The sequence below is a fragment of the Tenrec ecaudatus genome, chromosome 1 (genome assembly GCF_050624435.1).
Source record: "Tenrec ecaudatus isolate mTenEca1 chromosome 1, mTenEca1.hap1, whole genome shotgun sequence".
NCBI classification, from domain to species: Eukaryota; Metazoa; Chordata; class Mammalia; order Afrosoricida; family Tenrecidae; genus Tenrec; species Tenrec ecaudatus.
In genome coordinates this window covers 157,524,689-157,663,198 of record NC_134530.1, presented here as the reverse complement: position 1 = coordinate 157,663,198, position 138,510 = coordinate 157,524,689, and the positions used below count along the sequence as shown (strand labels likewise).

The 138,510-nt window shown below is 48.3% G+C and overlaps 3 protein-coding genes across 5 annotated transcripts; 1 reads left to right on the top strand and 2 right to left on the bottom strand.

Moving 5' to 3' along the window:
* Positions 1-30,515: 30,515 nt before the first annotated feature.
* Positions 30,516-46,456, top strand: PDZK1 (PDZ domain containing 1). 2 transcript variants are annotated; one of them, XM_075560499.1, is made up of 8 exons: positions 30,516-30,725; positions 31,369-31,615; positions 33,661-33,797; positions 34,588-34,783; positions 38,542-38,738; positions 43,420-43,644; positions 44,243-44,533; positions 46,403-46,456. In XM_075560499.1, the coding sequence occupies exons 1-8, from the start codon at positions 30,516-30,518 to the stop codon at positions 46,454-46,456; spliced, it is 1,557 nt and encodes a 518-aa protein (XP_075416614.1). The 2 variants fall into 2 exon arrangements, with proteins under 2 accessions (XP_075416614.1, XP_075416623.1); XM_075560508.1 differs by lacking the exons at positions 33,661-33,797; positions 34,588-34,783.
* Positions 46,457-47,616: 1,160 nt separating this feature from the next.
* GPR89A (G protein-coupled receptor 89A) lies at positions 47,617-87,819 on the bottom strand. 2 transcript variants are annotated; one of them, XM_075560522.1, is made up of 14 exons: positions 87,622-87,819; positions 74,787-74,846; positions 73,656-73,759; positions 72,936-73,042; positions 72,190-72,291; positions 68,795-68,915; positions 65,281-65,361; positions 58,205-58,314; positions 56,396-56,484; positions 55,085-55,177; positions 53,272-53,367; positions 49,244-49,333; positions 48,345-48,410; positions 47,617-48,214 (listed from the first exon to the last, which is right to left on the bottom strand). In XM_075560522.1, exons 1-14 carry the CDS (start codon positions 87,661-87,663, stop codon positions 48,008-48,010), a joined length of 1,368 nt encoding a protein of 455 aa, XP_075416637.1. In that variant the 5' UTR covers positions 87,664-87,819; the 3' UTR covers positions 47,617-48,007. The 2 variants fall into 2 exon arrangements, with proteins under 2 accessions (XP_075416637.1, XP_075416644.1); XM_075560529.1 differs by lacking the exons at positions 73,656-73,759; positions 74,787-74,846; positions 87,622-87,819 and having other exon boundaries at positions 72,190-72,311; positions 72,936-73,031.
* Positions 87,820-97,720: 9,901 nt separating this feature from the next.
* Positions 97,721-98,992, bottom strand: GJA8 (gap junction protein alpha 8). The gene has a single exon (XM_075540335.1). The coding sequence runs from the start codon at positions 98,990-98,992 to the stop codon at positions 97,721-97,723; it is 1,272 nt and encodes a 423-aa protein (XP_075396450.1).
* Between the last annotated feature and the right edge of the window lie 39,518 nt (positions 98,993-138,510).

Below are 138,510 nucleotides of genomic sequence, written 5' to 3'. Positions count from 1 at the left end.
TTACACCCTCCTCCCCACTGATTTTGGATCACTTGTTGTTCCCTTGCCCCTGGGTTGGTCCCCCCCCATTTCATTTCTCTCCCCCCCTTCTCCTGTACCCCCTGGAACCGTTGGTCCCATTCTTTTCATCGCTGAAGGATTTATTGCACCTATGTTATCTAGATAGACATGCAGATTCATTAATAAATCCAAAAACCAGGCAAAGTCAAATAAAACAACAAAGGAAGTCAAAACCAACAAAACAATAACAACAGCAAAAAACAAACACAAAGTAACACTATCAAAAAGAAAGCCCCTGACAAAAATGGAGAAGCCTGTAAATAGTTCCAGGTCTGTTTGTTGGCCTTTACGAGTGTTTTCCAGTCGAGTCTGATGGGGTGCCACACTCTCTCTGTCTCCCCAGTTTATTTTTGGCATTCCCCAGGGGTTTCATTATTCTGCCCCGCCTGCTGCTCTGCTGCCTGCCCGCAGTGCCTCGCCCCAGCGTGATGGGGCCAGACTGTGCACTGTTCCCACACTGTGCATCCAGTGCTGTCCCCCAGCGGCATGGTTCAGCGAGGGACACCGTGTCCCGTGGTGGGCAGTGCCTTTCCCCTAAGGCGAGCTGCAGGCAGTCAGTGATTATGGCCCAGACTCACTGATGTTGTGGTTACTAGATCAGGGCGTAACCCACCAGGGCCCGTGTCTGAATGGCAGGCAGAGAAAATCTGTCGGTCCAAGAGCTGTGAGACCCTGAAGGGTCTGCTTTGTCGCTTCCCTGACCTAGAGGACCCTCGGCTTCCTTTGCAGCCTGGCCTCCCACGGATGGCCACAGGCTGGACCTGCTCTGCAAGCCGAGTGCTGTTGGGGCACTGAATTCCTCTAGAACACAGAAGCCCGGGGCCGAAAAGCCCTCCTCCCAAAACCACACTCTGCAGTGTGCGCCAGTTCAGACAGGACTCCTCTCCCCAGCTCAGCACTGCTTCCCGGACACCCAAGTTACGCAGACCACCGCCAGCCTCCACCCTCCTCTCTACCTCCACTGAGTGTCAGCCTCGGGAATCACAGGGGGGTCGCTAAGACTCCTGTCAAGCTCTGTTATGGCCAAAGATGTTGAGGAAATGGGTCTTCCCTACTTTGTGACACACCTACCTCCCCACTTCAGCCTGCCCACAGGCACAAAGAGTTCTCTTTTCCCCTTGGGCACAGTGTTAAACCCCTGATTCAGTTAACAAGGCACCCCAAAGACAGGAGAAGCAGTAAAGTGCTTCCTGAGAGGCAGCCTCTGATCGGATGGCATTGGAAGAAGAAGGGAGAAGTGCAAGCCTCCCTGCGGGCACAGAAACAGGGCTCCAGGAATGACAGGATGCCAACTGGGATGGTTCAGCAAGCTGATGCAGCACTGCATAGGCCGGGAAATCAGGAAGACAGCTTCCTGGCCAACTGACCAGAACAGATTCATAGCGGTGCCCCTTCCAAAGAAACTTAACCCAACAGAATACAGAAACGCTTGAATAATTTCATTAATATCACATACAAGTAACATTTTGCTGAAGCTCATTAAAGAAATGAGTGTTGTCTCTGTTATTTTTGTTTTGCCTACCTGTATAAGATAGACATGGGAAGCAAGCCCAAGGAGAAAGCAACGGACCGATGGTTCCAGAGGGATTGCGGGAATGGGGAGGTGGAGGAAAGGAGCGGTGAGCAAACAATGCCACAGACAGGGGAACAACTAGAGAACTAAAAGCAACAATGAGGAGGACATCGAGATCCTGGTGGTGTTGGAGCAATAGCAATCTAGCTGAGAGGAATTACTAAGAGGCAGAAGAAGGGTGAGCATGATGGTGGGGTAGGAGGAAGGTAAACGGAAACAGATAAATGATCTAGGAAGCAAAACTATAGCTAGAGGTATAGACATAGGTGTGCACTTATGTAAATATATTCATTTAATAAAATATTTTAGATACATATATTTATATGGCAATAGATTGAGGAAGTGGACAGACTTTGGGCCTCTGCTCAAGCCCATCCTCAACACAAGAACATTCTGTGACGCAACCTCCCAACACGATTGCTGAAGACATAATGGGTGCATAAGTAAATACGGTGCAGAAAGCTGATGGTGTCCAGCTATCAAAAGGTATAGTGTTTTAAAGGCTTGAAGTTAAACAAGCGGCCATCTAGCAGAGAAGCAACAAGCCTACATGGAAGAAGCACACCAGTCTGTTCGACGGAAGCAGGTAACAGGTTCCAGAGGACCCAAAGCAACAACAAACAATCACATTGTTGAGAATGAGGGGGGTCAGAGCAGAAACCCAAACCCCATGTGTAGACAATGGGACATCCCCTCACAGAAGGGTCACAAGGAAGGGACGAGTCAACCAGGGCGCAGTACAGCATTGATGAAACACAATACTCCTCTAGTTCCTTGAGGCTTCCTCACCCCCCACTGCCATGACCCACCACTTGCCTGTCCCTCAGGAACAGTAATGGGAGTAGTGATACCTGGAGGGTAGGGGGAAGGTGGGGAGGAAGGGGGAACCCATTGCAACGATCGATGCATACCAACAGAAATGTGGGTGAGGGGAGGCGCATTGGTCAGTGTAAGATATGAAAATAATAATAATTTATCATTTATCAAGGGGCCACAGGGTGGGATGGGGGGAGAGAGGGAAAAACAGGATCTGATACCAAGGGCTCAAATAAAAAGTGTTTATAAAATGATGGCAACATATGTACAAATATGCCTGATACAATTGATGTATAGATTGCTATAAGAGCCCCCAATAAAATGACTTAATAAAAAACAAACAAAAACGACTACATCAGCACATCTGAGAGATGCCAGAAATTCAAGCCCGATTCCGAAGGGGACGAGGGATGAGGGCTATCACTGCTGATGTCCGATGGACCCTGACTGAGAGCAGAGACCACGAGACATGGTCCCTGGGTACCACTGAGGGTGCACAGGCGCTTGGGGGATCCTAATAAACTATGGAAGTCAAAGGCAATGTCCTGGAAGTGTGGCTGCCCACTGAGGGCGGAGCTGCAGGCATGTCGTAACTGGTGGGGTCCAGGGGCCCATCGGATGGAGTCATCGCCTTTCTGACGGGCTTCTCCGGTGGACCAGGCCGGCGGGCACTGCTCCGTTTGGCACCTTCGAGTTCAGAGGCAATGGGCGAGCCCATGTGGATGTGCATTAATATGGGTTTCGAGTCAGAATGTCAGGGCACAGGCACCATCCTGATAGAAGAAATGATGAGGCAGGGTGTCTTGGCACCCCTTCATGGTGCCACGGACTTGGGCCCCTGGTCCCCGACTTGTTCTCACTGGTCCTGCTCATCGTCAGGGCCTGGCCCCAGGCTCTCCCGGCCTTGGAGAGTGAAGTCGGGCTGAGTCTGTGGCTCTGAGAGCCTGCTCCATGCTGGAGAGGATGACTTCTTAAAATCCAACGTCTCCCGTGTCTGTGTTCCTCCACGCTATTTGAGTGCCTAGACTCGTGTACACACAGGGGCCCAGAACATGGCATGCACTTGCTCTGAGCCTCAATGTTTCTTTTGGTGGAAAGAGATTGTGTCTTCTGACCTCTCAGCTGGGAAAGAGTGCCTTCGGCCATCCTTGCAGCCAGCTGCAAGTGTTACTGATTCACAGCTCCCAGGGGTGCTCAGGCCTCCCCTGAGGAGGCAGCAGGTTGCTGACAACACCAGCAGGTGCAGCTCAGCAGTCAGGATGCTGCCAAGCAGCATGGCGGCCCTTCCTCCAGTGCATCCCTGGTGCCCTGCTGTAAAACATTTATGGCAGCCCTGCATCTGGACTCTGGCCGAATAAATTCCTCCAAAGGTCTGCAGACTCCACGGGCTGCTGCTTCCGATGGTGGATGAGGCCCCGATGGCCTGGCACGGGGGCGGGACAGGTAAAAGAGAGGAGCTTGTCATAAACATTGACTCTGGACAGGGACAGAAAACCACTGGAGCGAAGAATGCCAGGCTCCAAGTAAGTTAATGAACTACTGAAACAGAGCGGGCACAAGTAGATCTGACGCCTGGGCATTATATAGATGGGATCGTAGAATGAAAACGAACGGGCGTCAGCCACCACCTACAGCATGCACGGACGTGAAGAGGAGCCAGACAGAGATCCTGCACTGTTAATTGAGGAGGCCATTCTTCCCCTTGTTCTTGGTCATGGCTCAACATAAAGCTTACGTGAATAGGCTCTATTTCTGGGTTTTCTAAGGTATCCCATTAGTTTATTTATCTTTCTTGTGCCAATAGAATATGTTAGTTACTCATTTCTACCATCTTGGTGCCTACTCAACTTACTGCCAGTCTTGGTCAACTCAGAGGGGCCCCTGAAGGACAGAGTAGAACTGCCCCTGTGGGCGTCCCAGTCGGTAAATCTGTACAGGAGTAGAAAGCCTCATCCGTCTCTCTCAGGGCACTTGTTGGTTTCAAACTGCTGACCTGTGCTTAGCAGCCCAACTCATAGCCCACAAGGCCATCAGGGTGCCTTTGGTATCTACTAGAGCAGCGGTTCTCAACCTGTGGGTCGAGACCCCTCTGGGGGTCGAATGCCCCTTTCACAGGGGTTGTCCGATTCATAACAGTAGCAAAATTATAGTTATGAGGTAGCAACGAAACTAATTTTATGGTTGGGGGGTCCCCACCACATGAGGAACTGTCTGAAAGGGTCACGGCATCAGGAAGGTGGAGAACCGCTGTCTTAGAGCAACTGACTCCTTAGTTTTCAGAACCAGCTTATCAAGTTCACCAACAAACTTGCAAACTGAAAAACTTGTGGGACGTTTCATAGGAAGTTCATTAATCTGCGCATCAACTTGGAGCAAATGGACATCTTTATGGGATTCAATCTTCCAAGTCCATAAATATGCTATATTCTTCATTTACTTGCATCTGCTCTAGGTGCTTTCAGTGGTGGCTTTAATATAGTTTTCTGTAACGAGGCCCAAATATCGATCCCCTCACCCTAGGGGGAGTCTTGGAAGAACTCAGAACAGCTGGTCTTGGGTAGGTCTTCCTAGTCTTGAAGAACCTCATCTATTTTCTCTGGTGTGCATACAAATACTACTTTTTTCCTGATGGGGAAAAGATTGGGGAACCTTGGGAAGTAGTTCTCATTTTGTTTCTGAACGGCTGCTCAAGGCCCTGGTGTCGCAGTCACACACTGGGCCGCGATCCGAAAGATCAACAGTTGGGAACCACCGGTCGCTCTGCGGGAGAAAGAGGGGACTTTCTACCCCTGTAAAGAGTTTCCATCTTGGAAATTCACAGGGGCAGTTCTTCCCTGTGCTAAACGGCCACTGAGGGGGCATCGACTGGATGGCAGCCCCTGTGTCCATCCATCTTGTCAAGGGCCTGACTCTTTGTCGCTGCCCCTCCACTTTACCAAGTGTGATGTCCTCCTCCAGGGACTACTGTCTGCTGGGAACATGGTCAACGTTTGTGAGACCGAGTCTCCCGGGTCCTGTGTCTGTGGAGCACTCTGACTGCACTTTCCGAGACAGATGGGTTTGTCTTGTTGGCAGGCCAAGCACTTTCCATATTCCTTGGCAGTGCTGCAATTCAAACACATCGATTCTCTTCGGGTCTCCCTTACTCAATGTCCCACTGCCCACTGCAGGAGGCGATTGAAGATCCCAGGGCTTGCCCGGGCGCACCTGAGCCCTCAAAGTAACCTCTGGGCTTTGCAGCAATCTAAAGAGGGCTCTACAGCAGATTTGCCAAACGCAACGCGCTGTTTGATCTCGTGACTGCTGCTTCCACGAGCACTGATTGTGGATCCAAGCAAGACAAAACCCTTGACAACTCCAATCTTTCTTTTATTTATCATGATGGTACCTGTCGGTGCACTTGTGAGGATTTTGGTCTTTATACTGAGTCATAATCCAGACTGAAGACTTCAATCCTTGATCTTCAGCAAGTGCTTCATGCCCTCTTCACTTTTAGCAAGCAAGGTTGTGTCATGTGCACATCATAGGTTGTTAATAAGCCTTCCTCTGCTCCCGATGCCACCTTCGCCTTCATCTATCCCACATCCCATCTCCTGGATCATTTGATTAGGATACAGAGGGTCCTGTTAGCCACCATGCTCTGCTCGCCCACTGCAAACTGCACGCATAGCATCGAAGCACTGCCAGATACGGAAGGCGTAGAGCAGTTCAGGGCGCTGTGAAAACACAAGCTCTCTGCCATCAAGTCCATTCTGACTCATCGAGAACCTGGCGGTGCAGTGGTTGTGTGCTGGGCTGCTCACCACAAGGTCAGCAGTTCGAAACCACCAGCCGCTCCTCGGGAGACAGCTAAGGATTTCTACGTCCATAAAGAGTTACAGCTGTCCTGTGTGGTCACTGTGTGATGATGGAGGACATCGCTGACGTCAAGTACTTGAAGCGCGGTCGTGCAGTTAAGAAAATTCATGTGTCATGCTCCTGAGGGAACCCCGAGGCCTTGCGGGTAGAGCTCGGAGAGACTTTTGACTACAAGTAAAGAAGAAATGCTAGCAACAGTAAAAGAAAGAGGGTCCCAGTGAGCTAAAGTAGAAGTGCCCTAGCTTCAACACCTGGCAAGTGGCAGGCCCACTATGTGAGCCCAGGTGTTCTGGGGCGAACTCCTGGTTTCCCCATTCTGCGGCTTTAGAAGATGGGCCGGAAGCCCAAAGCCCCCCCGCCCCCGCCCCCCATTCAGGTGGAAAAAGTGACTGGCATGAGGAAGCCATTTTTAACAAGTTATCAGCTGACTCGGGCCATGGCTTTTGGGGGGCGAGGCCCAGGGAAGGTAAGAGGCTGCCCCAGTGTGGGTAGAGGAAGGCCAAGGCCACCCAGCCCCTGGCCCTGGTTTGCTTTGCCTCAGTGTCCGGAGCACTCTCTTGCCCTGGTTTCCAGTGTGGGCTGAGGATCCAGGTCAGCGAGAAGGCTGGTGGGAGGTCTGCCTGTGTGCGTGCTGCCTGCTGACGGGGCTCAAGGCACCATCCCGCTGCCTGGACAGGGAGCTTTGGGAGATGCCTTTTCTCCTCCCCAGCTGGGCTTGCCTGGAGGCCCTCAGGATGTGGAAGAGAAACACCACTGCGATTTGCTTGGAGATGGAAAGCAGAGCACCTGGAGGTGAGAAATGTTGAAATCAATGCAGGGAGGGAGGCCCGCGGAGGAGGGGGCTTGCTACAGAACAGCGTTTTTGCTGGCCAAGAGCCCACAAATGAGCCCCCTCGGGCGGGGTGGGGCACACACGAAAGGGTCTTGCCCCAGCCTTGGGCTTAGTGGCCTTGGGCCCTCCACTGGGGGATGCGGGCAGGGCCTACGCAGGACAGCCCCCAGGTGTGAGGAGGCTCAGATGAGGGTGGATCAGCCCTGACCTTGGCAGGGTAACAATAGAAGTGCCGAATGCGATTGGGTGTTGGTTGGGTGTTGGCATTTTCCTTAAGGAGGGAACAGGGAAGGTGGTGGCACCTCCTCCCTGGCTGCCTTCCCCTCCTCTCCCTGCTGGTCTCCGAGGGTGTCGGCGGCCTGAGCAGTGTGCATCTGCTGAGCTGAGCGCTTCGCAGGCTTGCCCAGCTGGAGGCCTAGCCAGCTGGCAGGAAGCAGGACAGAGGTCACTTGAACTCAGACCGCAAGTCCCTGTTAAATACATCAGCTTTTAAATCAATCTTTGTTCAAAGTCCAGCTGTTTTCTGAGACTAGTGCTTACAGCAGAGAGATCCTGCGTGAACCAAGCAGCTCCTTGCTTCTAGACCCAGGTAAGAACCTGGGACTCTGGATACCACTGGGCCCTGGCCCTCCCCCGCCTCTAACTTTGTTCATTCCCAAGCAGGACCGAAGAGAGGCCCATGCGCCCAGGTCCCTGGATCGGGGACGGGGACAGGGGAGTGCCCCCTCTGAGAGTCTGTGCTTGAAGTGCCCCAGGACCCTTGGGGGTTCAGGCTGCCTCACAAAGCGGTGGGTGGGACTGATTCTCCGAGAAAGATTTTCCAGGGTGGGGGTGGGGGGCGGGGGGCTGGATGAGCAGCCAGAGGGAGAGCTCTCAGGTTAGCAGAGAGTTGACTGCAGGGCCTTCTGCACCATGAAAAGGGCTTTGCATACGTGGAGTTTTCTTCTGGAAGGTCTTTTTAAAGAACACCATGCAACGTTCGCATGAGAGAACAGAAGCGAGCCTCTCTGAAGAACAAACAACAAACAAACCAACAAGACAACAGACCTAGCCCTAAACAGTGAAGAAGAAGAAGGAGTGGGTGGTTGGGCTGGAAACACGTTGTTTCTACCTTTGGCTGTTTCTCATTCAAGTCTTGTAGGAGGCTGCATTTTTATTTTAATTTTGAAACACCCCCCAGGTGATTCTCATGAGCAGGCAGGTTGGGGAGCGAATAGCTTATTTTCGAGGCAGGAGAATCAAGGAGCTTACAATGACTTTCACGTCTGGCTTGGCCTCCCAAGAAGAATGCACTCCTCCCAATTTATAGCCCTTGCACGCTCGGTCCCATACCCCACAGCGCCAGGCTGGGGCTGAGCGTCTGTCCTCGGCCGTCTGGTCACCTGGAGTCACATGTTCTCCCTGCAGCAGCTAATTCAAGGACTTTGAGTTTGTGTGACTCAGTAAATTGTTCATCTTTTTTTCTTTAATCTTTTTATTGGGGCTCATACTCTTTATCACAATCCATCCATCCATCAACATTCTCAAAACATTCTCTTTCCACCTGAGTCCCGGAATCAGCTCCTTATTTTTTGCCCTCCCTCCCTTGTGAACCCTTGATAATTTATAAATTATTAATTTTTTCATTTCTTACACTGACCGATGTCTCCCTTCACCCACTTTTCTGTTGTCTATCCTCCAGGGAGGGGGTTATATGTAGATCATTGTGATCGGTTCCCCTTTTCTCCCCCCACCTTCCCCTTCCCCAATCCTGAGGGGTTTACCTGTCCTGGATTCCCTGTGTTTCTAGCTCTTATCTGTACAGTGTACATGCTCTGGTCTAGCCGGATTTGTAAGGTAGAATTCGGGTCATGAGAGTGGGGGGGAAGCATTTAGGAACTAGAGGAAAGGTGTATGTTTCATCGGTGCTAAACTGCACCCTGACGGACTCCTCTCCTCCTTGTAATCCTTCTGTGAGGGGATGTCCAGTTGTCTACAGATGGGCGTTAGGTCTCCACTCTGCACTCCCCCTCATTCACATTGATAGGCTTTTTGTTCTGGGTCTTTGATGCCTGATACCTGATTCCATCAACATCTCATGATCACACAGGCTGCGGTGCTTCAAACATGTGCACTTTATTGCTTAGTAAATTGTTCTTATCGTTGACTTTTTTGGGCATGTTCTTTGTATCATAAGATACACAGTAGTAAGGTCGTGCTGACATTTCTAGACCACTTGCTATGCAGCTCTGATTACAGAGGGGGAGAGAACCCAGGATGGACCAGCACCGGGATTTGATCCAACTGTTGGTGATACAGTCTGGGAACCCCCGAGGGGCAGTTCTACCCTGTCTTCTAGAGGCACTGTGGGTCCGTATTGACTTGGTGGCCATGCATTTGGTTTGTATTTATTTTAGCCATTAGACTAAGCCACTTAGCCAGCTGAGCGCTAACGATATAATTTGTCAAAGGAGAACCTCTCCTCTTGGCCCCAGGATGATTGAGGGTGCTTGGGGACTCAACAAAGGGTGGTAGGGTGCTTACCTGACAAATGTGTGCGTCTCAAACCTCTGTGGAGCAGTGGGAAGAAAGAGCCTGGCAGTGGGGAAACTGATCTCTGTCTTGTGATTACCAGCCTGAAAAGGAGGAGTTGAAACTACTCTGCTTTCCGTCCCACCCAGGACAAGCTAGATGCTGGGGCCTTGAAACTACAGTCGTCATTGGCCTGAAGCTGGCCCATTTCTGAAAAACATCTGTATTGCAGAGCCAGGGGCGGCAGGCTCGATGGGGCTCAGTGTTACAGACCTGCAGTAGGTGTGCGCAGTGCCTAGGAATGTCCCCAGAGGCTCCACCTACGCTAGTTTTTAGGGTTCTCGGGCCCCTTCCTGGGGCCACAGAGGGAAACAGTGCTCCTCCCCCTTCCTCAGAGCTTTTCCGGACTACTTCCTTCTTGTCACTTGAGGATGTGTTCAAATACTGCTCTCCTAGGAAGGGCTTCCCAAACCTCCTTGATCCCGCCACCAGCTCTGCACGTCTGGCCCTTGTCGGCGCAACTCTTCCTTGCCTCCTGCTTGCCACCCGAGCCAGATGTTAAGCTTGAAGAATGCAAAGATCCTGTCCTTTTGTCACCTTACATCCGCAAAGGAGGACCTAGCACAGTCGAAACCCACAACTCACTGCCACTTGAGCGGATTCTGACGCCCAGTGACCCTTTCGGACAGAGTAGAATGGCTTCTTCATCAGGTTCCTGAGACTGTAAATCTGCATGGGAGCAGGCAGCTTCATCTCTCTTCCACGGAGCAACTGGGGGGCAGGAACCGTGACCTTGCAACTCATAGGTCAGTGTTTAACCCACAGTGCCACCAGGGCCGCAGGCACAGGCTCGCTGGTTAGCTCTGGAGGAGGGGAAGCTGGTGTGGCATGGACGGAGTGTGAGGACAGGAGTGTGGGATGTTTTGCTGTGGCCCCTCAGGACTAGAGGCTGGAGAATTCAGATACGCTCTCAAATCTTCTTCAAACCCAGAAGCTGATCTTGCCGGAGTGGGCTCTTTCAGGCCACGGCTTGGCTGTGGTTTTCACACTGAGGCACCGCTCCGGTCTCCCTGATCTCTGCCTGGTGACGGTCATGGCTTTGGAGTTGGAAACCTGTCTCTAGATCGCACCCCACCGCCAATGCTCTTTAAGTGTCGCCTCTTCAGTCACATGGGAATACGGTGACAGGAGCCAGCTCCTAAAGTTGCGAGGATTCGCTGGGAGAATGCAGAGTGCCTCGTATGTCTTCCGTGGTGCCATGATGCTGCTCTTCAGACAGGTTTGCCGTGTGGTGACCCCAGAAGAGGAAGGAGCCCTGGCAGTGGCAGTGGGTTTCTTTGGTAAATGGGGAGAGTGGCCCCTCACCTGCTCTGTGCCTGTGATGGAGCAATCTGCCTCTGGGCACAGATGATCTGGATTCAGGATGCTGGGGGCGGGGAGGGGGCGGCTGGGGTCCTACTAGGAGCACTAAACCAATGGATCCAGAGAAACCCCCCCAGTGGTGTTGAGTGCATCCCTGGTGGAACAGACGAAGGCCTTGGACGGTTCCTGGGGAGTTCATCTTGATGGAGACACATGGCATCAACACCAGTGCTCTTTAGTGGGTGACTTCGGATGGGATTCTAGATCCTCTGTCTGACCACATCTCCTTGCAAGAGATACTTCTGGCCTTTCTAAACCATCCACCTTTCTCTGAACATACCTTTCTCCCTGCTGCCCCTTCTGTTAAATGCCAGTACTTAGTACAGCTTCCCCGGCTTCCTCTCAGCATAGGGCGGTTCTCCAGAAGGCTCATGGGAAATGCATAGTATAAAATTATGCATGGATTTCAGGGTTTTTTGGGGGGTGGGGTGGGACCAAAATAATGTATACGATATAGCATTTCTGAATGGGATCTAATTTGTGGCACTAAGAATAAGACATCAGCTTTTAAAAAGCCCTGATCTTAGCAACATGAATTTTGCTAAAACGGAAGCAAGAGCACACATTGAATTTATGGGGATGCTTGGGTGAAGAATGGTGACATCACCCATGCTTTATGAAAAGTCCCTGGGAACAAGGAAATGGGTTTACAAGTGGTAACTCAGTTGAGGAAGGGAGGAGCCGATGACAGATCATCCACATCCAACTGTGAGAAAGACACGAATCTTCTGTGTGCCCTCCTGGGAGAGGGCCAACAACGAACAGCAGGAGCAACCAATACCACACACACGTTGGGTTAGATGACACAAGTTTTAAAACCGTTTTGTTGACATAATGTACATACCATACAATTCAATATAATATTTTAATATTTTAAATGAGTTATGCAGTCCTTTCCATGATCAGGTTTAGAACATCTTCTTCATTCTTGCACTCATTATTTTTTGCTCTCCGTTTCCCGACAACCTCCCCTGCCACAGCCCTCCAAATTCACTGCCGTGGACTCAGTGCTGGCTCCTGGCAACCCCCTGTGGGTTTCTGAGACTGTAACTATTACAGGAGGAGAAAACGTGGTCTTTCTCCCGTGGAGCAGCTGGTGGTTTCGAACTGCCGACGATGTGGATCACAGCCCGCTCATCACCACTACACCACCAGGCAGGAAGCCTAAGAAGCTATCAATCCACTTACTGCCTCCTTTCTAGATGTACTTATCCTGGACTCAATATAAATAAAAATGCATGACACCCCCCTTGGGGCCCCACCAACAGTGACACGATAAAACACAAAAACCTCAATTCAAAAGAGAGCAGGAAGTAGTACAAACTAGAACAATTTTAAAACGGATCAGAATGGAACAAATTTAAAATGGTAAGGTGTTACATTTTAAGCTGACTACATCTGCATGAATCCAATTCACATTCCTGGTCAGTGGTCAGAGGGGATTCTCTGGAGACTTAGTCCATCTGGGGACCCTGCAAGTGGGTCTCGGAGCAGACACAATTTGAATTGAGAAACACGAGCAAACCTCCTGGATGATGGCTGCCACCAGCGTGCCCCGGTGAGCTGCAGACCAGCACAGGGCTTCCCATGGGCAGTTGAAAGGAGTGGGGTCAAGATCCTGAAGCATTTCTTCAGAGAATTGTCACGGGAGACGCTTCCTGACTTTTCCAACTCAAGGCTGAAGACGGAACTTCATCTACACAAAGGCTAATAAGGGGTGGAAGCGATCCCGGCAAAGCAAAATGGACCGGTCATGCCAACAGTTCTTTTTGGGGTGCTCAGGGCATTTTGTTTGTTGACTTTCTAGAGAGCCAAAGAAGATCTGTCTTTAAGCGAGTTTTGAGAAAAGTTCCACTAGGGAGTCTTTGGCTCCTCCTGCTTGTTCCCTCATCCAACAAGGTCCCTTTTGGAGAGCCTCTGTGGGAATCACTGGACATCCTCTTTAATCCTGATGTGCTTCCTTCTGATTTCTTTTTATCTCCTTACAAAAATGCTTTAAAAGCCTCCCATTTCCCTCAGTTAATAGCCAAAAATAAACAAAGAGATAAATAAAAGATGGTGTTGGTTAAATTTCTAGGGCCCTCTGTTCTTTATGGGTAGACAGTGCATTCTTGTTTACAAGACTGTCTTAAACGTGATGGTGCTTATGTTGGGAATTCAAGTTTATATTTCCATTCTCCCACAAATTCTTTTGAAGTCTTCTCCTACCCTCACAGTTGGGAGGCTGTGTCCTTGGTGGAAGGAGTCCAGACGGACCTGGTTTGAATCCCGGTGCCGCTGGTTTGAATCCCAGGGAACAGCCACGAGGAATCAGTTTGTCAGAGTCTGGTCTTTTAAAAAATAAACTGAGCCATTGGGACTAAACGAGAACTCGGAACCAAGTACTCGGGCCTGGAGCCCAGAACATGAAACAGTTTCATGTTAAAATGCCAGCACCCGTGCCATTGTCCTGTCCTGCATTTATGGTCGGTGATCTCACTGCACACTGGGCTCTTCGAGGGCAGCAGAGCATGTGAGCTGGACTGTGTCTTGAATCTGCTCCACCCTCCCTGCCACCGAGTCGATGCCAACTCGCCGCGACTCTATAGGACAGGGTAGAACTGCCCCTGTGGGTTTCTGAGACTGGAACTCTTTACAGTAGTAGAAAGCCTCATCTGTCTCCCTTGGAGTCGCTGGGGGTTTCAAACTGCTGACCTTATGGATCACAGCCCAACCTGTAACCACTCCTCCGTTGAATATGTAAGGGATACTTAAGATTCAGAACTGATTCTTGGAAAGTGGGTAGGTCTTGAATTGATTTGCTTGGGAGGACAAAATGTCTACGTTGCCCTCATGTGAATCAGTAGTCAGAGTGAAGGTGTTCATGCAGCACGTGTGTCTGAGCACAGGGCGGGTGCGTGAAGGTGACCACGCACAGGCCAGCTTGGTGCCCGCTGAGTGGCAGAGGGGCTGTGTGGAATGCAATGTCCAAGCAAGGAGTCTGGGATGTGGTGTGTTGACCTTTCAGGAATGGACCAGATGGGTTGGCTGGGAAGTGCCACTTTGAGGCAGGGGTTGGATGAGACGAGAAGACCCACCCCTGGTGCTGCATGGCTTAGCCCCTCCCCAGTGCCCTGAAAGGTCATTCCGACCCAGCTGCTCTGAAGGAAGATGTGCTCACCTGCTTTCCTAAAGACTTGCAGACTCGGAACCCCGGGGACACTTGTACTCTGCCCTAAGGGGTTGCTGTGGGTTGGAATTGGGACTTAGCTTGATGGCAAAGGGCTTCCAGGTAGAAGGGCCTCTCCCAGTTGCTCAGAAAACATGAAGAAAGGGAGGGGGTGGAGAAGCAAGTTCAAAATATCTTGTCGAGCAAGTTGACAATTTGGGGGAAGCCCTTGCTCTGTCAGGTGCTCTTCTCCGCAGGTGCCCCTCTTTCCACACAACAGTGACCCCAATTCTCTCCCATCTCAAAGAGCACTGAGATAAGCGAGGGAAATGCAAAGGATACTGACCCTTAACCCCGAGTGTGGCATTCAGGACAAAGTACTGCTCCAGGTGGCTGGAGGGTAGGAGGGTGTGCTCAATACCAGGGGTCAAATGGTCTTTGAGATAAGGGGTTCAGTTCCTTATCAGATAGGAGGAATGCAAACCTCCCGGCCTCACCTCAATCTGCTCCAGATAATTCGCCACAGAATGTTGCATGCATTTTCCACCTCGGGCTGACTTCTCTCGCTGGCTGAGGCGAACAGCACCATCAGCAACTGCATATGAACTCAGGGCCCTGCGCTTTTCCTGATCGTGACAGTAAACGTACTGTTTGCGTGTGCACGGTTCTTGCTTTGCAGAGTAGGGGTGCAGGTGGCCGTCACGTGTGTCACTTCACGTGACGTCAACCTACAGGATCTGCATTAAGCAGGCCGTGTTTGAAGGACGGGGCGAACTGACTGCTTTGTCTTGTCCTCGCTGGAGCGATCTGTCCGTGCTTGCGGAGATGCTCTGACTAGGAGTCAGTCGCGGGCTTTTCAAGCATACGGCATAACTTCTTTTCTCTATTTCCACCAGGACCCTTGTGTCTTACAATGATTTCCTGTCCTGTGCGTAATCTGACGCAGTAGAAAAAGGAGCGCTCCCAAATCCAAACCAAATTCCCTGTCGTTGAGTTGACGGTGACTCATAGCGACCGTACAGGGCAGGGTACACCTGCCCCTGTGGGGTTCTCAGACTACAACTGGATAGGAGTAGACAGCCTCGTCTCTCTCCCAAGGAGCTGGTGGAGGTTTTGAGCTGCAGATCTCGTGGCTCGCAGCGCCACGTGTAACTGCTGAGTCGCCGGGGCTTCTGTAAAGGAAGCCCGACATCTCCCACATTTCCTCTTGGGGAGAAGGTGGTTCTCGGTGCTCCAGTGCACGTCCCCCAGTCAAGGGGGCAGACAAGCCCTCACACCTCTAAGGCTCAAATGTGACTTATCTATCACGGTCCGATGGCTGGGTGGACGCCCACTAACCAAGCCCTTGAAGTTCATGCACAGAAATGATATGCTGTTGTCAACTGCCAACAAGAGCTGCCATGGTCACATAGACCAAACTGCCAGGCCCAGGAGCCCTTGGTGAGTTGAGCTATTTGGAAGTCAACCATAATTTGAGCACTAAATCCACAACGAATACCCCCCCCCGCAATTCCCAACTAGTCTTAGAAGCCTGCTGGGTCCCTGTGGCCGGGCTCTACTCGCCATGTTAAGCGGGGGTAGTAGAAGCCCGACACGGGAGCAAGGCATGTTTAAGTACCAATCCCGCACCCTGGAGCAGGGGATAATGCTTTGTAGCCACCGTTTAAAACAACTCCTTGCTGTCACATCCACAGCCCAGCTGGTGGGTTTGAAACAGCCAACGTTTCCATGAGCAGCCGAGTGCTAAACCGCTGCACTGCCAGGATGACGTCCACTTTGTGACAGAGAAGACCTATCCAACGGGAGTGAGGTCCCACACGCTTCTCCCCCCCCCCACCCCACAAGTCTATACTTAAAAACTCCCTGGTGTAGATGACTTTTTTTTTTTGAGAGTTAATTGTTCTGTGACCTCATGAGCACTCGACTCAACCTCAAGCCAATATGTGCTGGTTAGATGTAGGGACTGGCCTCTGGCGCTTAGTCTGGGGGCAGGGGATTCTGAGCAAATTACCTCAATCAATTACAGATGGGACAAGTACCTGACTGCCCCCTTCTCCTCCTCCCCGCTGGGGGGAATGGTGGGCTTTCCAGGTTAAGTAGGTGTTAGCTAGGTCAAGAGGAATGTGGGTGAGGGCTTCCCTGTCAGAAATATCATGTCAAACCTCGTGGGCAGGCTCTGGCCTGGGGCCAGCAACTGTGTCAGGGCCAATGACTGTCAGGAATTCTCAGCTCGTCTGCCGTTGCTCCAACAACTGTTTTTCTAACCAGAACTGAGTGGTTTCTTCTGTTTTCATTAGACACATGCACCCAAATACCAGAGAAGCGGCGTCCCTCAAAAGTGCTCACTGCTCAAGTTTCCTGGGAATGCTGCTTCCTCCTAGCTGATGTTCAACGTGTGTTCCGAACCAGCTTGGAGTCCCGTGGCAGGAGAATAATGACCAGTGGATCTCATTACTGGATGTGACCTGGGAGCCCCGACCTTCTCTTCCCGGTGTGCCTCAACTAACCACATCACTCCCTCTGGTCGCACCCTAGCTTAGACGACCACACATCCCTCCCCAGTAGCAGTGACCAGGGTTCAGTGCTCTCCACTAGCGGCCTGGGAGTGCTTGCGGTTGAGTTTCTCGTGGCGTGGGCATTAGTTATGTGAGTGGCTTGTGGGAAGAAGCTGTTTTCAGTGTCCATGGATCCTGATTGCTTAATTGTCTTCAAGTTACTCCTCGATGGGTGCAGAGTCCTGTGACTAATAGCCGCCGTTTACCACACCTGTGGAATGATTCTATGGTCTGGACTCTGGAGGCAGGCAAAGAAGACAGTAACTAAGTTATTTCTCTCCTTGTAATAGTTCTTTTCCAAGTGGAATGCTATTTCTCTCAGGCCCTTCCTCTAATATTTTGGAATTTCAGCTACTATCTGCAAGGTCCACAGTTTGAAACGACCAACAGCTATGAGAGAGAGATACAGGGCTTTCTGTTCTCCAAGAGAGTTACAGGCTGGGAAACCCACAGGGGCAGTTCTACCCTCCCCCGCAGGCTTGCTATGAGTCAGCATGGACTCACTGGCAGCGAGTTTGATGAGGGAACTCAATAAGTTGCTTCCTAATTACCATTTTTTGTATCCAGGTATCTGTTTACAGGCTAGTGCTTCACTCGGTCCATTTCCTCTTCCCGCATGCGTCCCTTGGGCCCCTTAGCCCAGCGCTCGGCGGTAACCCTGGACTTAACGTTGGTTAGAGCTCATCTCTCCAGAGGATGGGACCCTGGGCGGTTTAGTCGTGTTGTTATTCTCATTGCGGTACATACACACGTAACATCCCATTTGGCATTTCGACATCCTTCACGTGTGAAATTCAGTGACAGGAATTGTGCGCACCACACATTGTGTATCCATCACCATTAACCCTTACTCCAAAATGTCCATCACGCTGAACAGAAGCTCCGTGTCTCAGCAATGAGCCGTCTTTCCCCAGCCATCTGCTGCTGGTTACCGCTGGTCAGCTTTGGTCTGAACATACATGCCCATTCTAGACAGTGGAGACCCTGGGTGGTGTCCACTGTTAACATGCTGGCCGCTAACCAAAAGGACAGTGGTTCTAGTCCCCTTAAAGGCACCTCAGAAGTCAGTCATCAGAAACCCTCGGGAACCCAGTTCCATTTTGACACATGGAATCGGTGAGTCAGAACTCACTAGATGCCAACAGTGTTTGAAAAAAAAAAATTCCTACATGCTAATGGAATCATACAATAGCTGCTCTTTTGTGATGCACTTGTTTTACTCGGCATGGTGTCTCCAGATTCGCCCCCACCGTAGCCTGTGTCGTACTGAATTCCCTCCGCTGGCTGAGGACTGCTCTGTTCCGTGGTCCCGGACCACCGTTTGCATCCATTCATGTGCATTTAGGTGCCTCCCTCTTGAGCGACTGACTCTGGACACAGGGCAGTGGTCTGTTTCTGGAATTAGTATTTAGATGGGGGGGCCTTCAAGAAGTTGATGGACAATTTCATCTTTGAACTCCACGTTTCCACGCATTTTTTGAAGCCCCCTCTCCTACTTCTGGGTTCAGAGAAACCGCCATTCATTACTTGAGCATGATTGTATGGGGCGCAGTCTCCGGCCCCGACCTTTTGGGGGCTACAGTGAACTGTGGAGGTGGTCTGCAGTGAAAGTAGGCAGGCTCCCTACCTGGCAGTCGAGGTGCCTGCCCACCCTTAATCCACAATCCCCCCTTGTCTACGTCAAAAAGGAAATCCGGAGCGCTGCTCAGGTGTTTTGGCCGACAGCGGGGTTCTCCTTGCGGTGAGACTTAGCAGAGGCTGGGAAGACCAGCCACGGCATTGGTCTCTGTTCCAGATTGCGCTTAGGATCGTGGCGTGGTGGTTATGCACGGGGCTGTTGACCTTATGGTCAGAAGTTGGGATCCACCAGCTGCTCCGTGGAGAAGGAGGAGGCTTTCTACTCCTGGACTGAGTTAGTCTCAGAAGTCCACAGGGGCAGGCCTCGCCTGTCCTACATGGTTGCTATGCGTCGGCATCCACTCGGTGGCAGTGAGTTTGGTGGAGGTCCACCTGAGCGTCCTCACTTAGATCTACTTCGATTTTCAGCTCAAAATGAAAGAACTTGCCTTGTTCTCACAGCCAGGATCAAAAATGGAGTTTCTTGCTCAAACCCTGGTTTTTCCTCTTAACGTGTGCCACTCTGAGTAGAATGCCCAAGGAAGATGGATGTGAAAGGGCAAACCCCCTTCACATCAGACGCCAACCTGTGGGGCCAGGTGAGGCTTTTTATTTCTGGGAACAGCTCTGTACTAAAGAGCTTTCAAGACAACTGATCTTGTAGCAACAGCATTTTTCTTCAACTGTCTAGTATTGATTCTTCCATATTGCAATATCCGAAAAAGCCAAACACACGCACACCATCGCAGGAGGGAGCTTTAAAAGGCTGAGGGCAAAATGGAATCGAAAGATAATGGGATTTTCCCAGGACATCTTTACTGCCCCCTTAAACTTCTGCCTTCAGCCGGGTGCCCCTGTGCAACCTGCAGTGTGGGCACTGTCTTCTGGAATGGTGCAGATCTGGGGACGTGTCCAAGTCCGAGGAAGAAGGGTGAGTGTTCATGTAGAAGGTAAACCAGCAAGGGGACCGCAGCAGTGCCACACAGGCTGTCTTTGTGGCTCCTGTTTGAAGTCAGAATACTTCGAAGACGATAATACCGTTGGCTTTGGAGTGAGCACGTTGGGGAGTAGTATACAGATGGCTTACATTGATGCAGGCTTCGGGGTAACCACAGGAAACAGCTGTTCACCACAAGCAAGCCAACAGAACAAACAGGAAGGGTCTTTGAGCTTAGCCCGGTCCCAGGATTTCTTTTTTTGACCGACTAGATAGCGGGGCCTAGCGTTTAATCACTCACAGGTAAGTAAGAAGACTCAGCCGTGTCTGGTCCTTGGAGGTGACATCGCACCGCACCTGTCTGCTTCTGAGCAGTGGAGCACGTTATAAAGACCCCATTGGGGCTTCCTTGAGTAAAGCACTGTAGGCCAACTGCATTTTGTCAGTAGAAGTCCGTAGAATACCTGGACTCACACCTTCACCAACGCTCAGCCCTGCCCCAGCGCTGAGGCCTCGCTCGCTTTCTTCCTGGTGGGATCAAATAGCATCATTTCTCTCACATCTACGTTCCCCCGCCACACAGGCAATTTCAGGATCCGGAGTTGCTGCTTTTTCAAGGAGGCGATGATCCTTAACTTTGAAGCCTCTCTCTGGTCGTCTTCGTCCTCCTAAGCAGTAGCTGCAAAGTTGGATTTAAAAGCAAGTCTTGCCCTCCTGGCTTCGCTTACCTGTCAATCCACGTTGACCCCGCACCATCACGTGCCAGCTGTGTGCTCACGGGAAATCGACATTTTCACCTAGTCTCCTTTCAAGGGGCCCTGGTGGCACAGTGGTTACACCTCGGGCTGCTAAGCACAAGGTCTGTCGTTCGAAACCACCACCCGCTCCTCTGGAGAAGATGGGGCTTTCGACCCTGATGAAGAGTTCGTCTCAGAACCCCCACTGGGGCAGTTTCACTCTGTCCTATAGGGTTTCTGTGAGTCAGAATCGCTTCTCGCCAGTGAGTTTGAGCCTTCTTGCTGTATTTTAACCTTACCAAACCCCAGCTTGTGATCATTTTTTCTTCTCTGGTGTGAAGAAGCCACGAAACCGTTCTGTTCTGTTATAAAGTTCTGATTTTTGAAACGCTCAATTTCTTGGAATTTCTTTTCAACTTGTTGGCTCTTTGTAGTGAAGAAACACCGTGACCCTTGGCAACCCTTTTTGCCCGTGTTTGCACGCGGCCAGCCGGGGTTCAGTTCTGTTTGATCTGGTGTTCTGTCTCCAGCAGCATTCTCTATTTTGGGATGGAGATTCCAGAATTTGTTGGCGTGGCCACACAGCATTCAGACAGTGGGTTCATTACAGAGGCTGCGTAGTAGCCGCAATGCGGTGAGAGACGCTGCGGATGCAGATGCTGCGTGTCAGTGTTCTCGGGGCTGCTGGTAAAGGCCAGAGGGCGTGCCGCTGCATGTGAGCCTCAGTGCCAGGGCAGCCATTGAGCCCATCTTTCCGCATGAGGCCCCGCTCCACAAGCCAGTCTCCTGTCCGCAGCACTCAGCTCCACTGGCGCTGGGCTGGGAAGCCCGTTGCTCCAGCTCCTGGTGCTGCTGTCGCCCCTGGGGTGTCACGGCGATCTTCTGGGTGCAGAGGTCGCCTCCAGTCGTGAGAACTCCCCTCTTGATTCTCAGAGGGCTCCTTTCAGCCCCAGCAGGCTGGCAACCCAGTGACCCAAAGCGGGGGACCCTGCCAGGGCAGTCTGCCCTTCCTAACCCAGACCCCTCCGGGAACGGTGGTTTGGTGGGAGTGACGGGACTTTGTCTAGAAGAGCCCCAGTAACTAAGTCGCTGCCCCTGCAGATCCACACGGGGTGCCTGGCTCTTGAAATAACCGTCTTCCGTGTTTGAAAGTGGGGACAGTTTAACATCGATGTAGATTTCTAGAAACCACAGGATTGACACGCTGCTGCTGTATTGCTCCTGGCAGTGGTCTTCTGGCTCCAAGAAGCAGTGGGTCCACTGTCCCTCAGTGGCTCTGCATCAGTCCTTGACCCTGTCTGACCCCGGGCAGTCTTTGGGGGTGACATTTGTGTTTCATGTGCTCTCGAGTCCTCCTCGCCCTGGCGGCACTGTGGGCGAGGCAGTGGGCTGCTAATGGCAGGGCCTGGGGTTCAAACCCACCAGCTGCTCCGTGGGCGACAGATGAGCCTGTGTACTCCTGTAAAGATTTACAGTCCCCTAAACTTAAGGGGCAGGTCTGCTCTGTCGTATAGCGTCATTATGAACTGGAATTGATAGTGGGTATCAACTTTGTAGGAAAGGTCGAAACTGAGGGACCATCTTCTCTCTTTAATTTCTCTACTTTTCTGCTGCCCTGGTAGAAGAGAGATTCCACTGCAGTGGGGCTAACCCTATACTTTCCATACCATCTGCAGACACGCTGAGTCTTCTCAAGGTTAGAAATAAAACAACCCGTTCATCTTGGCGCTCAAGCTGCTTCCTGGCTCTCTCAGCTGTCTCTGCTAAGACGCACCGCTACTCTTCGCCTCTGTTATTTACTCTTCATTTGATGCCCAGGCCCTTCTCTGTCTTGGACCTCCAGTTTCTAAATTTGGTGGCATTTTCTAATTTTATTCTCTCGACCTCTCGGCATCATTTGGCATTGTTACCTTCTCTTTATCCCCAAACTCTTTTAGTTTTGCCTACATTCTACAATTTTAGCCTTCTGGCTCGATGATTCCATCAGCTTGTCTTCCTGTGCCCAATGTCTCATTTTGACTTTCTTCTTTTCTCATCTTCTTACTCATGGGCTTCAGTCGGCCTTGCTGCGCCAACGGACCCCGCCTGACGCCCGGTCAACATCTCTGGAACCGCAGGCCCAGGCTTCTACATGCCTGCAGGGTGCTATGCCAAGTTCTCCGACTTAGATCGCTTCCAAACTGACCTTGTCATGTCACTGCTCCCGTTGACACCAGCTTTCTGCAGGACCGCTTTCTTTCCGTTATCAAGGCTCGAATTTGGGTTTCTCTGACTCCTTCCCTTTGCAACTCCCAGGCCGACGGGGCAGCATTTTTCCAAAGAGGGGTTGAGGGCTTGAGGCAAGAGAGGTATCAAATTGGTTAGTAAAAAACCTGAGTGAGTAGGGAAATCCAGTGACAGTAATTGGGTGAACGGTCCTTTGGGGGGGATGGCGATTTACTAAGGATGAACACAAGACGAGAAGAGTCTTTACCACTGACTGGTGATGGGGTCGCTGTGCAGCTCTTGATGCGAAGAAAAATCTGAGCTAAAGTGATAATTCAGTGAAAGTATACGGCCAGCCCTTATGGGAAAGCGGGCTGATTAAGAAGGTGACTGAAGCCTGGCTAGTGTTCTTGTAGCTCAGGACTGAGAGGAACTCACAGTACAGTTTTGTGGCCTCGGGGGACAAAATAGGCAGGAGCCACTCTGGGCTCCTTCCTCATGCCGGAACCCATTCTCCAAATATCCACAAACCCACTGCCACCCAGTGGGTCCCAACTCACAGTGAAACCCAAACCAGTGGGATTTCCGAGACTTTAAGTCTCTGTGGGAGCAGGCAGCCTCATCTTCTGCCCCGAGTGCCATGCCTAACCCACGGTGCCACCAGGCTCCTTACATGCGAGGGGGTCAAACCGCAGTGAGGGAGAGGAACGTGGACCCTGGGCTCTGACACCTTAGGGACGCCATTGTAAAGAAGTGTTCTGGCTGCCTGCGCTGGCCAACGTGTCAGGGAACAGTTTGAAGAGTCAGTCTAGTCTGTCCCGGCCTCCCCTGCAGTTCCTTCACTGGCTGTTCCCGTTCGCTCCCACCCCGGGGCAGGGCCTGGTGTGGAGTGCCTGCAGGATTAACACAGCGGCTCCTACCTGGCTGCCCACCAGTGTGCTTTGTTCCGGTCCATCCCAGGCACCCTTCCTGCGCCCAGCCCTGTCCCTGTCGTGCTGCCAGGGTGCTTGCTGACCACTAATTAAGGCCCTGTGCCTTGGACTGATCTTCAAGGCCTCTGTGCCCCCGCCAGAAGCTGCTGCTATAGCCTGATCTGTCACCCCGATCGGCCACCCCCCGCTGGGACGGGTTTCGGGCTATCCGGGGACTATGGTGAGGAACCTTACTACTCTTGATGTTGACGCGATTCTGTGTCTGAAATGTCACTTTCCCACCTTTGTACCTGTTGACATCCTGCAAGTCTTTGAGGTTCAAATCCAATTTGGCCTAATTCAGAGCCTTCTTTAATTTGTCGCAGACTGTAGCGCTTAGGTTAGAAGCCCTGGTGGTGATGTGGTTACACTTTGGACTGTGATCCTCATGGTCGGCAGTTCGAAACCACCAGCAGCTCCGTGGCAGAAAGACTGGGTTTTCTCCTCCCTCAGAGTTAGTCTCCGAAGCCCAGCGGGGTGTCACTATGTGTTGGCAGTGAGGAACTCTTAGCTTATCCTCTAGGGTCACTTGAGGCAGGACCAGCTTGATGGCACCTGGCGACCCATCAGCCGGGCATTATTGAACTCGGCTCCCGGCGGGAGGCGTTTTCGTTGGACAAGTTTGCCTTCACTACTATTCAAGTATAAAGTCTCTTGAGATTGAGGTAGCTGATTTACTCTGCCCCAGAAACCACTTAACAATGTTTACATATGTGGGGTGAACATTTGGGACTTGCATCGTTGAAGTCATGCCTAGGGTAACGATGTATGTTGAAGTTTCGTGGGAAGCTGGAGGCCCTAATGCTCAGGATCCTAGCAGGCTTTCTAGCTCCAGCTTGCTACGGGAAGAAATTAATGAAGGGATAGTAGGAAGAAGTTTGTAGGGAACAGGAAATGGCTAAGCAGAGCTGGCAAGCTTGGCTCTCTGATTTCCTGGGTGACTGGCAGGCTTGTAAGCAGAGCACTAAGATCAAAGGATGGAGGGGCGGCCAGGCTTTAAGCATGAGTGGATTTAAGGACGTCACCCATAGGTGGAAGCGGAGAAGGAAGGGCCTCTGCTTCTAAGGAGAGTCGTTGGGGAGTGGAGCTTCTCTTAGACCTCTTTTTGAAGGTAAGCTGGGGAAAGGGGTGGTTTGGCTCAGGGCTGGACCGCAGCGGAGGGTGTGTGCCTACTTGAGGTTGCCACAGTCTTGCACGGGCGCCCAGGTGATGGGCAGAGCGACCCTCAGGATGGCATAGTGTGGCCAAGGGCCTCTCCTTAGCGGACTGACACGTTGGTGCATCAAGTGCAGTAAAGATGAGCTCGGCATGGCCGTGCTGTCGGTCGGTCACCCAAAGTTGGCTCTCCTCCGTGACCCATGCCTGGAGTTCTCCCAGACTGCAGGAGAGTTCGTCTCTGCACATTAGCGAGGCTCTACAAACGTTCGTGTTCAGGTCTCAGAGTCGGAGATCCCATTCCAAGTCAGCACATGTGGAGTGTGGCCCGAGCACCTGTTTTTGGCGAAGCAGGTGATTCTGAGGAGCAGCCAGGTTTGAGCACCAAACGTCTACGGAGATTGTGGGAATTCATAGTAATGTGCGACGCACAGTGAGATTTCAAGTGAGCTTCAAACATTGTTGCTAGCATCACCTGGTGGTCTATAGACTCAACATTAGTTCAGCGCAGTCTGTTCATTCAGGTGAAACTAGCTGGGGTGGGGGTGCGGTGTGTGTGTGTTGGGGGAGGCCTAGGGGGCTGCAGCAGGGACATTGGATAATGCCAGGATTGAGGAGATGTGGATTCTCTAATTCTTGCTAATTTCACTTGGGAGGAGTTTCCATTTCTTCTAATCTATAGCAGTTCCAGAATTCCTTCATGAATTAATACCTAGAGGCTCACCGGAGCTAGACCGTCTCTGCTCTCCAGCAGGGGACACTCCAGGACCCCCGTGGCCACGCTTGTATTTGAGAAGTGCTTTGTGGTCTTGTCAGTGCTTCACTGACCTGGAGACTGAGGAGCCGAACCCTTCTCAGCAGATCATGGGTTTTGAAGGACTAACTGATGCAAGGTCCTTCCTGTGATGTAGGGAGCCTTTGGGTGGGCTATAGGGTTACCTTGCTCAACTGCTAACCCCAAAGTTGGAAGTTTGAATCCACTCAGAAGCCCCTTGAAGGAAAGGCCTGCTGACCTACTTCTACAGAACCAGCCATTGAAAACCCTGTGGTGCTCAATTCAGCTCTGACACACACGGGTCCCCATGACTGGTTGCCTACTTTAGTGGATTTCCATCTTTAAAAAAAAATCATTTTAGTGGGGGTTCATACATCTCATCACAATCCATCCATCCATCTATTGTGTCAAGCACCTTTGTTGCCCTCATCATTCTCAAAACAATTTCCTTTCTACTTGAGCCCTTGGTTTCAGCTCATTTCCCCCCCTCCTTCATGAACCTTTTCTAATTTGCATGTACACCTCTCCCTAAGCTCACAGGTAAATGCATACACTCCCACATCCAGCTACCCTGGTCACCTGTGGCATTCCCTAGTCTCTCTTGGGAAAGTTTGAGCATTCATACCTGTGGCAGTCTTGAATTGGACACTTTCACAGGTAACACTTGGAATCCGGGCCTGGTTGATGTTCTTCATCCGCCACAAGGCCCACCTATGTTGGGACAAGGGACATGGAGTCCCACTCCTTTCCGACTAGCCCTCGATTGGCTGGGGCCACGGGCAGAGGAAGGCCTGCAGCTGCTAGCACCAAGCATGCAAATGGAGAGAAAGGAGATGAGGAGGTGGGTTTGGAAACCCAGGCTGAGTGCTCCCTCTAGTCTGGGTCTCACTGTGCAGAGGAGCTGGTCGGGGACAGCGGGGTTGATAGGGCCATAGATGGGTTGGAAAGCTTTGCCCTACACGGGACTAGGAGAAATCCCCTTTCTTGGGGGACAATAGCCAGCTCAGTGGCTTCAGTCCTTTCTCTGGTCACATCCAGAGGTCCCACCAAACCTCGTTGATGGTCATCAGCTAGCCTCTGGAACCCTGTGGCACCGTGAGTTACATGTTGGGTGGTTAGCCGCAAGATCAGCAGTTTGAAACCACCAGCCACTCCACAGGAGGAAGATGAGGCTTTCTACTCTGGACCGCCTCAGAAACCCAGAGCAGTTCTTACAGGGCAGCGAGTCCTTTGGACCCAGCCCTCCTTGCTTCTAAGTGTGTCCAATTTTTTTTCTTGACCACAGGCAGTTCATTCTTTCTTGGTAGCGATAATCTAATCCAGCGGTTCTCAACCTGTGGGTCACGACCCCTTAGGGGGTGAACGAACCTTTCACATGGGTTGGCCAATTCATAACAGTAGTAAAATTATAGTTAGGAAGTAGCAACGAAAATAAGTAAAAGGTTGGGGGGTCACCATAACATGAGGAACTGTATTAAAGGTCGGGGCATTAGGGAGGTGGAGGACCACTGCTCTAATCCTTTTCGAAGAAAGGAGGATAGGGTGGAAAGATATGATTCATGCAAACAAACAAAAACCTCACTGGTTCTCCCCCCTGAGACTTCCGGTCCACCGGCCAGCTCTTTCTTCTGCTCCCACGGAGAAGCAATGTTGTTGTCTGTATTGACTTTTTCCCCTCCAGAACTCAGCAATGGTTACAGCTTTCTTTCATTTCCAGTATTTTATTTGGCTGTTTGAAGGGGGAATAAAGCATGCTGGAGACTTACTGCACACTAGCTCAGATGGGTGAGCTGATACTCTGGAAATCCATAGATACATATCTCTTTCCTGCAGGAGTCTGGCCTGGGGGCTTTTCTGGGGAGGTAGAAGATGAAGCAATCAACAGTATCCTTCAATACATGGACTCCCCAGTGGCACTGATGGTCAAGTGCTTGGTGGCTCGAGCGCCCAAAGGTTGGCAGTTGAAATCCATCTAGAGGTGACTTAAAGGGAAGGCCTGGTGATCTGCTTCCAAAAGGCCACAGTGCTGAGAGCCAGCCCCCACCCCCACCCCGCCCGGGGCACAGTTTGACTCTGACATACTTGGGGTTGCAACGAGGTGGAACTGACTCACGATGACCACAGGGTTGGATTTGGGGTCTGGCTCTTTAAATACACAGATTCTTCCAAATTAAGCCTGCTGGTCCAGAGCCCGGCTTCTTCACACGGAGGGACTGATGGTCTTGTGAACTGACTGGTCCCCAGCGTGGCCTCTGCAGCAATAGAATTTGGGCCAGAGCTTGAGCTAGACAAGAGCCTAACTCTCCTGACGCCTAGTTGATCCATCTTTCTGCACAGTCACACAGAAAACCAGAAGTTTGGGTCCTCCCGGATCTATTGTAACACCAGATTTTATCACTGATCTGGTTGAAGGTAGTAAAATGGGTTTGGCCCAGGCGCTGGCTAATTGACCCGCATTAACCCTTTGTGCTGTTGAGTGGTGGGAAGTTATGGGGGGGGTGGTGCGGCAGTGGCTGTTTACCAACCTCTGCAGTAGTTAGAAATATTCAGCATTCTTGTCTGTGTCCACGGACTCTAGTTCTCTTGGCTTCAGCTACAGACATGAAAAGAAAGTGACCTGGACTGCCCCAGGCTTCAAAGGCCCCACAGCAGCTCCCAGCAATCAGCAGTGACCGCATGTGGCTGTGTAAAACTCAAACAAACAAACCCCAGCAGGAAGACAGCGCTGAGGTTTCGCCATGAACTAGAGGGCTGTGTTTCTTGTGTGTTGCCAGGTCTCTAGTGGAATGGAGAGAGAATGGGTGGCCGGGTGGGTGGGTGGGGGGTGCCTGACTTCTCCCCTCCTCCTTTTAATGAGGAGCTGGCCTCCTTTTAATGAGGAGCTGGCACGTGATCCTCAACCTACAGGGAAATGGAGTCTGAGCAAGTGGCTGGGTAGGAGGGAGCTGACCGTTGGGCGGAGCGCCCTCGAAGAGTGTCCGTGTGTTGATGACAATAGCGGCACCTTAATGGTGATGCTTGACAGCTGTCATCAAGTTGGCTCTGCCTAACACATTGCCCGCCCCGGGCCACGTCCTCATGGCCATTGCGTATTCAGTGTGCCCTGTGACCCCGCGCCTGGCATATTGCTGGGATGATACCTTTACCCCCGAGAGCTGAAGCCCCAGGAGGGTCACTCATGGTGCACAGGCGTCAGCAGAGCATCCAAAGGCAGACTAACCAGGATTACAGCAAGGACATGCTTTAAATCTGGTAGGATTTGGACGTGCTCTCCTTAGTTACCCCCGCATTTAAGCATTGCTTTTGATGGCGCCCTGGTTCTGTGTTGGCCTGCTAACTGCAAGGTCAGCACTTTGAAACTACTACCTGCTCCACAGGAGGCAGAGGAGAGGAGGCTTTCCACGCCTGTAAAGAGGTGCAGTCACGGAAAGCCACAGGGGCAGCTTTGCTCTGCCCTACAGGCTCAGTATGGCAGAGTGGGTACGAGTCGGGCTGCCATCTGCGTGGTCCCAGTTGGAAACCACCAGTCAGGTCTCGGGAGAAAGATGGGGCTTTCTACTCCCGGAAACAGTGTCTCAGAAACTCGCAAGCCTCAAGTGAAAGGATTATAATTGGGGTTGTCGTGATTTTATTGTATTGTTTTGGGGCTAGGGGGGGGGAGCTTAGAGGTAAGTTTGGGCATAGATATGGGTTGGAGCCGAAAGACGGGCAGAAGGCTTCCTGACCACCAGGAAAGGGGTCAGGGAGGCAGAGTAGAGCCTAGCCAGGCGCTGCCTCTGGGGACACCTGGCTCTGATGATGCCCTCTGCTAGCAGCTGTGGAGTCAGCGCGGACTCCGGGCAGGCCCACGGGCACCCTCTTCCCCATCGTAGTCTGCTCAAGTCCTTTAGTGTGGCCACCATATTGTGCCTTCCAACCCGGGGGAGCGCCTTCTAGCGCTATAGTAGACAATATTCTGTTGTGATCTATAGGGGCTCTCCCCCAACTGGCTCCGGTCCCCTTTTCTCTCCAAAACAGCATTTTCCTGCTGACTGTTTCTGATAGTTAAGCTTTATTGTGCCAACCTGGCCGATAAACACATGTGGGATTAGTTGAAGGGCAGAGGGATAAATGGCTTGGTGAGCCTCACCTTCTTTGGTTTTCTGGTCTCTTGTTCTCTGATGGTCAGACCAGGGTGCGGCTGCCTTAGCTAGTTCTTTGCTTCAGCTGGCAAGGCTCCCTCCCTGGGAGACACCCTGAGGAGAAGCCACATGGACCTACCTTGATGCAGCCCTGGGTGCTGGAGCAGCTGTGTGGAGACCCCTGCCAGCACCGAGATGCTTACACGCTGATTCGACTTTCCTCCTGCATTTGGCGTTGTGTGTGTTTGGGGAGTTTGACGACATTGTGGATCAGTGTCGGACATATGGGCTAATGTCGGACTTATGGGCTTGGGCAGCACTGGGTTGGGATGCTTTCTGAATGTACACTTACCTTTTATATAAAACTCTCTCATAGCGATATGCGTTTCTGTGGATTCATGTCTCTGCTGTGCGCAGACTCACACACTGCTCATCCCTCTTGCCCCCGCAGAGCAGCCAAGCTCACCTGTGGGCATGGGTGATCACCACTGGCAGGGGCTTCACGTTCCTTCGCCCTTGCTGATCAGCCCTGAACCCTTGAAAAGCGGTATCAGCTTGGCTGCTTAGCCATTCGTGCCAGTGTCAGGTGGTGAGGCTGGCCGACTTTGCTGAGCCCGCAGGATGGGCCATCCACGGGCAGTGGGAGGCGCTTGGTGGGTGAGCACTGTGCGTCTCTGTGGGCCCCAAGGTCAGAGGTGGCGTCTGAAATCACCGCGGAGTGGTTTCTGGGAAGTCTGGCACTGGTTGCTCCGTGGCTGCCCAGCGCTCACACCCTGCCTGCTCTCCAGGTAGGGACCGAGGGCTCGCGCCGACTCGGTGATGGGGAACCGCGGCCAGCGGAACGCAGGTACGTGCCCTGCAGACAGCTTAGTGAGCAGAGGCCTGCCCTCCTGCAGCGCAGGCCCTTGCCCCTGCAGTGGGGCACATGGGGGGCCAGGCTGGATGCGCATGGAAGCAGCTCAGAAGGGAGAACATGATTCGGTCACAGGAACCCTTTCTCTACTGTACTCTGCTGAAGACCTACAAGGTCTGAGACTCAAAGGACAATCAGTGGGGTTAGAGATGTAGACGTCAGGTTTAGAAAGAGGCATTCTGTACCCCTACATCGCTACCCAAGTATTCCAGACTTAGTATGGTTAGAAGAAGAAAATGGAATGAAAAAGTTATCATTCTACTCTGCTTTGTTTCCCCTGGATTTACCCAGCTCTTTTTCATCCCAGCAATGGCCGCCCTCTTCAACCCCCGAGAATGTAAGCTGTCCAAACAGGAAGGGCAGAGCTACGGCTTCTTCCTGAGGATTGAGAAGGACACCGATGGGCACCTGGTCCGAGTGGTGGAGAAGGGTAGTCCAGCAGAGGCTGCTGGCCTCCAGGATGGAGACCGAGTTCTTCGGATCAATGGTGTCTTTGTGGACAAGGAGGAGCACATGCAGGTGAATGAGACATTGGATTCTCTTCCCAGGATTTCTTCAACCCTCTCTCTCCTCTGTTGGGTAGGATCCCTGGAGCCACTGGATCTTGATGCTTTCCCGGATTCTGCTGCCAAAGGAGGACGACTTTATCTTTGTACCGTCCACTGGTCAGCCAGCTCTACTACCATGTAGCTAAGAACTGTTAGAGTACACATAGTTTCGAATAGTGTTAAACTGCCACTTCATGGCGGCTCAACTTGGCTCACACGCTCGTGGAGTGACGGAGTGGGAAAGTCTAGCCTTGATCCCCATTGTCTATCCCACAGGCGCGTCCTTGTCTGATTCCGTGTGGGTGTCACGCTGGACTCTGGAAGACTTTTTCTCCAGGACAGGATTCCTCTTCACAATGGATCTGTCTTTGTAAGGTTCTCTTACAAGGACTGGATTTGGGGGCGCAATCTAGAGTCCAACAGTGCCAGAGCCCTGGCCCAGGCTGCACCTGATCTGAGGCAGGTCAGGGAGGTGGCTGGGACACTCACTGCGTACTCTCTGGGTCCCAGGTCGGCCATCAGACTCTCTCGGGCCACATGGCGCGCATGCATTTCCTTTTGGCAGTTGGTTAAACCTTATTGGCTAATGCAAGGTTTTTCTGCTTCCCTCCTAGGTTGTGGACCGGGTCAGAAAGAGTGGAAATTCAGTGAATTTGTTAGTGCTGGATGGGAAGGCCTATGAGAGAGCAGTTAAAAAACAGGTAGACTTGACGCAGTTGGGTCCAAGTCCGAAGCCGGATTTGAATGAGAAGCAGTTCCCCACAGCGAGCCCAGGTGGTGCTGAGCCTTGGGCCCGGCCTCGGCTGTGCTACCTGGTGAAGGAGGGAAGCAGCTATGGCTTCTCGCTCAAAACGGTGCCAAGTAAGTTTGGAGAGTGGAGCTGGACAACCAGCTCCGCAGAAGAAAGATTTCACTGACTAATGACTTTTCCTTTTTCGATCAAATTCTCAGTGGCTCTGTCCTCCGGCAGTTGGCCACTGCCCTCCCCGCTTTCTCCCTGTGAGGGCCGCTGAGGGCGGGGACAGTGGGCAGCAGGCGAGCAATGTTAGGTGTTCCTGTCTTCCAGTTTATCAGGCTCAGTCTTGGAAGCTAGAGGGTTGGTGCTGCTGTATTGCTTTCTGCGAGGAGGGGAGGGAAGAGAGGGGCATAAGAGCGGAGAATAAGGAGGCTCTTTGGGATGCCTAAGGGCCCCTGCTGGCTCAGTGCTCAGGCACTGGGCTGCCGGCAAAGTCAGCAGTTTGGAGCCTTAGCTGCTCTGTGGGAGCGAGGAAGACGAGGGTCCCACCTTCTATAAAGAGCAGTTCTGCCCTGTTCAACAGCGTCACTGTGAGGCGGCACGAACCCAATGCCCATGGGTTTTGAGTTGTCATAGCTACAAGATAACTCAAAGGAAACTCGGGATGGCTGCTGAGCCCTCAGAGTTTCCAGGTGGCTGTTGATTTTGTAAATTCCTGAGCCCCTGTTGTGTCAAGACACCCTAAGAGCTGGCGATACCGCAAAACTCCCTTCCTTGCTGTGCCCCTCCCCTGGTATCCTCCGCTGCGGCCCAGACTCACCTGTTTGAGGTGCTTCCTGGCCTCTAGTTGAGAGGTGCGTAGCGACTGGAGAAAGTCAGACCATCAGAAAGTACTGGATTCCGAGTCTAGAGTTTCTGAGGCAGCCCACCCTGTCGCTCAGCTGATGCAGCTCTGCGCCGGTTACTCTGGCGTCGGGCTGGCCTGTGGGTTCCAATGCGCACGTGGCCCGTCCCCATGCTTTCTGGTAGTAGAGCGCATTGGGGTGGTCATAACTTAGTGAGAGAGGAGCAGACCAGCGGGAAACACAGTCATTTCCAAGGGTCACTTGACTTGTAGCAAGAGAAGCAAACCCTCCGAGGCATTCCGCGCGCTTTTCAAGGCCGTAGCCCCGTGGGAAGGGGCCAAGGAGAGCCCAGGAGCTCGCTGTCGGCCGATGGCTTTACGATGTCGCCATGCTGATCCTGCACATGTGGCTCCTGTGATCATCCACGTAATGATTGGGAGGTTAGTTTTATGCAGAAAATGCTTCCTCCGTGAAAAATGTTGAGCAAGGTAACAGGAGAAACGTGAAGTGCTAAAAGGAAGCAGAATTTACGTTCTCCTGTTCCTTATAAACGATCTAGTGCTTATGAACCTACCCTTTGCTTGGACGGAAGGGGTACAATCTTGAAAGAATTCACGATGAATCCTTTAGCCTCGACATCATCCCAGCTAGGACTCTGACGGACGCTCCCTGCCCCCCACCCCCGTCCTGGGCCTCCCACCCTGTGAGCGTCTATTAGGGGAATGTATCGACTGTTGGCATGGGAGGGTTGGTGAGGACTCACAACAAAACCAACACAGAACCTGCCACCATAGCGTCCGTTCTGATGCCCAGCAACCCTAACAGGACACGGTGGAACCGCCTCTGGGTCCCCGAGGCTGGAACTCTTTAGAGGAGTGGAAAGCCTTTCCCTTGCCCTGCAGAACGGCTGGTGGTTTCAAACTGCTGACCTTGTGGCCCAACAAACGGCTATGAATCCACTGCTAATTAAAGAGGGAAGTATGCAGAAGATTCTTGCTAATTCTACAAATACCAAAAAGAAAAGAGAGCATGACTCAACTGCAAACATGGGCATGAGTTGGGGCTTTCTGGTCCAAGAGGCCTGTGGCACTTTCGATAATTCCTCACATTTACGTAGGATGAGGGATTCTACTGAAATCAGTAAGTCCAGTTGAGTAATGGCTGTGCCTGTTTGTGTTAGGAACTCTAGTGGCAGAGTAGACCAGAGAGTCTAGCCCAAACTGGAGGTTCACTGTCAAATTATAGGAGAAAACCCTTTGCCCCTGGGGTTCTGGTTTGTCTGTGTGAGGGAGTAGTAATTCTTGTCTACTTCCTGCCCTCCTCAGGTGTGAAGGGGGTCTATATGACTGACGTAACACCTCAGGGTGTGGCTATGAAAGCTGGGGTCCTACCTGAAGATCATTTGATTGAAGTGAATGGAGAGAATGTAGAAAATGCCAGCCACGAGGAAGTGGTTGAAAAGGTATGCCCTAGAAGAGTGCTTGCTTCTCTGGTTTCCTTTCTACCGCCTCATGTGCCCGCCTCCTCACTGGAGTGTCCGGAAGTCTGGAACGGTAGGAGCCAGAATGAGCCTGTGATAGGAGGCTCATCCAGGTGAGTCGCCCTTTGTTTTAAGGATGAACATATTCACCAGTGACACAGTGTGAAGACAGGATTGGAATACGGCCTTTGGTAGTCTCCTGTAATCTTGAAGAAGAGTGGTCTACAGAGTCATTAGCAGTTTGTTAGGCTTTACTTGTACCTAATTGGAGTTTATACTAAATGCAATATTTGGTATTTTTACTTAAACTGGAAGACAACCAATATGATGGTAAATATGAAAGGATATACAAGCATCGGAAGGCCTATTCCCCAAACTATGTCCCTGCGTGGCTTCTAGGCCACATGGACACCACTCCATTTTCTTTCGCAATCATATTGAACCTTGAAAACAGACCAGTCTTTTTAGTAGTGTCTTTAAAAAGCAGGCCTTTATTTTCCAAACTCTCCTATTCTAGCCTTTTCCCAAGCACCTCTTGGAGTCTTCTGAACGAAATCTCCCTTGGGTTCAGTGACACCTGCCTGGTGAGGTCATCCTTAACAAATGTAGATGATGCGGAGGTGGATGAATCACACTTGGTCGTTGGGACAGTCCCCATGACTTATACTTGGGCCTTGAATTTAGACCCCGTTGCCTTTGATCAAGAAATTTCCCTACTTGAGAGCAGTGTTCTTGGAGATTGGTGGTGGTCCTCATGCGTGTGTGTTTTCAGGTGAAGAAATCAGGAAGTCGTGTTATGTTCCTGCTGCTAGACAAGGAAACCGACAAGCGCTATAAAGAGCAGAAGATCCAGTTTAAGAGAGAAACGACCAGTATGAAACTGCTACCCCATCAGCCTCGGCTTGTGGAGATCGAGAAGGGAAGCAATGGCTATGGATTCTATCTGAGGGATTGCCCAACACAGAAAGGTAATAGCTTGAAGGGCAGAAAACTCAGCAGTATGACCATCCGATTCTTCACCCGGTCTGACTTCAGAAAGCCTCATCTCCCTGACTCCCGCCAGATGCATGAGGAGAACAGTAAGACAGCAGAAAGCAGAACGGGGCCAGTTTCTGTGTCACATGGGGGACCTGATGTAGGACAACCCCAAGTTTCTAGCAAACTGATAAGGAGAAGGCCTATAAAGAAACAGGAGCACCAGGGAGAATCCACTCCTCTGCCCAGTCAACCTGTGGAGACAAAGGCAGCTTTGTCCTAGCACAAAGCTCTGCAGGAAAGACGGACACATGGAAGCGGGGAGAGTGGGGAGAAAGTGGAATGAGTGCCGTTACATGGAGGGCATTGCATCCGATGTCATGAAACAAGGGGTGTATATTGATGAATCCCCCAAACCAAACTCACTGCCATCGAGTCAATTTTGACTCATGATGACCTGAGAGGGCAAGGTAGAACTGCCCCTATGGGTTTCTGAGACTGTACCTCTTTACAGGAGTAGAATGCTCTGTCTTTGTCGTGGGGAGTGGCTGGTGGTTTTGAACTGCCGACCTCCTGGTTAGCAACCCAACATATAACCACTATGCCACAGGGCTCCTAGAGAAAACAAATTTGCTCTGTAGATTTCCACCCAAAGTACCAAAAACAAAAAAGGGGGAAAAAAAGGGAAGATCTTCAGAAATTAGCGAGGGATATAAACGACAGATCAATACAAATATCCTTTAAAAAATTAAGCAGATATCCCAGTGATGGTACTCTGGGAAAGCGGCCCTCTGGCAAACTTCTGCACTGTAAACCCACCATGACTGGCTGACTGCAAGGCCCCAGCGTGGTGTCCCTGAAGGCAGTGCTGGCGAGTGAGCGGCACGTGAGCGTGCACCACCAGCTCCAGCACAGCCTGGATCTGTTGTCGAGGTATCGGTTAGGATATGGGGATCAGAGTCTTCTGCTTCCTTGTCACTTAGAAGCAAAAATAAGGAGGCCTTTCAGGGAGAATAAAAATTCATAAAGATATAGGTTCAGACCATGAAAACGGTTACTATGTTCTTGTCCATATATATCTCTATCTACATTGTTCATCAAGAATTAGGTTCATATTATACACAAAACATTCCAAGGGCCTTTGAGAATATCAAATGAATCAGACAGGAATTCTTCAGTCAAGGAATCAACCCTTCAGTTAAGGAGATGAGGCAGATATAGCCACGATTCTGGGGAGCGATGAACATCTTTTTTTTTTTCCTTTTCTTTGCATATATATATATATATATATATATATATATATATATATATATATTTTTTTTTTAACAATTTATTGGGGCTGATACAATTCTTTTCACAGTTCATACATATACATACATCAATTGTATAAAGCACATCTGTACAGTCTTTGCCCTAATCATTTTTTTCTCTTTTCTTCTTTTACATTTTATTAGGGACTCCAACAACTCTTACCACAATCCATACATATACATACATCAATTGTATAAAGCACATCCATACATTCCCTGCCCCAATCATTCTCAAGGCATTTGCTCTCCACTTAAGCCCCTTGCATCAGGTCCTCTTTTTTTCCCCCCCTCCCTCCCCTTTCCCCCCTCCCTCATATGTCCTTGGTAATTTATACCTCGTTATTTTGTCATATCTTGCCCTATTCGGGGTCTCCCTTCCCCCTTCTCTGCTGTCCCTCTCCCAGGGAAGAGGTCACATGTGGCTCCTTGTAATCAGTTCCCTGAACATCTTAACAAAAGCCTGTGGGCGGGGGGAGATCCAAGATCAGAACAAGCCTTTCCCACCATTGGGAGGCCCAGCAGTGGAAATGGTGCTTGAGCGGGGGCTTTGTAATAGGGATAGGATTTGGGCAAGTAGATGAGCAAGGGGTGGAGGAGGGTCATTCTAGAAGCCAGGAGCAGCGAACGAAATAGATCCACACAGCTTGGCATGCCATGTGTGGAGTAGGAAATGAGCGAGAGGACACTAGGTTAATGAGAGATGGGCAGGGACTTTTAAGGCCAGGTTAAGGGGTTTGGCTTTAGTTCTATAATCGATGGGGAGTTACGTTTCTGCTTTTGAGAGGGAGTTGAAAGCAATTTCGCCTACAGGGCTGTCTAACCCCACGTAGCCCTAACAATATTCTGTAAAGAAGAGTGGCTGGAAGTGAGAGTTGGGGAAGATAAGCCATCGAGCTGTACGGCGGGGCTCACACCCGGGGTTTGGTCCCAAGTCCGTGCTCCTCTCTCTTGCGCTGAGGAAAGACTGGATCAAACGGCCTCTAGATGCTGAATGGAAGGAGCTTCTGTCTGTGGCAGAGAATGAAGCATCGAGCATCCAAAAAGCGGCTGTGAAGCAGCCCTAAGGCGTACGGGAAGACTGAGTTAGTGGGGATCCTGCCATTCACTAAAGCTAATACATTAGGAATGCGCTACAATAGGGTGGGTACTGGAGCAAGGGCCTTTCTACTCCTGTGAAGTTAGTCCTGGAAAGCCATCGGACCCTGCCGCCTTGGGCTGCCGGGAGTCAGAATTGACTGGGTGGCAGTGAGTTTGAGCTTATTTTTGAGTAGTATGGGTAGAAGTCGAGGCAGGAGTTACACAAATTACACTTAGGGGAGAGGAAGTGGGCCTAGAGAAGGTGGAGGGGTCGGGTGGGATGTGTAAAATAGGAAGGCAGCATTAAAGAGCTGAGTTGAAGAATCAGTGTCTCAGGGTTGGTGGTTAAGGATGGAGCTACCATGGGTGGATGAGCAAGAGGAGGGGCGTTAGAATGGGGAGATGGGCAGAGATGTCTTATAGTTTGAATCCACCGCATTAGCGGGAACCACAGGACAGCGGGAGGAGCCCCCGGCGGTAGTGTCGCAGAAGCACTGGAATGCTAACTACCATGTTGGTGGTTCAAACCCACGAGCTACTCTGCGGGAGAAAGACGTTCTCTGCTTCCACACAATACACCTTAGAAACCCTACAGAGGGTCAGCATGAGCTGGAATTGACTCAGGGCAGAGGGCTGTGGTTATGGGCTATCCGCTTGGGGACGTCCGACAGCTAGCTGGGAAAATGAAATGTGGAGCTTGTTAAAACACGAGTTGGGGATAAGAAAGTGTGAGTGATTTGCAGACACCTAGTAAAGACAGTTGAAATCACGAGGTTAAAGACTCATCCTTGAGGCGGTCACAGACAGGTTCACAAGTAAACGAACTCAATCACTACTAATGTCTGCATCCATGTCTTAGTGTGTGAAGTGTTGGTTTTGTTTATCATTCTTCCCCATCCCTCATTTTATGGCTTAGCTTCTACACAGTCTGTATTTACGGACGGAGTGCAGTGTGCTCACTGACCTCCTGGGGAACATGCTGACACTCAATGCATCTCATGCTATTTGTATCAAGGTTGAATGTTGGACACGTTTAGTAACAACATGCTTTACCTTAAGATCCCTTCATTGTGAATGGCTGGGTTTGTCCCTGGAGTCAGTTTTGAGCAGAGCCTGAGGTGTAGGATCAGGTGCTTATAGGCTTTTATTTTATTATTTATTTATTTTTTGCTTATAGGATTTTTGGGGTGCTAGTAGACAGGACAATTGTTGCACCCAACATGCCTCTTGTATCTCTTTCGGTAGGGTGTTGGGTTCCAGTAGAATCCTGTTTATTTGAAGCAGCATTTAGAGGTCTGTCTTACATGTTTTGTCCCCCCCTTCCCCTGCCCTGCCCTTCTCCCGTGGAGAAGGTCAAATCCCAGGTCAGATCATCAAGGACATAGACTCTGGAAGCCCAGCAGAGAAGGCTGGCCTGAAGAACAATGACCTGGTCATTGCTGTCAATGGCACGTCTGTGGAAAACCTTGATCATGATGGTGTGGTGGAAATGATTAGGAAGGGTGGAGACAAGACTTCATTGTTGGTAGTGGACAAGGAGACAGACAACATGTATAGGCTGGTAAGTGACACAAGGTCTCCTAATCATGTGTTAGGATGGACTCATTTCCACGTGCTTTCAAACTCTGGTTGAGTTATTACTTTGTGCCTAATGCTAAGGCAGTTCACTTTCAGTTTAGTGGGTGGGTAAAGACCCCAAATTTGAAAGATAAATACCATGATATCTGTGTGAGGTATCAAGAACCCACAGATGTGATGAAATGATACATTAGACAAACCCAAAGCAAGGACACTCCTCAGAAAAGTTGACCAGTACTCCTCAGGTGAGTCCAGGTCATGGGAGCAACGTAAGACCGAGAAACAGAAAGACAAAGATGTACGTATGTGTACACACACACACACACACACACACACACACACACACACACACACCCCTCCCCACCCCAACTCAGACTAGAAGGCGTCTGAACAAGGCTAATAGGTGAGCTCATCTGGAGTTAGGTGTACGGGACAGGAGTGGGGAGGTGGAGGTGGGGGTGAGAACTGCTGCAGATAGAGCAGCGTGTGAACTCTGGTGGAATGTAGTTTGTTTGGAGATGAGCAGGAACTTTAGTGTGACTGGAGAAGAAAACATGCAATGAAACTAGAAGGTAAAAAGGTATTAGTTGCTAAGTCTTCTAGGCCATGCGACTGGAGTTCCAACTTCAGCCTAAAGGCTACAGACATGCTGTTTTGAGGTGTCTGTGGGAATTTGAAAGGAAGCTATCCGGTTGTTAGAGAAAAATACAAGGGGGGTACCTAAAAAAACAACCCCCAAACAAAAACAACCAAAAACCAAAACAGGATATTTTCCCCCCAAGGCTATGTATTTAAAAAAAAATTTTTTTTTTTTACAAAAGTCTTATCTTCAAAATACTTTCCATACACTTAATGTATTAGTCTAATCTGTGATTCCATTCTTGGAAACCTTTTTGAAACTCATCTGTTAGGATGGCTGACAGCACCTCCCTAGTTTTTATCTTCGCCTCTTCTATGTCGTCAGATTGCTGTCCTTTCATGTCCCTCTGCATTCGTGGAAACAAACAAGTTGCACAAAGCAAGGTCAGGTGAGTGAGGTGCGTGGGGCAAGAGAGGCATGCCGTTTGTTTTGCCAAAAACTGGCACACTGCGATGGCTGCATGAGCAAGTGCATTGTCACGGTGCCAGAACCAGTCCCCTGTCTGCCACAGATCAGGCCTTTCTTGTCACACACTGCTTTGCTATCTTTTCAGAACCTCTAAACAGAAAGCTTGATGAACAGTCTGAGTTGGTGGCACGAATTCCAAATGAGTAGACATTTTTGTCGGTTTGGGAAGTTGACAGACGTTTAGAATGAGATTTGTCATCAATCATTTCACATTTTTTAAAACGAAAAACCCCCAAAAAACAAAACCACTTGTACACTGGAGTGTTTCCCATAGCGCTGTCCTGTAAGCCGTGTTCAACATCACAACAGTTTCTGCGGCATGTTTTCCCGAGTAGGAAACAAAATTTCACAGCCACAAGCTGTTCTCTTACATGTGCCATCACAAAAAAAGAGGTTGTTTGAGCGAAACTGCTTTTACAAAAAAATTCACTGACAGAGAGAACCTTCCCAGGCGACGTCACTGGGTGCACTGGTGCCCTGGCTCAGAGGGAGTTGCCAGATGCTCACCTACTGGGAAAAATGTGCACTATGAAAGCTCAGTGCAATTCCATTTTTGGGGGGTGTACCCCCTTGTAATACTGTCAGTGATGGAATAATATCTATATGCCCACAAAGAAGACCAGTTAATATAACTATTATGCAAATTTATGCATCAACCACTAAAGCCAGAGATGAAGAAATTGAAGAACTCTGCCAACTTCTTTAGTCTGAAATTGATCACACGCAATCAGGAAGTACTGATAATTACTGGTGCTTAGAGTGCTAAATTTGGAAACAGGGAATGGAAGTATGGATTGTGATAAGAGCTGCACGAGCCCCCAATAAAATGATTTTTTTTAAAAGTTGGAAACAGGAAAAGCTCAATAGTTGGAAAATTTGACCTTAGTGATAGAAGCATGATAGAATTTCACAAAACCAACTTTTGCACTGTAAGTGTATTTTTTCCAATAACACAACACGGTGACTATACCTGTAGACCTCACCAGGTGGGCCGGGCCACCCAGGAATAGAGTGACTGCATCTAGGACAGTGGAGAAACAATACTGTTGGCTGAAACAAGGCCAGGGACGGAGTGTAGAACCAGACCATCAATTGCTCATATGCAAGTTCAGGATCAAGTTGGAGAAAATTAAAGCAAGCCATAGATTCAAAGTATGACTTTGAGTGTATGCAGAAGAGGATCCAGCTGACATCGGATAGATCTTGGCTGAAAGAGTGGACCAGGAAGTTGTTTCCTTATGTTTTATTGATTATGCCAAAGCATTTGACTGGATAGATCATAGCAAACTAGCGGTAACGTTGGCGAAGAATGGGAATTCCAGAACACTTCACTGACCTCAGGCGGAACATGTATGTATGCCAAAGTCAGTTGTTCAAACAGAGCAAGGGGACACTACATGGTCTAAAATAGGGATAGGTGTGCAACAGGGGTGTGTCCTTTCACCCCAGATGGATTTACTGTGTATCCTGGGAAAATACTCCAAGAAGGTGAACTCTATGAAGAATTCAGCTTCAGGATTGGCGCAAGGCATCCTTGACAATCTGCAATATGCAAGTGACACAACCTTGCTTGCTGGAAGGGAAGAGGACTTGAAGCGCTTACTGGTGATCAAAGACTGCAGCCTTCAGTGTTAGGGAGACAAAAATCCTCACAACCGGACCAGTAACAGCACTGTAACACAGGAAGAAAAGATCAACATTTGCCAAGGGTTTCAGTTTACTTGGATCTACCACCAGTTCTCATGGAAGCGCACCAGGCAAGAAATCCAATGCTGTTTTACTTGGACAGATGTGCTCCAGGCCTCTTTAAGGAGTGATAGAACAGTGACGTCACGTTGCTGCTCCCTGGGACCCCATCGCTTGCTGTGCACAGTATGAAAGCTGAGCAGTGAAGGAGGGCGACTAGAAGAAGTGATGGCAGGTGAAAAGGCGCAGACCGTGGACACGTCACTTTCTCATACTCGCATAACGGGGGGATCATAGAGTGATGGTTTTTTCCAGTTTAGATTAACACAAGTGAGAACTTTGATCTAAAATGATGTGTATTTCCTTCTCCTCTCCTTTTCCCTTGAAAGTAAGCTCCCTAATGAGGGAGGTGGCCTGGATCTTTGAGATTTATCAGTGAATACGACAAAGCTCCAGCCCAGTCCTTAGCCTACCAGGCACTCAAAAGGTGAATGAATGAAAACTCACTGTATTAAACTTAATGTCTCTTAAGTGTTTAACTTTTACTTAAAAGTGTTTAGACTTCCTTGTCACTGACTTCATGTCACGATTAAGAGCTGCATTGCTTTTTTGGTAGATTATCAGCTGGTTTTGCATGTGATGAATTACTCGGTTTTCTTTTAAAAATGTGTGAAGGTACCAACGTGTAACTTTGCAAGTAGATCATGGATGGGAAAGGTCTGAAATTAGTTGAGGTGGGTAGCTAGGTCATGAGCGGGTGCTATTCTCATTTAGAAAGGGTGAGTAAGATCACCAGAGTCCCAAGTCTAACTTTAGCCAGGCTTCTGAACAGCGTGATTGGGGCAGAGCACACACTGGGCTCACTCTCATTTGCTTGATTTCTATTCATTGCCTGAGTGCTTCTAGATACTTATGGGCAGCAATTTAACTGCTAATTTGGGATCTTTCCATACCCCAATCTATCCTTGTAGCATTCACAACTAAAACTTCCAGCCAAATTCTTAAGCCTATTAAAGTTATGTTTCCAGTTTTACACTTTGGTATTTAGGCCATGATTACCACATCTCTCTCACATGCAGTGTCTTGGAATTGAGATGAATTAAAAAATATTTAAAGGTGATGGGGGCAGCTGGCCTAACAGAAGACCCAGCTTGTTTCTCTAGTAATAGAGGATGATGTACAGCTGTCAGGGACTGAGGGAGATGGAGCGAGTCAAGTGGCCAAAGACTGTTGACATCAGTCTCACAGTCGTGAGGTTGCCATTGATGAGTATGTGAGTTGTTGCTCCTTGATCTCTATTGATGATTTTGTCTGGTAGTAAAAAAAAGAAAATAGTGCTTTGTGTTTCACTTTCTCTAATGTGTTTGGATTCTAAGAGGGGAAAGCCAAAGAACCTACTCTTCATGATAGCGGGCTGGGTACTCCATATGTGCAGTCTCCCAACAGGGAGATTGCCTGTGAAATGCCCAGTGACTTGTTGACTGTCGCAGAAGAGCTCCTGTAGTTTGTCGCCTTGCTTTCTTGGGTAGGTTATCAGAGCTGTTCTTGCAGGTCATGAATCACGTGGCTTTCTTGGCTACCAGAGTCAGAAGACATGAGCAAAATCTGGCAAGCGTCCTTTCTTGACCTTGGAACAGCATCCCCTTGTGCTTTTAGCATATGTGTGCGTCTGTGAAGATTACCAAACTCAATCTTCTTTTACACCGTTTCTGGTTAGGAGAGTAGAGGAATGGTACAGCCCACAACTGGCTTTTCCCAGAAGAGGGGAACAAGTATGTCCCCTTATATTTAAATGAGCATACTTGACTAAGTGGGACGACTCAGACTTATATACAAAGAAGCCAAATGTCTTTTTTCTTCTTTTCACCAGGCTCATTTTTCTCCATTTCTCTACTATCAAAGTCAAGAATTGCCCAATGGTTCTGTCCAGGAGCCTCCAGCACCTACTCCTGCTCCTCTGGAGGACGCACACTGCAGTTCAGCCGAAGACGTGGACGAGCACAAGCCCAAGCTCTGCAGGCTGATGAAAGGGGAAAATGGCTATGGCTTTCACTTAAATGCCATTCGGGATCTGCCAGGCTCGTTCGTCAAAGAGGTATGATCTGGGCCCACCCAACTCACACAGCCAGCCCCAGTGCAGTCTCTTCCCCCACCCACTGATGGCTTCCTGTAAAAGTTACCTTGAAAGCCAAGTTGTATTTGGTCTCACTTGGATTCAGATGAATACTGTCATGGTTCTTTACCTTCAGTTTGCCCTGGTACATGCCAGTTTTGCATCGCTGTTTCCTAAACATTTGTTCTACTTAATTGTCTGTCTTGATATTTTCTAATCAAATAGCCAACATGACTCTAGTGGACAGGCACTCTCCACCCTGACTGGAGTGGTGTTTGTTTACCCTGCACTTCGCAAGGCACCTCAACCACACAGGGATTGACGGGAGCGAGCTGTCCAAGTCAGGAGTGAAGGGGGGGAGCGTGTAACGCCTAATGCCTGTAGCCCATATGATATTCAGCCACTGTTTGTTATCACTTCTCACTTGGGTAGTAATTAAATTAGCACTAGAGCACCTTTCTTAATTTCCGCGCAAGGGAAAATGCATTCTCAAACTCTCCTTTATTCCCTAAAGGGACGCTAGTCAGTCTATAACGTGCCCTTATCGGTGTTTGGAATTAACTCGGACCCCTGCTCTCAGGTACAGAAGGGCAGCCCTGCTGACCTGGCCGGGCTGGAAGATGAGGACATCATCATTGAAGTGAATGGGGTGAATGTGCAGGATGAACCCTATGAGAAGGTGGTGGACAGCATCCAGAGCAGTGGGAAGACTGTCCTGCTCTTGGTTTGTGGAAAGAAGGCCTATGATTATTTCCAGGCCAAGAACATCCCTGTTGTTTCTTCTATGGCTGACCCACTAGAGCCTCCTCCTGACTCCAAAGAAGAACCACTGGCAGAGTCCGAGAATGACTCTTACGTTGCCAAAGAACGAGTAAGTAGCACTACAGTTCTGTTGACCTAACGAGGGGCTGGATGGGGTCTCTGTTTGCCACGGATGTCGTCAAATACTAGAGAATGACAATGTGAAGATAACCATCAAGGGATGTGGGGGAGAGGGCGGACTATAAGGGTAACACATAGTATGGAGTTGATAGTTACAGCCTAGAGTCGATTAGTCAACAAGGAAATTTCTCAAAATAATCATGAGTATCATCAGAACCCAAATTGGACAATCTAGATACACATTCTGGTTCTCCCAATTCCAAGTTTTGGGCAAATGACTTTGCTCCTTGTGCCTCAGTTTCCCCTCTGTAAAGCAGGAATCATTTGTAGGGTTATTGTCAGGAGCAGTCAAGTGGTCTTTGTATAACAGTGAAACACTGCCTGGTCCTACGCCATCCTCACAATTGTGATGTCTGAGCCCATTGCTGTGGCCAGTGTCAATCATCTCAGAGAGGGCTTTCTCCTACTTCACCAAGGTCAGCAGTTGGAAACCACCTGCCACTCCGTGGGAGAAAGAGGAGGCTGTCAGTTCAAGTAAAGACAGTGTCAGAAACCCAATGGAGTTGTGCTCTGTTCTGTTGGGTCCCCATGAGTCTGAATGGATGAGTGAGGATGGCCGTGAGTTTTTCTACTTTAACAAGCATGGTGTCCCTTTTCAGGGACTCCTGATAACATGTCCAAAGTCCATGACAGACTCATAATCTTCCCTCTTAAGGAGCATTCTGGCAGCACTTCTGCCAGGACAGATTAGTTTCTTCCGGCAGTTCCCGGCACTACGACTCAATGCATCAATTCTCCTGTGCCGCCTCTACTCATGACCCAACTTTCCTGTGCATTTGAAGTGATGAACACACCGTGGTGTGGGTCAGGCGCACGCTAGTCCTCAAAGTGCCATCTTGCCCTCCAACACTTTACAGAGGTCTTGGGCACAGACTTGCCCAACGAGGTATGCCATGTGATCTCTGGATTGCTGCTCTCATGAGCACTGATGCTGGGTCCAAGATGAAATCCTTCGTAACTTTAGTTTCGTTTTTCTTAACATTTAAGAGGATTGCATTAACTAATATTTGGAATGGCGCCTGGTTCATAGTGAATGTAGAAGTGGGTGGTTACAGACAGTATTGTTTAATTGGCAGGTATTAAAGTTTTAATACTTGGAAAATTTAAACATGTTTGAATGGGATAAATTCTTTGTTCAGGCTTATTTTATATTTTTACCCAACTTCCTCTCATAGAGGAAGTTGTAGTTCAAAATTGAGCTGACATGTTCCAACTCATAAAGGAAGGAATTCAAGGCAAAACCCAAAACCAAACTCACTGCCACCGAGACAATGCTGACCTATAGCGGCCTCTCTAGTGGGTTTCCAAGACTGTAACGGTTTACAGGAGTAGAAAGCCCAGTCTTTCTCCTTTGGAGCTGCTGGTGGTTTTGAACTTCGGACCATGTGGATCGCAGGCCAACATCTAACCACTACATCACCAGGGCTCCTACATGGCAAAACCAGGTCTCTCAATTCAACAGTTTTTCTCAGTATCTTAACTGTACTGATTGGTGACATAGATTACAAACACTGATTTCCATGAATACACACAATAGTCATTGACTTTGTATGTTAAATTGTTTACCAAACAATATATTCTAGTTGTCTTTAAAAAAAATCCCATGAAACATCAAGCTAATTTTAGGATCATATGGAGGCAGCACGGCATCTGTTAATGTGTCAAGCAGCAGAAACCAAGCTAACCCATCTGGCTTCCCCTGAGCATCTCTGCTCCCACTTCAGGCCTGCAGCTCTCCACTGTGAGACGTCTCCTGTCTCTGCGCTCTACCAATCGTCACCCGTTTTCTTTCGCACAGGCCTCCAGCACGGCCTCCCATTCTTCTTCCAATTCTGAAGATACCGTGATGTGAGGACGGGGGATGCCACCGGCGGTCTCTGGGTATTTAATAAGAATCCATTCTCCAGGATCGAGCTGCCACCTGCTTCCTGTCAGAGAACGCTTCTGGAAACCCGTTCTTGAGTGATTGTCTTCTGATGTTATTTGTTTTTGGGGTGATGGTATAGATGGTTTGCCCTGAGTCAGAATCAACTCAGTGGCAATGGGTTGGGTTTGGTTGCAGATGGTTTATTTATGTTGAACTTGGAAAAAGCTAAGAGAGGAGCCATTCTGTTTGGGGTCTTACCTTTCAAGTTTCGCTGTAATCCCATTTTCTGGGAAGATGCCTCTCATTGCCATAGGCTCCTTGAGCACCAAAGATGATTCATAAATTTGAGAGAGAGCTGCTAATTGCAGATGAGGCTATTAAAATTATGCTTTTGCAAGAATGTTATAGTTGCTAGAAATAAATATCATTAAAAATGCCCTCTGCCTAAATATGAACTTTCTCTGTTTAGTGCTATGGCCTTATTGGTGCTTTAGTTGTTAGATTTTTAATGCTTTAGCCTGCATTTGTTCCAAGGCTGTCAGAAACCCGAAACAATAAACTACTGAATGAAACCTTAGGAATGAAAGGCGACTTCCAAGTAATAAAGTCTGGCATCTTCTTAAATTGCATTTGAATGCTCTGATTTCCTAGTGCCTTTTTACAGATGAAGGAAATGGGTCCCAGGAGAGCGACCCGACTTAATCTGAACTGGTCACTCAGAGCAGAAATTCAGGGGTGATGCCGTAGTACAGTACCCCCTTTTCAGAAAGAGCACGCGGCACCCCCCGGGAATGGAAGACTTGGAGGACAGCCCGTAACCCAGGATGAGGTGCAGGTGGCATCTGCTTTTGCAGCTGTCCCGGACTGCTCCGGCGCATCACCCACTTTGGGCAACACTGCCCGTTGCGTGAGAGTGAGATGGAAAGAAAAAACAAGGCATCACTGAGTTTTCAGTGTAGGCTGCTCACTTCAACACCAAGTTACAAGGAAATCAGGAAGAATATGTTTAGAAGTTGTTTTGGGGGGAGACTCAAACGGATTCTCCCTGTCCGGAAAAGAACAGTGAACTTCTTGGTTGCTCTGTGGTGCAGGGAGTGGGGAGACCGAGATCGTGTGCCGCGCTTGATAAAATGAACCGGAGGATCTTGAAAGGCCAAAGGGTTACAATCTCTGGTTTAATGATAGCCAATCTTAAGGGACAGTCATGGCCAGCTCCACTTGAACCACGACTTAAATACTTTGTGCTTGACACAGCTACCGTAGACTTCACCCCTCCCAGAGTTCCAGTGTATGTTTTCTCTTAGTTCTTGGCTCTTACACAGCACGTCTTTCTCATTGCACCAGCCTCACATGCACGCAATCTGCTTTGTGCCAAACACTAACCAGTACTTCTGTTTTAGCATCACGAGGAGGAAGGCCTAGGCTAGAGGCACAATATGCCACCCACTGCCTTTAAACAACAAGGCAGTTCCTGGTCCCCTCCACTTCCCTCCTCTCATAGCGACGAGCTTGTGGTCTGTGACTGGTGGCATGAGTTCAAGGTGTCATGTGTTTCTCTGGTGCCTGTTTGTGAGCCAGATAGAGGAAGAGGATGCTGGAGAGAGCGCTGACCAGGAAGATCACGTCGAACCAGCGGTGGTAGAAGTTGAACTGCAGCTCTCCAAGAACCTCTGTGATGATGGTGCGGTACTCCAGAGGCATACTCATGCGGATCAGCAGAACAGAGGAGACCAAGTACATGCCCTGCGAGTCACACAGATGGAGCCAGAGTCACTTTGTTGTGAGGAGCAGCGGAAGAAAGCATTAAGATATTTAAAAGTATAAAAGGTCCCTGGTATTTTAGTTGTACACAAACCTGGTCCATCCGACTTACCATTATCTGTGCTAACAGTAGGACAATGACGTTGGATGACTTACTGCTGGAGATGGCATAGAAGAACTGCCAAGAAAGGAAAGAGCAATCTTTGCAGCACGACTGCTAGATTCCTGTTATGTTCAGCAAGTACCGAACCGGATATAGCAATCTACGTAGAACTCACAAGATGAAAGCAATGAAGAGACCTGCAGAGACTGCCTAAAAGGAATCCGTTCGTTTCCCCCTAGAGGTACCTGGTGGTTGTGAGCATTATGCTGTAACATGTGACAGGGTTCCTACGAAACTTTCAGGGAACTATGTGATTGATGCATACAGCTTTAACATCACTATAAACATTCAGAGAGACGGCTCCAGGCCACTCCACACTTGTGGCTGTTAACCAGCTTCTGGGCACTTTCCAAGGCTGTGGGAAATGCTTGTAGAACCCTTCCCCTCCCCACCCCCCTTCTTTCATTCACTCAGCTCCTGGACCTGTTCTACCAGCAAAGACTTCACCTTTGACCTCCGTGAAGCAATCTTAGGTTAATATCCAGCAGCTGACTATTCCAATTCCCCTCCATCCATATCCTCTCTGCAAATGACTCTCCCAGTTATTCTGTCCCCACTAGCTTCTCTCTCATTCATTCCAAAGACCTGCCAAGCACTTACAGAGCCGGTCCTGTGCTAAATATTGGTGACAGATCAGTGAAGGAAACAGGTCCTGGTCTTAGGGTATTACCATTGGTAAACATAGTTAGCTATAATTTATATGTGATTCAGATACATTAGTTTAACATGTAGAAGTCATTCGGTTGTAGTCTCCGACCTCAGAAGGCAGAAATCCGTAGGGACAACCCTCTCCTGGCACCACAGCTAATGACCCAAGCGCTCCATTCTCACGTGGTGATACAGTTTACCTTGGTAAGAGTAATCAGCAGCCCTCTGATGGATGTGACGATGATTATGCCAACCAGAATGAAGGAAATGTGTTGGGACCAAAACTTCACCTGCCATCACAACGGGAAGAAGAAGAAGAAAAAATCTGGTGAGACTTTGTTCAGAGAACTGTGCTGCTGAGCTAGTTTGGTCCCGTGGGCGACCGGGAGCAGGGGTGCCAGCGTGGGGGCTGGCTGCCGTTGAGTCGGCCCTCACTGAGGCCCTAGCTTTTTATAATCTAATTTTTAGAAAGGGAGGAGAGCAAGTATGTGCCGGTGAAAACCCCGCAGGAGACCTGCAGCGGCAATCTCAATGAGCAGACTTAGCGGCGGCTTGAGGAGCGAGTGATAAAGATAACCCCGATAAACCCGAAATGCAGAGCTAATGAAAGAGCCTCCGTGGGATTAGGGAAAAGCGTGAATTAAAAGGAAACGATCTCAGTAGACTGATGGATTGTATTTAAGATCTGTGACTCATAACCCTGATTACCTAAGACTTGAAGGTGCTTGCTTTGATAATGAGGGCGTAAGCGTGCTGGGCTCTGGGAAAGCGCCGAGGCCACCTAAACCCCAGGCAGGACCTTTGCCACCTGTGGCATTGCCCCGAGGGACAGGTAGCTGTGGGACGCCGGTCAGGCAAGAGAAGTGCCTGAGGGGGAGCTGCCACACCGACATCCACGTTTGTCATGCAGAATCATGAATTAGGGAATATATATTTGAATTATGAATGAAATATTTGTGCACACAGCAACTCGTCTTGGCACATATGTAACTACAGTGAGAAATAGTACAATTTATACACTGCACCTCTACACATAAAAGGATGTCACGATTTGCCACTGAAAAACATACTGTGTATACTCATGTATAAGCTGAGTTTTCAGCACATCTTTAATGCAGTTTTTGGGGTAAAATTAGGTGCCTCTGCTGATATGTGGGTCAGTTTATACTCGAGTATATATGGTACTCTGAGCCGTTTCACCAGGATTGGAGCTAAATTTGCTGTAGTTCATTTTGTTCCAACCAGGCACCGTTAGGCAGCATGTCCTACTGAGAGATGGTAAGGGGAGCATACAGTCTGGGATCATTAAAAACAGAAACCTGCCACCATCAAGTCGATGCGGACGCAATAATCCCATAGGACAGGGCAGAATTGCTTCTGTGGGTTTTTGAAACTAACTCTTCAGAAACCTCATCTTATCCCATGGTTTCAAACTGTGAACCTGGTGGTTAGCAGCCCAACGCATCACCGCTGCGCCACCAGGGCTCACAGCACAGCTGAATGGCCCATAGCACTGAGAACAGGATGTTGGTCTTACTCCAAAAACTAATGGCAAACTCACTGCCACTGAATTGATTCGGACTCCTAGTGCCCTTATCGGACAAGTAGAACTGCTCCTGTGGGTTTCCAAACCCCTCCCCCCCCCACAGCGCTGAGGAGCAGCTGGTGAGTTTGAACTGCTGACCTTGTGATTAGTAGCCAACACACAATCTACATCATGAGAGCTCCTGGTTGGGTTCATTAGTCAAGTGTTTCTCAATCAGAATCACGGGTCATGCAAACCAGGGTGAGCCAAAGGAACTGCCACTAGGGATCCCGTTCATACATGCCCGAGCTTCAGACAATCATGTTTAAACACGTCTCTGTGACCACTGCATGGCTCGAGACAGATCCTCTTAGTGATACACTTGCCTCAGTCTCATTAGGGTATCTTAGGGAAAGAAAAGCCTAATCAAAACAGTGGCTTCCCCGTGGATCTCCTGGGCCACGTAAGTTCAAGGCAGAGAACTCAACTCAGAAGGATGTGCTGACTGGTTTTTCCCTCTCAAATTATGCCAAAGGTTTTTTTAAAAAAATAATTTTTTAAAAATTGTGAATTAGGGGAAGGTTTCTGGAGATCATCAGCTTTACATTCAACAGTGCATACACCTCTGTCAACTCTGATTGCAACCCCTCACTTGACCGTCACTCGTCCCCTTCTCCATGAGTTTCATTTCTTTCCCCTCCTTTCCTGACCCTCTGAAATTTGCCCTTCAACGATGATTCTCCCAGAGGTGATTTCAGTTCCAGATGTGAAGTAAGGGCTACCCCAGGCTCACTCTGACCACTTTCTTTTATGCATGTAAGTTTTTGTTCTGCATTTTTCTCCTACTCTATCCAGAACCTTCTAATGTGGTTCTTTTTAAAACAGTCGGTGGTTATCAAGTAGTGCCTCTGGTCTCAGGCTCACTGACTGATGCTTGTGGCTCACTGGGCTAATATTTCCATATGTCTTTTGATGTTCACCACTCCCTTCTGCCAGAGACCGTGACTGCCCCTTAGATGGTCACTGCTCCCCCAGGGAGGACGCAAAACACCGTCTCTGTGAGCTCCATTATGCCAGCAGACCCTGCGGTCCAAATCTTGATAGGTTTTCTTAAAGGACACAGGCAATACAGGGCTTACTGAAGGGAGCTTTTTGCAGAAAACAAAGTGTGCAGCTAAGAAGTGCTGAAGCCTTTGCTCTCCAGCACACCTGCTCCTCCTACACGAGCTTCCCTGAGAGCACGAGACCGGAGCTCGCTCCGTCAGATTGCTTTTTAGTCCCCAAACTCAAGAACATGGAAAGTAAATACTAGCTGAGACCCTCAAGGATGCCCAAAGTGCTATGTTGTGGGTTGCCCTGGTTGGAATGGAAGAGCACGGCATTCTCTGAGGAAAGAGAAGATGGAAACAGTGCTTTCAGAAGGGTATCTATCACCTAATGGAGGATGTGTCAGGAGAGAATCGCTCAGCGCTGGTTGCGTTCATTTTCTAAAGGCTTCCATGATTTTATAGCAATACTTTTTCACTTAACCTTGTGATATCTAGAAAATACACTCTTCTCTGAGTAAAGCTACTGAACTTGTCATGGTGTATTCAATAGTAATGGTGTCAGGTGTCGCAGAGTCAGTTCTGCCTCACAGAGCTCACGCACCACGGAACGAAGCTGTCCCCCCCCCCCACCCCGCCTGGCCACGCGCCATCTCCTAATTGTTCTGATACCTGGGCCCATATCTGCAGCCACTGGGTCAATCCAGCTTGGCGAGGGCCCTCCTCTTTTTGTTCCCCTCTACTTAACCAGCATGACGTCCTCCTCTAGGAACTGGTCTCTCCTGATAATGTGTCCAAAATACGTGAGACCAAGTCTTGCCATCTTTGTCTCTACAGGGCATTCTGGTGTCCTTCTTCCAAGCCAGATTTGTTTTTGGCAACACAAGGTACTTTCAATATTCCTCACCAACACCTTAATTCAAATGCATAGATTCTGCTTTGATCCTCCCTATTCAAGGTTGCACAGTAGTTAGGTGCTAGGCAGCTAACCCCAAGGCCAGCAGTTCAAAACCACCAGCCGCTCCCTGGGAATTCATGTGGAAGATCTACTCTGTCCTCAGGGTTGCTATAAATCAGAATTGACTCAATGACAGTGATAGATAAATAAATGGGGATATTTATAAAAAAGGTAAAAAGATCATGTTTTATGAGGAGAAAACAATAAACAAACTCTGTACAGGTGACAGTTACTACCTTTAACTCAAAGTCCACACTTAATTGCTACTTATTTCATCAAGATTATTTTTTATAGCAGAACCTATTTCAGTTTTAACATGGAACATTAATTAGTAGTTAATTTTCTACCAGAGAAAGCAAAGGTTGGTTGCTTTAAAGATCTCATCGTAGATCACAGCGAGAAGTATCTGAGGACTTGGTGGGACAGAAGCCGCGAAGTGGTAGCTGGCCACAGGGAGGGGGTGCTGCAGAAATCAGCAGCCTCCATGGCAGCAATAAGTACCAGTCTTAGGGGTTCAGGTGAGAAAGAATCATGGCCCTTCTAATTTTGCCACGCCCACATGTCAACATAGACAGAGAAGAGTGGGAGGAACAGAAGCAAGTGCTTAAAGTAAAATAGTTATTAGACTCTTCACGATTGTCACTTATAGCAGGTAGAAGAGAATGAAGACAAACTAGGATAGTGATATAGCTCTCTTACATCAAATTGGATTCCCAGATAATTCACAGTGATCTCAATGCCTCTTGTCACAGGATCTGTTTTTCCAACCCGATCAAAAACAATATTGATGGTTGCCTGTGGAGACACACACCTTTATATTAGAGCAATCTAACCATCACCCACTCATTTGAAAAGTGATTCACAATAATTCATTATTACAGTAACTTTTGCAGTGGTTCTCAACATTCCTAATGCCATGACCCTTTAATACAGTTCCTCATGTCATGGTGACCCCCCAACCATAAAATTGTTTTCATTGCTACTTCATAACTGTAGTTTTGCTATTGTTATGAATCGGGCGACCCTGGTGAAAGGGTCTTTCGACTCCCAAAGGGGTCGTGACCCACAGGTTGAAAACCACTGTTTTACAGGGAGATTCTCCTAGAAGTGTAATTTTACATACAAACCAAACCATACGGAAACTCTATTTTTGCTATGTACACACAGCCAAGCAAAATCCCAACTTACCCTATTTTTTTTCCTGGAAAGAGTGAAGGGAAATAAGGCTCTGGGTTTCACACCTTGATTTTTCAGGAGCCAGGAAGAGAGCATTCTGGTAGATGAAGTAAGAGAGAAAAAAGCAACCCTAGAGTCCTATGAAATCTGGGAGAAAGCTTTCACAAACTAACAAGGCAGTTTAGCCTTTTAACCTAAATAGCAGCTTTCAGGCCAATTGAAATCACAATTGTTACTCACAGCCACAAAAGACATTGAAATACTTGGAGAGGAATTAGACAAAAGACATGAAAGCCAGAGACACCATACTGCTGAGGGAAACAAAAGATCCAAACCAAGGCAGCTGCTCTGTGCTCATGGGTTGGGAGACTCAATACTGTCAAGATGTCCTTGATGTATAGATTCAGTGGCATCTCAATAGAAAAGTAGGCTTTGGTAGGAATTGATAAAACGGATTCTAACATTCATATGAAAATGTGAAACACAGACTAGCTAACACAAGCTTGGAAAAAGAAGAATGAAGTTGGAGAAATCAAGTACGCTACTTGATTTCAAAATTTTATTATAAAGTGGCAGCGATCAAGACAGTGTGGTTTTGGCATAAATAAAGGCAAGTAATAGAGCCCAGAAACAGACTCACCTATACAGATGGTCATTAATTTTTGATAAAATTGCAAAGGCAGTTCAGTGGAGAAATGACAGTCTTTTCAACAGAGGGTGCTAGAAAAAATGGCTCTCTACATGTGAAAAGAGGAGCCCTGGTGGCACAGCAGCTAAAGCACTTGGCTACGGACCTAAAGGTTGGTGTTCAAACACACGAGCTGCCCTGTGGAAGAAAGATGTGGCAAACTCTTCTTCCAGAAAGACTTACAGCCCATGGGCAGTTTTACTCTGTCCTGTAGGTGATAAGTTGGCTTTAACTTGATGGCAAGGGTTTTATTTTATATGCAAAAAGCTGAGCTTATAGAACACTGATGCAATAATACAAAATCCACTTAAGAAGGATCACAGATGAAATTGTGAAATGTGGAACTACAAAATTTCTAGGAAAAATGTACAAAAAAATCTTTCCGACCCTGGGTTAGGGGAAATTTTAAAAATTTTAGGCAAGCAACAAAAGCATAATCCATAAAAGAAAAAAGAAAGGGGAATTGGATCTTACCCAGATAAAAGAACATCTGTTCTTAAAAGATGCTAAAAGAATGGCAAGTGAAGCCAATGACTGGGAGGAAATATCTGGAAACACACAGTTGATAAGTTTCCAGAACATAGGAAACCTAAGCAAAAGGAAATAACCCAGTTAAAAGACTGACATGAGGTTTGAATAGATACTCACCATGAAAATCTTCCATACGCAGTAAATGGAGAAAAAGTAGCCCAGAAAGTTGAAGTATTTCCCCTTGAAAGTCTCGGAGTACTCTATTCTCTCCTGAGGAAACAGACATAGACACAGTTGGTCTCAGCGCAGTGCCAGTTATGCTCAGTGAGAGCTAGGTCTGCTTCAGAGTCACTGTCGGCAGATACTGCGAGTCAAAAAAAACCACACATGCGAAAATATTAAAATATAGTAAAGTATTATAATAGTAGCAGCGGCTATTAGCTAGTCAATGCTTTCTTTTTTTAAGTGGCCTATAGAGGTTTTTCTTTTATTATTAAATATTTTTATTGTCTCATCCTAATCCATCCATCCATCCATTGTCTCAAGCACATTTGTACATTTGTTGCCATCATCACTTTCAAAACATTTTCTTTCTACTTGAGCCCTTGGTATCAGCTCCTCATTTCTCTCCCTCCCCAACCCTCCCTCATGAGCCCTTGATAAGCTATAGATTATTATTTTGATATCTTACATCATTCTGTCTCCCGTCACCCACTGTTCTCTTGTTCATCCCCCTGGGAGGGGTGGTTATGTGTATCCAACGCTGACTTTCTGTCAGAGTGGGAACAAACACCTGTGCACTGTCAGCTTTGATGCGCACAATCACCTTTACGAAGTACATTTTATTAATTTTACAGATGAGAAAACTGAGGCTTGGAGAGGTTAAGTCACGTGCCCATCATCACACAGCTCAGGGGCAGGGATCTGGGCTCCCATCTGGCTGACTCGAAAGTCGGTGTTACCATCAGTCCTACGCTGCCACCTGTGTGAAGTAACCTCAAAATACATGAGAATAGTTTGCGGCCTTAGCAAGTACATTTCCGTATTTAAATAATATTTCATCTTAGGTATACATACAAGAGTTCCTTCCTTCAGGTAAGTTACTTCTTGATCTAGAGTCTTTAAAATAGGGCTGAACAATGGCAGATGGGTGTATATGGCACTAAAAATATCACTAATTTGTTTGGGAATGAAAGATTCACAAGAGCTACCGTTTTTATCGTGGTGAATCAAGTGGTGTGCGCCACCTTTCTAGATGTTAAAAGGCCTGAACTCTCAATTTCTACTGCTAAGGGTGCCTTCTTTACGAACAATTTTGCTAGGGGCTGAAGTGTGCAGACCCTCGTCCCTGATGCTCTGGCTGACATGGAAGCTATGTGGGTCTCTTGAGGTGCGTGGGCATAAGGCGGGCAGCATCGAAGGCCGTTTGGTCTTGTCCCCTTTCAACCACACTGGCAAAAACCACCCTCCAGTTTCCTTGCTCAGTACCTTGGTAGCATACAGATCGGCGGTTTCCAGAAAGAGCTGCCTGCTTAGTTCTTCCAAAGCATCTGCTTCCTGCTGAATCAGAGTAAGATCTGGCACAAAATGGGCATCAAGGTTTAAATCACAAAAAAAACTCATGAAATGGCCACGAAGGCGGCATCTGCCATTGGTGTCTCCTGTGTAGATCCCACAAGCGGTCTCTGGTTTTCCAGTCGGCAGAGCTTCTTGAGAGCAAAGTTCCCAGCCTCCAGGACAGGTGTGTGCAAGCCACTCAACACGGAGACTCACCACTGAACACCCGCCACTCGGCTTTTCACCAGCTCGGGAGGCTCAGGCAGGTGGGTTTATCTGCTGTTTTTTTGGTTCTAGTTAGTCTAATCTAACCTGAGAACTCTACAAAATGGCGACATAGTAATAACAACACCTATTCCTGAAAATATTTTCTTCCGTATTATTCGAGTAAATATGTTAGGAATGGAAACTAATGTTTTCTGAGTCCTAACAGGGGCTGGGCTCTCTTGCCATCGGTTTATTTGATTCTTATAGGCACCACCTTCCGTGGTTCTCACCCTGAGCCCATTCAGTGTGTGTTACTGTCCATTTTGCAGAGAAGGAAAGGGAAGCCCCGAGAGGTAAATCACTTGCTCAAAGGCAGAACGGCTTTGCTCCCAGGCCTGCTCTTTCCATCACGCTATGCTACTTTCCAAAAACCCAGTGAGGCAGTTATTCTTATTATGCCTACCTAGGAATCAGGGACTCAGAAAGGTGAAGTGATTCTGATACTACCAGTGACTTCAAATGAAACGTGTAACTTTTTTGGCATGGTGATCTCCTTGGGGATTACATACTCTGTTGATCATTTTCTCCCTGGGAATACCCAAAACACACTGCCATTGATTCAATTCTGACTCATGGCTAGTCTACATAGGATTTTCAAGGCTGTAAATCTTTATGGGAGAAGGCAGCCTCATCTTCCTCCCCTGGAGCAGCTGGTGGGTTTGAAAGGATGACTCTGCACTTAGTAGTTCAATGTTTCCCTGACAGTACCACCAAGGAAAGAGGAGGCATGTAATAAATGTTTCTTTATGAAATAAATCTAAACTAGCCATTCTTCCTGGGCTATAACTATTCTGCCTTTCTTTGGTCTTATCTTATTTGCATATGACATCAGAAGTTACAGGTCATAATTCACAGCGAGAACTCACCCTTCTTTTCCTCCAGTGAAATAAAAGGGGATTGTACTCGCCTATGTCGGGGAGAAAGCAGGCGTGTGCTATCGCACGCCTGGTCCTTGATCTAATGTCTGTTAGCCACAGAGAGATTTGATCACACAGTTTGGGAACTAGTTTAACACTTGTAACTTGTTTGGCCAACTGCAACCCAGTTCTTTAAACCGAAAGGTCACAGGAGCAGAGCTAATTGCTAAGAAAAGAAAGGGTCTTGGCTCTCCCATACACCAACTGCACACATTGGGGAGCCATTATGCTTGGTGTGGGCTTGTCAGGGGTTGGGAATTGAATAGTGTAGTGGAAAGAACTATAAAGAAGAGCCCGAAGTTCTGGTTCTCGCTTTGCCATCAATCACTGTGGGATCTAACCCCTCTGGGTCCATTTTCTCATCTGTAAAATGGGAAGACTGACTTTAGGTCGCCCTTCAGCTCGACGACAATGCTTTCATGATCTCATGTGGTGGCCGCTCAGACTCTGCTGCAGGTGGTACCTTAAAAGGGACTATCCCAATACTACTGCTTTTTCTTCTGCCTTTGGTCCAGGGTTGCGAACAAGAATGATCAAGCAGAAGGATAAAGGATACTTTCACTTCCTGGAGCTGAAGTGGTAACACTCTTTATCATCCCCCAGAATCCTGACGGCTTGTTATGCACCTCTCCTTTCTGGAACATAGTTCTCCGAGCCACTGCCATCCTGGAATGAGAGCAAATATAAATCCTCAGCAAGGAAACATGGACCCTCACAGTGTGGTCGCACCCATTTTCCAGGGTCCCAACTGCCCTCCAAGTGCTGAGCAGTGTAGGAAGGACGTTTCGTCCACCGACGGCCCAGGGCGGACGACTCACTTCAGAAGGAGCAAAGGTTTGGAGAGAGGCTCTGCCGCTTGGAAGTTTGTTTCTACTATTTTACTTGGAGGTTTCATTTTCTCATCTCTGGGTGATTGTGAGGAATGAAATAATGTATAAGAACTTGTGATAGCAACTTCCAAGTGCTATTCATACGTTAACATTACAAGTATCATTCCAGAGCAAAATAAAGAACAGTAGCTAACGCAACTACCTAAATAGGAATAGGTACACAGTAGGAACGCTATATGTTTCCTTCTTTACCTTTCAAAAGAAACCGAAACAACACAAACCCAGTCTCTTCGAAAGCATTAGTCTTCAACCTCGGCACCCACTGTGACCTATCCCATTGCTGTATAAAGGGACAGAAGACCTCCCCTCCTCCTGTCTGTCCTCTCAGTCTGTGGAGGACCCACCGTCCCAGCAGTAGCTGTAGCACGCTCCAGTCCACCACATAGGTATTAAGAGTCCTTGTGAGGCCATGAAGCTTACTGGTGTGTCGTGACTGCTCCAGGAGCCCTGGTCATCTAATGGACGGAGCAGGGCTGCTGCAGAAAGGTTGGCGGTTTGAATTCACCAGTTGCTCAGGAGAGAGATGAGGCAGTCTGCTTCTGTCAAGATCTATAAAGTTGGGAATGCTCTGGGGCAGCTCTACTCCATCCTAGAGGGTTGCCCTGAGATAGGAATCGACTTGCTGGCAGTTGGTGATAATTACCTGACGAGTACAATGGGTACTGTAAGAACTACAGGTCTGAAATAAGCCAAACAAATCCAAACCAGCCCAAATGCCTCGCACACAGTGCCACTACAAATAAACCAGGGTAGGTCAAATGAAATATGGTCGCAGGACTAAAAAGATTCATGTGTGCCTATTATGCCAATTGAAAATTAGGGAAGGTGTCAGGTTTGTAACCTTGCACCATAATTATTCAAGATATAATGAGCAAATAATTCAAGGAAATATGAAGAACACAAATACAGCCTCTTCCTATTAATAAGGAAATCTTATTAACAAGTTTCAATATGCAGATGACACAACTTTGCTCGCTGAAAGTGAAGAAGACTTGAAGCTTTCACTGATGAAGATCAAAGACTATAATTTTCAGTATGGATTACATGTCAACAAAATGAAAACCCAAATCCTCACAACTGGATCAATAAACATTATGATAAATGAAGAAATCATTGAAGCTGTCCAACACCCAAGGACAGAGCAGTCAAGAATCAAACGATGTATTGCACTGGGCAAGTCTGCTGCGAAAGATCTCCTTATTCAAAAGCATCATCTTTCCAATTGCCTTATATGCATGTGGAAGCAGGACAATGGATAAAACGGAAGCAGAAAGAATTAGTCTTGGCAACGAATACGGCATATACCACCATGCTGTCAGAAGAACAGACAAAACACTCTTGGAAGAAGTACAGTCAGAATATTCCTTAGAAGAAAGGATGGTGAGACTTCATCTCACATATTTTGGTGCTAACGTTAGGAGGGACCAGTCCCCAGGGAAGGACATTAAGCTTGGGAAAGAGGCTCAGCAAAAAAAAGAAAAAGGAAGAGCCTCAACAAGATGGACTGACTCGGTGGGTGCCAGCAAGGGGCCCACACAGGAAAGGCTGTGAGGCTGGAGCAGGAGGGCCATTCATCCTGGGCTGTATACCATGTTTCATCCTATGTTGTATAGCGTTTCATCCTATGCTGTATACCGTGTTTCATCCTGTGCTGTATACAGTGTTTCATTCAAGTTGTATACAGTGTTTCATCCTGTGCTGTATACCGTGTTTCATCCTATGTTGTATACAGTGTTTCATCCTATGCTGTATACCGTGTTTCATCCTGTGCTGTATAGTGTTTCATCCTATGCTGTATACAGTGTTTCATCCTGTGCTGCATAGTGTTTCATCCTATGTTGTATAGTGTTTCATCCTATGTTGTATACAGTGTTTCATCCTGTGCTGTATACCGTGTTTCATTCTAGTTGTATACAGTGTTTCATCCTATGTTGTATAGTGTTTCATCCTATGTTGTTTATAGGATTGCTGCGAGTGACTCAGCAGCACCTAATGACAACAACCTTTTATAGTCCCTTTTGAGATCTGTTAACTCACAGTGGATAGTTCTGGGTGACAGGGAACAGAAGTGATGAGGCAGCAAGCACTGGCATTTATGGCTGGGGCAATATTAAAGGCACCCATAGTATCCAATACTAACTGGTGTTCTGCAGGCTAAAATGATATCAAGATGAAAAATGTTAGGAATGCCAGTCATGTTGACTTAAGGAGTCCCTTCATCAAACTGCCTTTGCCTGATGAAACACAGCTCCTAGCGTGAGCCGTTTTTGCCCCGTCCAGTAACTGCGGTCAGTGTAACATTTTAGGGCGGTGTAATATACAACCAGGACGCTGGGATCTCTGCAGAGTTCCATTTAGCTTCCTCTTCTCACGGTTAACAAAGCTGGAACAGGTATAGGGAAAGGGAGAGGTTCCAGCCCACTCATTTAAGAGTGCATTTCAGTTTACTGTGTTGGATTACAGATGAGGCACCGGCAGAGAAGGAGCATAGAAGCCCATTTTTATTGTCTTTAATTTCAATGTCTGCAGTGTGACTGGCTGGGCTATGGAAAGGTGACTGACACTGTACCCTGCAAATTTCCAGGACAGGGAGAAAGGTACACTAGCTAGAAGTAGTAGTTGGCTGCAGAGACAAGAGTGGCTTTGCTTACAAAAATTAAAAAAAAAAAATCCACTTTCACTTTTAATTTTATAACTTAATTCTCAACCAATTTTGCTCTTACTGAGGAAGCTGCAGGAGATAAAGGAATATTCATACACCTCAGAAGACAAAGCAACAAGATCAAATTAGTAAAAAGGAATAATAATAAAACAATATGAAGTACTATAAAAATAGATCACTTATATCTTTATCTTCACAATACCCCTTCTACCAAAATAATAATTATCCCTCTTACCTCTTTATAAGAAGCATAGTCCACAACAAGAAACAACTACCTATGTGTTCAAAGCTAAATGACATTTAAAAATTCCCAATACCCCCAAGGTAGAACATTTACTCTTGGCTGAGGTCTGTTGGTAGTTTTGCAATTTAAGAAGCTGAAGAACATTTATTGTGGTTTAATATGTCATCTTGTAATCTATCTCCACTGATTCTGATAAGAAGTCAGTTCTTACTTTTATTTTTAAATAAACATTTTGCTCTTAAGTAGCTATGGTTTCATATACAATTATGAAGAAAAAAAACCACATCAGGAATCTCATGTACCTTTCACCCAGCAAAACTAGAGCACGATATCCTAGCCAGGCTACCGACATGCAAATAGCTAACATGCTGAATGCTTCCATCACAAGGATCCTCAGTCGCCCCTGTAGAGCCTACTTCCCTCTGACCCCAGCCCCTCCTCACCCCTTGGCAACCACTTATCTGTTCACCGTTAGTTACTGTATATACTCGCGTATAAGCTGACCCGAATATCAGCCGAGGCACTTAATTTTACCATAAAAACTGCTGAGAAACGCGGCTTACACACAAGTGTATACAGTAAGTCTTTGAGATAAAATCCCAGGAGGCAATTAGGTAGTTGCTGAGTTGTGTGGTAGCTGCCTGTTTTGTCTTTAAAAGAAATTGCCAGTGTGTTCTAGAGTGGCTGTACTAGTTACATTCCCACCAGCAATGTAAGAGTCCAGTTTTTCTGCAATCTCACGAGCACCAATTTTAGCCATACACACACACACACACACGCACACGTATTTCACTGTGGTTTTGATCCACCATTCCCTTAATGGATTATGATGTAGTTTGTAAAGTGATTTTTTTTTTTTGGGTTCAAGTTCTTTTTACCATGGCATAGTTACACAAAACCACAATCTTAAAACTATACTAATTTTGGGTCTAAAGATTATATTAGAGTCTATGCCCTGGGTTACCAAAACAAAGACTTTAATATTGAAATCAATTATTAAAAAAACCCAAACAACAGGTCACTTAATTCTCTCAACTGGAAAAAAGCTGAGCGGCTTTGATCACTAATGCAGCATGGTCCCACTGACTGAAGTTGTGTTTTGTGAAAGGCTCTCCAGTGAGCATAAACCTCAGTCTATCCCGTGTTCCAAATGGGAAGCTACTGCCCCCAATTTTCAACCATTAACTTTCTATACATAATAAAACCAACTTACTATGGCCCTCCACTGCTGAATCAGAAGATGGCTTTCTGGTCACTATTCTGCACCAATAACCAGTGTTTGCAAAACCCGCCCGTTTTCTGTTGTTGCCAAGAACAAGGCGCTAGTCCTGAGTCCAAGGGAGAAGGAGGCTTTCTACTCACACGAAGAGGTTCAGTCTTGGAAACCCACACTGGCAGTCCAACCTTGTTCTGGCTACAGAATAGACTCAGTGGCATGGAGTTTGGTTTCAGGACTGCTGGGTCAGAATTGGTTTGAGGACAATGGGTGCATGACTACAAAGGACCCAGTGCTGTCATGGGAACCCTGGGCACAGTGGGTTACGTGTTGGGCTGCTGACCACACGTCAGTCATGTGAAACCACCAGCTACTCCACAGGAACAAGGCGAGGTCTTCTACTCCTGAAAAGATGTAGTCTTGGAAGCCTACAGGGCGGGTCTACTATACGATATGGTCTACGATACGGTAGCCTTGGCAGTGAGCCGAGTGTTGTCACGCTGGCCATCTATCTGCCCTGTTAGTTCCAGTGAGGCCTGAGCTCATTATAATTAGGTCAAATTGGGAGGCTGATTCTTCTGAGAGTTACTCAAATTTCCAAGACCTACTCAGGACCATAAGCATCCCTAATCCTGACTAGACAAGGCCTACAGGGGCACCGGACTACTGTGGGTATAGTTCAGAGAGAATTCCCAACCATAATTTGTAATTAAATGGATGGACATGTGGTTCCTCCACATTTGATAGGGGACATGGTTCTCTTATATAATCTCTTATATACCTGAATATATTAATCTCTTCATATGGACAGAAGAAATACAGTCCAAGGAAGAATAATCTTGGGAGTCAAAATAGTGTTCCCATCTTTCAAAATAGTGTTGTTCCTTGTGGGAAATTGAGGACCCGGAAGAGAATGCAAGCTGCCAAGTTCTCTATGCTCATAATCACAGGAAGGCTGACTTCCATGGGGGAAGGCCCTCACAGTTGTGAGGTAGAGATGACTCCTAGTACACATTCTCCAGACTAAAAATCACCCCTCAAATATTCCCCCCAATAGTGGTACTTCGAAGATGCCTCTTACAAGCACATGGCTGCTCACCATGCAGCCGGAGGCTACTGTCTCCGAGAGCAAACAAGTTCTGCTGTCCTCCCAATCACAGGGCACTCAGCCCTTTCTAATGTCTACCTCCAACACCATTCATGGGTTCTCCCCTGTGAGCTCAGGGACAACCTGGGATTAAGCCCCTGCCCACTCTAGTATCTATGTGCTTAATGGGTGCTTGCAAGCCCTAAGACTAGATAACCCACTGGAAAAGACAGTCGCTCTCTTGATCCCGACACTGGAAAGGTGAGCTCCTATTCCGCTGTCTGCCGTCCTTTTCTTCCCTAATTGCACTGCTGCCCCTGGGGACCCATTCCTGTCTTTCAATACGGAATAATTCTGCTCTTATTGTTTATGTAACAAACCTGCACGCAATACATTTATGAAACTAGATGGCCTAGAATGTCTGTAAGCCAACTGTATCTAGTAAATAAATGCATTCAAACATATGTCTACCTCTAATAACAGTAGAGTCTCCTAGAAACAGATAAAAATGGGTGAATCTGAGTCCCTACCTTTATCATGGTAACATCTAATATCTCTTACACGAAGGCATCTTTGACCTGACTACAGGTCTTATTATAGGAAAACACTGAAAAATTCAAAACTACTTGTGACGTGCAAAGTCCCTGTGCTACCATTTATAGATGTAATAATAGCTTTACTAAAGATAGTAGACAAAAGACTATGCTTCACGAAGGCAGGACTTAATTATCTTGCTTATTGTTCTACCTCTAGAACCTAGTTCACTGCCTAGCATAAATGCCATTTTCTATAATCATTAGATTATTAAGGCCAGAATTGATCTTTAGTAACAGGGCGGCTCTACTCTGTCCTATGGGGTCACCAACAGGCATCAATGTGAAGGCAGCGAGAGTACGGCTCAGAACATCTTACTGTTAGCTCCACTTGAGACGAGGAAAGCAAGATGACCAAGCGCAGGCCACGCTGTGTGCAGCCGACCAAGGACTCAAACTCACAGTCAGATTCCAGCCTCTGTCACTGAGAATCGAGAGGCCTGCACTGTATCTCTGTTACCAATCCTCTATTTCAGCCTTCACTTTGGAAACATACCTTTTAAAAGGACCTCTAAAACAATAATAAAACCTTCGGTCATTAGAAGACTTACAGGGTTCCTTAAATAGTTGGTGAAAAGTAAGTTGAAAAGACTAGGTCAACATGAAAAAGTTTGTAAAACTGCAGGACAGTAAACTTTAAAAAAACATTCAGTACCGGGCACCTTCAAACATAAAAGTTTCTTGACAGTTGGTCTAGAGAAAAACACCTAAATTCAGGAAGCACCGAGAACAGCAACCATGACATATACCTAACTCACACAAAGTAACCCTTACGGTTAAGGTGTAGAATTTATGTGGCAAGTATATGAAAAGTTGCTTTTAGACAAGACGAGACACTCCACCTTTGATGGCACCGTATGAGAAAATGAGCCAGAAGGATTCCCTGCCAGTGCCGATTCACAGCCAAATTCACGTTACAAAACTCTGTAGTGTAGCTTACCTTTTCTTTTTGCTTATGATCATATCCATCGTTTGGAGCAGTCGCCTTTCCAGAGCTAGAATATCTGTATCAGTTACGTTCCTATAAAAAGCACAGAAGAGTAATGCACAAATCGCGATCATGACCGGGCCACGCAGTCTGTCCTGTTGAGAGTATAAGATGACCATGATGGTGCACGGCTCTCTCCTCTTGCTTCAACATCCAGTGACAGTTAGGATCTATGTTTCAGTGCACTCTCTGTGCTTTACGATTTCATTTCTCATGTGGTACAAATGGGCACGAACATCTTTGCAGTTCAACAGCCCTAACATGCATTACTCAGCAACATCAACTGCATTCTTCTTGCTTTCTTTCCATATATTTAACAGTTTTCGACATTGTTGTTCTGAAACAACATAAAATCCACCTACTTACTTCTAGAAGAGGGGTCGGCAAACTGCGGCTCTCGAGCCACATGTGGTTCTTTTGGTGTGTACATGTGATCTGAAGTGAAATTGAAATATTTGAATGGATATTATTCAGATAATGGTGATTTACTGTAAAAACTCAAGTATAAAGCCGATCTGAATATCAGCCGAGGCACCTAATTTTACCATAAGAACTTCATAAAAAAATGTGCTGGGAGAGGGACATGTCTGATCAGAGCACACGGGAGCAAATGAAGGGGGGAGGAAGAGAGAGTGGAGCATACCCTGGCTCACCAAGCCTTGAGGACGATATCCCTGTTCAGAGCAGCCATGCACAGAGAGGACCACATGGCCGGCCCCACTATGAGACATGACGTCCCTCACTGACCCATAGCCCTATGGGGGACAGCACTGGAAGCACAATGCTGCAGGAATTGCACCCAATCTGACCTCACCACACTGAGGCAAAACCCTAAGGGCTTGCAACAGAACAGCATGGGGAGCAGAGCAAGGAAGTCCGGAGGGAGTACCAAAAACAGACTCTGGGGTAGGGCATGGCACCCCATCAGACTTGACTGGAAAACACTCCTAAAGGTAAACAAACAGACCTTGAACTATTTACAGGCTTTTCTTTCATTGGTTTGTTGTTGTTGTTTTCTACTGTTGCTTTGTTTTGCTCTGTCTTGTTTTTTGTGCATATTATTATCTCTGCAGGTCTATCTAGATAAGATAGGCAGGAGAAACATCTGGAGGAGAAAACAAGGGGACCAGGGTTCTGGGGGGGGCATGAGAGAGGGAGAGGTGGGGGAAAGGAAGTGGGTGTTAACAAACTCAAGGACAAGGGAACAACACGGGATCCAAAATCGGTGTTGAGGAGAGTATAGGAGGCCTGGTAGGGCTTTATCAAGGGCAATGTAACCAAGAGGAATTAGTGAACCCAAATGAAGGCTGAGCATCATAGTGGGACAAGAGGAAAGTAAACAGAAATAGAGGTAATATCTAGGAGGCAAAGGGCATTTATAGACATCTAAATACAGGCATGTACATATATAAACATATTTATATATGATGATGGGGAAATAGATCTATGTGTATATATTTATAGGCTTAGTATTAAGGTAGCAGATGGACATTGGGCTTCCACTAAAGTACTTCTTCAATGCAAGAACACTTTGTTCTAACAATCTGACATTCTGTGATGCTCACCTTCCCGACACAATGGCTGAAGATAAAGCGGGTACGTAAGCAAATGTGAAGAAAGGTGATGGTGCCCGGCTATCAAAAAACATAGCGTCTGGGGTCTTAAAGGCTTGAAGGTAAACAAGCGGCCATCTAGCTGAGAAGCAACAAAGCCCACATGGAAGAAGCACACGAGCCTGTGTGATCATGAGGTGTTGATGGGATCAGGTATCAAAGAACACAAAATCGTATCATTGTGAATGAGAGGGCATGTGGGGTGGGGACCCAAAGCCCATCTGAGGGTAACTGGACATCCCCTTACAGAAGTGTCACGGGAGGAGACGAGCTAGTCAGGTTGCAGTGTAGCAACAATAAAACATACAACTTTCCTCTAGTTCTTTACTGTTCCCCCCCCGCACTACCATGATACCAATTCTACCTTACAAATCCAGCTAGACCAGAGTATGTACACTGGTATAGATAAGACACACGGGGAATCCAGGACAGACAGACTCCTCAGGGCCAATAATGACAGTAGCGATACCAGGAAAGTAAGGGGAAGGTGGGGTAGAAAGGGGGAACCGATCACAAGGATCTACATATAACCCCCTCCCTGGGAGATGGACAACAGAAAAGTGGGTGAAGGGAGATGTCGATCGGGCAGTGTTAAGACATGACAAAATAATACTTTATAAATTATCAAGGGTTTGTGGGGGAGGGGGACGTGGAGGGAGGGGAAAAAGAGGAGTTGATACCAAGGGCTCAAGCAGAAAGAAAACGTTTTGTGGGAATCTAGGACGGACGAACCCCTGAACACCAGCGGTGGGAGTGGCAACACCGGGAGGGAAGAGGGTGTAGAAAGGGAGAACTGATCTCGGGGATCTATGTGTAGCCTCCTCTCTGGGAGATGGGCAATGGGAAGGTGGGTGAGGGGAGACGCTGGGCAGTGTAAGATAAGATAAAATAATTATTTATAAACTATTAAAGGACCAGGGGGAAGTGGGGAGCGGGGAGGAAGAGGGAGAGGGGAAAAAAAAGGAAATTGAGCTGATTCCAGGAACCCATGTGGAAAGCGAATTTTGAGAATGACGAGTGCAGCGAATGTATAAGGGTGCTTTGCTCAATTGATGTATGTATGGATTGTGATAAGAGTTGTATGAGCCCCAATAAAAAGATTTATTAAAAAAAAAAGAAAACGTTTTGAGAACAATGATGCCAACAAATGTACAAATATGCTTTACACAGTGGATGGATGTATGGATTGGGATAAGAGTTGTACAAGCCCCCAATAAAATGATTTCAAAAAGAAAAAAGTGCTGAAAAACCGCTTATACTTGTATACAGTAATTTATTTGTAAAAATATATTTATGGCGCTGAAATAATTTTTAAGTTGGTGCGCGACAGGACTGGCTCTTCCATCTCAAAAGCTTGCCACCCCTGGTCTACAATTAGAGCTATTTGAGCCTGCTGAGATTCACCATCACTTTATTATTCGGACATGGCGCAGACTTATCATTTTTCTCTCTCTTGCTTTATTTGATCTTTTTACGTGTACAGAGGAACAGACCTTATCAATCAATATTCATACAACAATGTTCAATTTGGCATTATTTCCTATTCTACTTTGGGGAGGAATTGATTTGTTGAAGTTGAGATTAATTCACACTGATGTCCACTGGAAATGTGCCTTTAAGGGACTGGCATTTGCCTCCGAGAAAACAAACAAATGTAGGACAAATAACCAGGGGAGCCAATGTGAGTGGTAGGACTTACTTAAAGATTCCTAGGTCAGGGCCCACAGGGATAGAGGAAGAGGAGACTATGAGGGCCGTGCCGTAGACCTAACACTGACGCATTCATCACGATGGGCATGATTTGACTTGTCTATTGGAGAAGGGATGGGGAAAAGGAGACAAAGTTCTCATACCTGAGGAAGTAGGACATGTAAGTATACGGGCAGTTGACAGCACCAAATCCCGAAAGAAGGGCCATGAGAGTCACTCCAATCACACCTACGCGGCTGATGAGCTGCTCAATGGACAGGATCCCTGCAAACATCAGGGCGCAGGAGTGCTAGGTGACGCAGACACACGGGCTCTCCTCGGCACTGCCGGGGGAAACCACACCGAAACAGCCACAGGACAGCGAACTAACTCACACAAAGCAACCCCCCTTAAGGATTAGGGTGCAGCGTTTATGCAATAAATACATAAAAGTCTATTGATTTTTCTGTCATCCCACATGCTTCAGAATCAGCTCTCTCACTATAAAATAAGAATCATAAACACTATTTATTAATCAAGGGAGAGTGAACTGTAACAAAGTAAGTACTTTTAGTAAAAGCTTTAGCAAAAATTAATGTAAATTTGCTGAAAATGTAAAACCAGTATGTAACACTTTGCATTATTATTACATACATTTCATTACATACATCGCTCCCTCAGGTTCTGCTTGCCGTAGCTTATCCCTAACTTTTCTGTATCTAAGAAACACATAAAGAAACTGAGCACCCACTGCCGGGGAGCCGGTTCTGACCCACAGGGACACTATAGGGAAGAGGAGGCAAGTCTTTATGAGAGCACACAGCCCCATGGAAGAATGCACAGATGACTAACCCAAAGACAAAACTGTGAGTTTGAGACCATCACATATATTCTAGTTATCCATTATTCTTTGACATTTATGAATGCTGGAAATCAACTCAGTAGCTAATGTAAACATTGATGGATTTGGGATAAATGAGACAAAGCAGCGTTTAATAACTCAGAATTTAGAGTCACAGGAAAGGTGAAGTTTTGCTTCCTCTTCATTTACCTACACCAATGGGTAAACATTAGCGCTGTCCTTCACATTCCGTCCACTCTGAAATTCCTGTACTCCATTTGCGACAACGTCTTAGCCCGTTATTCCCAGCTTGCTGCCACCTCTGGTCTCAGTCTTTTACTTCTCCAGCATCATCTCCTTCTGCCCAGCTTGGGCCCCAGATTTGCCGGCTTCGACTCCTCTCACCAGCGCGCAGTCCCTACTTGCTTCTTTTGGAAGCACACATTCCGATAGCTCATTTTCCAGGTGTCCCTGCCTGAGCAGCCTAAAACTGTTCAAATGCACTATCATATTGGTGTCATTACGGGTTTATTGTTTCCAGTCTTAGCGGAGGTCATAGCACTACTGAGTAATTCTTCCCTTCTCTTTGGTCTCAGCAGCTCCTCCTTAAAGTCCTCTTCCTTCCTTCCGCCTTTGAGAGGCCCCTGCTGAAAAGTCAGCTGCTCAAACCCGCAGGCCGGAGAAAGCGGCAGTTTGCTTCTGTGGAAATTACACCCTTGGAAACGCTACAGGGCAGTTCTCCTCTCTGCTATCGAGTTGCTCTGAGTAGGAGCAGGGAGCTGGCTTGGTGTGTCCATGTCGTCAAACCCAGACATTGTGTGTGAGGCACAAACTACCGTCACGCTCCCTCGACCGGCTTACCTCCGGGATCACTCAGTGGCTGAGAACGAGACAGAGTCTGCCCACTGGTGAGATTTCTCCCCGTGTGCTGCTGAGGTTAGTCCTGCATCATCACCCATTTCCTCTTTCTTTTATCTCTAGGCTTTCCTTCCTTGTCTATTCTGTTAAGTTTCAAGTGTTTTCCATAAGAAAACGTCTGCCCGCACGCCTTCACTGTATCTCTGGCTATTTCCCTTGCACAGCTTCGGCTCCTGAAGCAAGTTCAGACTTACCTCTCCGTCACTTCCTGCTCATTCCTCAGCGGCTGCCAGCTACGCCTCTCCTTTACGCGGCATAAACCCGCTTCACTAACAACGGGACTGACAACATAACACTGCTTCGGTGAGGTTTCCTGAGTCGGTTCCAACTAATCGCCACCCTATGCACAACAGAACGAAACGCCGCCAGCTCCATGCACTCCTCACCACTGGTGCTGTTTGTGGTCGCCGTGTCACTCTACCCTGTTGAGGGCCTTCCTCCTTTTTGCTGACTTTCTACTTTACCAAGCATGATGCCCTTCACCAAGCATTGGTCAAAGAAAGGAAGCCTTGCCATCCTTGCGTCTAAGGAGCGATAGACTGTCTGTCTTTCTGGCGGCCCACGGTTATTCTTTGCCAACACTGTAACTCACAGCTATCAATTCTCGGGGCTTCCTTATTCACTGTCCTGTTCTCTCAGCATATGAGACGACAGAAAATTCCATGGCGTGGGTTAGGCGCACCTTAGTCCTCCGAGTGACATTTTTTGCTTTTAACACTGCAGACATTCCTTGACTGCTGCTTCCAGGAGCAATGGGCGTGGACTCCAGGAAAATGAAACCCTGACAACCCAATTGTTCCTACTGATCAGGATGGTAACACGAAGCACCAGTTTAGAACCCGGACTGTTTTAAGCATTGACTCATTTAATCTTAACTTTCTTCTGAGTGAGATATTATGGAAAACCCCATTTATAGATGAGGAAACTGAGGCACAGAGGTTAAGTAACTTAAGTCAAGGCCACACAACTAATAAGTTGCAGAGACAGGATTCAAATAGCCTAGCTCTAGAGCCTGGGCTCTTAACCATCACAACATGATGGTCCTGACTTTCCTCCTGGTTGCAAAACTCAGTAACATTTTTCCATCTTTGTTTTACTTGATCATTCACAGCCCTAGATCCTTTCTGCTGAAAATGATTTTCCTTTCTTTCTTCCGCAATGACATTTCCCTAGGCTTTCCTTTCTAATTCTCTAGTTAGACTTAATGGGCCCTTTGTCTGCATGGGCCAGAAGTATCAATCCCATTTCAACGGACACATTTTCTCTGGGTGCTCTTGCCCGTTTCTCCAGTTTCACCTAATGGTATTTGGCTGACAATTTCAAGATTCTTGGAGAGCCCACCATGTGGAATGATGAGTTTATACTTTTTCCCCTAAGCTCCTTAGGATAGTATTCAATTACTTGTGTATCCAAGTGCCTACTGATGCCGCTGTTGCTACATGCTGAGTCACAGTGACCCTGCCGCACCCTCACAATCGCTAATAGGGGAGCCGTTTCTGCAGCTTCTCTATCAATCCACCTCCTTCACGGTCTTCATCTTTTCCCGCTCACCTTCTACTTTACCATGCGTAATGCGCTTTTTCAGGGACTGGCCTCTCTCCTGATAACATGCCCAGCGGACATCAGGTGATGTCTTACCTTCCTTGCTCCTGAGGAGTATTCTGGGTGTACTTCTTCCAAGACAGATTTGTTTGTTCTTTGGGATGTTTATAGGTAACTTAGGACCCAAAAGCAGAAGTTAAAGAATTGTTTTCAAAATCTGAAACAAATGATCACCCTCACCTCCCACCACACACTCACCATGTTTTGGGCTAAGAATAGGAAATGGATCTCCCAGTTTCCAGAAGAAATACATGAAAGTCAGCCATAAGACACAGGAAAAAATCAGTCGTTGTTTATGCACTAAGAGAGGGGAGACAAGACTGTCAGGGAAAACAGCTGTATGAGCATGTACGTTAAAGAGCTGGCGCTATTAAAACACAGGACCTTGACAATTAGTATTTGACTGGCTTGTTCACTTGGCAAATGCTTGATAGGACGGCACAGTTTCTATTGTGTTAGTTTTATCTTTACCACCTTAAGTGAAGTTTGAGTGAAATGGAGATGTGGGTTAGGGGAGAGAGTAAAGTAATAGAAACAAACAAAGCTTTGGTAGGATTAGCCAATCATTCATTGAGTCTTTGTGTGTCAACCTCTGTAAGAGGCTGCGTGCAAGGTGTCCCTACATAACAGCAGCTGCTGAAAAACTCACTGCCACGGAGTCAATTCTGACTCAGGGGGCCCTATAGGGCAGCCTAGAACTGCCTCAGTGCATTTCTGAGACTGCATATCTTTAGGGGAGTAGAAAGCTTCATCGTTCCCCTTTGGAATGGCTGGTGGTTTCGAACTGCTGACCTTGTGGTTAGCAGTCCAATGTGTAGCCCACTATGCCACCACGGCTCCTTTGCAGCTGCCGAAAGTGAAGTAGAAATGAAACTCTCCACACCTCAAGCTCCCGAAAGACTCATCTTCATCTACTTACTGATAGGAGAGCGTAAAATACTCACATAGTCGGATGTTGCTGACGATAAAATAACCGATGTAAAAAGGCACCATGAAAACCAAGATCAGTAGAATGACACACAGGTTCATCTTCCAGTGAAAATAACGGGAGCTGAAACGCACGGTGAAGAACATGATTGGGACTGGGGAGGGCACAACGTGAGATCGCCGAAGTCTTCCAAGGGGCCCATGCTCCCTGAACTAGTGCTGAGTATATTTCAACTAATAAGCCACTGGGCTAACTACTATGTGCTCATCCAGACATTGAAAATAGACAGAAAGCTCTGAGAGGTAAACGTGCCCATCCCAGCCTTCCAAGGCTTCCCTCCCTGAAACGAGAGCCCTAATGCTGTAGCGCTGTCCATGGGTCTTCCTTCCCGGACAGGCATCCACATACACAAGTACTGGGAGAAGGGCTGTTGTCCCCCTTCTCTCCTAGGTAGCTTTCTCTTTCTTTTAATGTTTAAAATCCTTTTTCTCGTATTCTAATATAAGAATTAAAAGAAAATAAATGTCAAACATAGTATGTGTTATATGCACTAAAAAATATGCCTTTTGTATCCTCAATATAATTAAACATCTGATTGCACCATTACTTTTGCGGTGACCACTGTAGTACCCGAGATGAAATTACTCACGTGGTACAATGTTTCCAGCTATGAAATCAGGTCACTAGAGAGTAACACAGCTCTATTCCAGAGGGGAGGTGTAGCACCCTTACTCACCTGCTATTCAACACGCCTAAGATCTCAAATATGATGAGCTCAAACATGGTGCAAGAAAAGGCAAAAGTCACGGAGAAGATCACCTGTACAACATACTGACGTACCTGTTAGAAGCCAGAGAGAGAGGCTAGAAGTCATTTCCTTGTTTTAAATATTAAACCGACAATCTCTTTTTGGTTAAGAGTCAGAAAACTCATTCTGAAGGAATTCTCAAGTAATTGGAAATAGGGCCATGAAGCTATTTTAACTTTATAGTTCTTAAAGAAATAAACCAACTAAATAAAAGTAGGTAGCTCTTCTAAAATTCAAAAAATTTCACGCAAAGAGACACACACACACACACATACACACACTTTTCTTCCTGTCTGCAAATACTGTATCAGTGAATCAGAGATCACTGTTACCTCCTATGGATGAAGAATTTAAAACGTAGAGCATATATGGAGGCTTCAAAGAGTCTATGGAAGAGTGGAATTAAAGGATGAAGCAATTCTTAAATGAACTTTTGGAAGGCCCTTCTTGTAATGGATGATGCTTACAGGGTTCTTCCAAGTTTCTGCAGCCCTGGGGGCTCTCCTGGGAGGCCTGGAAGAGTCCAGCCTCTTTCGGACAACACTGCAGACTCTTGGGGGGAGGTTTTGTGGTGAACATCCCGGAAACAATTCAAAGAGAGTAGCTAACCATTGCGCTTATAGCTGAGAGCATGACTGACTGGGGACTGTCCAGTCTAGAGCAGTGACGTTTTTCTGAATCTAAGGCTTAAGATAACCAAGTCAGTCTTGAAAGTTTAGTATTAAATACAATTTTAAGATCATAATTTAATAATTAACAAGTCAAAGCCAAGTAGACAAATGAAAAAGAGTTGTCACAGGGCTATAATACATTAAATTATATGCCAAAGAATAACGTTCTGATCTTACACATGGTACTTAGAGATATGGCTTCAATATTTCCTTGCTCCTGGCTTCCAGGACTCATGACATAGAACTCATGAATTGCCCTTTAAAAAAATGACGTAAGCCTAATTGTACTCTCCATCGCAGTATTTAGTATATACGCCACCCCCTTCACTTTTAAAAAACAATCTGAGTTCATAGAGCTTTAGGCAGAACCAAAATGATTCGTTCTCACCTCATAGTCCTTAAACAATTGGCGCATGAAGAAAAGCCACCCAAATCCGAAGAAAAGAATCTGGAGGAGGAAGAAGACAGGTTATCATTACAGATGCTGGTTTACACTCAAAGGCCTGCTTAGAAACAGTAAGCTTATTTCAGAGATTAAAGATGAGATTACCTATACAGGGCCCACTTATCAATGTCTATAACATTGGGAGTAGATAGTAACATGCTCTTAGACATAAAAAAAAAATCATTCATGCCCCGTCCCCAAACCCACTGCCACCAAGTCGATCCAGACTCACATGGACCCTACAAAATGTAAGATCTTTAAAAAAAAAAAACCATTTTATTGGGGCTTTTTATACCTGTAATCACAATCCATCCACACATCCATTGTGTCAAGCACGTTTCTGCATATGTTGCCATCATCACTTTCTATATATTATATATGTATGTATATATATTAAAACGTAAGATCTTTAGGTCAGTAGGCAGCCTCATCTTTTTCTCTTGGAACAGCTGATGGGTTTGAAGCCCAATGGCATGATTTAATTGAGAAAAAAATGGAATTATATATTTTCCTGTAATCTTATAATTATAACCCAAAGAACTTCAACTAAAACTAGCCACAGCCATTGAGTCCATTCTGACTCATTGTGACCATTGAGAGCAGAGTAGAACTGTGGGAGGTTTCCCAGGGTGGAATCTTGAAGGAATGAGATTGCCCACGCTTCGTAGCTGGTGGGCTCAACGCGCTGGGCTTTTGGCTAACAGCTGAGCACTTCACCACAGGACAAGTGATCAAACAGAGAAAGAGCCCGGGAGCCAAGCTTTTTAATACGACCCCCGTTTCAAAGTATTAAAAAGAAAAATGAAGGACAAAGAGTTGAGACCACCCCAAAACAGAAAGCTTTCCCCCGCACCTCCCCCACCCAGGCTAAACCATATAACATGGTTTCCAACTCTGTGTAACGCCAAACAATTGCAGGATCCGCATCGTCAATGTTGGTTGCAGCTGGCATCATGGATAGTAGCCCCAAGATAGCTCTGCTCAGTCTTCTAAAGCCGGTTTGCTTTTCACTGGTAAGCAGAACTTTCTGTATAGCCCCACAAGTTAATTTTCAGAGGTGGTGTGCGGGCTGGGTCTAACTTGATTCTTTTTCAAACAGTTGTACTGGCACTTCATCCACATGGCACACAGTCCAACGGTTCGACCACAGCAAGAAGAGTTAACCTCATTCTTTCAGCTGTGCATTCTAGTTGTCCCAGCACCATCAGTTGAAGAAACTGGGCATTCTTTCCCTATAGGGCGGGCTGGGCATTTGTGTCAAAAATCAATGAGCCACAGATGTATGGCTTTATTTCTGGATTCTCAATCCTGTTCCATTAGTAGATACAATGTATCTACCTTTATGCCAGCACCACACTGTTGGGAGCTTCATTCTGTTGCGCATAGGGTTGCTGAGTCAGAACTGACTTGATGTCCCCTAACAAGAGTAACAACACTGTTTTGATAACTGCAGTTTTATAGTATGGGAAGGATTATTCCTCCTACTTTATTGTCGCACCCCCTCCCTCCCAACCCCAGGGCTGTTTTGATTATTCAGGGTCCCATAGAATTCCATGTGAACTCTGGGTGGATTTTTCCATTTCTGGGGAAAAAAATTGCGAGGATTGTGTTGAATCTGGGTAGTGTTGGCAATACCGTTGTTAGGTGCTGCCAAGTCGCAGTGACCCCACGTACACTGGAAGGAAACACTGCCGAGTCCTGAGCCGTCTTCCCAACTGCGGTATTTGGAGCCACTGCGTCACTCCACTCTGTTGAGGGCCTTCCTTGCTGGTGCTGCCCCTCTGCTTTATCAAGCATGCTGTCTTTCCCGGGACGGGTCTCTCCACCCTTGTGTCTAAGGAGATCTGCCAGTACTTTGTCCAAGACAGGTCTGTCTGTTCTTTGGGCAGTCCATGGAACTTTCAATACTCCTTGCCAGCACCCTAATTCAAATGTATCCCTTGTTCTTTGGTCTTCCTCACTCAATGTCCCACTTTCAATTGCATCTGAGGCAACTGAAAATACTGTAGCATTTGTCAGGTACACCCGTCTTCAAAGCAACATTTTCCTGCTTTTGAACACTTTAAAGAAGTCACATACCGCAGATTTACCTACTGCAATATGTCCTTTTATTTCTTCATAGCTGCTTCCATGACCATTGGTTGTGGAGCAAGCAAGATAAAATCTTTGAAAACTTCAACCTTTTCTCCATTTATCATACTCTCTTTTGGCTCACTTGTAAGGATTTTGGTTTTCTTTACAGTGTGTTGTAATCCATACTGTAGGCTGTAATCCTTGATCTTCATCAGCAAGTGCTTCAAGTCTTCCTCCCTTTAACCAAGCACGCTGTGTTATCTGCATATCCCAGGTGTGGTAGTTCCATAATCTGGTGTCAATTTGGAACTTGACAGGATTAAGAGTAAAGGCATCGAGTCTAGTCTATCAATCGGATCATAGCCTCTGTGTGGGCATGGCCTTCTCCCGAGAATTCTGGGAACTCCTGTTTCTACTCCTTAGAGGTGGGAGACACCTCTCTCTCTCTCTGCTCACTCCCTGGGAGACTTTGTAGGTGACAAGATGCATGGAACTGTGCTTGTGCCCTGACCTGGAGAAGCCCTGTGGAGACCCTAGGTCAGTGTTGAGATGCTTACAACGCCACTGGATCCAAACACTTTCTACCCACTGGCCTGTAATCGTCCTGCATTTGGTGTCATTGCATGTGTTTCGTGAGTCTGAAGAGGACTTTATAGATTGGTATCGGACATATGGGCTAATATTGAACTTATGGACTTGCTCTGGACTGGGCTGGGATGTTTTCTGAATATTCAATTGCTATTGTACATAAGCCTCTTTCTTATATACATGTGTTTATGAATTTGTTTCTTGAGTCTACCCAGACTGTCACAGCAGGTTATTAAGAAGCCTTCCTCTAAACCTGATGCCATGTTCGCCTTCATAAAGTTGCGCTTCGTGGATTATTTGCTCAGCAGATAGACTGAAGTATGGTTGATACAAAAGTATGGAGGATACAAAATTATTTGATTAACTTCAGACTGAAGGTTTTTGTAAATCCTATAATATCCCGATCACTAGGTGGGGTGACTAGAAAAACAAATCCAGAGACACTCATGTGTGTAAGAGAGTGCTTTATATCAAAGAGCAATTGAATAGTGAGAAAACATCCCAGCCCAGTGCAGATCAAGTCCAAAAATCTGACATTAGCACGTATGTCCGATACTACTCCATAAACTCCTCTTTAGACTCACGCAGCACATGCACCGATGCAGAATGCAGGAAGATCACAGGTCAGTGGGGAGCCAGTGGCGGTGGAAGCATGTCAGTGCTTGCACTGGCTCCTCCAGCTGAATAGCTCCTTCACGTGACGGGGAAGCAGAGTATGTTGCCCATCTCTGAGGAGATTCCCAGAATCCTCATGAGAAGGTCAAGGCCACAAGGAGACATCATCAGGCTGTGACCTGATTGACAGGCTGGACTCTACCCCTTGACTCTTAATATCAAGTTGACCCAAGAGGATGCAAGGACCATGCTAGCGCTTGTGGGTGGTGCCTATAATGTGAACAGCTGCCCTGACTGGATCTCCTTGCAGGCGGATACATATTATCCTAACACAGACTGCACTGCTCTTCAGACCAGCTCTCGGGCTCTCTCTGTTTGACAATGAATGAGAGGGCATGCCGCTTGAATTGGGCCTTCCCTGGGTAACTGACTTTAAGTCTTCTAATTCATCAACATGTACATTCTTCCATTTACTTAGATCTTCTTTAATTTCTTTCAACAATATTTTATAATCTTAATCTCCTTGTTTAAAATTATTTCCATGTGTCTTACTCTTTTGATGCTATTGTAAAGTGGATGTTTTCTTAATTTCCTTCTCCAATTGTTCACTGCTAGTGTATGGAAACAAAAGTTTGTGTTGACTCCATGGTCTGCAACTTTGCTGGATTTGCTTATTAGCTCTAATTGTTACTATTATTATTGTGTTTTGGCTGATTTGTTGGGATTTTCTCATACATGCAAGATGATGTCATCTGAGAACAGAGATGATTTTGTCTCGTTCTTTCTGATTTGGATGACGTTGATTTCTTTTTCTTGCTCTGGTTAGAATGTCAAGCTCAATGTTCAATAGTTGGGGTAAAAGTAGACAATGGTGTCATGTTTCTGATCTTGAGGAAAGCTTTCAGTCTCACTAAATCCAGTATGTTAGTTGTAAAATTTTCATAAATGCCCTTTATCATTTCCAAGAATTTACCTTCTATCCCTATTTTGCTGTTTTACTTATTAAGAAAAGTTATTTGATTTTTTCCCAAATGCCTTTTTTTCTTTTAAATCATTTTATCGGAGGCTCATATGGCTCTTATCACAATCCATACATCCATCCATGTGTCAAGCACATTTGTTGCCACCATCATTCTCAAAACATTTTCTTTCTGTTTGAGCCCTTGGTATCAGCTTTTCATTTTCCCCCCTCCCTCACGAACCCTTGATCATTTATAAATTATATTGTCATGTCTTACACTGACCGATGTCTCCCTTCACCCATTTTCTGTTGTCTGTCCCCCAGGGAGGGGGTTATATGTAGATCATTGTGATCGGTTCCCCCTCTCTCCTCCCACCTTCCCCTTACTCTCCTGGTACGGCTACTCTCATTATTATTCCTGAGTGTTTTATCTGTCCTGGATTCCCTGTGTTTCCAGCTCTTATATGTACCAGTGTACATTCTCTGGTCTAGTCAGATTTATAAGGTAGAATTGGGATCATGATAGTGCAGGGGAAGAAGCATTAAAGAACTAGAGGAAAGGTGTATATTTCATCGGTGCTATACTGCACCCTGACTGGCTCCTCTCCCCATGACCCTTCTGTAAGGGGACATCCAATTGCCCACAGATGGGCTTTGGGTCTCCACTCTGTACTCCCCTTCATTCACAATGATATGATCCAAATGGCTTTTCTTTATCAATTGAGATGATCATGTGAGGACTGCCCAGCACAAAAAAATGCTCCAGACTACCTGTGAGGGAAGAAATTGACATGGTTGTGACCCTGATTTTGGCTCTTTTGTTTCCAGAACAATGGGAAAACAGATGTTTGCTCTTCACAGTCACAGGTTTGGTATTTCTATTACGGGAAGCTAAGACAGGAAGCATAAGGACCCCAGTACGAAGAGTGAGGTGGTGACAGGGACCAGTTTCTAGTGGGTTGAGGGTGAATGAGAGGCAAGACAGTACAGGCAATAAGCACAAATTATCCTAGCACGAGAAGAGAAAACATTTAGAAAGGAGGCTAAAAATGCAACTCAGAGAAATTACTGAAATCCAAATGAAGGCCAAACACGTTAGTGCGACAAGAGAAAGTAAAAGGAAACAGAGGAAAGAACTAGGAGGCAAAGGGCATTTACAGTCGTCTAAATAGAGGCATGTACATTTGTAAATGTATGTATATATAATGATAGGAAAATAGATTTATGTATATATATTTATCAGTTTAGTATTAAGGCAGCAGAGGGGCATTGGGCCTCTACTCAAGTACTCCCTCAATGCAAGAACACTTTGGTTCGAATAACCTGGCATTCCGTGATGCTCACCTTCCAGACACCATCGCTGAAGAAAAAATGGGTATATAAGCAAATGTGGTGAAGAAAGCTGATGGTACCTGGCTATCAAAAGAGATAGTGTCTGGGGTCTTAAAGCTTGAAGGTAAACAAGCAGCCATCGAGCTCAGAAGCAACGAAGTCCACATGGAAGAAGCATGCCAGTCTGTGTGATCAGGAGGTGTTGATAGGATCAGGTATCAGGCATCAAAGATCCTGAACAAAAAATCCTATCATTGTGAATGAGGGGGAGTGCAGAGTGGAGACCCGGAGCCCATCTGTGGGCAACTGGACATCCCCTTACAGAAGGGTCGTGGGGAGGAGACGAGGCAGTCAGGATGCAGTATAGCACTGATGAAACATACAACTTTCCTCTATTTCTTTAATGCTTCCTCCCTACCACTATCATGATCCTAATTCTACCTTACAAATCTGACTAGACCGGAGGATGTACACTGGTACAGATAAGAGCTGGAAACACAGGGAATCCAGGACAGATAAATCCCCTAGGAACAATAATGAGAGCAGCCATACAAGGAGGGTAAGGGGAGGGTGGGGTAGAAAGGGAGAACTGATTGCAAGGATCGACATATAACCTCCTCCTTGGGGGACGAACAACAGAAAAGTGGGTGAAGGGAGACGCTGAACAGTGTAAGACATGAAAGAATAATAATAATTTATAAATGAACAAGGGTTCATGAGGGAGGGGAAAATGAGGAGCTGATACCAAGGGCTCAAGTAGAAAGGAAATGTTTTGAGAATGATGATGGCAACAAATGTACAAATGTGCTTGGCACAATGGATGTAGGTGAAGGGATTAAACGGAGAGAGAGAATGGAGGGAACACAACTCTGGAAGGTAAGATGATGACACTATTAATTAATATTATTTCTGTTATCAGCTACCTATTACTGACCACTTACTAGATGCTAGGCACTCGGTATTTGCCATTGTAATCTCATAAAAACTGTGTAAGCCAAGTTGTATTGGCTTCATTTCACAGAGAAAACTGAGGCCCAGAGAAGCTGAGCAACTCGCCGAGCCAGTGTCAGAAGCAGGCCTCACTCTGACGCCTATGCAGCACACCCCACAGCCTGGCTTCCTAAGCACTCCACAGGGGACTGCTCCCGGTGACCAGCATTGATGGAGAACGTGGTCTGAAAGAGAAGTAGGATGCCTGCCATTTTCTCAGATGGGAAGAGAGGAAAAGGGCTGTGGACATAGGAAACTGCTTTTATTAAAGTGCAGGAACTGGGAGATCACATCTTTTGACCTCGCTTCTCTTGAGGAAATAAGATTATCCACTAAGAGTAAAGGTGGTGGGGACGGGAGGTGTCCTGTCCTCTGAAAGGAGTGATAAAGATTCTGAGCAATCATGAAGGCAATGGAACAAGTTGCTGACTAACATCAAGAAAAGACAAACAAACAACAATCGATATGCCGAGTGTGTTCACAAACCCATGTGTTGGCAATATGCACAGCAGCATGACAAAGATGGCCATTCAGCAGTTTGCTGGCTCCCGAATCTGTGGTGGAGAAACAACAACAGCGATCTAAGTGGACTTTCACCTGAAGATAAAGGAATTAGAGGGCGTAACTTGGAAGCACAAACCCAGATCCAGTAGGAAAGGAAAGAAGGGGTAACTGGAGGAGGAGAAAGTGCTCCAAAACTAACTAGGAGAGCCTTTTGGCCATTATAAACCATCATCCGTGCAGAAAGCGAGAAGCCCCGGCGTTTAGAGGTTACACACAGGTGATTGCTGAGGCTATGACGGAAGTGGGCTATGCTGGGCAATGAGAACATGGAGTGTTGCTTGGTGTGGATGGATGATAAAGAAGGCCATCCAGATCAGCTGAACTTCAGAAAGGAAACACGTGCAGCGAGTCTGAAGAGGGAGCGGAATAATGAAAGAAAAAATATTTTACTAGCATAAATATATCATTGCTAACTAATTATTAAAATTATTAATATTTCACAAAACAAAGAAAGCTTAAAGAGATGTTTAAACAACTAATGGAGGGTGGGTAATAATTGAGGAATCCATGAAGTCCAGGGTAAATGTGAATTCTTGCATGATTACACAGGATCTATAAAGCATGTAGAAGGAAAATGAATTTCCAACAGCTTATATGCAAAATGGGAGGCACAGTTTCTTTCTCAAAAAAGAGATTGAGAATTGTGCAGAGCCAGTGCTCTGACCTTAGGACTTCTGAGTAAACTTTGGAGCCGTTAATTAAGTCTCATGTGCTGGGTCCCAAGGAGAGAATAGTGAGCAAGACAGGCACCTGGCTCTCAAGGCTATCGTCTATGAAGGAGGAAAACTGGCACAAAACAAGTGCTGTTGTTCAGCAGAGGGGGGAATGTCAGCCCATAGGCCATATAAGGCCCCCGGAATCTTCACTACCAGTTAGCATCATCACATGCCTCACCACAGAGAAGCATTTCAGCCACCACGTTAGAGGTGAGTTCATCAAAGGCTTGATCAGCATGGCTCTCAAATGATATTATAAACATCCAAATGGCCTTTGGCAGAAAAAAGGTTCCCCATCCGCATATGAGGGAGAGAGGGCCGGGAGCACTACTGAGGCATTAATTAGGGCATTCGGTCCAGTCTGGGTGAGGCTTCTTGAGTGTCCACGCTGAGACGACAATGCTGAATGCAAGTCACCCAGAAGATGAGGGAGGGAGAGTATGGAAAAAACGGTTTAGAAAGAAAGAACAAATTGTGTGGAAACCTGGAAGCAGGATAGCATGGTCAGGTGAGAGAGCTAAAAGATGTTTAATATGCTAAGCGTGTACAGTGAGGAAATGGTGAGAGTCAAGGCTGAAGAGGTAAGAGCCAGGGCCCCATCATAAGGGACCCTACAAGCCATATAAAAGAGTTTGGCCTGCATCCTCTGTCATGTGAGCAATCTTTACATCAAGATGCTGCCTGAGGCTAACCAGCCTCAATACAGGACCATTGCTTCGGTTCAAAGAAATCTTTCAATTCATACAAAAATAGGATGGTGGTGGTGGTGGGTTGCAGGTTCCAGCATGCCCCTGAGTTGATTCCGGGTGCTGGTGAGCCCTGCAGTACAGAGCAGAAGTGCTCCACCGGGCTTCTGGGCTGTAAGCTTTATGGAAGCAGATCACTGGGCCTTTCCTTTGCAGTCCTGCTTGGGGGGGGGGGGGGGGGAGGGGAGAGGGTGGTACAACTATCAACCTTTAAGTTCCTTTCAAAAGCCCAAACTCACTGCCATGAAGTAGATTCCGACTCACTGTGACCTAGTCAATCAGCTGTTTGCAGCACCCAGTGACACGCCCTCATTTTTTACTGAATACACATTATTAGGCCTCTACTATGTGCCAGCCACTGATGTATACGCTGAGGGGAATGCCACAGAGAACAAGACAGATAACAGTCTAACCGCATTGGGTTTACAGATAAACACAGACACAGAAATAAATACTAGTGATAAATTCTATGAAGCATAAAACAGGAAAAGGAGAGAGAGGTAGCTGGAATGGGCAGCCACTTTGGTTGGAAGGAGGGGTTAGGTAAAGTGTTGGATGACGTAACCTTGCCTCCTGAAAGCAAAGAGGGCTTGAAGCACTGGTGGAGATCAAGGACTACAGCCCTTCGTATGGATTACACCTCAACCTAAAGAACACACAACCAAACACATGGAGGGAAGGAGTCGCTGGGTCTGGGGGATCAGAATCAGTCTTGGACACCAGGGTCAATCGGCATATTACAGCCCCAGAGACGATGTTCTACATCCTCATTTAGTGGGTTGGGACAGGGGTCTTAAAAGCTCTTGAGCAAACATCTAAGGTGCAACCAGTAGTCTCTCTCTGAGCAGGGTACAAAAGGATGGTGCAAATTAAGAGACACAGGGAAACAATTAGTGTAATGGACCACATGAACACCAGTTCTCTTCCTAACTGCTGAGACCAGAACCAGATGGTGCCTTGCTACCACTCCTAACTGCTCTGAAAGGGTTCACATTACAAGGTCCTGAACAGTGGTGGAAACCGTGGAACAAAACTCAGAGAGTCCAGGTTTACAAGCTGGCTAGAGACTGGTGGAGCCCTAACTGAGACTGTGGCCGTTAGAAACCCTGCATGTCTGAAAACGCACTCACTTCCAAGGTTCAGTTTTCAGCCAAATAGACAGGGCTATAAGGGGAACAAGAACACTAGGGAGGTGTGCACGCCTCAGAAGTATCGACTATTAGAGATCAAAGGGCAGCATTTATACAAGGATGAAGTTTAGAAGGGGTAGGAGAGAGAAGGCAGAATGGAAACAGGGATAAGTGACGTTACATTGTGATGATTGCAATCCATGAGATGAAAAAAAAAGTGTATAAATTGTTGAACAGAAAACTGATCTACCTGCTCTGTAACCCCCCGCCCAATTCACAATAAATAAACACCCCTCCCCCGAGAAGAATTTATTTCAAAGGACGGCACTGAATCTGCAGCTCCGGGAGAGGGAAGCACATCCTGGCCCACCAGGTCTTGAGGACGATATTCCTGAGTAGAGCAGCCAGTCCACAGAGAGGACCACATGGCCAGCCCCACTATGAGACATGACGCCCCTCACTGACCCATAGACCTACAGGGGACAATATCGGAGACACAGTGTGGGTATTGGGCCCGATCTGATCCCGCCACACGGAGGCAAAACACGAAGTGGGCGCAATAGAACAGCAAGGGAATGGAGCGGCAAGGTCCCTAGGGATTGCTAAAGGTGGACTTTGGGGCCAGGGCATGGTGTCCCAACAGATTGAACTGGAAAACACTCCTAAAGGTCAACAAATAATCCTTGAACTAACTACAAGCTTTTCTTTCTTGTTCTGTTTTTTTTTTTTGTCTTTGGTTTGTTATTGTTTTGTTGTATATTGTTGCTTGGTTTTGCTGTCTTGTTTTTGTGCATGTTATTATTTCCGCAGGTCTGTCTAAATAAGATAGGCTGGATGAACAATCTGGAGGAGAAAACAATGGGACCTACAGTTCTGGGGGGACATGGAATAGGGGGAAGTGGGGGAAAAGGAAGTGGTGTTAACAAACCCAGGGACAAGGGAACAAGTGATCCAAATCAGTGGTGAGGAGGGTGTAGGAGGCCTGGTAGGGTGTGATCCAGGGTAATGTAACCAAAAGGAATTACTGAAACCCAAATGAAGACTGAGCATGATAGTGGGACAAGAGGAAGGTCAAAGGAAATAGAGCACAGAGCTAGGAGGCAAAGGGCATTTATAGAGGTCTAAATAAAGGTATGTATATATGCAAATATATTTATATATGAAGATGGAGAAATAGATCTATGTGCCTATATTTATAGGTTTAGTATTAAGGTAGCAGATGGACATTGGACCTCCACTCAAGTATTCCCTCAATGCAAAAATACTTTGTTCTATTGACTTAGCATTCCATGATGCTCACTTTCCCAACATGATCGCTGAAGACAAAGCAGGTGCATAAGCAAATGTGGTGAAGAAAGCTGATGGTGTCCAGCTATCAAAAGATGTAGCGCCTGGGTCTTAAAGGCTTGAAGGTAAACAAGCGGCCATCTAGCTCAGAAGCAACAAAGCCCACATGGAAGAAGCACACCAGCCTGTGTGATCATGAGGTGTTGAAAGGATCAGGTATCAGCAGAACAAAAAATCTTATAGTGAATGAGTGGGGGAGTGTGCAGTGGAGACACAAAGCCCTTTGGAAGCCACTGGACTTCCCCGTACAGAAGGGTCTTGGGGAGGAGACGAGCCAGTCAGGGTGCAATGTAGCCATGAAGAAACGCAACTTTTCTCTAGTTCCTAAATGCTTCCCGCTCCCCTCCCCCACTATTCTGATCTCAATTCTACCTTACAAATCTAGATAGACCAGAGGATGTACATTGGATGTACACAGATAGGAACTGGAAACACAGGGAATCCAGGGCAGATGATCCCTTCAGGACCAGTGGTGAGTGGCAATACTGGTAGGGTGGAGGGAGGGTGGGTTGGAAAGGGAGAACCGATTACAGGGATCTACATGTGACCTCCTCCCTGGGGGACGGAAAACAGCAAAGTAGGTGAAGGGAGACGTCAGACAGGGCAAGATATGACAAAATAATAAATAATAAATTACCAAGGGTTCATGAGAGAGGGGGAAAATGAGGAGCTGATGGCAGGGGCTTAGATGGAGAGCAAATGTTTTGATAATGATGAGGGCAAAGAATGTGCAAATGTGCTTTACACAATTGATGTATGTATGGATTGTGATAAGAGTTGTATGAGCCCCTACTAAAACGATTTAAAAAAAAAGAGAGTAAAACACAACAACTCAAAGGTAACAGGAAGTCCTTGAAAGGTTTTAAGATGGTCACATATTCCAATTCTTGAAGATTGGTATATTTGAATATTATGCAACAAAACCCAAGAATTTTATGAAATATGGTAAATTTAAAAATGAAAAAGTGACTATTGAAATGAGAGGGTTCTCGGTGGCATTTTTGGGTTTCAACTTTCTTGTGTTGTTCTGAAAGTTCTTCAAGAGATAAAATGTTCTCCTCGAAATACAAGCTGGATCAAAGAACGTAGAATTGGTTTCGTTTCAACACCAAAAGGGCACTCTTTCTGTTACTTGCTACTTGAAAAGGGTACAATTAAGAAAAGATACTTTAAATGAACGGAAAGACGAGGTGGTCAATAATTAGGTCGTCAGCTTCTATAGACATCTGGCCCAACAATGATTTATTTACCTAGCTGCTTGAGCGGTGAGGAGTCGTTCTCCCTAGGAGCACGGCAGGGTCTCAAAATAGAAATACACACGTCACCCCAGCGCTGTGATAAACGCTGGGATGAAAATAAACAGAACATAGTAACTCAGGGAATGACAGGGTAAGAGCATCATCAGATGAAGCTCCGAGCCTTAAAAAAGGCCGACAAACGTTGGCTGATTTACGACTGGGCGGCGGCAGCAGCAGCTAAAGGACGCGGTGTGTCGGGCGCAGTCTCTGAAGCGACGCCCACACCCGCGCCGGCGCCGGGACGCGACCGCCGGGCCGAAACGCCCACACCGGCTCCCAGGCGCGAGCCCGCGGGCTCCCGGGCGCTGTGCGGGCCGCCCCTCCGGCCGGCGAAGCCAGGCGACTGCTTCCGAAGGCGGACGGAGCAGGGCGACGCGCTCTGGCGGCGGCGGGCGCGACCCGAGGGGCGGAGACTCACCTGGGAGGTTACCATGATGCTGGAGTCGATGAGGAAACTCATGGCGGAGTGTGGAGGCCTCGCGCCTCCGCCCGCCGACTCTCCGAGGCCGCGGCGCCCGCGGGCCGCCGGCCCCTCACACAGCCCGCCTTTGCCCGGGGGCCGCCGCGGGGACAGCCGCTTGCCCGCCCGACGCCATCAAGCTGCGTCCCCAGCCGGCCAATCAGCGGCGGAATCCTTCCTTTCCCGCTTCCGGTTGGGAGTGGGCGGGGCAGACAGGCGCGGGGCGGGGCCAAGGGCGAGGCTGTTGAGGGGGCGGGGCTTCCTTAGGGCCGGCTTGGCTTAAGGCGGGGCAAGTTGTACTGCTGTGTCTTGAGAGCTGAGAGCAGATTCAATGCAAAGTAGCATTTCCTGTTCCGAGACCGGGGAAGCTTAGACCTGAGAGTAGCCATTGTATTTTTAAGCGTTCATTCTATTTTATAATGTTCATGGCTCATAACATGAAGTTATTTAATAAGGGAATCGATTGCATGCCAAACGGGTTCTTTATAACGGGTTAGGCTGTACGCACAGGCGTGCCTATGCAAAATAGCGCCTATGGCAATTAATTTAAAATTGCTCTGTGATCTCTCATAACGGGCGATGGAAAGTGCTCATCAGCGTCCCTCGCCCGGAAGAGGCGGGCATGGTATAGGGCAGGCCATACCTGCTATATGCTAGCCAGATTCGCTTCTGCCTGTAAGTCAGACAGTGTTCACTTCGTTACAGTAAAAGTCGATGGAGTTGATTCAGCTCAGAGACTATAGCACAGAGTGGAACTGCCTCATTGGGTTGGGTTTGCATGGCTGTGAATCCTTACAGAAGCACACGGCACATCTTTGTCTTTGGGGAGGTCTGGCGGATTCCAACCGGCCGCTGCCTTTTCTGCCAGCTTAGGGTTCAATCACTGCGCCACTAGCGTTCCTTGAAAAGTGGAACAGCAAATGAATACAGGTCTTTGACTTATGTTCCGTTTCATTCCCACCTCTACTGCAAAGTCAGTTCTTTGGTATGTTGAGGTTCTCATTTTCCCCTTCACTGTTATTGCCTTTTAGTATTAGTACGGTTAGTCATTCTTCAACTCTGGGGATTGGAAACATTACGTCTCCGAAGGATAAAGTCAGCGAATGATGCCAAGGCTTTCTATGTCGTGCATCTCTCACTAACTCACTGTCATCAAGTCAACGCTGACTCATGTCAACCCGCTGTGGGATTCCGAGACTGCAACTATGTATAGGAGTAAAAAGCCCAATCTTTCTCCAGTGAAGCTACTGGTGGTTTTGAACTGCTGATCATGCAGATCACAACCCAACACATAACCACTATACTAGCAGGACTCCTAGCATGTAGTACACATTCATACTGAAAAAAAAAATGTACCAAGAATCTAGTGGTAAGTGTAGTTGCCATAAGCTGGGAGCTACTTGTCTAGCAAATACAGTTAACCAAGTGAATTTCTGTTATAGCAGCAACGTAAACACATTGATAGCAAGTGATAACAGGGCAATTGCAGAATGCTCCTCTTTCACGCAGGGCACTTGGGTCCAATTACCTGCCAATATACCTCATCCATTGTTGGTGGGAGCTAGTGTGTAGTTATGTGTATACCAGACAGGGGTCAGCAGCTCTTAAACTAAAACAATGTAGGAAGAAAGTCCTGTCGATCCACCTTTGCAAATCCACCAGTGGAAGCCCTATGGATCGCAACAGTCTGATCCTATCACAGGGACGCGGCTGCACCAGGCAACTCTTGGTTCAGTTGCAGAGGGGCCAAGGGTGGAGGCTTATTCCAGTCATACTTAGGATGCGCCACCCCACACCTGGAGCTCTGTACTCTGTGAGCACCCTTTGAAGTGGCACATAGACACACTGAAGCATCCTCAGAGTTGAGCTACCAGATTAAGAATGGTGGATGACCTTGAAGATGGCTCAGGAACATGACAGCTGTCTTCATGTGGAGGAATGAGTAGAACTGATATGATCCCAAGAGATCATTGTAGGCCAAAGTTCAATGAAGCTAGATTTTAGTTTAATTCTTTTCAACGCTGGGAGAGCCTATCAAGGCAAATGGCTTACTTGGTGGCTTACTGGGGTGCCCAGTGGAGATCAATGAGACTGGCATAGCAAGAAAGAGGCCCATGCAGTGCTTTGAATAGCATCATTTAGGGTTCTCCCAATGTTACACCTATGATCTGGTCAAGGGCAGGCCTGCATGACTCAAGGGCTTGCTACCCACTCCTTCTGACTACTGCATGTCTAGGTCCCTTCATACTGGATTTAATCTCCGTTAGCCTTTTTCTAAGGCAGAGCCCCATCACTCCATGCCTTGTCTTCCCACTTCTACCTCAGAGCCCTGGCATTCCCCCATTCCCACTTCCTCCTGAGTAAGAATTGACGTCTCAGGATCACTCACAGCAGGAACATTTACTCATTTCCTCTAGTCCCTGGATCATGATTTGGCAACCACCCAAGACCCAATATCGACGTATCCCCAGGTTCTTAGTTTTCTTGTTACGCACTCACACCCACGCCTGCTTGCTTTGTCACCGCTCCCTTTAGAGATCACAATGCGCATGCAATTTTGTTATCTTAGAAATATATTATAGACATTGCCTCCTGCCAAAGATTTTTACAAAACTGTTATTGACCCAAAAGATTTCATCAGACCATTATGCTGTTTGGGATTTTGTTGTTGCTTCTCTACTATAATTGATACTATTATGAAGAACTAAGCCCCAAATGAAACGCTTTGTTAACGTTTTGGTGTCTCTGGCAAGGTCACTCGCTGTCTGGGTCCCTTCAGTTTTTCGGGACTTTATATAGTAAGTCCTTCCAAGCTTGGTTCTAAGGCCTGTGCAGCCCCACAGGCTAATGGTCAGCTTCCAGGTGGTCTCATTGTCTCTTCTAATAGCTTTCCATTCTAATACCTTTTTCCCCAAGTGTATTCATTTTTTATGTTATCTCTTTATGTCCTAGCAAAACATACTCTCAGGTGTCTAATTTATGCTAAAATGTAAATGATGAGGGAGCCCACACACACACACAAGTAAAATAGTCCTTTTCAAACTTTCCAATGGATTAGATCATGTACCTTAGGACATCTATGGATGTAGCCCAGAGTGGCCTTGAAATAAGATGAACTTTTCTTAATAATTCTTGTTTTATCCTAAAATTGTTCCTGAACTTTGTGTTCTGTTTCAGGATATCACTATTTCATTTTGTTATAAAAATAATATTTAAAATTATTTAATTTTTGTGTCTCATGTAAGTCTTTGAGTAAAATTTATCCTGCAGGCAGTTTCATTGTGCGATTTAGAATGTAGCATTATACATATCCCACTTGAAGCAAGATTTAAGCAATATCTCTTTTAAGGTTATTTACATTTCTAATGAGTAATTACTCATTGCCATTGAGATGATTCGGAATCATAGTGGTCTTATAGGATAGAGTAGAACTCTCCCTTTGGGTTTCTGAGTCTTTGAATCTTTACAGGAATAGACAGCTTCGTCTTGCTCCTGAGGTGTGGCTTATGGGTTCAAACTACTGACCTCCAGGTTAGCAGCACAATTCATAGCCCATTTACTATCAGGGCTCCATAGAGTTTTCTTGAGTTGTGAACATTTTTTATATTACTGCGGTTTCCTCACATTCTTGTATAGAGCTTTCCTGTATCTCTGCCATAAAATTAGCAAAATCCTATATGCTTCTTAGGACACAGAATTAATCTATAGAACATAAATAGGAAATCTGGACATCAACTTGTATTTTTATATTTTACATAAAAAATTCTTTAAAATAAGATTTTACTAAGATTTTGAAAGAAGATACAAGTGTTGGCTTTAGCTCAATAATTTAAATGTAAACTTGATATACATTAACCATAATTTGAATTTTATCCTTTAATTTCAATAAATTAATAAAAATGGAAAATAGAATGTTTTGAAAACGTGAACTGAAATAATTTAAATATAAAAAATAAGTATATTTGATTCTTTTGTTGAGAATATATGCAGCAAAATAAAATGATTTTGTCCTGTCTACATGGACAATTCACTGAGATGCTTGCATTCTTCAAGTTCCGCAGCCGCTCACATCCTCCCTTTCTGAGTTTCCCTCCCGAGGCTCTATCCAAACTTTCAAGTTGTTGTTGTCAATCTGATCCTGCAAAGATAACTTAAAAAATCATTTTATTGGGGGTTCTTACAGCTCTTATCACCATCCATCCATCCATCCATCCATCCATTGTGTCAAGCATATTTGTACATATGTTGCCATAATCATTTTCAAAACATTTTCTATTTGAGCCCTTGGTATCAGCTCATTTTCCCCTACTCCCTGCCCCCCCCATCAACCCTTGATAATTTATAAACTTTTTTTTCTTTTCATGTCTTATATCAACTGCTGTCTCCCTTCATCCATTTTCCTTTTGTCTGTCCCCCCCTAGGAGGGGGTTATATGTAGATCACTGTGATCAGTTCCCTCTTTCTCCCTTCACCTTGCCCTTCCCCTCCTGGTATCTACTCTAATTATTGGTCCTGAGGGGTTTATCTGTCCTGGATTCCCTGAGTTGCAAGCTCTTATCTGTACCAGCGTACATGCTCTGATCTAGCCGGATTTGTAATGTAGAACTGGGATCATGATAGTGGGAGGGAGAAAACATTCAAGAACTAAAAGAAAGGTGTATATTTAGTTGGTGTTATACAGCATAAGACATGAAAAAAAAATAATTTATAAATTATCAAGGGTTTGTGAGGGAGGGAGGGTGGGAGAGGGAGGGGAAAAATGAGGAGCTGATATCAAGGGCTCAAGTAGAAAGAAAATGTTTTGAGAATGATGATGGCAACAAATGTACAAATGTTCTTGACACAATGGATGTATGCATGGATTGTGAAAAGAGCTGTATGAACCCCCAATAAAATTATTTTTTAAAAACGTGATATATCAATCAGGGACTTGAAATACCAATATGTCTTCCTTCTATGGTGCCACTGCAAGGGCTGGCAGCAATGGAGATGCCTTTGGTAACTTAAAAAACAAAAAAGGGAACACGGATAGTTTATCAAGTGAAGGAAGACTTAAAGAGCTGGAGTTGGGAAAAGAGGAGCCATGCATCTCGCAAAAATCCAAGTGAATTTCTTCAGGGACTTCTGCCAAGATGAACTCCAAACATTTTCAGTTTCTCTGTTACTCCACTTAGGATTCACATTCTAGGGTGAGATTGTCTGATTCTTTGGGTCAAAAAACCTGCCCGTGACCACAACAGCATTACCAAGAGTGCCACCAGGACCGTAGCTAATTGAGGAAGGTGATTTCCCCGCATAAAACTCAGGAAAATCAAGACTGGACTCCGGGCAGGTAGAAACAGACGTTCTCTCTAGGTGGGTTGGAGTTAGTGCTAAAGAGGCACCTTTTGGACTTCAGAATGTGTTGCGCGGACAATGGCAAGCCATCCACAGATTTTAAGCAGGGATGTGACATGAAACATCTTAAACAGAAGCTTTGGCCAAACTTCATTTTTAAGTTATTGATTTTCTTTATGTATTTATATCTGAAGAAGTCTTTTTATAGTTCTCATTGATATGGAAGAGAACAAATTCCATTTTTTTCTTCTTGCCTCTTTTGGATTTTTCCAGAAGTTTGCGTAGGCAAGGAAGCAACTGAACAAACCTTAAAGGATCCTGTCATTTTGAATAAGATCTTCACTACCTCCCCCTGTGCTGGAACCAGCTCAAAAAAGTCATCTGCGAAATTTTCAGGAACGGTGTGAGCCAATTGCTCAGTCCAGGCATCGTTAAGAATTAAATCGCATAAGTTAAAATGAATCAAAATTGTATGAAGCACCAAGGTGACAAATACTCAAGGCTCATCACTTCCTCGTTTTCCTATTATCTGTCCTGGGGTCCTCAAACTTTAAACAGGGGACCAGTCCATTGTCCCTTGCATCCGCTGGAGGGCTGGACTATAGTTTTAAAATAAACGCTGGACAAATTCCTGTGCCCATAGCACATATCTTTTTTTGAAGTAAAAAAAAAGGGGCAAAAACACCCAGCAGGCCGGATAAATGTCCTCAGCGGGCTGCATGTGGCCCGTGGGCTGTAGTTTGAGGATGCCTGATTCTGTACTCTTAATTCTATACTCTACTTAATTCTATACTTAATTCTACACTCTACTTAATTCTATACTCTACTTAATTCTACACTCTACTTAATTCTACACTCTACTTAATTCTACACTCTACTTAATTCTATACTCTACTTAATTCTACACTCTACTTAATTCTATACTCTACTTAATTCTACACTCTACTTAATTCTACACTCTACTTAATTCTACACTCTACTTAATTCTATACTCTACTTAATTCTATACTCTTAATGTACTCATATATTTTTGTATGGCATATCCCATTATACAAGAAAATGTTTTATAACTGAATATTAGGTATCTCTTCCCAACTCTGTGTTCAATGATATTAAGTCCATAGCTTGAAAGTAGGCAATAATGAGAGAATTTACAGCAAGGAAATTGATTAACACTACAAATCAAGACTTGTTTATTCGGGAGAGAGTTGACTTTTAAATGCTAACCAGCATACCACTGTCCCCCTCCCAGTCCCAATCCTGGTTCCACATCCTTTTCACTCTGAGGGAATGAACAATCAGAAATGGGAACAGTCTCTTTGCAGCCTGCTTTGGCTGACATGTCAAAATAGAAAGCAAAGCTGGTGGAAAGCCCAGTTAGTTTTATTTGTTTTGTAACAGCCTAACATATGACTTTCAGGTTTTGCCAGGGCGACTTTCCCAGGAAGTTTGTTTAAATGTGTTCCTTGGCTGTGGTGTAGTGGATGACGTGTTAGGCTGCTGACTGCAGGGCCAGCAGTTAGAAAGCACTGTGGCTCCTTGGGAGAAAGGTGGGGCTTTCTGCTTCCCTCAATCGCGACAGGCCCCGAACCCACAGGGCCATTCCTCTCTGTCCTGGAGGCGCACTGTGAGCTGGAGTCGACCCAATGGTGGTCAGCTGTAACTTTACCAGTTCTGCTTTACAGGTAGAAAGAGGCAATGGATCCCTCTACTTTTCTGGAATCCTCGTGTGCCCTGGACAAATTCTCAGGCAGGAGAGGTAAAGACGCTAGTATATCTCACAGCTGTTTTTGAGACCCCAAGCCCAGTTGCCATGCAGTTGGCTCTGACTGATGACAGTCTGTGTATCAGAGTATCACCGTACTCCACTGAGTTTTCGGTGGTTGATTATTTTGGAAGTAGATTGCCAGATTTTTCTTCCAACCTCTGAGTAAACAGCTGAGTGTGTTAACCATTTCCCAAATCCAGGGACTCCTGACCACGTGTTCCCTGCCCGCTGACTACCATTCTCTTTCAAGCTTTGGGCTCGGTAGTAGTGGAGAGTGAATAGTCATTTGTAAGCATTTCTCTCTCCTCTTTCTTCTGCAACCAGTGGGCAGCAGAGGGGATTTGGCTACTTTGGACTGGTGCTGGTTGAGGGGGAGATCAAATGGAGGCTGCTTGTCTGGGTTCCTTGGTGTGTCTACTGCCATGCCAGCTTGGTTTCTGCCCCTCCTATTCCAGCCATGTGACTGCAGTCTATGAAGCGTTGCTTCGGTTTAGATGAACCATCTCGATTATTGCTTTTGCCTTCTGCTCTGGGAATTGTTGGTTTTTGGGCAAAATTGCTCCCCGTGTGAACTGCGTACCTGCACTTCAGGTTCCCCCATGTCTGGTTTCTCTGGTTAAGTGGGTTGGCGGTGAGGATACAGAACAGGAGAGCTTCAGAATTTCCTTATTCCCTCGAGTCTTTGCAGTCCTTGTGGGGTGAGCCTGGCCTGGAACTGGACTTTGGGGGGCAGGTGTGTGTTTTGCACGAGACTGCATAGACTCACACTGATGGCATTGCTCACAAATGTCTGGCGCCCGAGCGGGAGCCTGAGAGCTAGCCCTCCTGGGCACGGGCCATGGGCAGCTGTGGTCTGACTGGGCGCTGGCCTTGCTCCCGGGCCTTGATGAAAGGAGGTGTAGCTTTTAGGCTGAGCACTTGATGTTGGGAGAGTCAAGGAAGTGAAAGGACTTTCCTGGCTTTAGGAAAGAAAACTTCTGTGACCAGGCCTCCAAGCCTTTACATTCCGCAGGGGAGGGTCTAGTTCTTGTTCTTTCTCTCTGATGGTGCCCAGGGCAGAATTTTTGACCTCCAAAGAATTTTTACCCCCTAAGAGGGTAAGAATTGCTTCAGAATCCAGGGACTGCAGTAAATCCTCCAAATGGCTGGTGAGAATGCTCCTCAAAAGTACTCAAAAGGGGTGACATGAGACCATACAGAGCGTGAGATCAAGTCCACAGGAAAGATGGGCTCATTAGGGTAAGCTGACTTTGCAAATTGGTGCCTGCCATTTACTGAATATTGCCTCCCCACCCCCACCCAAATATGTGTTCAATTGCCTAAGCCACGAGTCCTGATATTGTGAGGGTGACCTCCATTTGCAATATGACATCACAGCCTCCACTGTGTGATGAATGATAACCCCCAGCCCTCCCTGCTAACGAGGCAGGATCAGTGTGGGGTGCATCTTGAGTCACAGCCTCCTCAGAGGGGGGACTCCAGTCACACTCAAGCCGCCCCTTGTTTGAGTCACACCTTTCTAGGACAGGGATCAGAGGGGAGAGGAGGGACCTCATGACTATGAAAGAAGGAGAGAGCTGGGGCCCAGGCTCCCTGCTCGGAGAACCCCTCGGCCCTGGGGAAGGTTGATGCCCAGACAAATGGAGAACTCCAGGGAATGGCAGGCCCTCTGCTTTTGAGGGGAGACCAGGACCTTCTAGCCTTCCCCTAGAGCTGGTGCCCTAAACTCAGTCTTCTAGCCTCCTGAACTGTGAGAGAGTGAATGTCTGTCTGTCCATCTGTGATATTTCTGCCATGGCAGCACTAGGTAACTAAGACAAACATGTCCCATAGGCTTAATTTGGCTTGCTCAAGTTTTGTCTTGTCCATATGGTGTATTTACAATTTAGTTGCACACATGAACGATTTTATACGTTTCTCAGAAATGTTTGTAATTCTGGCTTCTAAAAAAAATAATAAATCAGATGGCCAGGGAAACACCGCAGGTTAATAGTGGTCTGGACCTGAGCAGTGACCACCCCAACCTCTCTCCATGTTCAAGCCCACATCCCTCCCTTACACTAGAGCAGGCTTGCTGTTTGTTGTTAGGTGCTAGGGAGTTGATTTTCAGCTCGGAGACCACCCACGTGGGGCAGTCAACTTGCCCTGGGGCGTTTTCTTGCCTGTCTTCCTCAAGAAGCAGGTAGTCAGAGGTCTTTCCCTGCACAGCAGCTGGGTTTTGTCACACTGCCAACCTTTCTGTTAGCAGGTGAGCATTCCACTGTTGTGCCACCAGGACAACGTCACCACTTGGAGTCCCTTACCTGGATCCTGTAGGCATTTGTGTTTGTGACTCCAGGGCATATGGAGCCTCATGGCCTAGTGGTAATGTGTTGGACTATTAACTGCAAAGTCAGTGGTTTGAAACCACCAGCCACTCTGAGGGAGAAAGATGAGTCTCTCTACTCCCCATAAGGCTTTCTACTCCTATAGAGAATTACAGTCTCAGAAATCCACAGGGACTATAGGGTTGCTATGAGTTGGAATCAACTGGCTGGCAGTGAGTTTGAAGTTTTCAACATATGGTCACATAGTATCTGCTAGGGAAATGATAGAGTCAGGCTGAGCAACTGATGTGGAGGCAAGACTGGTGGAAGCTGGTGGGGGTTCCCATGATTCAGTTCAGACGGATCTTGATGGAGCAATAGGGATGGAAAGAGAGTCACCCATAGCAGTTAGGGTGGAGGGCCAGGCAGTCCTATGAGACTGGAAACTTTGATGAGGCCGAGTCGGGACTGTCTTGGCCCTCCCTCTCTAAGGGAAAGGCAACTCCTACTTGTTCAGCATGATTAGGTTCCACTCCTAACCAACCAGGAGTGGGGGTTAGGTCAGGGAACCGACCATTGAAAGCACACCGGGGTCTTTTTGCTTCACCTTGCTCTATGTCTGGCAAGCTTGGGAGTTTCCTTTCTATCATACTGTTAGGTCATCTGACCTGGCCCGGCTGCTGGCTTTGCTCAGCCGGCTCAGAGCTCGGGGGTCCTCAGCAGCCAGCTCTGCACACAGGGGCCCTGGGTTTGATGCCTTTTCTGCCTGCAGCTCTTCTTTCTCGGCCTGGGCACTCACTCCGGAGCTGTCTGCTCTCTCCCCTTCCAGAACTGCCTCCCGCCCTTCTGTGGTCACCCTCTCAGCTCCCTCCTCTGACTCTGCGCCCTCTCCTGCAGGCTGCTCTAACCCCTCCACTTCCACCTGAGCGTAAGAGGGCAACTTCGCTGGGCAAACCTGGGACAAGCCCCCCAGGGGCCCTGTGGTCATCTTCTCCTCAAACTGGCTGAAAGGCTTGGCAGCTAGTGGGCTGGTCTCCACAATCCCTACCTCGGTCAAAGGGAAATAATGGGACACGATCTTCTCTTCCTCCAGGAGCTGGTAGCCCTTGGCCTTCTGAATGGAGGAGACAGCCACGGAGTGGAGCGATTTCTCAGGGATGTCGCTCAGGGGCTGCTCGGCAGGCCCCGTGCAGGTGGAACGCACCCTCTTCAGGCCCAGGTGGCTCATCTCCATGATATTGAGGAAGAGGGAGACGGAGGCCACGGACAACATGAACAGAATGAAGATGGTCTTCTCCGTGGGCCGAGACACGAAGCAGTCCACCACATTGGGGCAGGGCCACCGGCTGCAGCGGTACAGGGGCAGGATCTGGTACCCGTAGAGGAAGTAGTGGCCCACGATGAAGCCCACCTCAAAGAGGGTCTTGAAGATGACGTGGCAGATATAGGTCCTCAGCAGGGACCCCTCCAGGCGGAACTGCTTGGTGCTCCGGCTGCAGCTGCTGCTCTTCTTGAGGCTGCCCTGGTCGGGGGCGAGGGGACCCCGGTCGGCGCCGTTGCCCCCCGGCTGTGGGCACAGCTCCTCCGCCTCCCTTAGCTTGCGCTTCTCCTGCATGCGCACGTGGTGCATGGCGTGGCCCACGAACACCAGCGAGGGCGTGGACACGAAGATGATCTGCAGCACCCAGAGGCGGATGTGGGAGATGGGGAAGGCCTGGTCGTAGCACACGTTCTCGCAGCCCGGCTGCTGCGTGTTGCACACGAAGTCCGACTGCTCGTCCCCCCACACAAACTCGGCGGCCGTGCCCAGGATGAGGATGCGGAAGATGAAGAGCACCGTGAGCCAGACGCGGCCGATGACGGTGGAGTGCTCGTTCACCTCCTCCAAGATGTTGCCCAGGAAGCTCCAGTCCCCCATCGCTCATCCACCTAGAGGAGGGAGAGGGCAGAAGCTGAGCAGGGCCATCAGGACTCCATCTCTTTCCCCACAGGTGTTTTGGGGGCAGGTTGGGGGAGGGGCTCCCTCTCCTTTCGGAGTCACTGGAGCTGTCAAGGTGCAAACCGAGAGGACAACAAAAGCCCCAACTCTGGGCCACCCAATCGCTCCTGCTCATCGACCCTGCAGGACAGGGTGGACCTGCCCTTGGGGGTTTCCAAGCCGGTCACTCTTTCTGGGACTAAAGAGTCTCATCTTTCGCCCTCAGAGGCTGGTGGGTTGGAACTGCTGACCCTGCAGTTAGGTCCCCACCTAGGGCTCCTCCCGGTGCAGACAGCACCTGCTAAGAGTGCGTGCAGAGTAGGACTAGGGGAGACAGGACAAGTCAACGAATCTGCCTCTGTAAGCTTCCTTACCTGTGAAATGGATTTAACTGGTAATGGCTCTTCTAATTCACTTAAAGGATAGATGAGACAACTTCTGTGCAATTCTTTGAGCTTCATAAAAAGAATTCATTGTGGACCATCAATTATACTAATGGATTTGACTGAAGACCACAAAATAAATTCAAGTTCATGAGACATATGCTGGGGTGCTGGGGGAAAAATATCCCTTCTCATGGTTGTCTGAGCACCCGAAGCTCTTTTTTTGTATGAAATTGACTGTAGCTACCTTACTTTAAAAAAATCATTTTATTGGGGGTTCTTACAGCTTTTATAACATTCCATACATCAATCATATCAAGCATATTTGTACATATGTTGCCATCATTGTTTTCATCCACGTTTCTTCTGTTCATCACCCTGGGTGTGTGTGTGTGTGTGATGCGTTGATCATTGAGATTGATTCCCCGTTCCTTCCCTCCTCCCTCCACCTTCCCCCTACCCTCCTGGTATCACTATTTCCATTTCTGTTCCTGAGGGGTTTATCTGACCTGGGTTCTGTGTGTCGTGAGCTCTTATCTGTACCAGTGTACATGTTCCTGTCTAGCCAGAACTGAAAGGCAGGACTGGGGTCATGATTGTGGGGGGTGAGGAAGCCTCAAAGAACCAGAGGAATATTATGCATTTCATTGGTGTTATACTGCTCCCTCATTGATTCATCCCGTCCTCCTCATTGTTGCTTTTAATTCCCTAGTTGTTCCCCTGTCTACGGCGTTGTTTGCTCACTGCTCCTTTCCCCTGCCTCAACCTCCCCCCAAGTCCCTCTGGAACTGTCAGTCCTGTTGCTTTCTCCTTGGGCTTGCTTCCCATGCCTATCCTATATAGGTAGGCAAAACAATGATAAAAGAGACAAAACCAAAAGATTGAATAAAAAGAGAAACAAAAAAAGAAACAGAAAAAAACTGGCAAAAACAAATTATACTCTCCCCACCCCCCCAAAATCATACATTATTCCAGGTCTGTCCATTGACCTTTATAAGTGTCTCCCCACTGGTCCTGGGGGGTTCTGGGAACTACTTCTCCTAAACTGAAGTCTATTTTGGGGGCTCCTCAGGAGTTTTGTGGCTTTGCCCTGCTCCTGTTTCTGGTCTGTTATGTTCTCTTCTTAGTTTGCCCCCCTGTGGGGTGGTCAGACCGGATTCGCTCCCCGCTGTGTGTCACCAGTATTGTCCTCTGTCTCAGTCTGCTCTGGCGAGGGGATATCATGTCTTAAGCTGTTGTGGGCCCTACAGTCCTCTCTGTGCCTTAGCAGCTCCGTGCAGGGACGCTGTCCTCAGGGCTTGGTGTGCTGACATGGCGTCTGGTCCCTCACTCTCTCTCTTTCCGTCTTGATTTGCTTCTGTGTGGGAAAGCCACCTTACTTTTGACAGTATTTTGATGCATAATGATCACGTGTTTAAAAGGAAATGAAGTAGAATGAGCATTTATTGAGTACCTGCATAGGGAGAGGCCTTTGACATTATATTATTCCATTTCCTTTTGCTAGACTGCAATCTCCATTAAGGTAGGGATGATTCGTGTTTCATTTACTGCTATATTCTCAGCGAGGGAGCCCTGGTAGTATAGTGGTTATGAGTTGGGCTGCTAACTGAAAGGTCAGCAGTTTGAAACCACTAGTGGCTCCAAGGGAGAAAGATGGGGCTTTCTACTCCCATAAAGAGCTAGAGTCTCAGAAACTTACAGGGGCAGTTCTACCATGTCTTATAGGGTCACTACGAGAAGGCATCTACTTGATGGCAATGAGTTTGGTTACGTTTTATATACTAAGTGCTAGTAAGAACTCAGTGAGTGTTAGCCAAAGTAATCCTGATGCATTAGAAAACTGCGACCCAAAGAGGCCAAATACATTGTGCAAAGTTAGAGAGCTAAGTCAGACACATTGTGGGTTCAGTTTTAGACCACCACGATAAAGCGAGTCATATGCCTCTTGGGTTTGTTTTCTAGTCCATACAAGCAGGAGCCTGGTGGAGTAGTCATGGTGGGCCGCTAGCTGCAAAGCCAGCAGTTTGAAGCCCCCAACCACTCGGCGGGAGACAGATGAGACTTTCCACCCCCATAAAGGGTTCAGTCTCGGAAGCACACAGGGGCAGGCCTACTCTGTGCTATAGGTTTGTTAGGAGTCGTTTGACTCATTGTCAGTGAGTTTGGTTTCTGGTTTGAGGGCATATAAAAGTTCATAATATGCCAGAGTCTGTTAAGTGTGTAATACCAGCCTTCACACCATGTAGTACATGCTTTGTGCTCTCGCAGATGAAACGGTGGTGAAAGCTTTTGGTTTCTAGAGAAATTGGTATGAGAATAAGAGGAATTTTTCTAAACAGCCTTTCTAAATTTTGGCAAGGATATGGCCTGCAGCAAGCTCAAGTACATGCTTGATCCCCTCATCATACATGCTGTGCACATACGCCGATACCCTGCCATTACAAATATGATAGGGCCACCGTGGGAATCCAAATTCTCAATTTTCTCAGCAGTTCATAGAGTGAAGTACGAACTTCAGAATTTCAGCTTTCCACAGCAGTTTATAAAACACGTAAGCCAGAAACCCTAACTCATGGTCATGGGGTCGATTCTGACACATAACCACCCATAGGACCTGGTAGAAGTGCCCCCGTGTGTTTCTGAGACTGTAAATCTTTATAGGAGAAGGAAGTCTCCGCTTTCCCCTGAGTCATAGCTGGTAGGTTTGAACTCTTGACCTTGCTGTCAGCAGTGCAGCACGGCACCACTAGGGCTTCTAGACAATTCACAGGGCTCCTTTAAAAGGGAGTCTTTCAAAATGAAGAAACTCTTTTCAGTCAAAATACTTCTTCATCTATTACAAATTAGCAATCTTATATTTTGTTTTTCACCGACCTCTCAAAGTTACATTTATAATAAAATTTAGGTTTCCTAATACGTGTCTTTTAATTTTAAAGTCAGGGCTGCACGATCACCCCCAATCCAGCGGCACTTCTCAGAGGGACTCTGAGTCTGGCTCTAGAGGACCCCCATAAAGCCACTATTACAATAAAGCGAGCTGCGTGATTAAAAAAAAATTTCCCCACATGCATAGAAAATTGATGTCTGCACTATGTTGTAATCTATTACGTGGGCAATAGCATAATGAGAAAGTTTGAAATATCGTGAGGATTACCCAAATGTGACCTAGGAAGTGAGCACAAGGTGCTGGAAAAACAGCACCCATAGGCTTGGTGGGTGCAGGCTTGCTACAAACGTGTGTGGTGTGTGTGTGCGAGAGAGAGAAGCAGATTCTTTAAAATGCAATCAAGCAAAGCAAAATAAAATGAGGTCCCGCTGTGGTTGCCTGGCTGCGTGCCTGCTCCCCCAGGCTGGTTGCTCTCTACTGCACCATTGAGTTAGGCGAGATGAGATGGGTTTGAATTTCACATGTCCAACGCCTCTATCCTAATTTGTTTTTGGTTTTCCAAGTTGGAATCTGGAAACCCTTCTTAACAGCTTCACAGAAGGAAGACAGTATAATTTACTATACCTCTTGTATTCTCCAAAGGAGCCTTGGTGACATAAGTGGATTATGCACTGAGCTGTTACGTGCACAGTCAGCGGTTCTAACCCACCAGCCGCTCCGGAGAGAAAGACGAGTCTACGCTCCTAAAGCGTCCCCCTTTCTGAAGCCCACAGGGGCAGTTCCACTCAGCCCTGTAGGGCCATTATGAACCCCAGTCTCATAATGACTCGTGGGCAGTGAGTTTGGGTTTTGAGTCTTGCTTTGATCTGAAAGACCAGCACAAGTGTGTGTGGGAGGGATCACATTAGAGAGCGAGGAAGACCCACTAGGATTCTCTCAGTGTTCCACAAAATGAAAAGGTTTTGGAACCTGTAACACACGGCTGTTTCAAAAATTGATCTAGAAAACAAGACCATCAGACATGATAGTATATAGTGCCCCCAGCACAGCATTGGCTAATGGGAATGGGATTGATTCGACAGGGGTAATGTGAACAAACTGGGGCATTCACCCAGGGCAAGCGCCTCTCTATGAATGGCCGTGGTCAAAACATTCACTTAACTGCAGGCCGATGTTTCTTCAGTGTGAACAGCTCTAGAGCTGTGGAGTTTACCCAGCCCTGCCTTTCGGACCAGGTGCAGGGCCCTACACTCCATGATCCCGCTCTGGGCTTCCTATAGTCAGACCTGAACTTCAGACCATGTGTAGCTCTCTCCTACCCCTTGGGGCTACCCAGAAGCCTGGCGTTCCTTGCCAGATCTACTTCCATGGCTTGCATGGGCCACTTTCCTAGGTGCATCCCATTGAAGGTGGACCCCACCAGCAATGTGCACATGCTAAGGCCTGGCAGGAGGCCAAGAGGTGTTTATATGAGGTCACGAGGCAGCTGGAGCTTGGTTGCCCAGGCCAGGAGTCTGCCCTTGTGAGCATGGCACCACTGTGGTGTGGGACTGAGCCAGGGGTGGAAAGGTAGGTGAGTGGGATGCAGTCGGGGGGCTGGTGGCCGGCTCCCCCAGCTCCGGTATACCTCAGGTGGAACTCTAGGCTCTAGAGCAACGGTTTTCAACCTGTGGGTCCGCAACCACTTTGGGGTTGAACAACCCTTTCACAGGGGTTGTTCATAACAGTAGCAAAATGACAGTGATGAAGTAGCAACGAAAATAATTTTATGGTTGGGGGGTGTCACCACCACATGAGGAACTGTATGAAAGGGTCGCCACATTAGGAAGATTGAGAACCACTAGGGAGTCTGAGAAATTAAATTAGAACCTGGCCTTTTGGGTCATCATGGAGATGTATTTTTCAGGGTGAAGCAAACAGTTTGTGCTTGGCTGTTAACCTAAAGGTAGGCAGTTCAAGCTCCTGCAGCGGCACCACGAAAGAGAACTACTTGCCATCTGCTTCCATAAAGCCACGGCTCTGGGGCCCAGTTCGACCCTGGAACACAGGGTGGCCATGAGTCAGGGTTCCAGAGGGCACGACTTCCAAAGCCTGCTCTGAGGTCATGGTCTGTCTAGTCGGATTGGTTGGTGCCATTGTTTTAATTAAAAAATTAGTTTAAATATAATATTTTTCGGTCCTTACATAACACAAATCCGAGGACCTCACTCCACCATTTAAAAGTGTCCAATCAATTCCTATTGTGTACTGGCTGAAGTCTGAACAAAGACCTTTCCCTTCTACCGGTTTCTGTTTTGTTCTCCATCTTAACTTTTTCTCTGTCCATAATCTCAAACCAAACCAAACTCACTGCCAGTGACTCGGTGCTGACCCATAGTGACCCTATAGGACAGGGTAGAGCTGCCCCTGTGAGTTTCTGAATCTGTCACTCTGTACGGGAGTAGAAAGCTCTGTCTTTCTCCTTCACAGTGGCTGGTGGTTTTAAACAGCGGAATTTTCGATTAGCAGCCCAACACGTAACCACTATGCCACCCAGGCTCCCCCTTCGCTCTGTCCACTCAGCGGTTGTTATAGGGCATCCACTGGGCTTTCTAGGACTGGGGACTCATGAAGCTTACATGACAGTGGAAGGGGCAAACATGAAGTTGATAAGTCAAGTGGTAGTGTGTTGGGTGGTTGAGAAAGAAGAAAGACAAAGCAGGAGTCGAGAACCAGATGGGCGGCGGGAAGGGGGTTGTATTTCATACAGGTGGGCAGAGAAGGCCTCCATTATAAATGCTCTTTAATGGGATGCCTGAAAGCAAGGGAACAGCCCGCTGATATCTGTGAGATGAGATCCCCGGGGGAAGGAAGGGCAAGTGCAAAGGCTTGAGGGGCTGCCGGCTTGCTGTGAGGGAGCTGGGAAGAGAGAGGGAGAGGGGACATAGCAGTAAGGTCACAGAGGGGAATGCTGGGTGAGCCTTGGGAAGTAGAGTGACACGGCCTGGCTTCTTGTCGTGAAGAGGCCGTCCAGGGCAACTATGACCCCAGAGACACCAGTGAGGAAGTCTCTGAAAGCACAGTGGCTTAGGGACAGAGGTGGCGATGGAGGGGATGAGATAGGGTGGCATTCTGGAGCTATCTGGAAGGTCGGGCTAATGGGATTCACTCCTGGAGTTGACGTGGCGTTTGCAAAAAAGAGAGTGGAGTTCTTTTCTTCCAGAGCAATTGGATGACTGGGAGCATCATTTCCTGGGGGTGGGGGGCCTGCAGGAAGAGCAGGTTTGGGGAAGGGGAATTAATGCGTTTCCCTAAGGCACTCTGCTCAGTGGTACAGAGTGTTGGACGCCTGCACACAATCCTACCTCTGCAATTGAACTCCGTTCTTTCTCAGCCTTGCCCGTCTGTGGCTAAACTGGGCGCCCCTCCTCGTTTCCACGGCACCCGGGGTAGGGTCAGTGTTAGCATTTAGCACCCGCTATCACTCGGCTAGGTTTACCCATCTGTAATCATCACAGGCTGTGACTTCCGGGAGGGCAAGGAGCATATCGCTCATTCCTAAACGCTAACTTTTAGCACAGTGCCTTGCATGCAGCAGGCCCTCGATAAACACTCGAGGAAAAGAGCAAGAAGGATAGTTATTATGGCAATGATACTTGTGAACTACTTGAATGAGTGATGAAAAGGTGTATCTTAAATTCTGTGTTATTTTCATCTGGAAAGTGCTTTGACGACATCATAGCTAAGTGTTCAGTTATTAGCCCCAAAGATCGACGGTTTGAAACCCTTACCCCCCAGCTACCTAGGCGTCCTGGTGGTGTGCCCCATCAAGATGACAGCCGAGGGGACTCCGCCAAGCAGGTCTACCCTGTCCTGCAGGATCACGATGAGTAGGAATGGACGCATTTCATTTTTAAGAGAGGACAAAGAAGATGGCAGGAAGAAGGGTCAGGAGACATCCTTTTGAAGACAAGCTTGTGAATCTTGGGGATAAAGACTATAGTCTCAGGGGATTCCAAGGTCAATTGGCATAACATAGCTCACAAAGAAATGTTCTACATCTTACTTTGGTGAGTAGCGATTGGGGTCTTAAGAGCTTATGAGCAGTCATCTAAGATGCAACTATTAGTCTTTCTAGGGGAGAGGCTAGATGAAAAGCTAGATATATGGAAACAGTTCATTGGGCGAATGGACCCTACAAACATCAGTCTCTCCAATCTTGAGACAAGAAGGACTAGATGGTGCCCAACTTCCACTACCAACTGCTCTGGATATGGTTCCATTAGAGAGTCCCGGACAGAGTCGGAGAAGAATGAGGAACAAAATTCAAAATCATACAAGAAACCAGGCTTGCCGGTCAGCTAGAGGCTGGTGGGCCCCCCAAGACAGTTCAGCTCTGGAATTGAACTCACCTCACTTTAGAATCACTAACCATCTAAGATCAAAAAGGCAGTGGACACGGTTCAGCAGTCTAGGAAAGACGGAGGAATGGAATCAGGAAACACAGGGAAGAAGTAGAACAAATGATGGTGCATTCAAGGGATGGCAATGGGCGAGTTGAAACACAAAGTTTATGAGCTGTTGAATGTGAACTGATGATCTGCTCTGTAAACCTTCACCTAATTCTCACTAAAAAGGTGTTTTCAGCTTTTTAAAGAAAAGAAAACCAGGCGGTGAAAACCCTGTGATTCGCAACGATCTGAGTCCCGTGGCACTTGGGACACCATGAGCTGGGCGCTGGCTAACAACAGACGAGATGGTTTTAACTCTTTCTTCCAATCTGTGCTTCTGAGTGTGGCCAGGCAGGGCCTGGTGCAGGAGACTGATGGCAGGCAGAGGCCCCGCTCTCAGTGTTCCCAGACAGTGGTCTGCTTTCGACTGGAGGACAGAGGGCGGTGCTCTGAAGCTCCCGCATGCTGCTCTCTGTGTGCTTCTGTTGCTGGGGTTGTGTCCTGTGGACTTGATCCCGACTCAGAGGGACCTTGTAGGACAGAGTTGAACTACCCCGTAGGGTTTCCCAGCTGTAATATTTCCAGGTGCAGATCACCAGGATGCATGTCCTGAGGGCCTTTGGTAGGTTTGAATTAAGCCACCAAGGGCTTAACCATTGCACCGCCGGGATGCTTTCAGCAGAGTCTCTGATAGCAGGTTTCTTTCTCCTTGGTGCAGCCACCAGTGCAGCTGTGACCTTTCCAGTCTCGAGTCCTGCACTGGGAGGAGCTCCTTGTAGGAATGGGGAATAGAGGTGGGATTGAGGGTGGGTGGGTTGGGGAATCCGACTCTCAGAACTAGCAGCTTGGAACTCCAGCCTTGAGTGTCTAGTTGAACTTGAGTTTTAAACACTCCCTCCTCCAACTACAGCTAAACGTTCCAGTTGCCCGTAAGTAGTGGGAACCGTTGCCATCGTCTTCTGGAGAACATGTGGGAAGCACTGTAGTCAGGAAAGCAGGCCAAGGAGAAAGCCTACAGGTGGCAGGACCAGGAAAAGTTGTTCTCCAAGATCAAATCTGGCTTTCACTCACTCACTCACTCACTCACTCACTCACTCACTCACTCACTCACTCACTCACTCACTGCCATTGAGTCTCTTCCGACACCTAGTCCCCTAGGCTTGGCTTTTCCAAGATGGTGAATCTGGCTTTAGTGCACTCAGGCACCAATGTTGCTAATACACACACACACACTCACACACACACATATGTGTGTGTCTGGATTGTGGTAAGAGCTGTCCGAGCCCCCAATAAAATGATTTATTAAAAAATAAGACTTCCCCTAATAAAACGATCAAAAGAAAAAAAGACTGCAGCCTGGAGAACCCAGCGGGGCAGTTGTCCTCACTCACACGGGGACCGCTGGGCTGGTGTCCACAGCACTGACCCAGAGCAGCAGGGCAAGCGCGCATCACATGCAAGTTCTTGTAAGCAGACACCCCAGGGGGAGGGGGGTTGTAGTACTCAAGAGCTGCCATTTACACAGCACTTACTAGGTGCCCAGCACCCAATTTCCATGCTCCACTCTCTACCCAGTGGGAGTGCTGGTTTAGCAGCAAGTGGTTCTTGCTTTCCATGCGGGAAGGCGGTAGTTTGACCTTCCTCCATTGGCCTTCACGGGAGCCGCCATTGGAAGTTTGCATGCTGCCCGGATGCCGAGCAGATTTCAGTGTCCCTTCCTGACTAGGAAGGAGTAGGAAGCAAGGCCTGGCAATCTGTTTCTGGCAATCTGCCAGTGACCAGCATGATCCGCTCTCAGCCAGTGTTGGGGCTGGCCCGGGACCACCGTGCACCAGGCTGTCATGAGCCAGGCTGACCTGGTGCAGCTAGTGACGAGGCAGTCGGACTTGTAGGTGATCTCGGAAAATACTGGTAGGGAAGTGGAAGTGAAGTGGGAAGAGAAAGGAAGTGTTACCCCCACCTGGGGAAGTTGGGATAGCTGCACACCAACGACAAGCCATAGACTGGCGGTGACTTCAGGAATCTTCGAGTCTCTGGCTTTGGGCTGTAGGAGGGGATGTGAGGTGAGGGGGGGTCCTCCCAGCCGAGCAGCAAGGCCTCTGCTCTGCCTTTTCCTCATGCTGATGGTCAGGCGCATCCGGGCGCTACCTCTTTCTTTGTCTTCTCTTTACCTGTTTCGGACTTAATAATGGTCCTTCTGGCCTTATCTTTGAGATCAGGAGTCTCGTTTGTACCATCCCTGTGGCTCGGCTCCTGTGCACGATCAGGAAAGGGATCCAGCTTCCTTCTGAAACGGCCATCTTCCTCTGTGTGGACAAGGCAGTCCCACGGCCCGGCCTCACTATGTGACAGCTTCACAAGAAGGAAACGATGAGGATGGCTCTCCTATGTGGCCTCCTGTGATCTCAGCAGTTGGGTCCGCACAGAGAGCTGTTGCTAATATATTATCCTCTCCCACATTTGAACTCCATTTTCACAGCCTTGATTGTGTGCTACTGTGTCTTCCTTTTGGGTTTCTGTTTGCATCTGACTCATATCACTGTGTGTGCCGGCAAGGGCTCTCAGGGTTGTATGTGCATTAATGATGTTTCCCCATTTAGGATCGAACGCTCTCGGTGGGCAGGGGCTGTTGTCCTTACCCTCCATGGACAGAGCACAGAGCCCCACACAGAGCGACGGCTCCACAGACATCAGGAGATGGGGCCAATAACGATCATTTTGAAGTCTTGAATTTTCAGGCTCCGAGTGCCTGTAATACCAGTATTACCATGCCCTTTGCTGCAGCTAGCTAGCGTGGGGAGGTTTAGAACTGCCAAGAAATGGCGGATACCAAAAAGAAGAGGATTAACTCATCCTAAACCAGCAGTTTGGAGACGCCTGCCCCGGCCCTCCCCCCACCCCATTCAGATCACCAATACAAGCTAGCAAGCCAAATGGTTTTGACACATCAGGAAGGAGTCCCGTGCCCCATCATCCCACGAGTAATTTCCAAACTCAAGTCAAACAGGGCTGTACCCTTTTGCATCTCACCCTGCACCGCTAGAGCTGGTTAGTGGTTTGCTGTTTTGAAACATCTAGTTGCAAAGTTTATCTTAATAATAGGAGAGAAACTCTAACTTAGCCAACATCTTTCTAATTTCAGGCTCTTGAGTTGAGCCCGTTGTGGAGAGAGGTGTTAGAGGTGCTAATGGAATGAGCTCTGGTTTCTGACAGCTACCAGTGAATGCTATGTTGCAACAAACAAAAACGTGACAAACTCCAGGTAGAGAATTTCCAAGTGGAGTGTCTCATCGGAGCCAGGAGAACTGGGAGACAAGGGAAGGCTACTTCCTTTCTCTTCATCTCAGAGGCAGTTCTCTGTTTCATTTTGCTGGTGAAAATTTAGTGACCTGATCTATTGTGGGCAGCAAGTGAACTGATAGGTGTCTAAGCCTCCACGCTCCTGGTATCTGTACACTCCCAGGCATATCTGACCGGAGCCTAGGGGATAATTCAAATAGCACCCTAAGCCTGGGCAAGGAAGCTGGGTGACACAATGCTCAAGCAGTCGGCTGTGAAACTGAAAGGTCGGCAGTTTGAACTCACTGGCGGCTCGGCAGGAGAAACCTGAACCTCACCTCCCACAAAGATGAGCGCTTTGGGAGCCCCGTGGGCAGTTCTGCTCTGTCCTATGGGGTCACTGTGAGTAGGAATTGTCTGCACAGCGCACGACGACAGCGATGCGCAGGGGTACTCCTGAAGCAAACATAAACGATGTGTTTTCACAAGCCTTGTTGCAGTCTTTCTAGCAACCTGGGAACGCGGTCAGTGGTTCTCAGACTCGGGGTTCTCAGACTCAGGGCGTCCAGCATAGAGTCGTCCACTCCTTTTGCCAAGCAAAACCCAAACCAAAACAAACCCCCTCACTCATTGCCCTCCAGACGATGTTGGTTCATAGCGCCCCTCCTGCACAGGGTAGAATCTCCCTGTGTGTTTCTGAGACTGCAACTGTTTACGGGAGTAAGAAAGGTCTCTCTCTCTCTCTCTCTCTCTCTCTCTCTCTCTCTCTCTCTCTCTCTCTCTCTCTCTCTCTCTCTCTCTCTCTCTCTCTCTCTCTCTCTCTCTCTCCAGTTGGTGGTTTTGAACGCTGACCTTGTGGATCGAAGTCCAACCGCTATGCCACCAAGGTCCAACATAAAAAAGAGGAACTTTGCAGCGCTCCATGTATGACCATGCCCTGTCTTCACCATCCCTTCAATGCTACAAGGCAGCCCAAGCCCAGCTGTGAGTCAGGCAGCCTTTTGAAGCGGACACCGTTACTTGGGGAAGCATCTGCGGCACTCTGCCGCGTGGGCTCTGCCGTGTTCTCATCGCCTGCTGGAAACTTCATCTGGGGGTCTGGCTGGGAGGTTGCATGAGTCTCCCAAGATCACCCAGCTAGTGAGGGCAGAGAGGCAGGGTGTGAGGAGCCGTGGCCTCTCAGCTCCAAGCCCCCCTGGGGGGAGTTTCCGGGGTACGGCTCAGCTCCTACCCATTCATGTTAACACGCTCCCGGCCACTCACCACTCCCTCAGTTGGTAATGGAGGGGCAGGGAGCCTCCACGCGTGGTTCCCGAGCAGCCTCTCAGACAACAGCACCCCCACTCCCAGGCAGAACGTTAGGGTGCTTAGCCAGACCCATTTCCGTGCTCCTTAAGCGCTCCAATGCGGACGCTCTGCTGGAAACCCCCCTACACCCACAGCACCCCATAGTTCCGGCAGACTTGCAGGGAAGGAGGGCGGCAAACGCTTTCATAAGCGCCAAAGACGGGGTTTGGGTCCCTGTGGATCCCTGCAGGGCATCTTAACTCACTCTGAGAAACGAAGAGCACTTAGGAAGCAGGTGGGGGTTGGAGTTTGGGCCTCTCTGCCCGCCAGCCCCAGGCTTGGTGCTGTCCCTTCCCTTCCAACCTCTGCTACCTCGTAGGCCAACTCCCAGAGGGCTCGTCAGAGGTGGGCTTACAAGTCCAGCCGTCCCAACCCAAGCCCCAACCCTGAGGGCCACCACTGGACTCTTCCAGAAGCCTGGCCCCGGCCCTTAGACGAAGCTGGGAACGCACAGGGTGGGGGAAGGCCACACACAATATCCCCGAGGAAAACTTGCCAATCTGAGTAGGGTCCCCCGGAGAACTACGCGCCCTCCTCCCTCTGGGTGCTCCGCAGCAAAATGGCAACGGTGGACGCTTTCCTTTGCCCCCTCATAGCCCCCGCCCCCCAGCTCTTTACCCCGCCCCTACTGTGCTGCACGACTGAGCAGATATGACCGAATTGGCCCTGATGGGTAGGCTTTTCTGTCCAGCAGTATTTTAAGCTCCCAGCCAGACAGCTTCTGTGGAGGGAGGCTGTTTGCACAACACTAGGGGAGAGAGTGGAGAGCTGTTGTGGGTCCAGAGGGGAGGGGGTGGGCAAGCTTACAGCGGGCTTCTGCAGACCCCAGAGGCTTCCTTTGCAGACCCCCCTTCTGGGACAGGAGACCTTTTGGCTTTTCTCCCACGAACATGAGCCCAGGCCTTATCACCAGCTGAGAGACGGTTAGGGATGTAGGGACAGCGAGAGGTCACCCATGAGCATCCCTGGGGCCCCAGGCGGACTGGGACAGAGGCATCACTGAAAGCCAATGGCTTTGCAGGCTCCCTTGGGGACTCGTTCTTGTCTCAGGACCTCCAGTAGAGCAATCTCTCTCTCGGAAACCCAAACCCAACCAGCTCCAGTCCCGTAGAATCGATTCTGAGCCACCGAGACCCTACAGGACAGACGAACTCCTTCTGGTTCCTGAGATGGGCATTCCTTATGGCAGCAGACAGTCTCGTCTTTCTCCCACAGGGCGGCTGGTGGATTTGAATCAGCGGCCTTGTGGTTAGCAGCCCACTCCTTACCCCACTACTCCACCAAGATTTCTGGGGTTATTTATCAAAGTAATAACAATTTCCTGCTACGTCTCACTAATAATTACAGGTCCTTTTAAACTTTCCAGCTAAAGGGGTTGTGCAGGAGCCCTGGTGGCACAGTGGTTAAGCATTGGGCTGCTAACTGCAGTGTCGGAAGTTCGAAACCACCACAGGTCACTCTACGGGAGAACCACCAGGCTTTGTACTCCGGTAAACAGTTCCAGCCTCCTGTATTCCGTCCTATGAGGTCGCTGTGCGTCGGCGTCGACTCGGTGGCAGTGAGTTTTGCTTTGTTCCTTTGGGCTCACAGTCAGCAAACGGTTTCAGATTCTGGTGTTGCCATCTGTGCCCTCAGGGTCGCATGTTTGCACCCACGAGAGGCAGGGGTGCGGTGCTGGCGCAGCTTGGTGGAGGCGGTGCTTGGGAAGCCCGTTTGGAGGCCAGGAGCTCAGGCTCGCTGGGCCTCCAAAGGCTCCCGCCCTCTCCATTGGCTGGGCTGGCCAAGACACTTGTATACTCAATGGCTGTTTAGTCCACAAGTTCCAAATCAAAAGTTGTCTCTGACACTGGGGCCTCCGCGGTGGAACCCTCCGCGTCCTTCCAGGAGCCCGGGGCTTGTTTCCCACCAGTGAACCTCAAGGGCACTCTGTTAGTGGAGGTGTGTGTGCTGTACTGAGGCTGCCCAACTTCAGCCGAGCTTCCAGACTGGGTGTGCCTGACAGGTGAGCTACCTGTCCATTCCCACCAGGGACTCATCCCCGGCTCGCTGTGATGTCTAAGGCCTTTCGGAGGGTAGCTGCCTCATTTTATTTGATCTAAAAAATCTTTAGACTCTAGAGCAGTGGTTCTCAACCTTCCTAAAGCTGCGGCCCTTTAATACAGTTCCTCACGTTGTGGTGACCCCCAGCCATAAAGTTATTTTCATTGCTACTGCATAACTGTAATTGTGCTACTGTTATGAATCGGGCGACCCCTGTGAAAGGGTCATTCAATCTCCAATGGGTCGCGACCCACAGGTTGAGAACCACTGATTTAGAGTCTAGCACATGAAACATACACCCAATTGGATTCAGATCCCAACATTATGTCTGGTTTACACTCGACTACTAACCCAAAGGTTGGGGATTTGCACCCACTTGGTGGCCGTGCCCACGAAGAGCCTGGCGATTTGCTTTTCACGCAGACGCTCCGGGGCAGTTCTTCCCTGTGACATGCCGCTCACCACGAGCCAGAGTTGACTTGATGGCAGCAGGGTTTGAAGATCAAAGAGTCGATAGAGGATTAGCATGCTGGATAATGCCATACGCTGGTGTTCTTTTGCCAGGGTGTGTGAGAGAGCCTCGGTGAGGCATTTGCATGCGGAAGGATATGGAATTTGCAGTTGTTCTTTGGTTTCTCTTCTGCTTCCTATTTGTGGGCAGCTTGCTTAACCCCTCTGAGCATCAGTTTTCCCCTCTGTGAAATAGGAACAATAACGGCCTTTCCCACTGTGTGCAAAGGACCTTTTGTCCCCTCAACAGTTTTATTGGCATATAATTCGCATATCGTGCAATTCAACAGTTCTGTCGTAACAAGAAGAGTCGGGCAAGCAGCAGCACAATCCGTTTTAGAACATTGTCTTCATTCTCATCTTCATAGCTGTTAGCTCCCCATTTCCCTGCAACCTCCCCTGCCACGCTCCCAGAGGACCATCGATCCAGTTACGGCCTCAATAGTTTCACCCATGCTGGATTTCATGTGCAGACAAACATTAAACAAACGGAATAACAAAGTAAAGCAAATAACAACCCCAGTCGAAAAGAAAGCAGAAAACATTAACAACTCGAACAAAGTCAAATGGATCAGAGGGCGATCCGTCGATGAGGTGCTAACGGCTAACCTCTCTGCTTCTGCAGCAATCTGCTTTCCGATGCTTTCTGCATGGCAGCAAAGCTCTTCAGGAAACCCCTGCTCTGTGGTCAGAGGGGCTCACCAGGGCCTTACTCCACGTGTAGTTACCCTTCACTTAAACAAAGAAACAAAAAGCCCAACAAACCGCAAACAGCTTTGCAATGGGTCAAAAGGGAGAGCAAGTGATAAGAGATTGCATTTCATTCTAAGGATGCCGGCCACACTCAACTTTCGGCCACACTCAACTTTACAAGGACAAAGAGCTCTTTAAACCAGTGGTGACTCCTGGCCTAACCCATGGGACCCCCAGCTGGAAAAGTCCCTGTTTGCTTGTTGCTTATATTTGTGCTGATCTCCTCCCCACTGCGTGGGGCCGTGTCCTGTGCTCCAGGGTCACGGGTGGGTTTGTTTCTAAGTGTGTCAAGGACACACACTCCCCTTCTTCCCACAAGGAAAAACGTCAGACTTGAAAATCACTAATGGAGATTACTGACTTCAATGCCCTCATTTTATAGATGAGGAAACCAGGCTCAGGTGATACAACACCTTGAGATGGCTGCGGCACAGCTCTGAGCCGTGTGTCTCTCAAACTCCTGCCATCTAGTCCAAACCGACTCTCTGTGACCTTCCAGGACAGGGGAAGACTGCCCCTGGGGGTTTCTGAGACTGAACTCTGGGAGTAGAAAGCCTTGTCTTTCTTCTGCAGAGCTGCTAGTGGTTTTGAACTGCTGACCTTGTGGTTAGCAGCCCAGTGTATAAGCAGCAAGGCTCTTTTCGAAAACCGGGTAAGTGCTAGTGTAAGAAGGATGGCAGGTAGATTTATAAGGCCCGAGGACTGTCCTTCGTGAGTTCTCCAGGTGATGGGGATTGGGGGATTAAGAATCTCTTCTTTAAGGTCTGTGGGGCTGGCCCCAATCCCAACAATGTGGACCTCCCCATCACCCCCCGAAGAATACACTTTAGAGGAGAGCACTGAAGCTACAGCTTGGGGAGGGGGGCACATCTGATTAGAGCACACAGGCGAAACGAAGAGGGATGGAGAGGGAGGGGAACACACCAAGCCCTAAGGATGATATTCCTGCTCAGAGCAGACAATGCACAGAGAGGACCATAGGGTGGGCCCCACCACAAGACATGAAGTCCCTCATTGACCCATAGCACTACTGGGGACAACACTGCAGACACAGTGTGGGAATTGTGCCCATCTGACCCCATCACCTTGGGGCAAAACACTAAGGAATTACTAAACATGAAACAGAGCAACAAGGGGAGCAAAGTGATGAAATCCCCAGGGAACACCAAAAATAGACCTTGGAGACAGAGTGTGGCTCCCCATCAGACTCGACTGGAAAACACTCGTAAAGGCCAACAAACAGACCTTGAACTATTTATAGGCTTTTCCATTTTTGTCAGGGGCTTTCTTTATGTTGTTATTTTGGTTTTTGTTGTTTTTATATTGTTTTGTTGGTTTTGACTTCCTTTGTTGTTTTGTTTGACTTTGCCTGGTTTTTGCACTTACTAATGTCTCTGCATGTCTATCTAGATAAGATAGGCGGGATAAACAATTCAGAGATGAAAAGAATGGGACCCATGGTTCCAGAGGGGATGCGGGAGAAGGGGAGGTGGGAGCAAGGAAGGGGGCACAGAACCAACCCAAGTGAACTAAAATGAATGGGGAGAAGGGTGGAGGATGCCTAGTGGGACTTAATCAAGGGGAATGTAGCAGCGAGGAATTACTAAACCCGAGTGAAGGCTGAACATGATGGTAGGAAAAGAGAAAAGATAAAGGAAATAGTGGAAAGAACCAGGAGGTGAAGGACATTTATAGAGGTCTAAATGCAGGCATGTATATATGTAAGTATATTTATATATAACAAGAATGGAATAGATCTATATACTTATATCTATATTTAAGAATTAAGGTTGAAGATGGACATTGGGCCTCAACTCAAGGACACTTTGTTATAAAAATCTAATAACCTGGCATTCTGCGATGCTCACCTTCCTGACACGATCGCTGAAGACAAAATGGATACATAAGCAAATGTGGTGAAGAAAGCTGATGGTGCCCTGTTTTGCTGATCTCATAGTTAGAACAATGCGCCCTAGTTGGATGAAGTGTGCTCAGTTATTGTTAGGAGGTTTATGTCTATCACTCTTGTATGAAAATGTTTCAGTTTCAAGATGTACTAATTTTTAACCAAGAATCATGATGTGATTGATGTAACTTTTTATAGTCTTGTGGCCTGAAAATTTCTTAATGTATGGTTTCAGACCATAAGCCTTAAGCCAAGAAAAAGGATATATAAGTTGAAGCTTTGCATGAATAAAATTGGAATAGTCACCGCAGCCTTTGAGTCGTGTGATTTCTGTCTCCCACTCGTCGAAGCCTTACCCACCTAGTGGGGGACCCGCATCTGCTGCGGCTGGACCGTGGCAGTGCCCGGCTATCAAAAGATATAGCTTCTGGGGTCTTAAAGGCTTGAAGATAAACAAGCGGCCATCTAGCTCAGAAGCAACAGAGCCCACATGGAAGAAGCACATCAGCCTGTGTGATCATGAGGTGTCGATGGGATCAGGTATCAGGCATCTAATACCCAGAACAAAATCATACCCAATGTGAATGGGAGGTGGGTGGGAGGACATGGAGTGGAGACCCAAAGGCCATCTGTAGGCAACTGGACATCCCCTCACAGAAGGGTCACAAGGAAAAGACGAGCCAGTCAGGTTGCAGTATAGCACTGATGAAACACACAATTTCCTCTAGTTCTTTAATGCTTCCTCTCCCCCACTATCATGACCTCAATTCTACCTTACAAATCAGACTAGACCAGAACATATACACAGAACATGGAAGAGCCCGCAACACAAGGAATCCAGGATAGATACCCCCCCCCCCCACAGGGCCAACAATGAGAATAGAGATACAAGGAGGATAAGGGGAAGGTGGGGGGATAAAAGGGGACTCAATTGTAAGGAACAGCATATAACCCCCTCCCAGGGGGATGAACAATAGAAAAGTGGGTGAAGGGTGTCAGAGGATGATGTAAGATATGAAAATAATAATCTATAACTTATCAAGGATTAAGAAGGAGGGTGGGGAAGGCAGGGGAAAAATGAGGAGCTTCTATCAAGGGCTCAAGTAGAAAGAAAACGCTTTGAAAATGATGATGGCAACATATGTACAAATGTGCTTGACACAATGCATGAATGTATGGATTGTGATGGGAGATGTAAGAGCTCCCAACAAAAGTATTTAATTAAAAAAAATCCTTTAGCTGCTGGGATTTATAGGGGAGAAAAAGTCTGGGAGATTGAGAATGGGAATTCCAGAAAATTTCATTGTATTTATGTGAAATCTGTACATGTATCAAGAGGCAGTCGTTCAAACAACACTGGAATTCTGAGTGGTTTGAAATCAGGAAAAGTGTGTACCAGAGCTGCGTCCGCTCACCATACTTAGGCAACGTGTATGTTGAACAAATAGTTAGAGAAGCTGGATTCTATGCAGAAGAATGTAGCCCAGGACTAGAGGAAGGTTTATGAACAGCGTGCGCTCTGCAGATGACACAGCTTGCTGCTGGAAGGGAGGAGGGCTTGTAGTGCGTGCTGGTGAAGGTCAAGGACTACAGCCTTCGGATGGTTGCAATCCAATGTAAAGAAAACCCAAATTCTTCCAACCGGATCAATAGATAGCATCTTGATAAATGGGTACAGGATTGAAGTTGTCAAAGATTTCATTTTGCTTGGGTCTGTAAACAATGCTTTTGGAAGTTACACAATCTCCTGTCAACTTGAGCGGAGGGGTGGAGTCTAGACGGTCTCTGTGGGCATGGCCTTCTCTTGAGGTGGGACACACTCTCTCTGCTTCACATTCCTGTTGACAAGCCACATGGAGCCACACTGATGGCAGCCAGAGCCCTGGAGATGCTTGCACTGCCACTGGACCCACAGGACTTTCCACCCATTGGCCTGTGATCTTCCTGCATTCAGCATCTTTGCACATGCTACGTGAGTCTGAAGAGGAATTCATGGGCTAATATCGGATTTATGGACTTGATCTTGACTGGGCTGGGCTGTTTTATTGATGCATAATTACTTCTTGATATACATTTCTCTCATACATATGGTCTTGTTTCTCTAGTCAACCTAGACTAACAGTGCTCATGGAAGCAGCAGTCACGAAATCCAATGACACCTTGCATTGGGTAAATCTGCAGCACAAGACTCCTTTAACATGCTGACGGGCAAGGATGTCACTTTGGGGACTCAGGTGCACCTGACCAAGTTAGAATATTTCTAACGACCTCAGATGTAAGTGGCAGTGGACAGTGAATAGGGAGGACAGAAGAACTGATGCGGTTGAATTATGGTGTTGGCAAAGAATATTGAAAGTACTGGGGGTTTCCAGAAGACCAAGAAGGAACACATCTGTGTGGAAAGAAGCACAGCCAGGAAGCCCCTTACATGTGAGGATGTCGAGGCATTGTCTCACATCCTTGGGACATGTTTTCAAAGAGAGACCGGTTCCTGGAGAAGGTATCATGTCTGGGAAAGTCGAGGGTTCTCGTAAAAGAGGAAGACCGTCAGGGAGATGAATTGACGCCAGGAGCTCAACCCTAACACCCGGATAGTGGGGGCTTCGTTCTTCTGGGGATGGCATAGCTGTGCGTCACAGCCTACTTTGAGAAAGCCGGCATGGGGTCGCTTCCATGGATACCCCTGACTTAAAGGCAGGGGACATTCATTAAGCAAATATTTGTTGAGCCCTCACTCAGCCCAAATCACTGCTATTAAACGGATTCCGACTCATCGTGGGTTTCCAAAGCTCTCAGTTCTTAAGGAAGCAGAGAGCTGTATCTTTCTTCCTCAGAGTGGCTGCTGGTTTCAAACTGCTATTGGGACCTTGCTATTGGGAGTCCAGTGCATACCCCACTAGCTCACTGCCATCAAGTCAGCGCTGACTCACAGCGACCCGATGGGACAGGGGCAGAACCGCTGTGCGGGATTCTCAGACTGCCACTCTTCACGGGAGTGGAAAGCCCCCCCGCCCGCTCTGGTTACTGGTGGTTTCAAGCTGCTGACCAGTGCTTGAGCAGCACCCCAGCGAGTGCGCCCGCCGTGGAGGGAGCAAGGGAGTATAGGAGAGGAAGGGGAACTGAGGAACTGACAGAGGGCCGTAGTGCTCAGGCAGGCTCAAGGAGAAGGTGAGGTGGATTGGAGCAAAGACTTTACAGAAGGTGAGGGAGGGAGCTGTGAGGGTCGCGGTGATCACTGCTTCCCCTTGGCAGGCTGGTTCACCTGGGTGCCTTTGAAAGCCTGACAAACACCAAAGAACCAGACTTGAGCCTCCAACTGCTGCACTGTCCTTCTCTTCTGGACATGGCTCTGACACCCCATCTGTTGGCACATGGAGAACGTAACAATGCCTTCAGGGAGCCTCTCCATTCAGAGGGGGTGGGGCTGTGGGGAATCTGGTCCAGGCCATCTTGCTGCACCCTGGCCGCATGGCTGGGGGCTCACCTTGTAGGAACAGGCATGGGGGCAGGCCATGTGTTTTCACCATTCGGTGAATGCCACCATTCGGTGGCAGCCTGTCCTCTCACAGAAGTGACTCTCCTTGTTTCCCCCTCAGATTTTCCTTGTAAGCGTGAGAAACAGTGTCTATTCAAAACTATTGTGATTAAATAAGACCATGTCTGAAAAACTGAGTCCATTCCTTGGCACGTACTAAGCACTTGATAAATAGTAGCTGCCATTACTGTTATTGGTCTGCCCCACTGAGGTGCAACTACTAACCAACCAAAAGGTTGGAGTTGGAATTCATCCAGTCATGTCTCACAAGAACCCTAACCAAACCAAACCAAACCAAGCCAAGCCAAGCCAAGCCAAGCCAAGCCAAGCCCAACCCAACCCAACCCAACCCAACTGAACCCAACCCAACCGAACCCAACGCAACCCAACCCAACGCAACCCAACCCAACCCACAGCCATCAAGTGAATCCTGACTCACAGCAACCCTCTCTAGGGATTCCGAAGCTGTGAATCTTTATGGGAGCAGACAGCCTCATCTTTTTCCTACAGGGCACCTGGTGGTTTTGAACCACCAGCCTCATATTCAGCAGTCCAATGCTTACCTGAAGGCCCCAGCAGGCTCAGAAGAAAGCCCCGGTGCTCTCTCTGGAAGGCCACAGCCATCAACATTGCGGTGTGCAGTTCTCTGGCACACACGACGAATGGGCTCAACGGCGAGTCTTTTGTGCTGCTTGGTGCATGCTGTCGTTATTGGGGAGGAGGTTGGAGCTCTTTGGAGAGAGAGGGGTTCTTTGTTTCACCAGTGCTGTCTTTCCTTGTCTGTGCCACCTGTTGCCCTGCGCCTCCTCCCTGGCCAGAGGCCCTTCCTCTTCATAGCCATTTGGCTGGGGTTCAAGGGCTCCATGGCCTGAGGGACAAGAGGTGGGCTGGAGGGGCCACGCGAGCACTTTCACTCACAGGAGGATTTCCAGCCCAGACGGGCTGTCAGGCTCCCCATTGAATGGAGCAGTTCATGCATGAGAACAGATTGTGCGAATTCTACAGAGCACGGCCCTGCGCCTGGACTCCTCCTGCTAACAAAGTTATCTTTCCCAATCTGCTTAGGCAGAAGGGGGATGCATTTCCTGCCCCTGGACTAAGCACATAGAGTTGGCAGGACCCAGGCTAGAGGCTGGGCTCAGCCTTCAGCCCTCCCCTCCAATAGCTCTACCCTACTCCCAACTCAAAGCCACGTGCTCTCCTCACCGCCACCTTGGGGAGAGGAACGCTGGAGAGACCAGGGAGTGTCCAGTACTGAAGGGGCGTGGGGGTGGCAGAGGGAGCCGCAGGGGGAGCAGACCAGAGGAGGGGTAGAGAGAGACAGCTGCAGTCTGCTTCACTCAGTGATGCCCTCAGTCGGGGGGTCTCAGACTGTGGTCCCCAAGACCACCACCACCAGCAGCAGCACCAGAGGGGAACTTGTTAGGAATGCAAATGCTCGAGCCCCGTCACAGAGCCCCTGAACAGGTGCGCTGCGGAAGGGACCCAGCACGGTGTTTGAATAAGCCTTCCAGAGGCTTCTGATGAGCTCTAACAGGGCTCCTACTTGCACCCACACAGAAATTTAAAACCATAAAACACGGCACGAATACTCGTGCACTGGAAAAACCAACCCAAACAATGCAGGGAAATGTGGGGTAAGAAGTATGGGTCTCTTCTTCAAGCCCCTCTTCCACCTCACACATCGTGCTTCCGAGTTTCACCAGCTGGGAGGTGCCTTTCCGACCCTGCTCCTGTGTCGGAGCATGCGGACATCAACGCAACGAGATCTACCTGCTGCACCTGCGTGGGGCTTGCATCTCTTCACTCACTACGTCTTTTTCCCCTCCTTTATAAAAGTTTTACTGGCATGTCATTCACATGTCATGCATTTCAATAGTTCAGTCACCTCAAGGAGAGTTGTACAACCACCACCACAGGTTTGGACCATTTTCTTCATTCTTGTTTATGCATCGTCCTTAGCTTCCCATTTACCCCAAGCTCCCTGCCCTGCGCCAGGGAAGCATCCATCCAGTCCCTGTCTCTGTAGATGTGCCTCTCCTGGGTGCCGGTGCTCTGCACTGTCGTGTGGGTGGACCGCGTCCTTTCTGGCTGACGCCGATACCAAAGGCATCCTCTCACTGGTTGAGTCAGCTCTCCCAGGAAGGACAGTTAGGTGGCTTCCAATGATTTGGCTGTTGAAAACATTTCTATATAAAAACAACCAATGTACATATTTTTGAGTATGTACAAGAATATTTCAGGAGGATATATTCCTACGGGTAGAACTGACAGCTCAAATGATAGGTGAAAATAGTTGGTAGTCCTAACTTTTCTCCAAACAGCCTGCACCAGGTGACACCCTCAACTTCACTATCTTCTTGCCATCAGTGGTGAGGTGGTTAGTTTATTGTGCCAACCTGGCTGATAAACACATGTGGGGTTAATTGAAGGGTGGAGGGATAAATGGCTCAGTGAGCCTCACATTTCTAGTTCTTGGGTCTCTTGCTTTGTGATGGTCAGACCAGGGTACAGCTGCCTTTGCCAGTTCCCTGCTTCAGCTGGCAAGGCTCACTTCCTGCAAGACATCCCTGAGAGGAGCCACATGGACCTACCCTGATGCAGCCCTGGGTGCTGGAGCAGCCGTGTGGAGACCCCTGCCAGTGCTGAGATGCTTACACGCTCACTGATTCAGCTTTCCTCCTGCAGTCGGCACCATTGCATCTGCTTTGTGAGATGGAGGAGGACTTTGTGGACTGGTGTTGGACATATGGGTTAATGTTGGACTTGTGAGTTTGGGCAGCACTGGGTTGGGATGTTTTCTCTCTTATATATGAGTTGCTGTGAATTTGCTTCTCTAAAGTACCCAGACTAATACAACTGGTTATGTCCATGTGCTTCATCTACTGAGATGAGAGAAACACAACCAGAGAATCACACACACACACACACACACACACACCCACACACACATCTATAGCTATATTTATCTACCGATTAACGTCCAGTAAATGGCTTTCAGAATTGTGAGGACATGGCTCATGTAAATCCGTGGGTCAGGGGATAGGCTGATGACTTCTGTTGGCTCCCATGACTGATGCGCCCTCAAATCTGCAGGTCAGGCAGCCTGTCAGAGACTTCTGTAGAAGCTGTCCAAGAACTGGAGGCCAGGTGACAAGAAGAACACAGATTGAGAACGAGAACAAGCTTTGCCAAACATCCATTTACATCCTGAAAGCAAGCGGCACCCACACTACACCCCTCCCAGGGGACCCCTCTTTTAACTGGTGGTCTGCCTAGATCACACGTGGAAGGTGATGCCATCGCCTCTGCCAGCCCCCTGAGAGGCAGTCACCCTAATAGCTTATTATTTTAATTTTTAAAAATTACAAGATGTAGAGAGACACATCATATGCTAATTATCTATGCATAGTCTGTCCCTCCTGAAGGGCGCAGGGGTTAATAATCATTGGGCTGCTAAGGGAAATTCGGTGGCTTGAACCTACCGCCTCTCCCCAGGAGAAAGGGGCTGCCGTCTCCTGTACGGGTTTCGGCCCGGGAGACCACGTGGCGCACTGCTGCTTGGCCCTGCGAGGCCCCGGGAGTCAGCACGGACTTGGCGGCAGGCAGTGGTGTGGGCACTTTGGGTTTCGATGGTGTACCCTGGCAGCAGTGGTTAGGCGCTTGACTGCTAGCCAAAAGTTGGCGGCTCAAACCCGCCAGTGACTCCACAGGGGAAACCCCCGACACACTGCTTCTGTAAAGATCACACATTGGAAACCGTATGGAGCACTTCTATAGGGTCTGCCCTATAGGATCTCTATGAATCAGCTCAATAGCACACAACCACAGCTTTCAGAATTGGCTCTTTGTAGCCATTGTCTGGTGTGTGTGTGTGTGTGTGTGTGTGTGTTGAGGGTGGGGGCATTGAGCTATTTGCCTTTCCTTGGCTGATTGATAAACTTCTTATCACTGATGGCTATTACTTCTGTTGGATGTGTTGTATTTCCCCTGCCAGATATTACTTGTCCTGCGGCTTTGCCTTTTGTGTATTTTTCTCTACCGGTAAGTTATATTTGTACCTAGTCAAATCTACCCTTTACAAATGGACAGTGTCTTGAGTCGTGCCTTGCTTAGGAAGCTCACTACGTTTCTTTAAAATCATGAACCCGGTTAGGAAAACTGTTCGGTAAGCGCCAATAGCGTTTCCGTTTAGCGGCAGCCTGGTCCTTGAACAGCGATGGATTCTCAGAGCAATATGAGCACTACTTAGTCAACTCCTACTTTTTTTTTCAGTTTAAGCTTCACTTTTATTTTAAAAAATCATTTTACTGGGGGCTCGTGCAACTCTTATCACAATCCATCCATACATCCATTGTGTCAAGTACATTTGTACATTTGTTGCCATCATCATTCTCAAAACATTTGCTTTCTATTTAGCCCTTGGTATCACCTCCTCATTTTCCCCTCCCTCCCCGCTCCCCTCTCCCTCATGAAGCCTTGATAATTTATAAATTATTATTATTTTACCATATCTTACACTGCCCGATGTTTCCCTTCACCCACTTTTCTGTTGTTTGTTCCCCAGGGAGGAGGTTATATGTAGACCTTGTCATCTGTTCCCCCTTTCTTCCCCACCTTCCATCCACCCTCCTGGTATCCCCACTTTCACCACTAGTCCTGAGAGGTTCATCTGTCCAGGATTCCCTATGTTTCCAGTTCCTACTGTATCAGTGTACATCCTCTGGTCTAGCCAGATTTGTAAGGTAGAATTGGGATCATGATAGTGGGTGGGGAAGAAGCATTTAAGAACTAGAGGAAAATTGTGTGTTTCATCGATGCTACACTGCACCCTGACTGGCTCATCTCCTCCCTGCAACCCCTCTGCAAAGGGATGTCCAGCTGCCTACAGCTGAGACTTGAGTCCCCACTACACTTTCCCCTTCATTCATGAAGATATGATTTTTTGTTCTTTAGTGCTTAATACCTGATCCCTTTGACACCTTGTGATCACACAAGCTGGTGTGCTTCTTCCATGTGGGCTTTGTTGCTTCTGGGCTAGATGGCGGCTTGTTTACCTTCAAGCCTTTAAGACCTCTGACACTATATCTTTTGATAGCCAGGCACCATCAGCTGTCTTCAGTGATCGTGTAGGGAAGGTGAACATCATGGAATGCCAGTTTAATAGAACAAAGTATTCTTGCATTGAGGGAGTACTTGAGTGGAGGCCCAATGTCCACCTGCTACCTTAATGCTAAACCTATAAATATATGCACGTAGATCTATTTCCCCATCATCGCCTCTATAAATGCCTTTGCCTCCTAGCTCTTTCCTCTATTTCCTTTTATTTTCCTCTTGTCCCACTATCATGCTCAGCCTTCATTTGGGTTTCAGTAAGTCCTCTCATTTACATTGCCCTTGAGCACCCCCTACCAGGCCTCCTACACCATCCTCATCACTGGTTTTGAATCCCTCATTGCTCCTTTGTCCCTGCTTGGTTAACACCTCTTCCTTCCCCCCTTCCCCCTCTCCCATGTTCCCCAGATCCATCGGTCCCATTGTTTTCTTCTCCACATTTTATTGCTAAAGATGTTCTACACGTTTTATGCACCAGGCATCAGATTTCACCAGCACCCCTGTTTTCAAGAGCGTCTTCTGATTACACGTCAGGAAACCACACCTGGGCGTCACCGTGCCCCTTTGCCCCTGTAGCTGCCCTTGTCGAGCCTCTTTCTGCTTTTGGATGTTCAGTTGGTACTTAGGTTCTGCTATCATGAGTGGATGGAAGACGAGAAAACCAGACTGCTATGCATTGTCCCCTTTTCAGGCATATTTTCACTCTTTGTAGGGGGAGGAATCCTTGTTCTTTAGTTTCCCCGCCTCTTCCCTCTGAAATCCTTTGCCTGTTTCCTGCATCTCTAAGGCTGGCACCGCTCTCTCTTAGGCCTGACACGGCTACCTCAGAAGCAGTACGATGATTCCCCCTGCCTGGCCGGAAGGTCCCTGATATAGGTACCTGGTCCCTTCTGCCTCAATGGCTGTAGCAGGCAGAATCAGGGCCCCATAAAGATGCCGGCGTCCTTGCCCCTGGAACCGGTGAACGAACGTGCTGTGCGATGTGGCAACGAGCAGTGGGGGCTGCGGTAGGCATTTCGGTTGCTCACCCCCTGGCGTGGAGGTGGGGAGATGATCCTGGGCATCCAGGTGGGATCCCTGAATGGGAAGAGGGAAAGCAGTGAGATGGCAGCAGGAGGACTCAGGTAGCCGGTGGGGGGTTGCAGATGGAAGAGACCTGCGAGCCACAGAGAACAGAAAAGGCCAAGGAAACGCTAGCTCTGCTCAGACCTCTAGGAAGGAAAGCAGCTCTGCGGACACGGATCGACCCCTCGAACTGCAAGATCACTGAAAGGGGTGCAGCTTCCACTTGCTAAGTATGAGCTGGGACAGACTCCATGGCAGTGAATTTGGTTTGCATGGGTGTGGTGACTTGCTGCAGCAGCAACCGGAAGCGAATGTCATCTGCAGGGAACTTGATGCCGCAGTGCAGAGTAGGCCTACCACAGAAGCCCAAGTCCTGACCCTCAACTACAACGCCCAGACGTTTCCTGACTCCGAGAGACACGTTCAGTTGTACAGAAACAGCCCCTCCTCAGAAGGCTCCAGGATTCCCCAGGACTTGTGTGTTCCAACTGGAATGATTTTTTCCCAATGATCACCCTCATGTCTCATCTCCAATTATGCTCCGGTTGCCATTCCTAGCACTGGAAACACTTCTTGTCAGGGCAGTACAGAACCACCACCACCACCACCAAAAGGTCCCTGTCCCTTGCTGCATCCTTAACCACTTCTTTTGACTCACGTGAAAGCTTGGCACCTGACCAGATTCATTGGGAAGGCCATGCCTCTGACAGCAGGAGGTGGTCTTAATGTCCCCATGGGATAATCACGATGGCTTAAGCTAGCTGGTTTCTCCAAGGGCCTGAAGGCTCCTCATCCTCCCAGTGCCTGTCTCCTGCAAACAAGAAACAAGATCAATACTGCTGCCTGTTCCCCCCTTGGCTTCCAGGACCACAACATGCCACAGAATGAGATATATATTCCTAAATTAAAAAAAAAACAAAAGGTCGTCACGATCATATGAAATGTTACAAATGGTAACATACGACATGGTTCTTCTCAGCAGTCATGCTGAGTTTGCACCGCTAGATGGGGCCATGCACACAGCGAGCGCGCCAAGACGCCGCTGCCCGAGCCCGGGGATGGAGGCTTCGCTGTCTGCCCCCTGGAAGAAATAAAGGAGTCCAGGTGGTTCGAACGCGTAACCATAACCGGTTGATAACAGAAAAAGTCGGGGCTTGGAAGACGGTCCTAGCGATGCATTTCCTAGAACCCCGCCGCTGCAGACCGGTGGAGCAGTTAGACTGTGACCCCCGCAGACGGAGTTGAAAATGAACTTGTTAGCAACCGGTTTGGATAACAGAGGTAGCGCGAACGACGGCGATGACCGCGGGAGCGGTTTTATGGATGGCTTTGAGCATGTTGGCACGGTGACTCAGAGCAGGGTGTACATGTCACCATTCGCGCACATTCTGATCCACCGCTATCCTCTCCGCGGACCCTCACCTCCCCACGCCCTCCCTGGGTCTTCGGTTCCCCACCCTGGGAACGTTGTCCTGGGGTAAATGAGCAGCTCTTAAAAATGTAGTAATCATTTTCTTGGGGGCTCTTACAGCTCTTATAACAACCCACAAACCAGTTATATCAGCGGGCTTGTGCAGACGCTGCCATCGTCCTCAAAACACTTTCTTTCGCACTGCCATGGCGTCTATGCCGGCTCATAGCAACCGACAGGGCCAAGTGGCAGTGCCCCAGTGACTTTCCGGGACTCTAACTTTTCACAGGAGTAGAAAGCTCCCACTTTCTCCCAAGGAGCAGCTGGTGGTTTTGAACTGCCGGCGTTATGGTTATCAGTCCAAGTGTAACCAATACGCCACCAGGGCTCCTTCCCAACTCCTACTCATCCATGAACATTACCTAGGCTTCACCTTCACCAGCAATCTTGCCCCCCCCCCCACCGCGCCCCTGCTCATGTACTGACTCTCATACATGTTCTAATTCAGCTCGTCCAATGCAGCCCCCTCGATGGACATCGCTTCTCTCACTTCTTCCCTGTGCCTCCTCTTTCCACCGCTCCTCCTTCCCTCGTCTGAACGCTGCCCTTGGCCGTGTGCTGCCCTTTTGCTCCTGGATGGCTGCTGCGTCTGCAGGAGAAGTGAGTTCGTTCCAGAGCTGCAGGCGAAGGGCCATAGGCTCGAGGGTCCCCCGGCCTCTGTCTAACCAGTGAGCCCGGCTTCCTTGACTGTGCGTTCTGTTTCCCACTCCGTCCAGAGGCTTCTAATGCCATCTTTTCTCCGAGAGGGTAGCAGAGGTGCCCAGGCACCATCCAGCTTAGTCTCAGGGCTGTGGCAGTTCAGTCTTTTGTAATGGTTCATTGTACGTCCGTCTCCCTGACTCGTCTCTGAGATTTCTGAGTGCAGAGGTGCCTTACCTATGTCTATTTTATGACCCCCTGCAAGTGGAGGCACCCCGTGGGTTTCTGTCAAATGAAGAGACGGATGATGAGCAGAAGAGCAAGGTCGTGGCAGGTAGACAAGATGGCAGCAGAGGGAGACGTGGAAAGGGAAATGAGTATTGCGGGAGTAGAAGGTTTGAATCTGGGAGTGTGGAGAGGCCTCCCCAGGCCTCAGCCTGAGCTCTTCACAGGAGGCCAGGGTGAGGGCCTCGGGGTCACCCAGAAGCAGGGTCTTGTCTTGTCTTTCAGCAGTCGCACCCTAGCTCTAAGAGAAGCCCCTGCAATGGCTGGGGTCTCAGAATCATTTTGCCCATGGCCTTGCGGGACCTGGGACGGAGGGTCTGGGTCTGCTCGGGCTGCATTGCAGGCTGGGTCCTGCCAGCAACGGCGACTGCCAGAGGTGCTATGCCTCTATCTCCGGAACCCGTGGGTGGTGCGAACAGTTAATGCTTTAGGCAGCTGACCAGAAGGTTAGAGATTATAGGTTCGAGTCCACCCAGAGGCAGCTCGGAAGAAAGGCCTGGTGATTTACACCCCCAACCCCCCCAAGGAATCAGTCACTGAAAACCCTACACAGTCCTCCTCTGTAGCACATGGGGTCACCATGCGTTGGAATTCGCTCCCGGCACGGGTCACTGCGGTAACCATCTCTCTCTAGTCTGTATCCATTCCTTCTTCTTCCTCTCATGGGACACTTGAGAATGTCCGCCGAGAGACCCTGTCAAGGGCAGTCCAGGCACCTTGGGGTTCATGATGGTGACCTGCCTCAGATGGGCAGGTAGATTCAGGGGGAGCAGCCCACCTTGTCCTGGGGGCGGGGGAAGAGCTGCTGGGAAAAGGGGGGCAGGGAAGTGGGGAGGTGGTTCTGGCTCCTTGGTTTCAGACATGGAGCCAGTCCCGAGGCAGCACAGTATGTGGGAACCACGGCAGCTGACCACAAAGCTGTCACCTTTGGGTCTCTGAACTTGTCAATCAAAACCAAACCCATTGCTGTAGAGCCGGTTTCAACAGAGTGAGCCTATAAGCCAGAGTAGAGCTGCCCCTTTGGGTTTCTGAGACTAAATCTATATGGGAGCAGAAAGCCTCCTCTTTCTTCTTCGGAGCAGCTGGTGGATTTGAACTGCTGATGCTGAGGTTAGCAGCCCAACACTTCACCTGTCGGGGTTCCCCACTTCCGAGGACATCTGCGGCCTTCTTTCGCCCGCATGGCCAACTGTGAGAGCAGGTCTCTGGGCCAGGTCGCCTGGCCCCTGAAACTCCAGCTGTGGCTTGCTCACACCTGTGGAGGTTTCAAAGGATGGATGAAAGCTCTAGTTTGAAGGTCCTTGGTCAATACATGTCCCAGCCCACCGTCCAGGGTCACACTCCCAGTACCTGAGGCCCTACCTCTCCTCATAGCCTGTGACTCCCGCAGAAACTGAGGGGCCCCAGCGTCCCTGTTCCCGACACGGTGCGCCAAGGGGAGCCCATTTCTTTGCGCTCCTTTTCAGGCACCAGACCCCTTTGCTCCAGTCAATCCATCAGGACAGGCCAACGCGGGGGCTCTCTGACGCAGCAGGGTGGGTGTGGGAGCCCCCCCAGGAGAGCCTTGTAACCCCCTGCCATTTCCACAGACACAGGGTTTCAGAGGTGCCCTCTGGAGACACCACAAGGCATGCTGTTTGCACCCTAAACTGTAGGGGGAGCCATCCTGTTAATAAATTCCATTTTCCCTTCAAGTGTGAGAGGCTGTCAAGGATGGCAAAGAGCGCTGGGAGTGCAGAGATGGGAATTCGAAGCCCTCCCAAAAGGAGGAATATCCTGGTGCTGAGTCGACCCTGGACTCATGGCAACCCCAGGCACCACGGACCAAAGTGCCACCCCAGGACCAGTCACAGATCTGACCAGCTTTGCCCAACACAAGCCAAGGGCACCGGGAGGCAAGCGCCCGTCTCCTTGGAAGGCCAGCGGGTAGGAGGGTGCTTGACCTGCAAGAGGAAGAGACACCACTTGGAACGCTTCTTTCTTTAAAAAAAAAATTTTTTTTTTTCCTACTTCATTTTCTTTCTGAGCGGGCCCCAGGCATCCAAACAATGCCTCTCCAGGCAGCCTGGCACGGCTGTCATAAAATGCAACTGAAATCCGTATCTATGGAAACAGGCTGGCTCCTCTGGCCCTTTTGCGTCTCTCTCCCTGCTTCGGTGTTGGCCACGATGGGTCAAGGCTCAAGGCTCAGGCTCTGTATCTGATGTTGGGGCAGCTGTGCCCTGACCGTCCTCGGCACCCTTCCACCTCCCTACTCCAGACACAGAGGAGGTGAGGGTGGGAAGGTGTGTCCACCGGGTGGGGCAGAGCCTGGGGCAGTCACAGAGAACCCGCCAGAGCAGGACTGTGAGCCTGCCCAGGGCTCCAGGGAAAGGAGGCAGTGTAGCCCAGTGAGGAGCGTGGGGACCTGGCCCCGGGGTGGGGGTGGGACTTGATGCTGCCACCCTGGCATTTGAGTTCAAGCCCTAGACAGTCACCCACCGAATGAGCCCTGGCAGCACACCAACAAAACACTTCCCTGCTCAATGCGTGGCCAATGACTGGAACTCACCAAGTGGCCCTACCAACCAAGGGGTGCTGGTGGCACAGTGGTTAAGCATTGGACTGCTAACAGCATGGTTCTACCCTGCCCTGTGGGCTCACCATGAGTCGGCATGCCCTCGGCGGCAGTGAGCTTGGTTTGGTTTTTCAGTGCCTCCACCTGGGAGCCCTGGGCTAGTGGCTGCAGTTGGCTTCTGCTAATCCCAAGATCAGCCATTTGAAACAAAGCTTTTTACTCCCATTGAAAGTCACGGTCTTGGCAAACCCCGGGGTCCGTGCTGACCCTGTCTAGTTGGGTGGAGGTGAGTCACAATTGCCTGCATGGTAGTGCGGCTGGCTTTTGCAGTGGCTCTGCAAGGAGACCTGGAGGTTCAGTGCTTCCATGCTAACGGAGAGGTTGGTGGTTCAATTCCACCAGCAGCTCTCTAGCAGAGAGATGAGGCTGTCTGCCTCCATAAAGATTCCAGCTGTGGAAAGCCTGTGGGCCAGTTCTACTCTGTCCTTTGGCTCGCCCGCTGCAGGGAGGACTGGACTGATGTCAATGTGGCCATCAGAGCAGACCCCATGGGACGGACTTCATTTTGGAAGCGATATACATGCAATGGTTTTGTGTTTGTTTTTAATTTTCAGATCTACGAAAATCACTTCATGTCCCCAGAATGCACCAAAAATGGAAACATAAATATCAGAGACACTTTTCCAAGCCCCTTCCTCAGCCCCGATCTGGGGACCTGCTAAACTAGGAGTTTCTTCCCTAAGTAGTCTGTCTCCCAGTGTACATTCCAGACGGGCCTGGCTCACTGTGCGGGGATTGGCTGCCTGGGTCGAGGGAGCAGGGTCATGCATTTGGGAGGTCTCCCCATTGTGAGGAAACCAAAGTCACTTAGGGGTCCGAGTCTAGGGAAATCATTCTGGTCCCACAGGACACATCCAGGGCTCGCAGAGGCTGGCTGGCATCACTAGAGGGCGGAAGTGCCCTTCTTTTGGCGCACGCATGGTTTTAGGGCCCCTTCAGGAGGCTGAGCCCGGTCTGCAATGGAGTCCAGGAGGGGGGGGCTCTTCGTCACCTCAGCAGGTGAGGACACAGTCTGAATGGGAGGAGCTGGAGGGACAGGAAAGGCAAAGGGGAAAGCCCAGGGCAGTTTACTGCTGGGGGCCCATCCCTCTCCTCAGGATCATTTTTACAGTTGGAGTCGGATGCCTCAGAGAACACCCCCCCCGCCCCCCGCCGCGACACACACCCACTCGCTTCTTCCTTTCCTTCCTGACGACCAGCTCCATTATCACTGAAATATTTGCCCTGGTCCCCGTAACCCCCAGCCCCCAAGCCATCAAACCTGAATCTTAAGATCTTCCGCCACAATGGCCTTCCCTCTCAGCCTGCCCCTGCTTCCTCTGGCCCCACACGATTCTGCTCTGGCCGTGAGGTGCCCTGGCGTGGTCTCCGACAGAACCCAGAACCGAGTGTCCCTGCCGTCCTCACAGTGCAGGCTATGTTCCGATCCATTCTTGCAGCCAGTGTCCAGCCAATTCCATCGCTTTTGACGAGCCTCTGCGTTAGCAGGCACGGGGCCTGTCTCCAGCCATTGCCCTCGCTCGATGACCTACCCGCGGAAAGCGAGAGGGCGTCTTGCCATCCCTGTTTCTAAGGGGCACTCAGGCTGTATTTTTTCTGAGACAGTTTTGCTTGTTCTTTGCGCCGCAGTGTTGGGGCATAGTGCTCTACTTCACCAAGACCACAGCGGCAATGTGCCAGTTCTTCCCTGGCCTTCCTTTTGTCTTGTCCAGCTTTCCCATCAGCTCTCTAATGGTATCAAGGGCAGGCCTCCTATGGTCAAGAAAAGGCCAGATGAAGCTGTGGAAGGTGGACTCTTGTGATGGCCAAGCAGGCGGCAGACTGGAATCACTGGGATTAGAGGCACAGGAGACAGACACACCCTGGGGTGCTGGAGAACGCGCTTGGACAGTCGCATGGTTTTAACCCGCATGCCTGGCTGACAGAGGCAGGTGGAGCCGCAGGAAGCCTCTGTAGTCGGGCACAGGGTTGGTGAAGGTCTTGGGACCACAGAAGGTGGTTGGAGGGAGCTTCCTCTGCTGTGAGCCGCTGACCCTATGCTTGTCCTGTACACCTTTTCTGGCCAATCAGAAGCCGGCATTCTAACATCCACGGAGACCCAAGGTTCCTTGGGAGACATGGAGTGAAGGTGGGGATTTGGACAGAGACGGGAGCCCATCCCAATGTCGTACCCCGAGAGCTACATTTCCCAGAAGTGCTTCGCTACTCTGATGGAAGTTCCTGAGAATCTTGTGCACTGGGGGTGGGGGGTGGGACAGGGAGAGGACCTGTAAAAAGGTTACAGGGACAGGAAAAAGGGACCCCAGCCATACTAAATCCAGCAGTGCATTTTCATGTCCCTCTAAAGGGCCTTCGCTCTTGGTGGTTCAGGCCCACCTGGTGTGCCGTGGAAGAGAGGCCTGGTGGTGACCTTTAGAAAACCTGGCCACTGAGAATGTGATGGGGCACACGGTTCTAACACGGCACACATGAGTCCTCTGGGAGGGAGACTCAACTCCCTGGACACCCCCCACCAAAAAACAAACAAACAAACAAACAAACAAACAAGCAGATGAGTGTCTTACATGGTAGACACTCCAAACGCGACACAGTCTTTTGTTTTCTGTCTATAATCCATCTGACTGAGCCTACAACTTAGGGTTACGGTTAGGCCGGTGCCGTCACGATCCTGCTTGTCACGGGAGGAAGCACCGCCCAGGCTGGCGCCATCCTCACAGTTGTCATGCCTGGGTCCCCTGCGGCAGCCACTGTGCCAACCCACCATGTCGGCGTCACATAACTAGCTGTGTCCTATTCGGCAAACGGACTCTCTTTTGAGTCTCGGTTTTGTCATCTTGTAGATGGGATGGCACTTCTGGGATTTAAACGGTCGCTGCCATCATCGTGGAAGGCTGTAGAGTTTAACGGCTAGAGTGTGGCTGGGTGCCGTGGAGTTGATCTGACCCACGGCGACCCTGTGCACACAGAACAAAACACCCTACGGGTCTGCACCCCTCCACAGCGGTCCCTATGACTGTGACCTTTGTGGCAGCCACGGCGTCCATCCATCTCGTAGAGAGCTTCTCTTTGTCGCTGCCCCTCCGTGTTACCAAGCATGACGTCCTTCCCAAGCCTCTGAGGAGCCCTCTGGCCATGCTTCTTCCAAGGCGAGATCAGCTGGTTAAAATTCTTGGCTGGACCGCTTGTGACCTATGTGACCCCAGGCCAACCATGGAGTCATTGTGCCTCAGTTTCCTCATTTTAAAGATGGGCCTTGATAGCTGCACTACCTCATCAAGGCATTTGTTACGACCGAGTGAGCGAATGTAGGCAAACTCTGAAAGCCATTCCTGGCCCATCTCAAGAACCCAGGCAAGGCCAGCCGTCACTGCCTGTGGCGAGGCGGCCCAATGATCCCAGTCTACATTTGGCTCAGGAAGGCTGCGATGTCCGTTTTAGCAGAAGAATTATTTTCTCATTGGACCCAGTCGGCACTAAGATGAAGCTGCGTTTGTTGCTTGTGCAGCTGCTGGGTGGCCGGGACAGGCGGAGCCGCCGGGTGGACGGCAGAGAGTCCAGACGCCAGGTCATTTTGAGGTGCTCGCGTGGTGGCACCTTTTCATCACTGGCCTTGTACCATTGGATGGATATTAACATGGGGAGAAAGATTTGATGGCCTCACCGCTTTTGCAAGTGGAGAAAGAGGTGAAAAAGCACAGATAACAGGCCTGGCCCAGAGGGACAAAGACAGACTCTGTTCCACGCCCACAGCAATTGCACTTACAAAGATGATGTCTTTTGGCGTTGCCTGCACAGGGAAGCCATGGAAGGTGTGACCGATGTGTCACTCAGCTGCCTTGCATCAGGGTAACGTCAAGAACGGAGCAGGGCTCGCAGCTTCCCCACAACTCTCTGACGACTTACTGGTCGAGTCTGTACAGGGAAAGTAAGGCGTTTGCCCTCCACGACTAACCTGGAGCTGGCCAGTTTGGGCCGAGCCAGTGGCGCTTTGGAAGAGAGGCCTGGCAATAAAAAGGGAAATAGTCTTCAACAGGAGGTCAGATGTTCACGTGCATGATTCTTACGACCCCATGGGCATTTCGAGTCCTAGTGTGTGTGCATACCTTCCTTTAGTGGGAAGCCTTGTTTAATGGAGTGGCTGCTTGGGTTTGAACTGCTGACCTTGCGGTTTTCAGCCCAATGCAAGACCCACTACACCGCCCGCCATGGTTCTTCTCCCTCAAAGAGGGTGGCTCAGAAAGCCCATCCGGAACCGCTCTCCTCTGTGCCGCCCCGCTCGCCGTGACGCAGCATGCACTTGATGGCTACGGGCTTGATGGACAGCAAGGGGGAACAGAACAGAAACAAAACCAGGAGTAGGAAGCAGGAAAGGACAGCCTCGGAAAACCCGAGATTTCCCGAAATGTTTCAAAACCTGGGTTGTGAATCTCAGTATGTTTTCCTGGTCCTGGGTTACTTGGATAAGCGAGTCTCTAAATTACATCTCTGTCTTCTCAGGGGAGCGTCTTGGAGAATAGAAAGCTCAGGGGAGCGGGGATGTGCTATCAATCTTTCTAAGAAGCGAGAAGAATTAATCCGGAGAAACCACCTATTAAGGTTGACAACTGTTTAAGTAAAACTGATGAAATGAAATTGGGAAGAAAATACTCTTCTGACGTCTTGAAGGGGAGGATGATTCATTAGCAGTGAGGGCGAGAGGCATCTGCAAGCCTTTCGTGACGATCTGTGGAGCAGTAATCTGGATTGTCCAAAAGAGATATTTACTCTCGGCTCTTGAAAATGTTCCCATGTTTGTTTTGGCAGCAGCCTGGCTTTCTCACAAATCCCAGTAGCGCAAGTGAAAAGATTTTATTCAAGGTGATGGGCATTTGAGTGCTTTCTTTCCACAAATATTTATGGACTATCTAGTCTGTGCTAAAGGAGCCCTGGTGGCGTAGCGGGTTATGCGTTGGGCTGCTAACCACAAGGTCAGCAGTTCAAACCCACCTGTTGCTCTGCCAGACAAAGATGAAGCTTTCTACGCTTCTAAAGAGTCACAGCCTCAGAAGCCCACAAGGTGGTTCTGCTCTGTCCTCTAGGCTACTATGAGTAGGAATCAACCCGATGGCAGTGAGTTGAGTAAGTCTGGGCTAGCGGTCACTGGTGGCCCAGTTTTGACTCAGCTACCAGCTAGTAGTTGGGGGTTTGAACCCACTGTTTGAGCCCATTGTTGCCGCCACCGTGTCTTCTATCGTACTTAAGGTCTCCCTCTGTTTCAGTGCCCCTCTCCTTTAGCAAGCATGGTGTTCTTTTCCTGGGGACTGGCCATTCCTGATAACACAGCCCAACTCTGTGAGGCCAAGGCTCACCATCCTTGCTTCCAAGGAACACACTGACTGTACTTCTTCCAAGACAGTTTGTTCTTTTGTTCAATATTTTCAATATTCTTCCCCAGCACCATGATTCAAATGCATCAATTCTTCTTTAGTCTTCTTTGCTCGAGACCCGACTTTCGCGTGTCTGTGAGGCGACTGAAAGTATCCTGGCGTGGGTCAGGCACAGCGACTCCTCAAACTGACAACCTTGCTCTTTGACACTCGAACGAGGCCTGGCACGCTAGGCTTTCCAATGCAATGTCCTGCTTGAGTTCATGACTTCTGCTTCCATCGGTGTTCAGTGTGCCTCTAAGCCAGATGGAATTCTTGCAGACGTCAATCTTTTACCCGTTCATCATGATGCAGTGAATCTTTCTTACACTGAGCTGCAGTCCACCCTGCAAGGGATAGTCCTGGGTCTCCATCAGCACAGGCTTCAAGTTACCCTCACTTTCCACAGGTTGTTTGTAAGCTGTCCTCACTGCTGCTGCCACATTCTTCTCCATCTAGTCAAGCCTTTGAGTTTATCTGTTCAGGATCCAGATTGACTAAATATGGTGAAATATGGGAACACACACCTTTCCTGATTTCAAACCACTCATAGTTTGTTGTTCTGTTTGATCGATGGCCTCTAAGTTCATGTGCATGTTCTGCATGAGCACAAGGAAGCGTTCTGGAAATCCCATTCATCGTAATGCGATGCACGGTTTTCTGCGACCCACACAGTCGAATGCCTTTGCAAAGTTAATAAGCAAATAATACTAGGAACGAGTCGCTTCATGAGAATGGCTGTGATGAAGGAGAGACACGGTGCTAAATAGGTGTAGAGTGAAGAGTTGGTTTCCTCAGTGGTTTAGGAGCAGGAAGGTTTTTTTTGAAAACTATTGTAAAGTATTAATTATTTACTTCCCTGCTGGATGGCTGCTTGTTTAACTTCAAGCCTTTAAGACCCCAGTCTTTTGATAGCCGGGCACCGTTGTTAGGCAGGCTAGTGCAGGGCTAAAAGATGTCCATTAACGCATGCCCAGGGAGCCAAGTCCCCGGAAACAAAGGAGTGGCGCACTGCACGTGCTCAGAGGTTCAGGTAGGCATGGGTGGGCGCTAAACCTGGATTGGCCCACCTAAGCCAGGTGAATTCAATTCAGCCAATGGGGTCGATCAGGGGTCATCAACCACACCTCCCCGTGTAATCCTTGAAAAGGCAGGAGCCCAGATTGGGGGGGTGGGCGATGAGAGAGAGAACTTTGTCTGCGTGATGTGATGTGACGCTGAGCAGCTTCCTCCAGGCTGCATGATCGGGAGGAGTCCTATGGGTGCTGTGTAAACCTGAAACTTCTTCTAACTTTTTTTTAAAACATCCCAATGTAGTCCAGATCAAGTCTTTAAGTCCAATATTAGTCCATATACCTGATAGCAATCTATAAATTCCTCCTCATACTCAGGCAACGTAGGCAATGATGCCGGATTCAGGAAGCGCACAGTCCAGTGGGTGGAAAGGCTTATGGCACTATTGGCGGTGGAAGCAGCTCAGTGCTGGCAGGGGTCACTACCTGGCTCCTCCAGCTCCAGGGCTCTGGCTCCACGTGGCTTGTCAACAGGAAGAGAAGCAGAGCCTCTCCTTCTAACTCTCATAAAACTCACTTGGATCACGAGCCAGGCTTCAGTGTGAATTCTTTCTCTCCCGGAGCCAAGGACCAAGGTGTAACTCTATCTCCAGGAGCTCTCTCACCATCTGCTCTCCACCACATTGGCTTATGCCCCCATTTTGTCTTCAGCGATTGTGTCGGGAAGGTGAGCAGCAAAGGGTGCCAGGTTATTAGAACAGAGTGCTCTTGTGTTAAG

Excerpts from the sequence above, each read along its gene's own strand:
- PDZK1 (XM_075560499.1), top strand. The coding sequence starts at position 30,516 with ATGGCCGCCCTCTTCAACCCCCGAGAATGTAAGCTGTCCAAACAGGAA. Across the intron at positions 38,739-43,419 it reads CAGACAACATGTATAGGCTG|GCTCATTTTTCTCCATTTCT; the intron begins GTAAGTGACACA and ends TCTTTTCACCAG. Across the intron at positions 43,645-44,242 it reads CAGGCTCGTTCGTCAAAGAG|GTACAGAAGGGCAGCCCTGC; the intron begins GTATGATCTGGG and ends CCCTGCTCTCAG.
- GPR89A (XM_075560522.1), bottom strand. The coding sequence starts at position 87,663 with ATGAGTTTCCTCATCGACTCCAGCATCATGGTAACCTCCCAG. Across the intron at positions 56,485-58,204 it reads TTCAGCTCCAGGAAGTGAAA|ATCTTACTCTGATTCAGCAG; the intron begins GTATCCTTTATC and ends ATTTTGTGCCAG. Across the intron at positions 55,178-56,395 it reads CCGATCTGTATGCTACCAAG|GAGAGAATAGAGTACTCCGA; the intron begins GTACTGAGCAAG and ends CTGTTTCCTCAG.
- GJA8 (XM_075540335.1), bottom strand. The coding sequence starts at position 98,992 with ATGGGGGACTGGAGCTTCCTGGGCAACATCTTGGAGGAGGTGAACGAG.